The following is a 117,335-nucleotide window of genomic DNA, read 5'->3' on the forward strand; positions in this document are numbered from 1 at the left end:
AAAATTTTATTTTATATTACTTGACAAATAATTAGATTATTATATTCAAAATTTATTAACTAACTATTTTTGTTAAAGATATTATTATATAATATATTTTTTTATCAAAATATTTTATAAATATAATTTATTTAAAAATATTATATATATAATACATGAAAATATTTATTTTTTTAATTTTTTTAATTTTTTAGAAAAATAGAATAAATAATATAATGTTAATTACATGCTTATCACATTATATATTTATTTATAATAATAAGACTTAAATTAATCAAATTTACGTAATTAAAAATATAAAACATATAAATACAAAAATATAACTAGTTTTTATTCATTAAAATTAATTATTATACAAAAAAATTTCTATAATATTAAAAAATTATATTAAAATAATATTTTAAACTGCAACATAAAAATATAAAATAATTAAATATTATTTTATATTACTTAATTAATAATTAGATTATTATATTTAATACTTATTAATTAATTATTTTTGTTAAAAATATTATTATATAATATAATTTTTTTATTAAATATTTGTCAAAATATAGTTTATTTAAAATATTATATATAATACATGAAAATATTTTTTTAGAAAAACTGAATAAATAATATGTATCAAATACGTATATGTATTATATGTGTGTATGTAATAGCGACTGATATAGAATTGATATATATTCTTTTATTCTTTAGACTCTCTAATATATATGTCACCTCATGACTCTCCCCTTTAATCTTTCTTATTCATAAGGTAATATTAATTAGATAATAATTTAAAATTATTTTTTAAATTTAATATTTATAGTTTCATATATATATATTTATAATTATATATTTATAATAACATCATTTTTTTATTTTTTATTATTTCCAAATATCTTTTTTTTTTAGTTAAATTTTTTATTCTTTAATTCGACCAGCTTTATATATAGCTTTATATATATATATATTCTGTTTAGAATTATATTATTTATTTATTTTTTTAAAAAAGTGAAAAAATTAATATTTTCATGTATTATATATAATATTTTAAATAAATTATATTTTAAAAATATTTTGATAAAAAATTATATTATATAATAATATTTTTAACAAAAATAGTTAGTTAATAAATTTTAAATATAATAATTTAATTATTTATCAAGTAATATAAAATAAAATTTTAATTATTTTATATTTTTATGTTACAGTTTAAAATATTATATTAATATAATTTTTTAATATTATAAAAAATTTTTGCATAATAATTAATCTTAATGAATAAAAATTACTCATATTTTTTGTATTTATATATGTTATATTTAATTATTTAAAAATAAAAGATTTTGTTGTCATAAAGTATTATTATTTAAAGTATTTGTTATGTATTAGGATATTTTATATTTATTAGAGTCCATCAATGCTCTTCTTTTATATTGGCCTTTGATTTTCATCTAATAAAATCTAATAGTTTATATAAATGTTGCACATTCAATAAACACATAATTATTGTGCTCATTTTAGACATACTCATCCAATATCTTAGTAATAAATTATTCTCTAATCTCAAAATTAAAGCAAGCAACTATAGCTTCAATTAAAACAAGCAAGAATTGACCAAATTAATTAAGGACGAATAATATAAAAATACAGAAATCAAAGCAAATTACATTAATTATAGAAATTACAACAATGCTATACTAATTAAAATCACATAAATCACAGAGAGAGAAAGAGTTATCGAAAGGAAAAGACTGACGATGGCAATACTCTCTGGAACGAGAAAGACGACGACATTCTTTAAAACGAGAAAAACGGTGACACTCTCTGAAACGAAGAAGACGGCAACGCTCTCTGACGCGACGACATTCTCCTCAATTGGGTGAGGCACGCAACAAATGTTGCAGTGACTTTGGCAGGGTGCTATGAAGAAAGGAAGATGATTTTTTTGTCTTTTTTACCAAAGAAAAGAGAAGGAAGAGGATGGAGAAAGGAGTCTGTTAAAAAAAACCTAAAGAATTACCAATAACATTAAAATAATATCTTTTAGTATGGATAAATATTTAAATATATTTTTATTTTTTAAATTATTTAAATTTTAAAACTATAAATGATTATTTTTGTCTAACATAAAAAAATGTATTTAAGTCTTTTAAAAAATTAAATAAAAAAATAATTTTATTTTTATTAAATTATAAAAGTATTTTAATAAGAATATTAATATAATATATATTTTTTTAAAAAATGAAATACTAACGTAAAAAATAAATTTTATATGTCATATTATTATTTGTCTATATTTTTAATGTATTGATACATCTGAATTTATTATCATACCAAAATAAATACCAAACATATATAGTACCTTTTTTGTTGTCTTCTTCCCTCAAAGAGTGTTTACTTATTAGTTATTAGGGTGATTTAATTTGAACATTTTATTATTAATAGAATATGGCTTTCTTAACATTATTTTTTTTATTTATTTCACCGGATACAAAACTAATAAGAATGATCAATTATGCATGTGTTTGTATTTTGAAAGGTCACAGCAGTTTTTAATTTTGATACGGAACCATTATTACAATTATTGAGCATACATGCATATTATTATTAATTGCCATAAGTGCTCAATCAAAAAAGAAAAAAAAATTGCCATAAGTGTGATTTTAGAAGAGAATCAATGAATCATGTATTAACTGTATAAAGAATGTTGCATGTGATGATACTTTTAATTTGGAAATGAATAAGACTTGACAAGTCATCATTATTAAGGATTTGGCCTAATTGGTCATAAGATACCTAAGGAACAAATAAATAACGATAATGTTGTGACAAACGAATTATAATTCAAATCACATAATTTTTTTATATTTATTTAAAAAATTATGAATTCAAAAAAAAAAAAGACAATGTTGTGACAGTAGAGTAATAGGTCAACAATATATATCAAAAATATTATTTGTATATTTAAATTAATTATTAATATATTTATATATAAATATATATAATTTAATTTATTTTTAATATATATTGATATTTTAATATATATTTTATATTAATAATTAATTTTAATAACTGATTTAAATATACAAATAACATAATCATAACAATATACCATTATCATATGTAATTATGTACAGTCTTAAAATAACACCAAAAATCACTAATTATTATTTTTTAAATAATATATTAAAAATTAATCATTAAATTAATAATTAATAATTATGTATGTATATAATTAATACATATGTTATTTTATATGTTCAATATATATTTTTATTCAAACATATATTTGACACTATAGTTAATTTAAATATTTAATAATTAATTTTTGTGTACATATATAATTATAAAGTAAAAAAAAATTAGTTAAATTAAAAAACAAAGATCTAAGTACTACTGAATTTAAAATTGTTATCAAGTGTAAACTGTTTTATTATATTTATTCGAGAATAATTAGAGTTTTATTATCCACCTCTTCATTTTGAAAGAACAATTGAATATGGTGGAAACTTAAGTGTAATTGACTTTATGTGAAGATGATAATTGAGAGCTGTTAGATTATTTGAATAATTTGACTAAATTTTTATCAATTTCATGTGAAGTTGACTGTATGTAAATTTTTACCATTAAATATAATAAAAACTCAGGTGCAATTAATTTCACATAAAAATGATAATTGAGTTTGTTTAACAAGAAGATAGTTGAATTAATGGTACTTCAGAAATTTACCAATTTTTATACAAAGTGCAATAAATAAATAAAGAGAAGGAAGATTAACATAATCATGTATCTTATTTAAACTTTTAAGTATAATAAAACTTATATTCGGTCTCTATCACAAAAATAATAAAATTTTTACTATAACTAAATCAGTTACTACTACCAATTTCAATTATTTAAAATCATAACTCATTAATAACATGTGAACTTAAACCAAACTCAAAAATCAGCAAGTTCACACCAAATTCACTAATCAAGTAGTAGATTATTCAAATCAGATCCACAAATTAGTGACTCTCAAACTGAGATAATTGAACCTATACACTCAAATTAATTATGTTTAACCAATAAGTTTAAATTAAGTTTAAAAAATGAGAACTATATGAACTAAAATAAAGTCTATACCTCCAAAATAAACTTTACAATTAAATCAAAATTTATGTTTTTTTTTACCTATTTCTGGCTTTTTTTTTTTAACTCATAGTTTCTTTTAGATTCCTCACATAATGATCATTTCAGATTTCTCTTTTCATATTATTATTAATATTCATATTTAAATTTTCAAACAAATTAAAATTATTATCAGCATTTAATTATTCAAGAACACAATTAAATCGACTAGTGTATTAATATGAACTCCACCTGTATAATAATTACAAAATTAAAGTTAATTAGGATTTTAATTAAGTAGTTTATATTTTAATTATGAAGTCTTTATTTTGAGTCTTAGAAATAGCAAATATACTTCTTTATGAATGATTTTGTTACGGCCCGGCCCAAAGACCCGACGGGTCGACCCTGGCCCGAGCTCCACCCGACCCGACTCCTCGCCTTTCAAACGACCCGGACATGCGTCCTGTACGACCCACACGCGGCTGCAGGGCAATGTCCTGGGGAATATGGGCCTGACCTCACAAGGGGCCCACTACTGACATGTATATAAGGGGAAGATTGGCTCTTCCCCCGAGGTACGTCATATCCTTTCACCTCATTATTCTGCCCACCTGCACATCGCTGACTTGGGCGTCGGAGTGTCTTTGCAGGTGGCACCCCCCTCACCTTCTCTCCAGGACGAGTGCTCGTCTGCTCAACTTACCCGCAACCAGTGCGACCCAGACCAAGGCGTCCTCTCCCCCTCACTTGCATACCCGACCTGTCCGGAACTCGACAACCGAACATTGGCGCCGTCTGTGGGGACCGCCTGCCTAAATGGAAGTCGCACTAGGTCCCGGCGACCGAGCTCGAGCCGCCGGAGCGGAGGGGGCAGCCTCCGTCGCCTTGCAAAGGGGGGCGCGGAGATCTCCCCAACAACACACGAGAACACGACCATTCGGGGGAACGGGCGGCGACAGCGCCATAATAATGCAGGAGCTACGCCACAGAGTCCAAAACCTAGAACGACAGCTGGCTGACCGGGAACAGGATGGACAGTTTACCGACCCAAGCTATACCCCGTCTCCCGGGAGCGAGGAGGAGGACTCTCACAGAAGCCGCCCGCGGCGTACATCCGCATCCCGGACGGAAGCGGAGAGCACGCGGGAGGAATCACCCGTAAGAAGAAGACGAAATGACACGATCATCTATTCCCGCGGCAGAACAACCCGCCGAGCGGCAAGAGGTCGCGAAGACGGGGAAGGAAAATCTGACAGAACAAGACAACCTGTGATAATGGGCGTCACCCCGTTCCACCGATCCATCCTCGAGGTCCGGTTGCCGAAACACTTCGACAAACCAACGGACATGAGGTATGACGGAACTCAGGACCCTCTGGAACACCTCACGGCCTTTGAGGCCAGGATGAACCTAGAGGGAGTAGGGGACGAAGTAAGATGCCGCGCCTTCCCGGTTACCCTAGCAGGACCAGCGATCAGATGGTTTAACAGCCTCCCTCAAAGTTCCATCTACAATTTCTCAGACATCAGCCGTGCATTCCTTGCCCAATTTGCAACGCGGATAGCAAAGGCCAAGCACCCCATCAACCTTTTAGGGGTAACCCAGAGACAAGGAGAGCCGACCAGGAGGTACTTAGATCGGTTCAACGACGAATGCTTGGAAATCGACGGCTTAACCGACTCGGTGGCCAGTCTCTGCCTGACAAATGGCCTCCTCAATGAGAACTTCCGAAAACACCTTACCACGAAACCGGTTTGGACAATGCATGAAATCCAGACGGTGGCCAAGGAGTACATAAACGACGAGGAAGTCAGTCGAGTCGTGGCTGCCAATAAGCGGCAGTCCGGCTACAGCCAAGCTCGACAGTCCGGTGGGGACGGTGAAAGAGCAAAAGAAAAGGCCAGGGAGGAGGCGTCAAACAAAGCACCTAGGCCGTTTCCTCGAGTCGGAAAGTTCACTAACTACACCCCACTCACTCTCCCCATCGTGGAAGTTTATCAGCAAATAGCTGAGAAGGGAATTCTTCCGAAGCCTCGACCACTTAAGGACCGTACGGGAGGAAACAAGAACCTTTATTGTGATTACCACAAGGGTTATGGCCATCAAACACAGGACTGTTTTGACCTGAAGGATGCACTGGAACAAGCGATAAGGGAGGGAAAGTTAGCAGCGTTCTCCCATCTCATCAGGGAGCCGAGAAGACGTTATCGTGATCAAGACGAGGAAGGCAAGACCCGTTCGGCCAAACGGCGACAAGAACCCGAGGACAGAGACCACGGCCTCACTGTGATAAACGTGGTAACGGCAAAAAACGCTGCACCAAAATCCCGGTCGGCACACAAGAAAGATGCTAAGGTTCTGGCGATCTCATCCCCGCCGGTGCAAAGCTCTAAAAAACCTCCATCCATTTCTTTTGGCCCGGAAGACCAGTGGTTCAGCGACGCCCCGGAAAACCCCCCCATGGTCATAACGGCCAGAGTGGGAACCGGCCTCGTCAAACGGATCCTTGTCGACACAGGAGCTGATTCAAATATCATGTTCCGCAACGTGTTCGACGCACTAGGGCTAAAGGATGCCGACCTGACGATTCACCAGCATGGGGTTATCGGGTTAGGTGACCACTTCATCAAACCGGACGGAGTCATATCCCTACCAATCTCGGTGGGGCAAATCCAAGGCCGAAGATCGGCGATGGCCGAGTTCGTAATCCTCCGAGATTCCACAGCCTACAACATCATCTTGGGGAGAAAGACAATCAACGATTTTGAAGCCATAATCAACACCAAGCTGCTAGTTATGAAGTTCGTTACCGATGACGGATCCATAGGCACCATAAGGGGAGACCTCGAGACGGCGGTCGCTTGTGACAACGCCAGCCTTTCCCTTCGAAAGAAGTCCAAGAAAGCATCCGGCGTGTTCCTAGCCGACCTTGATGCCAGAGTAGAGGACAAGCCGAGACCAGAACCAGAAGGGGACCTGGAGAAGTTTAGAATCGGTGACGAAGAGGAAAAGTTCACATTCGTCAACAAGAACCTCCCACATGAGCTGAAGGAACCTTTGATCGAAATGATAAGGGCCAACAGGGACTTGTTCGCCTGGACACCAGTCGACATGCCGGGCATAGATCCAAAAATCATCTCACATCATCTAGCCGTCAAGGCGGAAGCACGCCCAGTGGCTCAACGAAGGAGAAAGATGTCGGCGGAAAGAGCAGAGGAGGTAGCCAAGCAAACGGCCAGCCTCCTAGAAGCAGGCTTCATACGGGAAGTGGACTACTCGACATGGCTCTCGAATGTGGTATTGGTGAGAAAACACAACGGCAAGTGGAGAATGTGCGTGGACTACTCTGACCTTAACAAAGCATGCCCCAAAGATTGCTTCCCCCTCCCCAACATAGATGCACTCGTCGACGCCGCGGCGGGATACCGGTATCTAAGTTTCATGGACGCCTACTCCGGTTACAATCAGATACCGATGCACCGTCCCGACGAAGACAAGACGGCGTTCATAACGCCAGGAGGAACTTTTTGCTATAAGGTAATGCCATTCGGCTTGAAAAATGTGGGGGCAACATATCAAAGGCTGATGAACAGGATATTCCACGACCTCATAGGGAAAACAGTTGAAGTTTACGTGGACGACATCCTGGCAAAAACAACACGACCTGACGACCTCTTGAACGACCTGGCAAGTGTATTTGCGTCCCTCCGTCAACACGGTATGAGGCTGAACCCCCTCAAGTGTGCCTTCGCCATGGAAGCCGGCAAATTCCTGGGATTTATGATAACTCAGAGAGGGGTAGAAGCTAACCCGGAGAAATGCCAGGCAATACTCCAGATGAAGAGCCCGGGTTGCATCAAGGACGTCCAGAGGTTGGCAGGACGATTGACCTCACTATCCCGATTTCTCGGAGCTTCGGCGACAAAGGCCCTGCCATTCTTTAACCTCATGAAGAAAGGGATGGCGTTTGAGTGGACACCCGCATGTGAAGAAGCTTTTCAACACTTCAAGGAAATCCTAGCGGCACCCCCCGTTCTTGGGAAGCCAAAGGACGGGGAACCACTATACCTATACCTCGCTATAACAAGCGAAGCCCTGGCCGCAGTTCTGGTACGGGAGGACGGGAAAGCTCAACAGCCAGTCTATTTCATAAGCAGGGCCCTGCAAGGGGCAGAATTGAGATATAGCAAGTTGGAAAAGCTAGCCTTAGCACTCCTAACTTCCTCGAGAAGGTTAAAACAGTACTTCCAAAGTCACCAAGTTGTCGTCAGAACGGACCAAGGGATCCGGCAAGTTCTCCAAAAATCCGATCTGGCGGGAAGAATGATGACTTGGTCCATCGAACTCTCCCAATATGACATACGGTACGAGCCCCGGCAAGCCATCAAGGCGCAGGCCATGGCGGATTTTTTAGTTGAAGTAACGGGAGACCCAAGCGAAGACGTGGGTACACGGTGGAAGCTCCATGTGGACGGAGCCTCCAACCAGACCTTTGGAGGTGCCGGGATCATCCTGGAAAGCCCGATTGGGGTTGTATACGAACAGTCGGTCAGATTCGAGTTTCCCATCTCGAACAACCAGGCAGAATATGAAGCCCTTATAGGAGGCTTAACCCTAGCGGCAGAAGTCGGCGCGAGAAGACTGGAAATATGCAGTGACTCCCAAGTCGTCACTTCCCAAGTAAACGGTAGCTACCAAGCCAAAGACCCCTTGCTTCAGAAGTACCTGGAAAAGGTTAAAAGCTTGAGCCAAAAGTTCGAAGAGGTCACGGTCCACCACGTACCTAGAGAAAGGAACACACGGGCAGACCTCCTGTCGAAGTTAGCTAGCACTAAGCCGGGAGAAGGGAACCGGTCTCTCATCCAAGGCATGACGAGAGAACCAGCAATCACACTGCACGTAACAAGCCTAGGCTCTTCATGGCTAGACCCCATCACCGACTTCCTAGAACACGGCAAACTCCCCAATGATGAAAAGGACGCGGCAAAATTGAGAAGGGAAGTGGCCAAATACGCCGTCATCCAAGGACAGTTGTTTAGGAAAGGGCTCAACCAGCCCCTACTGAAGTGCCTTCACCCCGATCAGACGGACTACGTCCTAAGGGAAGTCCATGAGGGCTGCTGTGGGCACCACATCGGAGGCAAGGCCCTAGCGAGGAAACTAATCCGAGCCGGATACTATTGGCCGTCGATGATGGGAGACTCCAAAGAGTTCGTCAAAAAATGCGTAAAGTGCCAACAGAACGCCAACTTTGCCAGGGCGCCGGCCTCCGAGTTAAGCTTGCTGACGACTTCTCGACCGTTCTCTCAATGGGGAGTCGACCTCTTAGGGCCTTTCCCAGTCAGCCCGGGGCAAGTCAAATACCCCATTGTCGCAATTGACTACTACACCAAATGGATAGAAGCCGAACCGCTAGCCAGCATATCCTCATCTAATTGCAGGAAGTTCATGTGGAGGCAGGTGATAACGCGATTCGGGATACCGGAAGTCGTCATCTCCGACAACGGCACGCAATTTACTGATAAGAAGTTCACGGAATTCCTCAACGGCCTGGGCATAAAGCAAAGGTTCTCTTCGGTAGAACACCCTCAGACGAACGGACAAGTGGAGTCCGCCAACAAGGTTATCCTTTCAGGGCTAAAAAAGAGGTTGGACAACAAAAAGGGTGCTTGGGCCGACGAGCTGGCATCGGTCCTCTGGTCTTACCGAACAACCGAGCAATCCTCCACCAAGGAAACTCCTTTCCGACTAACGTACGGGGTGGATGCAGTAATACCCGTAGAGATCGGTGAACCGAGTCCGCGGTTGCTATTGAAAGGAGTAGAGAAAACCGTAGAAAAGGACCTGATAGATGAAGCCCGGGAAATGGCCCATTTGACAGAAACGGCGCTAAAACAAAGAATGGCTCTGCGCTACAACACCAAAGTGCTCAAGAGAGAATTCGAGCCAAACGACCTCGTCCTAAGGCGGAATGATATCGGCCTGCCGACCCCCGGAGAGGGCAAGCTAGCGGCAAACTGGGAAGGCCCCTACAGAGTCAAAAAGGTGATGGGAAAAGGAGCCTTTAAGTTAGAAAAGCTTGATGGCAAGGAAGTCCCGAGGACATGGAACGCGGACAACCTTAGAAGATTCTACTCCTAGAAGATGGAACGACATGCCGGCTAATCTAGCTAAGTAGTTAATTTGTTATTTGAACTTCATAGTAACTTTCAAGTCCTTTATGTGGTTACCGAATAAGATATACTTGTGCAAATTCTCCACCCTATTTTATCTCCGTTTTTCAGATAAACCATCTCGTCGACTAACGACGACGCACAACCCGGGACTGATCACCCCGGGGGACCATCAACTACCAATGCAACAAATAATTACACGAAAGGCCACGGGCCGCTGGTATAAATGACTACAAACCAAAAACGGTTAATAAGAACGATAACACGATCGGACGAATAAACGACAACTATAAACCAAAACGGTTAATAGAAACGATAACGCAATCAGACGAATAAGAAAAGTTTATCGCGACAACACGAGCAAGCGACCAAAAAGGTCATTGTTCACAAGCCAAAATAAAACGGCTAAGATCAAATTGTTCATAAGCCAAAACGGCAAAAATCAAGGTCGTTCAAAGCCAAAGCAAAACGGCTAAACAAAGATTTTATACAAAGGGTTCATTTCTTGGGGACATCGACAACCTGACCATCCTTAATGACTTTGCGAACGCCGATCGCCGATGTGTCGAACTCGAGAGCAATGATCTTGACCTGAGCCTTAAGAGCCTCTTCGGTCGCCAGAATCGCACCCCTCCCCTGTTTCACGACATCTTTATACTTGGCTTTCCATGTTGCCAACTCGGCCTCCACGGCCTCCTTTTCCTTCCCCATCTCGGCCACCCGTTTTTGCGCTGCGCCGACCTGGCTCTCTAAAGTCATCTCGCGTTCGACAAGGCGAGAAACCGTGGCATCGGACTCCTCTAACTTTTTCTCCGCAGTAGCGGCTTTCTTCTCGGCAGCACTGGCCTTTTTCTCAGCAGCGTCAAGTTTTTCCTTTGATTGGGTTAACTGTTCGCGGAGAGTCTCAACCTCACTCTTGAGCTCGTTATTAGCCTTCCCGGCAGAATCCAGCCTCCTGCGGAGAGACTCCATCCCGGACAGTTCAAACTCGGCCTTCCGAGCTATGACTGCGCCGCGCAGGAGAGTGCGATACATCCACCTCGCCTGCCCGGCAAGGGATGACTCGTGGAAATACTCCTCGGTACCGGGGATCAGCTGGGTGTCTATGAAATTCCCGGCGTCAAAATTCCTTTCCATGACGGTAAGGACACCCTCAGGGCTAGACGACGCCGTGGAGGCCTTCCTTCTTTTCTTCGGGTTGGGGACCTCTTCCACCTCAACATCCGGATTAGGCACGGAATCCCCAGTTCCAATCACCTCGCGGAGAGGAGAGGCATGGACTGCCTTGCCACCTTCAACCGCGGCACCTTGAGCCGAGGTGCCAATCTCGTCGGTTGCGGCCTTCTGCTCGGGAGCATCCTTGTCCTCCGGAGGGGCATCAGGCCCCTCGGGGGCGGGTTGCTCGTCACCCTCCTCGTCATCACCATTGCCCAAAAAGGTTTGAAACAAGTCGGGAAGACCCGTCACCGACGCAGACATATCCACTGCAGGAAAGCAAAGAAGGTCGGTTAATCGCCACATAATATCAATAAAAGAAAAAAAAAAGGGTAAAGGGTAAAGTAAAAAGCTTCTCACAAATATAATTACGACCGGACTCCCGGTCACCCATGAGAAGGTGGGGATTTACTTGGTTCTTCCCAAAAACTGCCATCAACACCTCGGCAATCTGCCTATCCACCGCCGACATGCCTCTATAGGTTACCTTAATAAAAGTATTGGACCCTGCCCCGAAACTCCAATAAGTCGGGATGAGCCGTACCCCCTCCAAAGACAACCAAAAGGGATGACGACCTTTGACAGGGCGGACCTTAAAATATTTGTCCTTAAACCCAGGGTAAGAATCTTCAAACAAACCGAAAATATTCCGACCCTGGGCAGACCGGAAGGACATGAACCCTTTTTTGTGTTTCCCCTCCTTGGAAGGGTTTGTGAGGGTGAAGAAGAAGAGGAAAACATCCACGGACACCGGCAGTTCGAGATATTCACAGACCATCTCGAAACAGCGGATCGAGGCCCAACTGTTTGGATGCAACTGCGACGGTGACACGGAGATTCGATTTAAAAGCGCCATTTGAAAGGCTGAAAACGGAATACGAACTCCGACTTGAGTGAACATGGCTTTGTAGAACCAAATCCAGTCGGCGACCTGGCGGGGTTGGAAGTTGATTTCGTACAATCGCTCGTGAGGAGCCGGGACGAAAACGTCATAATTTGCCTCCTCGTCAGTCCCTCCACACAAGTACCCGGCTTGTCGGAACTCGGTGAGCTCCTCCTCGCCCATTTGGTTAGGCGAATCCTTCACGTCGGAAACGACCCAAGCATAGGGATCGTACGCCGCGGGGTTAACGGATGCCCGGGAAACCGTGCGAGCCATACCTACATGGGGGGACCATCCAGTCAGTCTAAGAGATCGGTTTCTCAGGCCGAATACAGACACTACCCCCCACGACACCCCGACTAAGGCCAATCAAGACTAAATGGCGAAAAGAACGAGAAAAAGCCTACCCTGGAATGGTACTTTCCCCCCTAACGCATCTACTCGCAACTAAAAGGCTACACGGTAACACCAAAAAGCCAAACAGCAAACATGCAAAAATAATGCATAAAAGAGAGTGGGATTCGAAAGTTACCTGAATTAATGGAAAGAAGATGAAGTTGCAAGTCTGGGAAAATGCAGGAAGGATGAACAAATACGCCACAGTAACACTCTGAGATCTTATGTCAAATAAGAAGAAGGGGAGGAATAGGAAGTGTGGAAAAATGCAGAAACACAAAACCGAACAGTTTAAAAACTGCTTCCCCAAAAGCGCGAAACACCTGGGGGCAGAACGGTCTTTTCAGCAAGGGTTTTTCACCCCATTATGAGCATTTAATGCTCGGCACGGGGAACGATGCGACAAAACGGTTGCTGGCGCAACCAAAGGGCACGCACGCAGAGGGCACGTCCTTATCACGAACGGCCGACCAGACGACCCCAAGTGAGAGACAAGACAACACGCTATTGGTAGCTTCCACGGCTACCATTGGCGCGTGGGGGCACTGTTACGGCCCGGCCCAAAGACCCGACGGGTCGACCCTGGCCCGAGCTCCACCCGACCCGACTCCTCGCCTTTCAAACAACCCGGACACGCGTCCTGTACGACCCACACGCGGCTGCAGGGCAATGTCCTGGGGAATATGGGCCTGACCTCACAAGGGGCCCACTACTGACATGTATATAAGGGGAAGATTGGCTCTTCCCCCGAGGTACGTCATATCCTTTCACCTCATTATTCTGCCCACCTGCACATCGCTGACTTGGGCGTCGGAGTGTCTTTGCAGGTGGCACCCCCCTCACCTTCTCTCCAGGACGAGTGCTCGTCTGCTCAACTTACCCGCAACCAGTGCGACCCAGACCAAGGCGTCCTCTCCCCCTCACTTGCATACCCGACCTGTCCGGAACCCGACAACCGAACAGATTTATTATAAATGGATGGTATTTTAGGCTAATTTTTTTTGTTATGGAAGTAGAAGTGGTGATATACTTTAACATTGTAATTTTTGGTATTTTTTAAATATGTGGAAGTACACAAATCGGAGGGTCCAATTTCTGTACCTTAAATTTTTTAATTTTTTTTAAACACAAATCGGATTGTCCGATTTATGCACCTCTCACAAATCGGACGGTCCAATTTCTGTACCTCTACAAATCGGACGGTCCGATTTGTACTCCGTACATTAAATCATCCTACATTTTAGAAAAATAACATAATTGATCACAATTTAAAAAAACACCATGTTAATCCAATATTAAAAATAAAAAAAGTAGATATTTTAAGGTAAAAAACAAAATATACACCAAATTCATATTTTTATTATATTATTATATATATATATATATATATATATATATATATATATATATATATATATATATCCGACTAAATTGGGTATTCAGTTGAGAGAGAAAAAAATGAAAAATGTTAGAATAATATTATTTTGTATGTTCTTTTTTCCCTTTCTGGGTATGATGATGGCCACTCAAATCATGAAACTATTACCTTTGTGTTATGGCATTATTATTCTTCAGATCTGTTCATATATCTTCCTCCTTCTTCATTCATGTTATCCACGAAAGAGAAAAAAGAAATTCTGGATTTGAATGATCAAATCTTATTCTCACAAATTTATGTAACAATGCTGATTCGGAACCAATCTTTCGTACAAGAATTTTCTTGAGATAATGAAGGTAACGTTTTTGCTAAATAATAATTCTTTTTATTACGTCCTCATCAATTGGCCAATTTGGTGTGTGTTACAAAAATAATATTTTGATATTGTTGGAAAAATAAATTGATTTGATTGAAGAAAGATTTTGATTCCTTTGGTACAATCATGGATGAGCAGGATTCATGTATTGTCAGCTTTTTTTTTTTTTTAATTCATACCCAAATAACTGAAAAGTTGGGATTTTCCTATAAAACTTAAAAAATTCCTACTTAAATTGTTTAAGATTTTTTATTATTTCTGTAAGTTTGATCTCTTAAATTTTAATTTAACTGTTTTATTATGATTAAATATAATTATTTATATTTTTTTTGCTAATTCAAGTTGTGACCATTATTATTATTATTATTATTTATTTATTTATTTAATTGAGAAGATCAGATCGTCTTTTTTCAACTGTTTTTTGTTGTGAGAATTTTTTTTATTATTGTTATTATAATATATAAGAATCAATTTGTATTTATTAGAATTATTTAATATAATATATTTTTGTATATTATATTATTTTATACAAATTTAAATACACACAAATTTTTTTATATATTACTCTTTGTTATCTTTTTAATATAGTATAAGAATCATGGTTTTTTCCTTAAAGAAATATAGATTTTTTTCTCCCTGATAAAAAATTACTGTGTTTCTTTTTCACACTTCTCTTTCATGTCTTTTTCTTTTATTGTTGTCACTGTTTTGATGCCTCCACACACCCGCCTTTTTTTTGTTACTTAAAATTAGAGATTCGAACTCGTAATTTCTTAATCGAGTATAAAAGATTATACCATTTGAATTAAAACTCATTGACACTCTCTAAATACTTAAGTACACTATTATTATTATTATTATTATTATTATTATTATTATTGGCAGCGCTTTTTGTTTCTCAAGTTGGCGCAACATTCTTTTATTTTACATATTAATTAGTTAGTATATGTTACATAATACAATTTAATTTAATTTAATTTCAACAATCATATGCATTTAGTTATATAGAGTGTACTATGGTATTATTATTAGTTGATATTTAATCATCATTTAGTATTACAAATATCTTATTACAAATACTAAGCTAATTAATTAGAAGCAAGAAGTTGGATCAACTTGAAACTATGGAAGCACATCAGAAAAGACACCTTATTAATTAATAATTGAGATATGTTAGTGTTATAATTGGTAGCATCCACTATGAAATGACACCATATATTAATATGAACATATCATTGTCGTCGTGGTGGTTTTAAAGTCATCAAATCAAGCATAAAGTGATATATATAATTAAATTTTTTTATTAATATAATAGTATATAATTAAATGTTCTTATACTTAAAATAAAATATTAACTAACTAAACAAGTATATTTCTGAAAAAATTTATGATAAATTTACGGATATTTTTTAGAAAAAACAACTAAGTTTTTCAAATAATTTTGTATCAAATTTATGAATCAACGTGCCAACTATTTATCCCATTACTCAACAAAGTATTTTATACAATTTTGTTTTCATATTCTAAACAGTAGATCATCATGAACTCTTCTATATATCCCTAGGGGTAGTGTTGTATAATATTATGAGTTTAAGTACCTTAGAGAAGTATTGAATTTAATGATAAATTTATGCAATCTCAGAAATCAGGTTAATGCTTCTCTATTCACGGTCCTCTACACAACACACAATAAATAAAATAAAAATGAAATAAAACAAAATAAATTTCTTATCATACATACGGCTAATTTTTTTTTTGTTATAGAAGTAGAAGTGGTAATATACTTTAACATTGTAATTTTTAGTGTTTTTCAAAACTGTAGAAGTACACAAATCAGAGGGTCCGATTTTTATACATCAAAATTTTTAATTTTTTTTACCACAAATCGGACGGTCCGATTTGTGAAACGGTTCGATTTCTGTACCTCTACAAATCAGACGGTCCGATTTTTGTACCTCAAATTTTTAAATTTTTTTTTATCACAAATCAGACGGTCCGATTTCTGTATCTCTACAAATCGGACGGTTCGATTTGTGTACCTCTAGAAATCGTACTCCGATTTTTGTACTTCTAATAAATCGGGCGATCCAATTTCTGCTTTTCTTATTAAACGATTTCACATTTGAGTATAACACCCCATCAATCCACCTTTAAAAAAAATAGGACTACCACTCCAATATTAAAAATAAAAAATTCTCATACATACACTACTGCCAAAATTCAATTATGTGTTTTCACGTGACAAGCATCTAACAGTCCAAGTGTCCAATATATATATATATAGTTCTCTTCTTTTGGCTTGGTCCAAAGTATATTATATTATTATAGCAATTCTTCTTGCTATGTCCATTTCAACCTTTCACTTCTCTTGTGTGTGGTAAATTAGTTAGTAATTACTATATATAATATATAGTATTATTATTGCATGATGTGTACATAATATAGATTATAATACAAAGAGATCTTCTTAGACCAATCATATATATATATATATATATATATATATATATATATATATATATATATATATATATATGTGTGTGTGTGTAACATTATTTTGTTTTCCTACAGAAGCAATAATAGAGAACAATTTGGACTTCAAGTTCGGAAGCAAGCATGGCTTTGGAGGAGGACTACTTCTACAACATACTTAGTCCAACAAGTAAGTATTATATATATGTCATTAATTATTAATTAGCTCCTACTAATATTATTCTTAAATATTATTACATGAATACATACAAAGAAAAGAAGAGACTAATAATTATAATTGAAGCCTCATCTTCTGTATAGTAAATTAATAGTTGAAAATCATTAGATAATTTAATAAGTTTGACTAAATTATTATCTAATGTATAAAAAATAACTGCATGTAAATTTTTACTTTTCTCTGCATATATATAGGAGTTAAGTAATATATTATCATAAATTAGCATTAGTTTTATTTAACTTTTAAAAGTGCTTAACTTGATGAACTTTCCTGCGTGTGCATGTTTTTTTGTCATTCACCTTATTGACCATGATGATGATAATCATATGATTATTCTTCTTTCTTTAAGGCAAGATTTTGAAGAAGGAATCAAGCTATGCTCATTGTCCTCAATATTATATTAGAATTAAAATTAAGTAAACTTAAATTATTAATTCAAAAAATTAATTCAAACAATGAGAATTGTCTCGCATTTAAAAGTTATCTACAGATCATATATTGAGAGATGTCTGAAAATGAGTATGTAAAGCATAGTCATCATTTTAATTTCTTAACTAAAATTCTATCATTTTGAAAAAGCTTTTTGTATTCTAGATAAAGGATGTCTATTCTTGATTTTTTTTTTTAAAAAAATAGCAATACTAATATCAGTAATATGACATTTATAATCATCAAAAAGTTCATTTAAATTTTTAACATGGTCATTTTTTATATATATAATTGTTACAGCCACTTGATTATATACTACTATTATTGTTAAGTATATATTTAAACTCTATTTTCTTTTCCGTTGTAGTGAAAGGGCAGACACACACACATATATATATATATATATGGTCTTAAATATATGGTCTATAGTTAGTGATAATTTTCTTATTAATAATATGTGGTACCTTTTTTTCTTCTTACATAATCCTAAGATTAGTCTCTATCAAAAGAAACCACACACACTAAAAAAAAAAATGGGAATTGGAAAATAAAAGACTAAAAGACTCTCTTCAGTAACTTTGGCCTTCCTTTAAGATTATCTTTTAAACCTTTTTTTAAAGAAAAATATATCCTATAATTATTTCTAACAAATAATATTTAAACCTTTTTTTTTGTGGTTTTCTGACGTATACAAAGCCAAGTAAAACACTTAATAATTAGAATTAAATAATTAATTTTAGTTTTTAAGAGTGCTTTCTTAGTAGGTTCCACGTCTTTGAAAACAATTGGTCATGAAAATACATGACAAGCCACATGTTTGTATCTGCCAGGAATAATAATTAATTCAAATTTTGTCCAATTGCATAGATTCATGGATATCAATTTTATTATTATTATTTGTTTTTTCTAAAAAAAAATATGATTATTATTATTGGTAAATTTTTTTATTTATATAATTTGAGATTTTGTGTGCTATTGCCTTTTTTCCATGGATATATATCAATAATTTTGTGTACTTGATTACTTGGTGCTTCTTTAAAAATTCAAAAGAAAACAAAAACCATGGCTATTTCAGCCATAGATTTTATTTTAACTTTTTCCCTACTCTCTTCGGTTTTATTTGTTTTGTATCTAATTTGCATTTGGACATATATATAAGACGTGATGCCAAAGCTGTCTCATTATTTTACCAATAATTAAGTTGGTCTTTATCAATAATTAAATTAAAAGGATGGGGTTAGAATTAGTGAAAGTTAGGTTGGAAATGGGACTTACATGAATAAAATAAAAATTAAAGATTTTGATTAAATTTTAATCTTTTATTTATATTATTACTCAAATGATGTTAATTATAATAAATTATAAATTATCAATAATAGTAAATGATAAAACAGTTTCAATTGAATTATAATACAAAATTTATTGAGAGTTTCAATGTATGTCAATTAACTCCTTAATTAAGAGAAGCTTCATAAACTCCTTTGAGGTAATCATTAATTCATTATCATGTTAATTGTGTATGATAGAGATAGGTCACTATTATTTGACATTAAAAATTCAAAGTATTTTTTTTTATTCGTGATGTAACCCACTCAAGGGACAATAAGGTAGAAACAGCTAGACACACATCAAATCTACATCTACTCTTATAGTTTTAGGTTGGGCTTAATTTTACATCAAACATTATTTAATAATACAATAACATTTATTTATTTTTAATTAATTTTCATTTTTTTAAAAATTATATAAATAGTGGTCCAATTAACAAATTTATTTAATATTAGGGTTAAGTACGATTTTAGTTTCTAAAATATAGATTAAAATTTTTTTCGTCCCCAACATTTTTTTTGCATACAAAATCATCCATAATGTTTAATTTGGTTTTAAAATCGTCCTTATCCTAGGGACCAAAATAGTATGGAGGTGGCGGCGAAAGCAGAAGTGGATCGTGGACAACTTCTTTTTCTTCTTTCTTTCTTCCTTTTTCTTCTTCTCTTTGTAGAAGCAGAAATACTCTATTTCTCTTATTTCTTTTTTCTTTTATAATTTTTTGGTTACGGGTAATTTGATCTAAAATTTTAAGATTTAAATAAAAAGAACGATTTTAAAATTTGGTTTTAATTCTTAGAGACGATTTTATATGCACAAAAAAATAAATTAAAAATAAAAAAATTTCGACCTATATTTTATGGACTAAAATCGTACTTAACCCTTAATATTAATAGAATTCCTTAATATTACTATAATTTTTCCTGGTCAGATCCCATGATCAATATATATATTTATATTAGCACAAAATAAATAAAACTGTGTTGGAATAGGTTTTTTAATGAAGGAGAGAAGGTAAAAGTTTGGTACAAAAATCATTTTTCAAAACGTGTGATTGATGAAGTAATCATTAAGATGCATATAAATTAATGGAAACATTTTAAGTGCACCGAAAATACCAGTTTACTAGTTATTTTAACCGTTAATTTGAATTATAAAAAATATATATAATATATATTAATTAAAATTAACGATTAAAATAATTGGTGCACCGGTGCTTCTCGGTGCACTTGAAATATTTCCTAAATTATAGAGTCAAATGTGGGTCTGGCTATTATTGAAGTTCCCAATGTTTGATGGCACAATATGGTGTGTGTAGAGAGAATATTCTGTTTGTGTAGCTTAATGCCAAATCAAGAAGGGATCAAGTTGAGTTCAAATTTTTTTGTCAAGTACATGTATATGTATGTATATCATAATAACTCTGCTATTATTCTCTGTGATAAGCTTTTATGAGTTTCCTGTTTCTAATAAAATGTGGGGTTCACTTTTATAGTGGATGATTGCTTTTGTAAATGTGGGGTCAAGATTCAATTAACCTATTTGAGGTTTCTTTTTAATTTTTAACTGAATTATACGCATGAAAAAATTTGGTGTGGATAAAGGTACAAATAAAAAATTATAAATTTCAAAATATACTTAAAAAGATTGTTTTTTATAGACCTGAGCTATACTTTTATTTTTTGAAATCAATATTTTAGGTGTATTTTCATATTTACGAATTTTAGTACACATTTTTGTTCACGCCAAACTCTTTCCCGTGTATTTTTATCTATTTAAATTATATTATTTTAGTCTGAACCAATTTAAATTTTACAAAAATATAATTTTTTTAATAAAAAAGATTTAAGTACATTACTACCTTTATTATTACATAAATAAATAACGAATGGCAGAAAAGATGAAAGAAAGTGGTACTCCAAATAAAAAGACAAAAAGAAAGGTGTGGTATCTATCAACTCTCACTATAAATGTATATAATTTCAATAACAATGAATTAACCAAAATCAAATTTCAATGTACATGCATCACATATTCACATGCCTAAGTTTGAACCGAAAGTATATTTGTTCGGTATCTCGGGTACCGGACGGTTTGGAGGGATCTTCGGATGGATAGGTGGGGTGTAGCTTGAAACCGGGTCGCGAGGATGGAGTTGGGATAGCCGATGTCCCGAGTTCTTTGACGCGGAGGGGGTGTCACCTGCAAAGACACTCCGACGCTCAAGTTAATTGAGTGTGCAGACGAGAAAAGGATAAAGTGGTATATGATGTACCTTGGGGAGGGGTAGGATCCTCCCCATATATACTGTGTAAGAAGTAGGTCCCACCAGAAAAGACCCACGTTCCTCATACAGCTGTAGTGATGAGCTGTCAAGGACGCGTGTCCGGATCGGTGGCTAGGCAACTCGTTTGGGTCAGGTGATCTACGTGTCGGGTCGGTTCGCATTCAGTTTGGACTAGGCCGTAACAATATTATTACTATTTGATTTAATATTCGAAATTATAAACAGGAGTAATGTAATGAGGTCAGAATAGTTTATTTAGTCTCTTACGTGTTTTTTGTCTTAACATTTTTAATCAAGCAGTGACATCACATATCATGTTAATGTAAAAAAGTATCACCCCATTAGTAATACTAAAACAAAAAACATTTGAAGGAGTAAATCAATTCAACAACGGATTAAATTAAATACTAATTAAGAAATAATTGTATTATCTAATTTAAATGAACTTTTGTTTCATAATTTTTTTTAACTTTTTTAAACATTGACAGATATTAGAAGTTTGAATTTGTCTTCATGGATTCCAGTAGATTCACCATGCTTGTTGGAGCATATAATTCTACCTGTGGAATTTGGATTCTTTCTGATATTGTTATTCCAACTTGTGAGGAAAAATTTGAACTTCATCAACAAGCAGAACAAAATCCCCTCAGATATGATTACTATAACAACAAACCATGGTTTAGCTTACAAAATCAGCATAGTTCTCACCACTTTGATGGTAGCTCTTCATGCAGCAACTCTATCACTCATCATTTTCAATCATGAGACTCAATGCACTTCAAAATTCAAGGCTATTGCATCAGAAACAATTCAAGTTCTATCATGGGGTGCGAGTCTAATTGCAATTTTCAAGGTATCAAGAACAAGTTCTTACTTTCCTTGGATTCTCAGAGCTTGGTGGATTTGTAGTTTCATTTTGTGCATTGTTGGAACATCACTTCATACAATATTGAGTGTTAGCCAAAAGGGTCAAATTGGTTTAAGAGAATATGCAGATTTCATTGGTTTGGTTACTTCAACATTCTTATTGATTGTTTCAATTAGAGGGAAGAGTGACATTGTGTTAGTTCAAAAAAGTGAGGTAACTGAACCACTTCTGAGTTCAAAACCTGGTAAAACTTCAGAATTTCCAAAGGAATCTCCATATGGAAAGGCTACTTTGATGCAACTCATCAACTTCTCTTGGCTCAATCCATTGTTTGAAGAAGGTTACAAGAAGCCTCTTGAGCAAAGTGACATTCCTAATGTTGATATCAAGGACTCGGCCGAGTTTCTAACCTCGGCCTTCGACGAGAGCCTTAGGCAGGTAAAGGAGAAAGATGGAACTACAAACCCCTCTATTTACAAGGCAATCTATCACTTCACCAGGAAGAAAGCAGCAATCAATGCGCTTTTCGCCATAATATGCGCTTCGGCTTCATATGTTGGTCCATACTTGATCACTGACTTTGTTGATTTCTTGGGGGACAAGGAAAAGCAGGGGTTGAAAACAGGGTATCTTCTTTCACTAGCATTCTTGTGTGCTAAGATGGTTGAGACAATAACTCAGAGGCAATGGATTTTCGGCGCAAGGCAATTAGGCCTTCGCCTTAGATCTGCATTGATATCTCATATATATAAGAAGGGTCTGCATCTTTCGAATAGATCGCGACAAAGTCACACAGGCGGCGAGATAATGAACTATATGAGTGTTGATGTGCAGAGAATCACAGATTTCATTTGGTATGTTAATGTGATTTGGATGCTTCCTATACAAATTTCTTTAGCAGTGTTCATTTTGCATACAAATCTTGGATTAGGCTCTATGGCCGCGCTAGCCGCGACTCTAGCAGTGATGACTCTGAACATACCTCTTACCAAAATACAGAAAAGATACCAAGCAAAGATCATGGCAGCCAAAGATGAAAGAATGAAAGCAACTTCAGAAGTTCTGAGAAACATGAAAACTTTGAAGCTTCAAGCATGGGATAGTGAATTTCTTCAAAGGCTAGAATCACTGAGGAAAGTGGAGTATAATTGGTTACTGAAATCACTACAACAAGCAGCACTTTCTGCTTTTATCTTCTGGGGATCACCTACATTCATATCTGTGATAACCTTTTGGGCTTGTATGCTAATGGGAATCGAGCTAACGGCCGGAAGAGTCTTATCCGCATTCGCCACATTTAGAATGTTACAGGATCCTATTTTCAGCCTACCTGATTTACTCAATGTCATGGCTCAAGGGAAAGTTTCGGTTGATAGGATCGCTTTGTACCTTAGGGAGGAAGAAATCCAGCATGATGTCATTGAAAATGTATCAAGGGACAAAACAGAATTTGATGTAGTCATTGATAAAGGGAGATTCAGCTGGGATCCAGAGTCTAGAACTCCATCTATTGATCAAATAGAGTTGAAAGTTAAAAGAGGAATGAAGGTGGCGATTTGTGGATCGGTTGGTTCTGGAAAATCAAGCCTGCTGTCTGGTATTTTGGGAGAGATATATAAGCAATCCGGGAAAGTGAAGATCAGTGGAACCAAAGCTTATGTTCCACAGTCTCCATGGATTCTTACAGGGAATATTAGAGACAATATCACATTTGGAAAAGAGTATGATCCTGAAAAGTATGAGAAAACTGTCCAAGCTTGTGCATTGAAGAAGGACTTTGAGCTATTCTCTTGTGGTGATCTCACTGAGATTGGAGAAAGAGGGATCAACATGAGTGGTGGACAAAAGCAGAGGATTCAGATAGCACGAGCCGTTTACCAAGATGCTGATATATATCTTCTTGATGACCCTTTTAGCGCCGTCGATGCACATACCGGAACACACCTATTTAAGGTAAGATTTTGTTGTCATAGTTTGTAAATTTTCATGCTTTGTAGAAATAATTGCTTCAATACTTTGTTTGTTCCACATCTTTTTTGCTTCAGGAGTGTCTTATGGGGATTCTTAAAGAGAAAACCATACTTTTTGTTACACACCAAGTTGAATTTCTTCCAGCAGCAGATCTCATCCTGGTAAATTCAGATTCAATGTGAATATTCTTTCAGTATTTTTGTTTTGTAAGCTGGAAACTAATCTTATATATTAGTAACTGATCACAATCCAATGTAGGTGATGCAAAATGGAAAAATTACACAAGCTGGAAAATTTGAAGAGCTTCTAAAGCAAAACATAGGATTTGAAGTCTTAGTTGGTGCTCATAGTAAAGCTCTCGAGTCAATTCTCACTGTCGAAAACTCAAGCAGAACAGCTCAAAATCCCATAGCTGAAGCAGAATCCAACTCAAATGTGAAACTCATGCACAAAGAACAGCATGACACAGTGGAAGATAATCCACCAGAGAGGAAAGGAAATGAAGGAAAATTGGTGCAAGATGAAGAAAGAGAAACAGGAAGCATATCAAAAGAAGTATACTGGACTTATTTGACAACTGCGAAAGGAGGAGCATTGGTTCCGGTTATAATCTTAGCACAATCTTCATTCCAAATACTTCAGATTGCAAGTAACTATTGGATGGCTTGGGTTTGTCCTACAAGTAGTGATGCTAAGCCTATATTTGACATGAATTTCATACTTCTTATTTACATGGCTCTTTCTGTTTCCGGCGCGCTATGTGTTCTGCTGCGAGCCTTGTTGGTTGCATACACCGGCCTTTGGACAGCACAGACATTTTTCACAAGCATGCTGCATAGTGTGCTTAGAGCTCCAATGTCATTCTTTGATTCAACACCAACTGGAAGAATCTTGAACAGGGTAAACATTCATAGAAATTCTATTTCTTTAACTGTCTCAGGATAGAAATATAGATACACCAAACTATTTGAAGAAGTATCTAAGGACTAATTAGAGTTAAGTGAAATGGAAGGTTAATAATAACTATTTTCTTTTCTATTTTCAGGTCTCTACAGATCAAAGTATTCTAGATTTGGAGATGGCAACCAAATTAGGATGGTGTGCTTTCTCTGTAATACAAATTCTGGGAACTATTGCAGTGATGTCTCAGGTGGCATGGCAAGTTTTCGCCATTTTCATTCCGGTAACTGCAGTCTGCATATGGTATCAAGTATGTCATCCTTTCTCTCCTTCTTCATGTTCCTATGTCATCATCATTACTAGTTAAAACAACATTGATTGTTGCAATCTTTGTGAAGCACATTATCAAGGTTTAGCTATTATGAAAGTCTATAGTTCACTCAATTTTCAATTCAGTCTCTATTGCTTAATTTGCAATTAGATTCTCTATACCTTAATTTACAATATAAGAACCTAATTGAAATTTTTATACAATAAAAGGACTTGATTACAATGAAAATTTAGTAAAACTATTATAATTTCAAGAAAAATTAAACCAATAATCAAATAGGCTATAGTTATGAATGTAAGTTACCAATTATCTTTGATATACTAATTGAAGTTGAATCTTGTTTATCTCAGAGATATTACACACCAACAGCAAGAGAACTGGCTCGCTTAGCACAGATACAAATTGCACCAATCCTCCACCATTTTGCAGAATCTTTAGCCGGAGCAGCGTCGATACGAGCTTTCGATCAAGAAGGCAGATTCATACACACAAATCTTGATCTTGTGGATGGCCATGCAAGGCCATGGTTTCATAATGTGTCTGCAATGGAATGGCTTTCTTTCAGATTGAATATACTTTCAAATTTTGTTTTTGCCTTCTCACTTGTTATGCTTGTGAGCCTCCCTGAAGGAATAATCAATCCAAGTGAGTACAACTCTAATAATGTTATTCATGTTTTCTATCATGTTATCAAGTAATTTTTCTCAGATATTTATGAAATCACACACTAATATTTTCCTTTTCTTTTCTGCATTGGATCTATTACAGGCATTGCAGGGTTGGCAGTAACATATGGGATCAATTTGAATGTGTTGCAAGCTCAAGTTATATGGAACATATGCAATGCTGAAAACAAGATGATCTCAGTTGAAAGAATTCTGCAATACAGAAATATAGCAAGTGAGGCACCACTTGTCATTCAGGACAGCAGGCCGCCGAGCAACTGGCCGGCGACCGGAACAATAAGTTTCACAAATTTAGAGGTTAGTGATGAAATCCGAATCATGGATACTCAAAAGTATCATACTTTATGCAGGGTCCAGAAAAGACTAGTTATGTAAGCAGCATAACCTGATAAGTGCATCAGTATAATATATTGAGATCAAATCTTGTAGTTAAAGTAACTAGTTTACTTTTATGCATGACATACCATTATAACATATTCTTTCAAATGTTACATCTCTTGGGATAGTTTTGCTCAATGGTTATTCAAATTATATCTTTTTTAGTACCTCATACTTGTATAGTGACAAGAATTCAGGACACCATCATTCATATAACAACAAATTGCTTGGCAGATACGCTATGCTGAACATCTCCCATCAGTTCTGAGACACATCACATGCACATTCCCAGGAAAGAAGAAAATTGGCGTTGTAGGACGAACCGGAAGTGGAAAATCGACCCTTATTCAGGTGATTTTTAGGATTGTTGAGCCAAGAGAAGGAAGCATTGTGATTGACAATGTGGACATATGCAAGATAGGTCTGCATGACTTAAGGTCAAGGCTCAGCATCATCCCACAAGACCCTTCCATGTTTGAAGGCACTGTTAGGGGCAACTTGGACCCCTTGGAACTATACTCTGACACTCAAATCTGGGAGGTAAATCCATATTTCAATACATTAGAGTCATTTATAGTGCATGATATGGAAGTTGAAGTATCTATATCATTGTCAACATTTTCTTACTTACCTTTCAAGTGAAGTTTTTGTAGCTTGTGTTTTAATTAATTACGGCTCATTCTTAAATGTTCCTTACTAATTAAGGAGTGCTGCATTTCTCGTTAATCAAACAAATCTTAGCTCTCCATTTATTATATTTTATATCAATAGCTCAGATCTAGAGTTTAGGATTTAAGATCTAGGCTTTAGAGTTCAAAGAGCACTGCACTCCTTACTTTCTTCGGAGCGCATTAGCATTCCTCGTTTATTACTCACAAAGTAGTAAATAATTGTTAGTTCCTCTCTACTTACTGATAAAATATTACTATCATCAACTAAAAAATATATATTTTCTTTTATTTCAGGCACTAGATAAATGTCAACTTGGTCAGCTAGTGAGGGAAAAGCAAGACAAGTTGGATAGCCCAGGTTGAATTCAACAACTCTCCATGATAATTTTGACAATGCCTTTTTGGTGACAATCAATGATTACTAAAATGAAATGAAATGCTAATTTTGACAGTGGTAGAAAATGGTGAGAATTGGAGTGTGGGACAAAGGCAACTATTTTGCCTAGGAAGAGCATTGCTGAAGAGAAGCAGCATATTAGTTCTTGATGAAGCAACTGCCTCTGTGGACTCTGCAACTGATGGGGTGATACAGCAGATCATCAGTCACGAGTTTAAAGATCGGACCGTCGTCACAATCGCTCATCGTATCCACACGGTTATAGACAGTGATCTTGTTTTGGTGCTCAGTGATGGTATGTATGCATATATATATATATATATATAGGAATGGATTCTCTTGTGTGAATCTTTTCCAGTGAAACATCAAATTCAAACAACCATACCATGTGAAAAATCCATGACAATGTGATATGTTCTTTCAATAAGCCACTTTTTCTTACATGATACATAGGGTAAATTACACTTAACTCAGGTGCAGTTAACTTCATGTAAAGTTGATAGCTGAGAATCGTTAAATCACAATTTAGTCAAATCTGTGAAATTATTTAACTTCTCTTAACTATCAATTTCACATAAAAACTGCATTTGACAGATGACACCCTTGATTTGTCATGTTAAGGAGGTCATCATTATCATTTGTATAGATCAGATAAGTGTCATGTTTATAAAATACATGGATACTAGATATCATATAACATGAATCTCAGAAAATCTAAGTTCATACTTTTCAAAATGAAGTATTGTTTCATATGTTAAACTTCCAAGGAAGCTTGCTAACATAATACTGTGTTTCACTGCAGGGAGAATCGCCGAGTATGATGAGCCGTCGAAGTTACTTGAAAGAGAAGATTCCTTCTTCTATAAACTCATAAAGGAGTATTCAAGCAGATCAAGTGGCTTCAACAGCTTAGCAACTCAACATGTTCAAAGCTAGGAATAATAGATTCTAAGGCTTTATGATCATTTTAATTTATTGGAGTTATTAACTTATTATAGTATTGGGGACAGAAAAGGCTCCAAAATGTTCCACACAGCTTCAATAAAACCACCAACCAATGATGTATATGTAATAGCTTCATTACAAGGTGATAGAGTTGTGTGGATACTCCTCAAGTGGCTCTCTATTTGATAATGAGATAGGATGAGGATTAGGCTTCAGTTTTGAGAGGAAGAAGAAGATTTGTACAAGTCAGAGGGACTTGAAACAAAATGAATGTACTGTAATATAATAAGCAATTCCCATGTAATTTTCTCAAGGAAGATCAATCACTCACCTCTCTCTCTCTCTCTCCCTCTCCTCAAATAATGTTTGTCTTTCTTGGATTTAAAAAATGGTAGGAGTTATGTTGGATAAAACAGATTAAAAGTAATTTTTAATAAAAATAAGTTACAATAATAGTATTTGATGAAATTATTGTTCAAATTTAAAATGACTTTTATTACATAAATGTAATAAAGAGTACTAGGGGTGGCAACGGGGCGGGTAAGGGTGGGTTTTTGCTCTATCCGACCCCGCCCCGCCGTACAACAACCCGCATAGAACCCGTCTCACTTCTACCCGCACGTAGTAAAACGTTGAACTCTAACCCGTCCCTGCGGATATCCACCCCTATAATTATTAAAATCCAATAAATAAAATTAAATTTTAAAATTTATATAATTATCATCACATGCATAACATAAATTAAAGTAAAAATTTAAATATGATACAATATTATTAATCATTTACTAATTATTTTACATATATTATACATATTATATATTAAAATTATATATATTATATATATAGCGGGGCGGATAGGGGCGGATATTACCTAAACTCGACCCCGCCCCACCCCTCCCAAGAACCCGCCCCGCACTTCGGGTAGTATTGCCATCCCTAAAGAGTACGAATAAATTTAGGTAGAATAAATACTCAAATTGGCTTTTAAGAAATTCCAAAGCAGACAGTGTTGTTTTAAAGGGGACTAATTTGGGGCTATTTTTTTTTTTTGTTATGAAAGTAAAAGTAGTGATATACCTTAACATTGTAATTTTTTGTGTTTTTTAAAATTACGCAAATCGGAGGGTCCGATTTTTGTACCTCAAATTTTTTATTTTTTTAACACAAATCGGACGGTTCGATTTGTGTACCTCTAGAAATCGTTATTTTTTTAACACAAATCGGACGGTTCGATTTGTGTACCTCTAGAAATCGGACCGATTTCTGTACTTCTAATAAATCTGGGAGTCCAATTTCTATTTCTCTAATTAACCGGCTCCACATTTGGGAATAACACCCTAACAATCCACATTTTAGAAAAACACCATTACTACTCCAATATTAAAAATAAAAAGTTCCTAATTTGGTTCCTAGTGTTTCAAATCTTATTTCAGTTTTAAAAAGCTTTAAACAGATTTAATATTGTTCAACAATTAAATTTGACACGAATAATTAACATATTTAAGAGTTAATATAACGCTTGATTTCAGTATGTAAGTAAAATCAACCACCTATTATCATTAATGTAAAAAAATTTTCATTAATTATTTGAATCAAATTTAACAGCAGGATAACATTGAATCCGTTTGAAACTTTATAGGACTGAAATAGGAAATTTAAAACGTTAGGAATCAAATAGGACATTTTCTAAAACTTAATTGTCTTATAATAAAATTTATTAAAGACTTATTTATCTAACACATTAAAAATTTGATTGAAAACAGGAAAACTTAATTTATTTGATAAGAGTAATTCTTAAAGACATCTAAAAAATAAAAATTTTGATTTTTTGAAAATGAGACACTTATGCTTTTGAAAAATACAAATATATCTCTAATAAATTTTATCAAACCCACCCTAATCACATTCAAATATCTTCAAAAAATATTCAACTAGTATATTTGTATATATTTATAAGTATTTGACATATTTTTCTACTAGAATATTCAACTACCAAAATAATTAAATTTTTTAAACTGAATAATAAAGTTTCTCAAAAAAGAATAATCAACCTTTTTAAAAAGCAAAATAGTCAATCTTTTCATACATATAAAAAATTAACTACCAATCAAGTATTACTATATTTTTATACTTTTATTTGTGCTTTGATTACAAATATGAATAACTATAAATATAAATATGAAATCCATATATTCATATGAATAGTTAATTGCTCCTTATATCTCGGGTCTTCTTGGCATGGATGCATATTTCCTATTGCTATTTAATTATTTATAACAAATGCAAAAACGGGAGGAGAACAACATAACTACGCTTAATATGTTTTCTTAAGCTTGTCAGATATAAAATAATGTTTCCTATCAATACAAAGGACAGCTTAAATGATACAATTAAATAAAATCTGTTAAACTGGCAAACTTCCCCATTTTGACTAGATGAGTGCGTACTCAAGTAAAGGGAAAAAAATACACATTATCATTTCCATTTTGGAGTTCAAAACTGCCAGCAATTTATTTTATAGGCACATAAAACTCCATAATTGGCTCTCTATAAGGGATGTTAAACAAAAAAGGTTTTATTACAAATTCACTTTACAACTCTTCCATTCGTTACTGCAGACACATAAGAAGGAATGACCATGTACCATTGATACAATTTGTCAATCAATTCCCAGACTGGAATAAGGTTCAATTCCACCCTGACAAAGAAAGAAAGAAAAAAAGGAAAGAAAGGAAAAAGTTGCAACATAAATTTACTTTTGCACTACTGTATCTCACATAGACAAACAGAAAATTAAATAAAAAGCTTAGTAAATAAATAAATAAATTATTACTATTATTATTAGTGCATATTACACTAATGTTCCCTGAGATTGATGAAATTTATCTTGACCCCCATTATTTGTCTAAATGACATTAATCGCCCTTAAAAATGAGATTAGTATTATATGTCCTACAAGGGTAAGGAGTTGGTAACCACTTAAATCTTAAGGGAGGTCAATCTATGGTTTTATAAGGGGAGATGAATGAAATTTTCCCAAAAAGTTGTTGCTTACTGAAGGATACATAGAATTTAAACAAAGGAAAGCAGCATATATTTATTCAATGAGGAAATTCTGTTATACACAATTACACACTAATCTATTAACAAATAAGTCATCTGAAGAATACAACTGTACAAATCGAATGCAAGCATGCAAGTATTTAAATTGTGAGGGATGAAATGTACAGTGAGATATCATATATGCAACCAAAATTGTTTTACAGAAATATGCTACTCACTGAGCAGTCATCATGAACACGCCATACAGTCTCGCCCAGAAGGTTCGCCACTGATAGGACAGTTAGCTGTGGAAAATAATTCTGTTCCGCCACTGGAATTGTATTCGTTATGATGACTTCTTGAAACAAGCCGCTTGACAACCTTTCTATAGCAGGAGGACTGCAAAGGCAAAAATGTTGCACGTGTGAAAATGTTAGAAATAGAAAAAAACTCTCATTCACTTATACAAATAGAAGAAACACAAAAGCAACAAAACAAAAGAGAAACTACACAACCCGGAAAGATCTGCATACTAGTGCCATTTAAAGCACATTTTCTACCGTTATCAAAGGGAAAATAAAGTCACTGCGATCCCTAGCGAAACCACTCTCAAACACTCCTAACAGAGATTAAGGCTAGTATTCATAACTGCAGAAATACCAACTTTGCAACAACCTTTATTTTCACAATAGATGACAAATGTCTAAACAGATGCACATAAAGTTTGTCGTAAAAAATCATTTGAAATGCATAAACAGCACACAATGGCAAAAGGAAACAAAAACAGGTACGGGTCAAAAGAACTTGAGCCAGCTTATTTATTTTCCCTTGTTATATATGCCCAAAAGATGAACAGAGGACTCAATTAAAACTTCAAGGACCAATGATAATATTTGGCTGCAGTTGTACATTCACAAAAACTGTGACATGATTAATAGAACACAAAGATCGCTATACCTGAAAACAGCATGTGTACTGCATGCATAGACTTCTCTTGCCCCTTCTTGATGCAATAGTGCTGCACCTTTGGCAATGGTTCCTATAGAAATTCCAAATTTAGTCGGGGAAAAAAAGGAGAGATAGATGATCAGAATTAGATAATCCTCCCATATTTCATCCAAGAGAAATTATTGAGCCAAACAATCAAGAATCTTAGAAGTTATATACAATCTCATGTCAAGCTCTTGAAAATAATTATAATAAAGGAATGGAGTGGTATATAATTTAAGCGGTTAGGTATAGAACTAGACGAGTAATTATTTTCATCTTTAATATGCATTATAAAATTATTGTGGTTGCCAAACAAGTTTGACAAAAACTCACCAGCTGTATCAATCATGTCATCTACCATCACGGCTACCTTTCCTTTTACATCACCTATCAAATTCATCACCTGCAAATGAATTTTACCAATCAGAATGCCTTAAAGGCACTTCAGTTTAGCACTATATAAAAATAAGCTTTAGCACGAACTTCCAAAGTAAAAAAAGTAGTCATCACTCAGATTAGGCAGTGTTTCAAAACCCAAACCAGATTTAGCATACTAGCCATGGACTGGTCTTGTTAGAGGTTTGGGTTTTACTGCATAACCATTTGGTAATAAAGGCTCTTGCACTTATTACCCGAACCATTTGTCATAAACCATCTCTCTCAGTTTTTATGTTATTGGGTAGAGGCATATGAATGACTATATATCCAAATATAAAAAAATAAAGAAACAAAAAAAAATTAAGAGAAAGTTCTAAATTATCTATATATCTATTCCATTTCTTTCTATCAATAATCATAATATCATATCTTGAGTAACTAAGCTGGAGCTTAACTGTTTTGATTGAGACATCTACATTCTAGAATCAAGAAGAGTACGGGATCACACCTCAGCAACATTATGCCCATGTCGCCTTTTATCAACAATAGCTAAAGGAGCATCAGATAATTTTTTGGCAAAAGCACGTGCTCTAGCAACACCACCAACATCAGGCGAGACAACTACCAAATCATCTGAACAAATAGTCTTGCTGGCAAGGTAATCAAGTATAACTGGCTGAATATGTCACAAAACAACATATGATTAATCAATGAACGAAAATATATAAAAACCACTAGGCAACACATATAAATAAATAAATAAATAAATAAAACACAAACTAAAAATATCATTAGCATTAGCATATCTCAAATATACATACTGAATGACAGGTAGAGACTACATCATATATCTTTTTATAGAATAGTCTCATTTCAATAAGCGTACTAGATATAATTCAATAACATCATTTTACCAATCCTAACTATTAATAAACTCATCTCCTGAACCACATAATCATAGACCTCAATGATTGTAATATAAAAATAGTGAAATAGGCATGTCGCTAGAAGGTTTCGATTTCATTAGATTTGAAATATAACTTTACAAGAAAGTAGCAAATTATTTACCGGCCACAACTTATTAGATATATATAGCACTTTCACGGGCACATTAATATTAAAAGAATAAAAAAAATTCATCCTTCCATGCTAGTCTATGATAATGACATGACCCAAATAATATACTCTAATTACCTGTCCATACACATGATCAACTGGAATATCAAAATAGCCCATGGCCTGCCCAGAATGGAGATCGCAAGCGAGAACACGGTTTGCACCTGCTTCAGTAATTAAATTTGCTACAAGCTTGGCTGCAATGGATTCACGCCCTTGTGTCTGGAAGAGTAGTTTAAGATCATGTAACTAAACTGGACTTGGATAAAGAATATTTTAGCTACTTTCACCAACTTGAACTGTGACATAACATTTCTATAGCAATGTATGAGAAGTGCTAGGTAATAAATTTAGAAATTTAAGAATTTATGACTTCAGCAGCTGCTCTTTGGCAGTTGCAAGTAGATATTTCTGTCCGTAATTTTAGCATATTTTCCCTCATTTTCAGGTGGATATTGTTGTCAGTACATATGTTGTGTATTTTCATATCCACAGATTCATACTCCAAAAGCAAAATGTATACACTTTGAACTATATCCTATCAAGTCAAAGAAACTAACCAAGGGAGAGGTGTAAATAAGATAACAAGCTCCAACAAATATTGCAGCAGCCCACATTCATGAGAAAATAGCTTCAGACATGATTATGTACTATGCAAGATTTTCTAATACTATATATCCTAGTTATTGAAACATTTTGGTGCCAAAATGTATTGGGCACTACTGGTCATATATCCTTCCAACATATACTGAACCCAATTTGCACGAAACACCAACAAAGTAGGGGAACAACAAAGAGTACACACTTTCATCACAGTTGAAAAAATAATGCATATATCTTATGTATTTACAGAATTAAAATAAAAGCTGAAAGCTGACCTTTCTATCAGCTCTAGCATATCCAAAATATGGAATGACTGCAGTAATATTTTTGGCTGAAGCTCTCCTGCAGGCATCAATCATTATGAGTAGCTCCATAAGATTCTCATTGGCGGGTGGACATGTGGGCTGTACAAGAAACACATCACACCCTCTGACACTCTCTTGCAGCTGAACATATATCTCACCATCAGCAAAACGCTTAATCTTAATTTTCCCCAGCTGCAGCCCCAAGTAGCACGCAATTTCCTAGACAAATAAATAACATCACATCAGACTTCATGTTAATAAATAGTTCTACAGTAGAATAAGCAAAGAAAAAAAAACAACAATAAAGCCTTGTCCCACTAGGTGGGGTCGGCTACATGAATCAAACGACGCCATTGAGCTCTATCATGTATCATGTCTATAGAGAGACACGTTTACATGTAGATCTCGTTTGACCGCCTCATGGATGGTCTTCTTAGGTCTTCCTTTGCCTTTCAAAATTAATGTGATACATATTGGCTATAGAAGATGAGGCTGTATATTATTTCAATAGAAATAAATAAAGAGATAAAGGATCAATGTAACTTCACATACACCAATTCACATATATAGGACTCAATTCGCATACCCTAAACCTTAATCCAATCTTGCATAAACAACCTGAACCACTCTCCACTCTTTGTCTCGTATCAGCTCCCGGCTTTCAACTCTCGATATTTTCAGTGTTTACTCAATAATAAGATAGGACATGTTCTTGATTTGTTATACATATACTAACCTCCCTAGAGAGATGTCAACATCATGTATATAAACAAGGTCAATGTCACATTTTACAAAATACAAGTCTGGCAACCATGAAGTTCAGGAGAGACTAGACTAGAATGTAGTATGATTTTACAAATGGAATACTTTGCATAATATTAGTCATAAGAATAATTTACTCTAGTAATCCTCTATATCTATATCTATACAAGTACAAAGGGGATTTTCCCATGGTTAACTTTTCTATTCCAAAATTGGCACTCTTTTCAACCTAATATAATTCCAAAAAATAAGCAGCTAAATCTACAAAAAGAACCCAAATTTCTTTGCAAATTAATGCACGGAAGTGTTCTGCAAATTGAAAGGGTTACCTGAGCAAGAGCAGGATTTGCAGTACCGGAGAATATTCTGAGACGGGTATCATTCTTGTTGACCAAATCCTGCACGCGCGTGTTGGGCGCTACAAGAAAACTCGGAATGGCGGTTCCGCTGCCGCCAATAAGCATCTCAGTTTGATTGGTTGCTCTGCCATTATCGAACTTCAACGGCTCTATGAGCTTGCACCTCTGCAACCACCAAACTAATCAATCAACAACAACTTTCATTTTTCTTTGCACAAAATCAAGAATGAATTAGGTCAGTGAGTTGTTGACTTACGATGGCGTTTTGGCGAGAGAATCGAGGGAGAGGATTGATTGGAGCGGAACGACGACGTGGCGAGGGTAGAGTGAAGGCGGAGGAAGAAGCAGAGTGGGAGTGGAGTAGAGTAGACATCGCGACACGAAGCCTGTGTTTCAGTGACCGGTGAATTCGGATTAGTTCAAGGAAAATCCAATGGACATTTTCGGAATTTTATTAAAAATTTGGATAAGATATAAATTGATATAATAAACAAATACTTAAACCCCAAAATGGTCCTGAGATTGTCGTTATGTACTAAAATCGTCCTGAAATTGAGAAAAGTGCACTATATTAATTCCGAATCCATTTTCCCTTAATGACATAATGACATGGCTGGATGACGTGGACGGTAAATGACACGTATCATTCCATGATTTGGTCACGTATAATGATATGATGATGTGGTGATCAGTGACACATGGCATGTTGACATAGATGGTTGTGTCACATGTCATAATGTTATTTGGCTACGTGTTCGTTTGTACTACGTGTCGCAACAGTATTCGTCAACGTGTCATTTATTATGTCATCATTGTAGATGCACCAAATTAATCCTTCACTTTGTATTAAGTGGCTCATTTTAGTCCTTGATATTGAATGTCGTGCACCAAACTAGTCATTTCACCAATTTTTTCTCATTTTTGTAAAATCTTCTTGTCTCGGATCTTTTTTGTCGTTGTTACTTGTTAGGACTGTCTACCACTTTCTTCTTTCCATTTTGTTATTTTTCTACTTTAGCAGTCTTTTTCACATTTTTTTTTTCGGTCAGACTAACTCTTTAAGCACAGATTGCTCCTCCCTTAACTTAACCAGCCCGTATAACACGTGCATAATTAGTGAAATTCATTTATTATAGATAGAAAATAAAATCTTGAAAAGTGAACAATGTAAGTACCGATAACTTTTTTTTTCTCTTACTAATTACTCAAAATTTTTGTCTTTTGTCTAATAAGAAAACTAAGGTGGTTGAGGTTCTCTCTCAAAATAAAATAATCCATATTTTTGTTTATCAAAGCATAAAATCTAAATCCAATGAATCACATTTAGATTATAATCAAACATATGCATAGTAATAATCAAACACAACTATATATTATTAGCTGAAATCAAACATACCTAAAGCACATATATACAGCCATTCAAATTCGAGACTACTCCTTGTTTGAAGTTGAAAACGCCATTAATAAGGTCATCAACAATACACTTAATCCAATTGTACTTCTTTGGATTGTCGACATCAATTACAAATGGAAAAATATATTGGGGTGAGAAGATGAAACTTCGAAGGATTATAGGCATGTGCAAAGATCAAAATCAAATCATGGTTTAAATTCTCTATAGAAAAATCCAAGAGGGGTCCAAACTCCATTGACCCCTTTGTGTTGCATATCATACAAGTAGTATGAAGAAAGTGTGGTCAACAAGTTTGATGCGCATCTCATGTCAACATAATACTATATTGATGAAAATAAATTTTAACAACATAGTAAACAAGATAATCAAAATATAGATGCCAAATAAATAACACAACGAAATACAAAATACTTTTCTCCACTCCATCCTCTTTGATGTGTTTTTGTACACAATTTTCCTTTCTTTTCTATAGTGTCCCTATTTTTTGGTTCTCTTTGTACTCATTTTGGTGCAATCTTCTTTCGCATTTTTTAAAACTAGCAAATTAAATAACCAAAATTCAATAAAAAGGTTAAAACTCATACAATAATCAAATATCAAGTATGCTATAATCAAACATGATGTAATATCATGTTTTAAAACCCGGACAGAATCAAACAGACTCCAAATCATATCACAAAAATTTAGTTATAATCAAACATGCAAAAGGTAACATCAACTTTGCTATAATCAAACAGGTTGTAATATCATGTTTTAAATACTGAGCATAATCAAATTCATTCAATATAATAATCAAACAGACTCTAACTCATATCACAAAAAATTCAATTACAATCAATTAAAAATAAAATTAAATTGAGATTCCAACTCATATCACAAACAGACTCCAACTCATTTTTTCCCTCTTATGAAAATTAAAAAAAAAAGAGAATGCTGCAACATTCTCAGAAACTGATCTTTAGTTCTACTTCAACATCCGTTTCTCAGAAAGTAAACTTCATTTGCATTGAAAATTTCAGAGAACTAGAACATACAAAGCTATAAGCTAAGTTGAAATTTCTCGAGTAGAATACAAAAACCAAAAACAAATCAAGATAATACAGAAAGTAAACTCTACATGCTTTAAACATTTAGAGAACTAGAACACACAAAGCTATCAGCTAAGTTGAAATGTGTTGAGTAGAATTCGAAAAAAATCAAGATAACGCAACAAGAATTAATCATCGGTTCCTACTCATTATCATTTAATCAAGCTAAAGAAGCTCAAAACGAAGAATCAAATGCACATAATTACCGAATTATTTTGAGGTTTAGTTTTCTAAAGTAAATCCACTTACCTCATAGAAGAGTAAGAATAAGCTACGATCGAAGTCTGAAAACAAGTGAAGAAGCGCTCCGTAACATTATCGAAGAAGGATTCACCGAGGTTGAACAAGTCTTGTGGTTAAATATTCAACGAATCAAAAATCGGTAACTCAGTAAAGAAGAGGAGGAGGAGATTCGTGCGCAAGAGGAAGAAGGAGGATGGGTTTTTCGTGCGAGAGAGGGAGAAGGAGGAGGGGTTTTGGGCGCGTAATTGAAATTGAGAAGAGGAGCGTGCAGCGCGTGTTGACTTAAGTAAAAGTGGGCTTTGATTTTTAATTTTTAAATTTTGTATTCATATACATATTTGTATACAGTGATTGAAAATAATGGCTAAAAGTAATGTGCATGCATGTAGCACAATTGTTTTTTAAATTAATCTCCAAAAAGAATTTTTAGTTAAATTCGTCTCTCAATGATTTTAAGTTACTCATGTTAGTCATTTCATCACTTTCATTGCTAGTATTGTTAAAATTTGCTAATGTGACACGTGAAGTGATACTACAACAGACACTTGGTAATTCTAATTGATGACTAATATGATTAATTTATAAAATTAGATCAAATCAATCTAAAAATTGAGGATTCTAATACCTCAAGATCTCCCTCAATTAGGTTTAGATTTGATCCAATTTCATAAACTTATCATGTTAACAGCCCTTCAATTAGGTTTTGATTTTATCTAATTTCATAAATTTATCATGTTAACAGCAATTAAAACTCCTAAATATATGCTGTGGTATAATTTAATATGCCACATTAACAAATTTTTACATCGTCAATAAAAAAAGTGACAAAAAAAACCAACCAACATGATTAACTTAAAATCTTTAAAATATAAATTTGATTAAAAAAAATTAAAGACCAATTTAAGAAATGAACAATCTTTCATGAACGAATTTGACTAAAAACTCATACAATTATATGATTGATTTAATAAATAATTTTGTGTACTCTGTTTTTTATCAACTTTATCTACTAAATTGATAAAAAAAATTATAATTTTATGTCATTAGTTTAAGAAAATTAATGAATAACTGAACTGAGAGAATGAGAGATCGAGAGCAAGAGAGGTGGGAAAACACAGGGGGGAGTGCAAAATCACATAAACATGATAAAGATCCCAGGGTTTGGAACAAAGAAGAGTATCAACGGTTGGAGCTTGAGTCTTTCTCCGTCTTCGTCGACAATTTGCCAGCAGATATATCAAAAAGAGAGCTTTTTAATATGTTCAAATGGATTGGCAGAATCATCGACATATATCTGTCGCGGAAGAACAATAATGGCCATGTCTATCTGTTTGCATTTGTGCGATACACTACAAAAGGAGGAGCTCTGAAAGCCGCTGCAGAGATGAATAGTATAGTACTGAGAGGCAGAAAACTGTTTGTTGGAGAAGCGAAGTATAGAAGGAGAGCGGTGGTTCAGAGTACAAGGGGCAAAGAAGTGAAGGGCAGTGCCAGAGAAAGTGATAGAGGAAACAACCCATGACCAAAAAGTGTGAAAGTAGCAGAAGAGAAAGAGGAGAGGCAGCCATCGAATGCCCCCAACAAGGATCCCAATAGCAATGGACGGACAAAGAGCATTGAAGTACCGATAGTGAATGAGAATATGGCTTGGTTGCAAAGAAGTATCGTCGATGGCACGAAATTGCCGATCAATTTTCACGTTTTGCAGCAAAGGATCCACAATGAATGGCTAGGCGTAATGCACGTAAAGGAGTTGGGAGCATATAAAGCAATGATAACGTTTGAATCTGTGCTTCTTGCTGAGGAAGCCTATACTTTTAGAATGAACGATTTATTAAAGAGAGGAGTGAATCTAGAAGAGTGTGGCTAGATTATTATGGAGTCTCATTACATGCATGGTCAAAAGATACGTTTCGCAGAATTAGGGAGCAGTGGGGGGAGGTGGTGGAGTGTGATAAGCTAACGGAATCATGTAATTCGTTCAGCGTTGGTCGGGTACTGATTGATACATGTGTTTTTGATATGATTAATGAATGGATGCACGTTACAATCGGTGCAAGTGGGTTTGACGTTCTTGTACGAGAAGTAGGGGAGAGGTATATCGGGACGAATGCTTTCGGGAGAGCAAGCAAGGGACACGAGACGGGTATAAAGCTGATGGAGGAGAGATGCAGCATGAAGAACAGGGTGGCATATTGCACAACTGCGATGAGCGGGCGGAGGTTGCTTGGGACCAGGCAGTAATCTTCATGACGGTGGAGAATAGGATGGACGAACATGCAAAGGGTAGCTTTGTAAATTCACGTGAGATTTTGAATGAGTGGAATCACACGAATTCAAATTATTATTCTGGAAACGGTAGATACGCGAAATTAAAGGCAGGGGAGGATTCTCAGGGATCATTTGATATCAATGATGAGGTGGATTCTGAGGAAACAATATCTCAAGATTATTGTGTATGCAACGGTAACCAAACCAGGGCTGGAACAAGAAATGGAATTGGGCTAGGATCCAACAAGCCCATTAAGGGGGGGAAAGGAAATGAGGAGGAAAGGGAGAGTAGGGCCTGCACGGACCACCCAAACCGGGTAGCGTGCCGTAAGGTGTTGGGTTAAGTCCCGCAACGAGCGCAACCCTCGTGCTTAGTTGCTAACATGAAGTTTGGAACCCTGAGCAGACTGCCGGTGATAAGCTGGAGGAAGGTGAGGATGACGTCAAGTCATCATGCCCCTTATGCCCTGGGCGACACACGTGCTACAATGGCCGGGACAAAGGATCGCGATCTCGCGAGTAGGGCTTGCACGGACCACCCAAACCGAGTAGGAGCTGACCCGGTAACCACCTTGACCCGGAATGAGAAGAAGCGGACGGGTCACGCTGCTTTCCTCGCGCCAAGTCCTGCGACAAGCGAGGCTGAGCCTGGGAGGCCACTAAGGAGAGATGATGGCCAGGGACAGATCTCGTTGCCGGTGGGGAAATCTGCCGCCTTGTTAACCCGCCGAGATGGTGGGGTGTAGATCGTGGGTGCGGAGAGGCTTGAACCTGAACGAGTGAAGGTCGCAGGGGCTGCATCTCACATCAGACCAGAAAGAGATCGTGGCAAGCAGCTCGCGCCGACGGAGGTAGTGCGGAAGAAGGCAACGGGGATGCCTGCAGAAGGCCAGGTTGGAGACGGAGATGGATTGATAGACGCGGGAGAAGGAAGGCGGTGTAGAAACGGAAGGGGCATGACCACAGTACCGGTCCAAGAACAATGGGGATCCTGTAACTTAGAAGACATAACACGGGGTACTGGAGGTGCAGGCAATGGCAATGGAAGTGATAGTGTTACAAGCCGTGACGCAGCAGAGGAGGAGCAGAATATAGGTAGCGGTACAAGTTTGGGGCTGGAGGAGGGAGAAATTGTGATGGAGGAATTGGTTGCGGTAACTGGAAGTGCCCAGGAGAAACAGCGCGACACTGACCATCACAATTGTAAATAAATTGAACCAGGGCTGGGGGCTGACTTGGAGGGTGATACTGACCATCACAATGAAGAACAAAGACCAAGATGGGAAGCGAAAATGGCTGAGAACAAAGAGGCTTGGAAATTAGCTGTAGAGTCAGGTGCTCAGTACAGCGATGAGGAGGATATCATGGCTATCTTGCAGGAGGAGAATGAAGCTATTGCTCTGAAGCGACGGCAGGCGAAGTAGAAAGACAAAATACGAAGAAGCTGCCCAAAAACTTGTAAACAAGTGTGTACTAATTTTATGAAATGATTTTAAGTTCATGGAATGTTAGAGGGTTGGGAGGTTCAGGAAAAGTTGGTATGTTGAGGAATTTTAAAAGTAAGTTTAGGTTGGATATGTTGGGTTTAGTAGAAACAAAGAAGGAACTTGTGAATAATCTTGATGTAGCTCGTATATGGGGTAGAGACAGAGCATGTTGGGAGTTTGTAAGTTCAACTGGGGCTTTTGGAGGGTTATTGTTAATCTGGGATGAGGGGGTTTTTAAAATGACTAATTGCTACAAAGGAGATAGATGACTGTGTGTAGAAGGAGTTGTGGTAAAAGATAATTTCATTGTGCTATCTGTTTGGTGTATGGACCTCATGAAAGAGCTGAGAAGGCCTCTATTTGGGATGAATTGAGCTATATTGCAGGATTGGTCCAGGTGCCGTTTTGTTGTTTGGGGGATTTTAATGAAATCCTGCATATGGAAGAACGAAAAAGGTGCGACTAGATTGTCGACGTCGGCAGAAGATTTTAGAGCATGGATCAATGATATGGAATTGATTGACTTGGCACTAAATGATCGAAAGTATACATGGTTTAGAGGACAGTGGTGCAATCGTATTGACAGGTACTTAGTTTCTGTGGAGTGGACTGATGTATACTCGGATATGCGTCTAAGGGGAGGTCCAAGGGGTTTATTGGATCACTGCCCCTTGATTATGGAAGACAGCAGAAACTTTGATGGCCCATGACCATTTCGCAGCTTAGATTCCTGGTTCACACATGATGGATTTTTGAGAATGGTAAAGGAAGAGTGGAGGGGATTAGGTGAGGTGCATTTCTTAGAGAAGATGAAAGCGTTGACAACACCTTTGCGCAAATGGCATAAGCAACATTTTGGGGATATAACCGAGAAGATAAAGAGGTTTGAGGAAGAAATAAAGAAGGTAGATGACATGGTTAGCAGTGGACGATACGATGATACAATGGAGGCAAAGAGGAGGGCGTTAGTGAGGTGCTGTGAAAAGTGGTATGTGAGGCAAGATGTTCACTGGAAGCAAATGTTTAGATCTCGGCATGCGAGTGAGATGGATAGAAACACAAGGTACTTCCATAATATAGCTTCAGCGAGGAGAAGGAATAACAGGATTGAGACTTTGGTAATTCACGGGAGACTAGTGCGGACTCAAGCAAGAATTAAGACTGCGATTCGAGACTTTTATAAATGTCTGTACCATCAGGAGGATTCTCCAAATGTAAGCTTTAGGGATGGATTGGTTAATCGGTTGGGGAGGGAGGAAGCTGAAACTCTAGAGGTGTTACCATCAGTGGATGAAGTGAAAGAGACGGTCTGGGATTGTGAATCGTCTAAGGCTCTAGAGAGTAATGGGTACAACATGAACTTTATAAAAAAAGTATTGGAATGAAATTGGAACGGAGTTCACTGCAGCTGTGATGAGCTTCTTTGAGACTGCATCATTACCAGGGGATTCTAATGTCACATGGGTAGCATTGGCTCCGAAGTTCATTGGGGTTAAAGAGATAAAGGATCTCAGACCTATCAGCATGGTTGGTTGTGTCTATAAAGTCATCTCTAAATTGTTGACACGAAGAATGAAGAGTGTAATGCCAGGTTTAGTCGGAGAATCGCAGAGCGCCTTTGTGAAGAGGAGGAAGATACATAATGGAGCCTTAATTGCATGTGAAACGGTGTAATGGTTGAAACTGAGAAAGAAGCCATCGGCAATCATCAAACTAAACTTTCAAAAAGCCTACGACAGAGTTAAATGGTGTTTTATTGATACAGTGTTAGAGACGATAGGCTTTGGTAGAACATGGAGGTCATGGATTAAGGAATGTGTTAGAACGGCATCTATGTCTATCTTGGTTAATGGATCACCGTCGAAGCCAGTCAGAATGGAAAGGGGACTGTGTCAAGGCGATCCTTTGTCACCGTTCTTGTTTGTTTTGGTGGTAGATGTGCTTAACAGGATGATAGGGGAGGCAGTAAGAAATGGTCGTATATCTCCACTGCTAGTTGGTCGAGATAATATAGAGTTATCACACTTACAATTTGCTGATGACACTATACTATTTTGTCCGCCGGATGAGGTATCTTAGGATTCCCTTAGGAGCGAATCTGATGTTGGTAAAAATGTGGAAGCCGGTTATAGACAAGGTGGAAGAGAAGCTCAGCTTGTGGAAAGGAAGGGTCCTTAGTAAGGCTGGAAAGCTAGTACTCATCAAGTCGGTTATCAACAGTTTGCCGAACCTGAGTTTGTATAAGATGCCAAAAGCGGTTGCACGTACAATCATCTCATTGCAGAGAAGGTTCTTCTGGGGGAAGGATGATGGGCGACTTGGCATGGCGCTTGTGAAGTGGGAGATGATCCAGACACCAAAGAAGCTAGGAGGTTTGGGTGTAGGGGATGCGGTGGTCCGTAATGCTGCTTTACTGTTTAAATGGTGGTGGCGGTTCTCAAAAGAGGAATGCCCTCTATGGAAGAAGAGTGTGTGTTCCTGTAACAACTTGAATCCAAATCACCTCCTGTCATCGCAGCAATTGCCAAAAAGAGGTGGTCCATGGAGAGACATTTGTCACTTGCAAATAGGGGAGCAAAATGTAAGGCAAAAGATGATTGATGGCCTTGCTATCGAAGTAGGGGATGGTAGGGCCACCAGGTTTTGGGAGGATACGTGACTCCAAGTGGGAAAGCTGAAAGACTCCTTTTCGAGACTCTTCTTGATTTCAAACCAAAAAGGATCAGTAATTGAGGAGACGTTTACGCCAATGGAAAACAGAGACATTAGACCACGTGCTTCAAGTATTGCAATTTGTTAGATTGATAACAGAAGTGCAAGATAGAGTGGTTTGGAAATTTGACAAGGAAAGCGTTTATTCTACTAACTCATTTGTGCAGGTTTTGCAGGAAGAGTCTTTGGACGAGGAGCTACTGAGATATAGGTTCACTAAAGAAATTTGGAAAGGTCTAGTTCCGCTATGAGTGGAACTGTTCTCCTGGTTCGTGTTGGTAGGCAAAATTAATACTAAGGATCGGCTGAGTAGATTGGAAATCTTACAACAGAATGACACTATGTGCATGTTATGTAAGAAAGATGCTGAAAATATACAACATCTGTTTATTACCTGTGAGTACACTTGGCAGGTGTGGTGTGCTTGGGCCTCGACGTTTGAACAGGAGTGGATTATCCCCGGTACTGTAAAAGAGCAATTTGAGAGTTGGAAATCTGTGTCAATGAAGAAAGAGGTACGCAAGTATTGGCTAGTTGGCTTCTTCTCAGTGATATGGACTATATGGTTACGCAGAAATGATGTCATTTTTCACAAGAAGACAACAGAGATTAGAGACTGCGTAGAACAATCCTTCTCATATGCCACAGAATGGTGTTATAAATAATTCATATTGTTGATAGCAATGTCAGAGATGACACATGTGTGTTGAGCTCCTTATGTCAAACAAAAAATTATTTCGTTACCACTCACGAGATAAATAATAATAATAATAATAATAATAATAATAATAATAATAACAATAATAATTAAGCTAATGACACACTTTAAGGCACTTCGTAAATATTCAAAGTATAGGTTTTTATGAAATTCATGAAACTCAGGAATTTATTTCCATAAAAACAACTGTTAGTTTTGAATCCTTAGCTTTCAAGTGCAAAACCCTTTGAACAATGTAGTTTCCCTTTCAACCCAGACAAACTGATATGACATTCAAGATCAAATAGCAACTACCTGAAGATCAAAGTTGTTTATTTATGAGTGCAAGAGCCTATACATTTTAATTATTATTACAAAGGACTCGCTCTTAATTCACAAGTGCTATGTCAAAACTTTCTTCATGGGAAATTATTAAAAATTAAAGCATTTCTGAAGAACCACCTAGGCTACGATCTTTAAATGGTGATAATGTGGAAAATTCAAGCAACAAGTCTAAAGTTCATGAAGAAACTCCATATGGAAGAAGCGCCGCAGCCACAATACGACCTTCCTCATTCAGTATATTGTAGGTTGAAGCAGCATTCCTCTAGCAGATGACAAATAAATGAGGTATACAATCAAGTTTACAACCTATGTATCAAAGTAAACATTCAAATTTACTCATACGTACCGAGTCAACAGCTTCCAACTTCATGCCAGTAGAGCGAACAAACTGACGAAGTTCAGGATGCACTGGTTGAATGTATCTTCCACAGCCAATAATCAAAATCTCTGCATATATTGCGTCTAAGCATCAGTTTATGTAAATCTAAAGCAATTTGATAGGTGACCACAGCTCATGTATGGGATTGAAAAAAAGGCAGTATGTTGTAATTAAGTCAAAGTGGTTAGCTAAATGGCACAATAGAAGTGAAAAAAATACAAATAATAAATAGAAGAGTAGGACAGAGGTAGATAAACATAAATTTATGCTAAAATGGAGTGACAAATAATTTGATTAGTATGCATTTCGCCCTATATCCTTCTTGGGAACCTCTTTACTTTATACAGTTATGATAATGATAATGTAGTGAATCCATGGTTTACTTTAATTCACTTGGAAATTGGATGACATTTGAAAATGGGTGGTCCCTATAGATGCACTTGCACTTTCCAATTCGCATTGTGAACTTGAAGGTGATATGGTAAGAAAATGGAAAAGCAGGGTGACAAGCAATAAAATGGATAACAAAACGAAAATATCTAACCTGGAATAGGCCGAATAATTTGGAAGAGCGATAAGCTGCAACAAAAAACAAAATAACAAATAAGACATCGAGTATATTTCATTGATACAAGCTGATATAGAACTATAACATTGTAATTCATAGCTTCTTTTTTATTTTGCTGCCATTTATCAGAGGATATCATCAGTTTCACTAGTTTGATACTCATGAGTACTTCTTGGTTAAATAATTCAACTAGAATATGCTACCAAAGTAAAATTAGTCTTTATAAACAAAAAATTTACAAATAAATTGTTTGAATTGCTTTTAAATGAATCAAACTATTACTTTATCCTTTCAAATTGCATTTTCATAAGACATTTTTGCACAAAACATTGCAAAAAAGTTACATTTATTTTATGATTTAATTACTTTATTCTTTATGAATGTACATTTTTATGTAAAGTATCTTTATGTATCTATACCCTATGCAAAATTTTGCACTCCCTACCCATATTTGTACTTAGCATTGGTACCATGCCATATGTGGAAAAGAAAGAAATTTTATTAGACTGAAAAGCAAGTCATCAGCGCAGTTATATCCTCCAGAAAAGATCCAATAGGAGAAAACACAGATATGCGATGCAGACATATATGAAGCAATCCATGCATCATGCTACCATCATTTTACTGCAATGTTATCAGAAAACACAACAATTCCACAAGTTCTACACGCCTACTAATTTTTCCCTTGGTATTGGCATGGTTATTTACGAATCTGAAAGCTGCTTATTCATTAATCTATGTCTGTCACCATATTGGTTATTCTTAAGCTGATTGCTGATGTTGCTGGTTTCTTTCTCTACAGAACTATTGTACAAATTTCCACTCAATTTGGAGTGTTGTTCTTTTGTGAAGCTTGCATTATTTTCCTAAGAGTGGGTATCACAGCTGGCGAGTTCAAAGGCCTTTAGTAGCTAAGTTTCTAGTACACAAGCATTGTTCTCCCTAAGTAGGATAGTGCAAGTTGGCTCAGTTCTCAGATACATTGATTATGGGCTTAAATTACTTAACTTTTCTTTATCTTCTTAGGAGTGTGCATAGTAAGAGGGTTTTTTAATTTTAAAATATTTATTTATTTATTAAAAATATAAACTAAAATGGTGTCTTGAAGACTCGAGTAAGTTTTCATAGAGACAAACTATTACAAAATGAGGTAATCCACATTAGGTTGGATAAGTCAATTTGATCCTGACATTTTAAAATGATCAACTAAGTCCTCCATTACTCTTATTAGTCCTAGCCAAACTTTTGTCTCATATCTGTTAGTGTAATACTGAAGTGGACACCAATATAAGTTACATGAACCAATCTCAGTCACCACATTGACCTAACTGTCTACGTTATCCGGCCATCACAGTTCACATAAGCACTACACTAACAATTGCGAGAGAGAAGTATTTCCAGGTACTAGCAGGAGTCACATTTCTAAACTATAGAACTTACTTAGTCATTTTGAAAAGTTAACGACCATAGACTCATCCATTCAATCTCAAAAACCAAAATAGACACTACCTCATTACACAAGTTACCAGTTCATTCTATCATAAACCTTTGAGAATTACATAGGCTAAAAGGAAGAGGGCAATGCAAGAGAATGGTTATGAAAAGAAAACCAAAGCAGAAGCAAAGGGAACATGAACATATAGAATAGAAACAAAACCTATTAGCATTGATATCTGAGAACTTGTTTGCTTTCAAAGATAAGAGCAAATTTCCAACACAAAGCAAGCTCCCTTCATATTCAACACCATTCACAGTAAACCCTGTATCAGTATACCTACAAAATCGACCCCAAAAAAGGAACAATTATTCAAATTTGCAATTGTATAAATCCAATTTAATTGAACTGTAACTGAAACCCTACCCTTGGAATCGGAGGGTGTCATCGGGGACTTGGTCAATGAGGTTGATTTGATCGTAGAGAGAAAAAGCGCGTCGAAGAGAAGGCAAAGAATGGTTTTGAGGCTTCAATGGCTCCTTTCGGAGACTTCGAATGATGTTCGGGAGAGTCGTCACTGCTCTCTGCCTAACCCCCGCCATGTTTATTGGGATCGATTTTCTTTCTTTCTCACTTCTTCTCTCGGACTCGAGCTATACAAGGAAGGAACATTGGAATAAAATTGACACTCGTGCCCTTCATGATATACCAAATTACCAACTCAGCCCAATATTTTCAACATTTGCAAACTGCCCCATGAATAGTAATGAAAAGAGCATTCAAATAAATATGCGTAAATCTGAAATTTATTTTAATTATTTATTTAAAAAATTCGTGTTGCAAACTTAAAAAATTAAAATTTTTACTTTTTTAAGTCAACTCTACGAAATTAAGGGATTTTTGGTTTGAGAAATAATTTTTATTTTATTTCAGATATCGTTTATTTATACAATTTTATGAATAAATAAAAATAAAAATTATTTTCTACTTTTATTTTTATTATATATTTTTTATTCAAAATTTTAAAATAAAAATATTAAAAATAAAATTGAAATAACAATACGAATTAAAAACACAATTTTTATTTAACTTAAATAAAATAATTTATTATTTAACAATACACAAAAGTGAAAATACTTGCTAGAACATGCAAAAGTTTGCAGTTTGTACCTTGATGATGTGAAATTTAGAATTTAAAATATTATCTTGAATGTAAAATTCTTTTCCAAAATTTAAAATCTATTTGTAATTTGTTTGCTTTTGGAAATTTCATATCCTAGTTTCTTGCTACAAATTTTAGGAAAGAATAGGTTTTAGTTGTAAGTCACAACTTTTATAATTTAAATCTTTTAAATTAAGTCCCATACAATTATGTTTTCTTATACCATCTTTAAGAAATTGGATAATTTTTTTTATCCAATTTAATTCAATACCATTTCACGTTACTCAATTATTAAATATTTCAAGTTACTCAAAACTCAAAAAACACCACTCGGGTATTTCATAAAATGTATTTATAAAATTATTCATTTATTATCAACCTTTAAAGATAATGATATTTATAAATTTTGTTTTTATATAAATACTATCATGTATTTTGTCACATTAAGAAATATGTCAGCCTGATTCATTCCATTTAACATTTGATAATTTAGTTTTCACAAGTTCATTTCACTTAAAAAAGTGAAAGAACTACTCAGAGACCACAAACTTAAATTTGATTACAGCTGCTATCTTAGTTTTTGATTGGAGGCTGGAGCTCCTGTTGGCAGGCTATGAAAAAGAAAATGAAACTGATAAACAAGCTTAAATAACTATATGGATTTTACTTGATCGAACCAGCAAATACTTAGTCATAAAAATGTACATGATAATCTGGGCCATTATAAATGAACAACTTTGATTTGAAAATGGTACATTAACAAACATAACATTCATAAGGGTTCTTCAGCGAACATTGCGAGCTTTCTCTTCCCGTCCTATGCCCAATGATTTCTGGGCATTTGCAATACCTTCAGGATCTGCAAGTTTATTAAGTGACAACCATATTAACAAAAGGGATCAAAATCTCAGGTTTTATGGGTATTTCTTCTACCCAGCTAACAAATACTTAATGTGCAAGATAACCAAAGTATACTAATCCAGATAACAGAGCAGGATTGTCAACAGTAATTTTGATTTTGACAATAATAGTATAGACCTCAGTTCACCATGAACTCTATACATATCATGATATTATCCATTGCTGTCTATAATATTGGCATACTTGTAATCATTAGAGTTTCGAATAGATTGTATCATGTCATTTGTAGGTTTTATGGCAACCCCTATTCAGCTACTCCATAATATCAGTACTCTTTGATTTTTGGCTATTAAAACACTACTATTGTCAAATGCAAATATGACACAAAAATCTCACCTAATCAATTTCAATGATATAAAATTAAGATGCAACATAACATGTTTACAATAATCAAGAGTTATCCCATTAGATAAAGTCAACTACATGGATCAAACAATACATCAGTGCTATGTCATAAATCATATATGCGTTTGAACTATTTATACTTAATTACTTTTAATAATTTCCTCCAAAAATTTATAGGTCTTCCTTTGCTGCTAGCTACTTACCCTCTATGTAGTATAATACAAAATTCTATCATGTTCTCTATACCTATGGTTGGCGTTACCCCAACTCTCTCTCTAATGCAATCATTCCTAATTATGCCTATTTTCGAGTGAGAACCCATCCATCTAAGCATAGTTGAGAGTATACATATAAACTATAAAGTAAAGTTTAGAACTGAAGAAGAGATGAGATGACTTCAAGGCACTTAAGGCAGAAGGGAAAAAAATGGAAATACAAAATGACAAGGGTTCTCTCCTATGCCCTTCCTCTCTCCTATATATCACAGACATCCCATCTCATTCTAGTACAGAGTCACACACCTTACCTGCACAAATTGACACGGTACTATGCTTAGCAAGCCCCTTTCCCCTTCTAAAAGCGATCTTTACAACTAAAGCCTAAGGGCCTATCGTAAAGAAAAAGGTTCAAGTTAAGCTGTTAAGGGAAACTAGGATGCATAAAAGCTGAAGCTAGAAGAGCAAAAGGGAAGAAAAACTGATATGGAGCTATATTTAATAAGAAACCCTGAAAACAATTGGTAGAGTTTTGATTTTATGCATTATTTTTCCATTTAATCCTCAACTATGGATAAATGTACGCTAACTCTTTAACATACCAAAGAATTGTGTGAAGATGCGGGTGAAGAAGGTCAAGTTGCGAGAGACATCATATGCCATGGCAGGAGGAAGAGGTTTCACCAGCGTGTCAATGCTAAAAACCCGTTGCAGAAACTGCATGTACAAGAAAATAATATTTCAAACTTAGGGACGAGAAAATAATATGTACAAGCAAGAAGGAAACAATTAAATAAGTGATTTAATTCTATAATATCAGAAAAGAAAACATAAAAAGAGGCAGCATAACATCGAATATCATCTTTGTATACATACTACCGAGAATGATACCAAGTTAACAAAGCAGTGAAGATTACGAGGAATCTGAAGCTCTGAACTGATCACTTCACAACAATAAAATGACCAAGTTGCATGCATTAGATTCATACAAACTTTTCCCACATTAAAAATTGCCGAGCAGTATTCCTTTTTCTATGTATAGATTCTAGACAACAGGATTCATGTATCTCAGTCATAATACCTAACTTCATAAAATTGAACATATAGCTAACAGTTGACAAAGACAATCTGTTTCATAATAATGTTATCTTCAGTGGCTCCTGCACCCTCTTCGAGCTTCACTAAGCCCTCATTCTTAATTTTTATATCATATAAATGCTCCAAGAACATACAAAGAGAAACTTCCAAGGGAAAGACCATAGTATTACAAACCCTACTTGCTTTTACATTTTTAGTACTTCTTTCTTTCCATTTTCATGATATCTGAAACCTTAGTCATTTGCACACCAAAGAGAGAATTGAATATTATTTATCAGAATACCCTTATTTAATTAAGAAACATATAGTGAAACCGCTACTTCGTGTATTATGTTTAACATTGCTAAAAAGATAAAGTAACAAATATCATGAACTAGGGTTAGTAATCGACAATTAGAGAACTAGGCAAGGACATGAAACTCAACTCTCTTGGAGGCGCCACATGAACAATTGAACGAATAGGTTCTTAACAAAGATAAATGAAGTTGTAAATTAATAATATTGTCTACTTAATCATCATCATTATGATTTGTTCAAAATTTGACTAGTGAAATTGAAAGGAAAAGTAAACCTGAAAATTGCGCTGGAAACTGTAGCGAAGCTCAGGGTCAATCTCGATGGAATCGTCGCCGTCGTGGTGATGGTGGTGGTTGGACTTGGAGCGAGGAACGTGCATGGTGGAAGTGCCATTACCGGCTGGGTAGTGACTTTGAGCTTAGCATCTTGGAATTCTGATTCAGTGTTGTTGTCGTCGCCCCTCCATGGCGCTGACGTCATCAGCTGCTTCTTCCCCTTCTTCGCCATTTCACAATTCTGGATTATCTTTCTTCACCTGCGGCTTACAAATAAGATAAGATAAATGGGCCTTTTTTGTATTCTTTATTTTTGGTTTCCATTCTTTTCGGTCCATGGTTACTGCTTTCTGTATAATCAGGTAGAAAACAACCAAAATATATAAATAGGAAAATATATATTTTAATCATCTTTGAAATGTAAATTTTATTAATGCCTCGCTTCTTCATTTTAATCTTTACTTTTTGGTTTATGTATGTAGATGTGATGGTTTAAATTGTAATTTGTCTAAAAAATTAATAGCAAAAATTAATTAAGATATGACTTATATTAACAGATCACAAAAAAATGGTATCGTAAAAACGAAATATCTTTTTGTCAATTCGGCATTTTCAAATAGTAAATTATTTTTTAAATTAAAAAAATATATATTTGCAATTCAACCTCCTCGAATTGAATTTTTCATTTTTTTAAATTATTTGAAATTCAATTTTGGTGTATTGTATATTTATTTACAAATCACACTCATTTTTATATAAAAAACCAAATTCTCCAATATTCTTGTATTTGACACTTTAGTCCAATATATAAAAAAAAAAAATTAGTCCATATTCAATGCAGCGAAGGGAAGGAGGAAGGTCATTAACATTCGAAGCCAGCCTCTTAGGTTCATAAGTGTAATTCTCTTGAGACAATAGCTAAGCTAAGGCCTCTCCTCTAACCAGAGGGAAAAGTAATAATTAATATCCACTTTGTATTCGACCGACAAGTATCAATTGTTCTCTTTCTCTCAACCATACTTTCACTAATAAAGAAATACCAATTTTTTACACCAATTAACCAAAATATTTGAACAAATTAATATAGGGTTCTAACGTACGAAGGGAAACAAAGAGAGTGCAAAAATCCTACTGCCCAACTCTAACAAACACAACTCAAGTACCTCATTTTCATACCTTTTAAAGGTCCATGTAAATGCAACATTTGAACGTCATACTATAATTCCGGTTAATAAAGAGAACAAAAACATTACTCCTTATGCTTTCTCTTCTTTGATTTTCCTCCATCAGAATGATCGGAAGACATGCCGGAAATGCCAGTGCTATTACCATGGGAGAGCTCGGACACTTTTTTTCCACTGGTGCGTTCTGCAGCATTTGATGGTTCACTAACTTGAGAAACGGAGCTTTTCCTGCTACCTTTTGAAGAACCTGCACGACCAGAAATCTGTGTTGAGAAATATCGGGACGAAGTTGTCTTTGTGACTCCTGAAGAATTTTGATGCGCATGTTTTGCAATAATCTTGCGTTCTTCAAGTTCTTTAGGATCTGGGTAATGTACAATAGATACTCGCCGTGAAATCTTTCCAGCTGTTTAGAGACAGAAAGTGAGAACCATAAAAAACTACATTGACAACAATCACTGAATCTTGCGAGACGTGACTTTTAAAGTGGTGAAAATAGTATCTTCACCAAGGTGTAAAACTGAAAATGGAAGTGAGAACCATGTCAAATTAAACATAGTGATGATATTGAACAACATAGTGTAGGGATGAAAAACTATAATGATACTGATTATTGCACAACTTAATAGATTGTTCACAGCTTACAAGAGACCTTTCATGAATATTGAATTTGTATACATACTTCATCCTCATATAAGACAAACAACACAGAATGAATTGATGACAATTACCAAGCCTCCAATCGACGATTTCTTGGAGGGAACTACATTAGATGGCAATGCAAGAAAAGAACATGCTTTTTTAAAAAAATAAAACATAATAAGCACTTATAATCACTCCACCACACTGCTCAAAAAAGAAGAATTCATTAACAAAGGGGAACATATATATACACTGATACAGAAAAGGTTGTAAAATATATTTTATGAAACTATCAAGTCACAATCCAATGTTTCTCCTTCTTTCCACAAGAAAATAGATAAAGATTCCAACTTCTGAGTTCTGAAACCAAAATTAACCCAACCTTGGTGGCCTCAGTCGAAAACAAAAATGCAATCTATATTTCAGATATCCTTGCTCCCTTCATCCCCTTTGGTTTCTAATGCAACTTCTATTCTAATTTTAAGAACCCCCCATCCCCAACAAAAAAACAAACAATCACTTTTGATAAAAATATTGTCATCCATACCCAAACACAATTTAGCATCTCCTTTTGATTAAAATTTTCTACTAAAAAAAAATCCATTTTTTTCATATTATCCCATAATCACGTATTTAGAAGTTTATCCACACACTCTAATCTGATATTTCTTTCATTCCTTGTACAACCACTAACTCACCTGATTTCTATTTCAAGTACAATTGTTACCCGTTTGATGCCCCTCATCTACTTTTTCTTTGAACAACAATCACTATCATTGAGATTTGAGAGTGACTTGTTTTATAGCTGTTCAACATAATTTTCTTTCGAGTCTGTGATATTTACAAATTAAACCTGAAAAACCTTTTCATGTCAACAGCCCAAAGGTGTAACTTGAATCCTAGATAAATAATTCCACCACTTTTTAAGATGGATCCATGGTTGCTAAATTGGCAAAATGTGGTAAGTTGGTAACACAAAGTCCCTGATTTACATTCAACACATTATCAACTTCTATGTTACTGACGTGTTATTTCATGTACCTTATGTTATTCGAACTTGATCAAAAGCCTACTGCAAAGCATTCATCCATACTCTATCTTTCTCAGTCTCCCCCTCTCTCTCAGTTCACGTACTAGAAGTTATGTTCAAAATACAATTAATGAGGAATTGAATCTTAGATGTTCCTAGTGAGTCATCAAAATACTAATATATGAGGATATGGCCACAAAATATCAGGCCAAACATATTATTTGAAAAGGAATAGTTACATCTCCCCAAATCGACTAGTCATTGCCTCATCTAACATGTATATGAAACTTGAATATCTAACTAAAATAGAAAAGTCAAAATAAAGCAATATCATTTTGCAGCACAATCATAGAAGGGTTCATTTTGGTATCATTATGCATATTAGACCATAATTTTAATTTAACGTTCTCAACAACTATTTAGATATTGAAATTTGAAAGTAAAAGCTCAATTTAGTTCTCCAAAGATTTTAGCACCATCGAGTTGTTCCTTTACACTCTAAAACATTTTGTACATCAATTTGGTCTCTATGTTTAAATACCACTTGGTCCTTAAATTGATGATTATTTTGTGCTACAAAGAACCAACTCAATGGTAAAAATCTTGGAAGCAACTGATTTGATATCCTACATGTCTTAAACCAATTTGAACATTTACTCTATCAGACATTAACATATAGCCAGCGAGATGAACTAGAAAAGAAATCTATAGAAGCATACCGATTTTCGGTTCTGTAGGAGAGGGAACAAAAACCATTTCATCTGGCTCCTGGGAAGGGTAGCTGACAAAATCATATAGTTTCTCTGCCAATGCAGTGCACAAACACAAAAGTTAAAGCACTTACAAGGCAGAGGTTATATGTCACAAACATTTAAAATATGCAAGTTGCCATTTTGGAGATCAAAATGCAGTCCTTGAAAAAGAGAGTAAGTTATTGATGTCACAGTTGGTTCATTATTCACCAGATGAGTCCTCAAAGCTGGCAAGTTTTCCATCACTATGAAGATTGAAAGACAATTCCTCCCCATCAATCTCGGATAACATATGCTCCATCCTGCTTTGGTGGGATGACTGTCAATAAACGAGGGGGAAAAAACAAACAAAGAATCTCAGATAAGATATCATCGTCAACATGACCATATCAAAAGTAAGAATCAACACAAAGATTACAGATGCATGAAACACAGGCTACTACACCATTGATATCCTACAGAGAATGCAACACAATCAGCACATATAACAACTCATTTGAATGGACTGGAACTATATGCAATTAGGTCACATCCTGATATGTTATAATAAAATACAAGCAAAGACCAAAACCAATTACATATTTCTCATTTTGCAACATCCAGAGTCACTACTCTTCAGGTTTTTACACAATTTTAACATTATACATGAAAAGCGGTTGTCGTGAATATGTTCAGGGAGCACATTATCTGCCACAGCAGCATACAAACACGTATTTTGTCATTCCACAAACCTGCTGAAATTTGTGAAAGTGCTGGGTAAAAAGGGAAAAAAAAAGGTACAGATAATTTTGTTAACTCCACAAATGTAAACTAACACAAAAATAAATAAAAATAAACAAAATAACAATTAAGTTTAATCAGGATTATTGATAAAAAAAAAATTCCAAACTGAAGCTAGTAGTCATAATACCAAGCAATCCTATAATCATAGTAGAGTAGCAAATAACAATGCTTTATTTTTCTATTGAGCAACAATAATTGAAAATTCGGAAAGAAATAGCAACTGAGAGAAAAGAATCAAACTTTACAGTTGAAAAGGGTAACTTAATGAGCCAAAGCTCAGTGGAGTCATTCATCTCAAGATTAAGGAGTGCACTTCTCCTATCTTCCTCAAAATCCGGAGCAGGCCTGTAACCTTCAACATTCTGTGAATCCACCATTGACACTGTCGAAACCTAAAACCAATAAAATAAAATAACTGAAAAACAATTATTTAGGTCAAATTTCAGAAGTACAGAAGAGCGACATACAAAAACTGGAATCAGAAATATACAAGATGAGAACAACTTGGAAGAAGTCGAACACAAATGAGGTGCTGGTGCACTGCGGCAACGGCGGTGCAGCTGGCTTCAGAGCTCCAAGAACCTCAGTTGCAGTTTACGTTATTTGAGTAAAAACTAAAAAGAGGCAAAATAGGGTTAGACGGAGGGAAGGGTAAATTTGGAATATTAAATTTTCAAGAAAAAGACGACCCACCGGGTCGAGTTTGACCCGTTTAAATGAACCGATGAATCCACTCAAAAAGCATATGGCAGTGGAGGAGGAGAAGAGGTCATAGGCGGCTTCATCTTGATACTGCCGGAGATCATCAAATCGTGGAAGGGCTCCACGGTTTTGAACAAGGGACGCCAACGCGAGATACTAGCGGCGGAGGAAACCAGCGCAGGGGGCGGAGACCGGCGTAGAACCTGCTGAAGTAGAAAACGGCGGAAGTTGCAGCGAGTCCTCCTCGGCGCAGCGGCGACAAACTCTCTCCGAGCTTCAATGGCAGACTCAGATCGCGACGGCGCCGGAGCAATGGCAGCAGCTGGAAGAAGCGAATTTCGTGACTTGGTTCAGAACCTGCAGGAACCCGAATGTAGAGGATAACGCTGAGTTGAATCTTTCAGATCGGAACCGGAGGACGAGAGCAACGGCAGAAGAGGAGAGCGTAGTATGGATAGATTGAAGGCAATTCGGGTATTTTTGCAGGGTCGGGTCTCCTTTGGTCTGGACCGGTTCGGTTGGCCAAAAAATATAAAAACGAAGAAGGGAAAGAGAGTGATAAATAGAAATGGCTTGCTGCCGTCTCGTGAGATTACGGTTCTGCCACAACACGTGTCGTGCTCTGAGGAGTCGCCCTCCGGCGTTACCCTTTCTTGCCGTTACCTCTTCCCGTCGTAATTATCCTCTCTCATTCTGCCACGTGTCTTCTTCTTCAGCTCAAGTGGACCAGCACCAACAAGAGTCTCATCTTCCCCGTAGCCCTGACTTGGTTGCATTGGAATATGCTGATCTCAATCTCTCTTACGACTTGGTACCTTCTCCTACTTCTTCTTCTTCTTCTGTTTACTGGAAATTACACTAATTAGGTTTTAGTAGTGACATTGAAATCTATAGACAAGATGAGAGTTCCTCTACAAAGCGTAGCTTTCCAATCTCTCAATATGTCTCAGGGAATGTTGTGTGTTCTATTTCAGGATCTGGGTCATGTTAGGATAAGGCAACATGTTAATCCCCTGAGCTCTTCTTTCTCAGTAAGTTGATGATTTAATGTTAATGTTATTCAATTTAAATAAACTGAAATTCTCCATTTGATTATTCTATATTTGTTGATTTATTTCAAACAAAGTAATTCAAATCATAGTGAAATTGAATTCAATTCTGTCAATATATTACAATGCATTTTATTGAACTACTGGTTGATAGATCCTCATTACTCATTTTTAGAGGGGAATACAGTAATTTTATTAATAGGGTAAACCACCAAAATGCACCTAATTATTTTGTCGCTAACAAAATAGCTCGTGAATTGAGACATTTTACGTTAACGGAATGCTTTTCCATTAATGGAGCAAGTCTTTGATCACAATTGGGCATTTTTGACACATTTTTAAATTATTTGAGGGTATTTTTGTCAATAACAAAATCCAAAAGCATTTTTGGTGGTTTACCCTTTTTTAATATGTTGATAAGATTTACACACAAAAAGCAGGCATATGTAGTTTCTGTATCATGCGTTATGAGTGTTAAATTTTGATAAACCATCAAGCCATGCATTGTAGGACTTTTTGGATTTCAACTAAAGTGGTTCCTTTTTCTTAATAGGTACCTGCACAAGTACCAGACTGGAACCAGGTCTTTGCAGATCCAATGCTGCCGCTCATGGTGGATATTGGATGCGGTAGATGACAAACTTTAAATCTGTCATATGCTTTTATCTATGGTTGTTAACTGTTAGTATGGATCATGTATGTTAACAATGACAGTTTTCTTATTTCATGATGTATTGCTGAAGTTGTATTTCAACTGGAATTATATATATTGAATTTAAACCAAAATATTGTGTTCTAGTTGATATAATTTATTTTCATTGACTCTTTTCCCATATCATCTGAATACAATTCAGAAGTTCTTTTATTATGCTTTTATCTCCGGCATTTTTTATCCTTTTGAAGTAATCACATTGACATTTCTTTGCATGAGGGACATATACTCATTTATTTCATCTGTTATTGTAAATAACATTAGGTAGTGGCAGGTTTCTTATGTGGCTTGCTAAAAGGAATCCTAAAGTGAGAAATTATTTGGGATTGGAAATACGGAGAAAGGTACAAAAATCTGTTATGTTTGGTTCTAAATTCTATTGCCTTTGATTTTTATTCCCTTTCAGTAAATTTGAATTCCTTTTGTCATTCCTTTTGTGTGATAATTATGTAAGTCTTCCATGTGTAGCTCGTCAAGCGTGCTGAGATATGGGTCAAAGATCTGGGTCTTGATAACATGTACTGTCCTTAACTTAATTTAGATGGTGAAGTAAATCAAATACGCATTTGCATTTATCAACAACGGAATAATGACCATTACACTAAAATGCAGACATTTCTTGTTTGCAAATGCCACAATTTCTTTCAAGCAGTTGGTAGAAGCATATCCTGGGCCCTTGCAGTTAGTTTCAATTTTGGTGAGTTTATAATAGAAATAGTTTCTAAGACATACATTTTGCCTATCTCTTACAGTTATTTTTAAAAGGATTTTTGTGTCAAATAACCTCATAATTGCTGACTTTTGTTCTTTTGCCCCATGAATGCAGTGTCCAGACCCACATTTCAAGAAGAGACATCATAAAAGGAGAGTTCTGCAGAAGCCATTGGTTGGTGCTATTGTAGATAATTTAGTGCCTGGAGGACAGGTATATTTTTTTTATTCTGCTTGCTCTATATATATACTTGATTAAAGGTTTACATAATTGTATATGTTAATCTGGTGACAAGGTTTCAAGAGGCCATCACGCGCTTATTAGTTCACATAGGCACGAATCGCATAGACTTGGTGAGAAGTAAAGAAACTAGTGTAAATCCATAGGGCACACCCGCAATTCACTGAAGATGCCGAAGCGCCTGAACCAGAGAGATCTCACCATAGGGCTATGAAAAAATATTCATCCAATTCAATTTCTAACGATATTTCATGGACATGATAAGATAGTTGTTAGCTTTAGGTGGGACAACCTCTGAAGATATTTTGGTTGCTTTTCGCTGAAATTCACCTGTGGTTATATTATGGCAGGTGTTTGTACAGTCCGACGTGGTTGAAATGGCACTTGACATGAGAGATCAGTTTGATGAAGTTGACAAGCTCAAACACATTGATACATTGAATCCGGATATTTCATGTGATGGTGAAGGGTGGCTGTTAAGCAATCCAATGGGGATAAGAACTGAGAGAGAGATTCACGCAGAATACGAAGGTGTGAAAATCTACCGAAGGTTGTACCAGAAGCAGTAGTAATTTCCAAGCTTGACTAATTCGCCGGTGATATTTTATCACCGAGCATCAACATTGAGTCGAGGAATCTTGTCCATGTCACACAAGATGTTATGCTGCCATGTCCATGTTTTTTTGTGTCAACCACAATAGAAAAAGCTCACATGCTCTTAGAATGTAAGGAAACTTCTTTTGACGATATATGCATAAAATTCTTTTATTTTCATGATGGGGTTTCTAACGTTGGGAACATTTATTGGTACGCATGGACCAAATGGATCATGCTGATGCCATTAAAGGAGTACATTATCAGCCATGAATCCACCGTTAACTTGTATGCTTGTCTAACATGTCATGTACTTAGTATTTTCTCGCAATAAATGCGGGTGATTGTTGAGTGATATACTGATATCAATTATCATGTAGTAACTTTTTTTTTTTGAAAGTTGTATCATGTAGTAACTTTAGATCTACTGATCCACATCACTTTTACACTTGGAGAAGGATCCACTAAATTTTTCCAGTTTATTTTTTATTTTAGGAATTTGATACATGAAGCTGCAAACTATTAACATGGAAGTGTTCGTAATTTCGTATCATTTTGACCATTAACCTTTGAGTTGAAAATCAAATTAATCTGTGACATGTTTTATTGTTTAAAATTATTTCCAACATTTTTTAAACTCTTTAGAGTTAATATTCAAAGTGGTCTCTGCAATCGAGCCTCAATATCGTCCCTGAATTTAAAATTGTCTCGAATTTGTCCTTTAACTTAACAACGATTGTTCTTGAGATATTTCCTAGTGACGAAATGATGATGTAGTTGGACGAAAGCTACAAGTCACGTTGGACTAGTAAAATGTCGTCGTTTCATTTTTTACTCCAAATAGAACATAAACGATATCGTTTACGTCGTTATGCTCTATTTGGGTGCAAAAAATGAAACGGCGACATTTTACCAGTTCAGTATGGCTTTCATTCAGCATTGGCTTCCGTCTAACTACGTCATTATTTCGTCACCGAAAAGTATTTCAGGAATAATCATTGTTAAGTTGAAGGATAAATTTAAAACAATTTTAAATTCAAGCATTAAGGTTTGACTACAAATTTAGAGACCACTTCAACTATTAACTCAACTTTTTAATGTCGTCAATTTTTTTTTTCAAAACTACCCCTCATTCCTTAACTCTATTATCAGTTTATCATCACGATTTTTCTACTCCAACATCAACTTTCGGTTCCACTGCTGCTCCCTCATTCCTTATCCATATGTCACAATCTCTCTTGTCAAATAAGATGTTAAGAAAAGGATAAATAGGTCCCTGACCTTTTGTCTCGCAGACATTTCACCCCTAAATATTTGAAAATACTTTTAAATCCCCGACCTTCACAAATTTTGGACGGATAAGTCCCTCCGTCCATAAGCCACCGTCAGACCCAACAGAAAAGGCTGACGTGGCTCCCCCCTCTGCTTACTTGGCATCACAGCTTCCCATGTGGCATATTAGTGGGATAGAGCTTTTGAAAAATGGACACATAAGTCTCTGTCGCTCAAAACGGCATCGTTTTGTGTGCTGAACCTTCTTCAATGACACTGAACCTTGTTCTTCTGATAGCAATGATGGCCACCGACATCCTCTCACTCTATCACCTCTCTTCAACTCTCCAATCGCCAAAATCACCACCTCTCCTGCCGCCGTTGCTTCTCCCGAACTGCGCTGCACAAACCTTCATCCCCTCTCCCTAAAGCCCTTTCCCTTCTTCACTCCCCGATTTCTCTGTAATTTGGGATCATTACCCTTACAAATCCTTCGATTGCTTCCACCGCCAAAACCCTAACCTAGGCTTCAACCCTTCCTCCGATTCGTCTAAGTTCACAACCTATTGGTGTTTGACGGAATGGTGGACCTTGTGCGGTGCGGGCGTACCGTGAACTGGTGAATTTCAGTGACGATGATGGAGTTCTTGCTGTTTGATGTGGATAGGGTTTTGAGAAGTGGAGGGTACTTGTGGATTGATAGATTCTTCAGCAAAGGGGTGGACCTTGAAAAACTGTATGCGCCATTGATTGGGAAATTAGGTTACAAGAATGCACAACGGCAACCTCCACAACGCACTGGACGTCGCGAGAGGGTTACAGTTTCTTCATTCCTGTGACCCTCCGGTGATTCACGGCGATATCAAACCCAGTAATGCTCTCTTGGACCGGTCCTTTGCGGCCAAGATAGGAGACTTTGGACTTGCGAGGTTCAAGACGGAAAGCAGGTTGAAAACTGAGGCTTTAAGCTACGAGAGTGACGGATTGGATTATGTGATGGATTGGATTGGGAATGACGTTGGAATGCAGAGACCCAAAGCTGAGTTGACTACTTCTGCTTCTGCTGCTTCTACCAATGCAAAGGATGAGAACAACAACAAGAAGAGAGTAATAGCAGTAGTAGTAGGAGGAAACTGGAATGGTGGGAATCTATGGATGATCGAGGACGGTGATGTTTTGAAGAAGCAGAGAAGAAGGCCTGTGAGGGAATGGTGGAAGGAGGAGTATTCTCAAGAGCTTGCTTAATTAATATATGCTATTTTGAGACAGAGGGACTTTTTTGTCCATTTTCCAAAACCGACCTTTCACTAGTGTGTTACATAGGCAGCCTAATGTAATGCCAGGTAAGCAGAACGGAGCCACGTCAAATTTTTTTCGTTGAGTCTGACGGAGGTATTTGCACGGAGAGACTAATCCGTCCAACTTTTAAAAAGGTGAGGGACTTAAAAGTATTTTTCAATGGTCAGAGACGAAAATGTCTGCAGGACAAAAAATTAGGAACCTATTTGTCCTTTTCTCTAAGATGTTTTATTTTGTTACATCTCTTTTTTGTAAACAGAGGGTGTAGTGGTTTATCCTTTTTCCATCTTACTAATTAATTACTATTAATAGTTAAAAGAATATATAATAAAATAAAAATAAATGAGTGGTGGTAATACAATATAATTATCAAAATCGAACTAATTAATTAACCGGATCTAATGGAATCACTTATTTTAAATGCTAATTAAATACATATATAATTAGATGTAAACTCATTGTAAAATATAATATTAATTAGGAGACAACTTTAATAAAGATATTAAAAAAAAATTTTAAAGATGTTTATATGTGTCAAATTATTATTGGACATTTTTATTAAACCGATTAATAATTTATTTTTTTAATAAATCAGAATAAAATCGGTTTATTATGGTAACAATAATAAACTCAATTGTCTGCATTATAATTATTAGACCCGGTTTGATCCGATTGAATTATACAATTTAAATAGAATATCTTTAAATTTTTTTATAAAATGACAAATATATCTTTGACTTTTTGTTTTGCAAACATTTGAATCTCTAAAAATTTAAAAATACAATTAGATACCTAAAAAAAATGAATTTATTGTTATTGTTATAAAAAAATTGATTTTATTTTAATTTGTTAAGAAATTCAAAAATAACCGGTTCATTAATACGTCTAATAATAATTCGACGCGTAAGCATTAAAAAAAACGTTTTATGCATTTTTATAGAAATAGTTTTTATTAATTATACAATTTATATGGTAAAATTAGTTGTATTTTTGTAAGTATTTCACAAGAAAACCGGTTAAATTTTGTCTTTCCTAAAAAATTTCCATGTTTCGGAAGATATTCTCCTACCCAACAATAGAATATTAGAAATTTAGAATATGATGTTTTACTTACCCAGTTTTTTTTACGGAGGGAGTCTTAAACTTGCGATTTTAGATGAATATGCATATAAAAAGATTATGTTATTTGAGTTATAACTCATTAGTATTTTAATTATTATTACCATGTGAAGTTTTTTTAAAACAAATAAAAATTAAATTCTAATTTCAAATTAAAATATTATACTCAAGTTTTATTTAGTCACCAAAAAAATACTCAAGTTTTATTTTCTTTTGTTTTTAAGGGCCAATTGTTTTAAGATCGCTTAGTCAAAGTACGCAAGACTAGATTATGTGGAGGTTTTTACTATTGTCAATAATTTACAAGATTACTCTAGGTTTATTGATCTTTTAGTGTTAAAAATCTGAGATATCATGTTTTAGAAATGGCGTGCTGATCTTCGGTTGATCTTGAGAGATACAAATACAGTGATAGACATCGCAAAAACCGCAATGAAGACCCTTTCTCTCCAAGTAAAATTTTCGTTGCTTTAAAAAAAATTTAAGAGTAATATTCAATAAAACTGTTTAAACAATTTTTTATTTTTTTTCTCTCTTAATTTTTGTTTATTTTCTTTTAAATCACAAAAAAAAAAATACGCAAGACTAGAGATTATACAAGTTCCAATGGTTACGTTTCCCAGTTTTCCAAATGTATATAAATATTCTATGGTTTTATTATTGTTTTTGCCTTTTAGGTGGATGCTCAGGTCATCAATCAATAAATAAATCAGAAAGCAAATGCTTTGAAGCAACGCGTGACTTTGAAGAAGAAAGGATCATCAAATTGTGAAATCAACTGAGTCGAGTTAGAATGAGTAAAGACAAGAATGATGGTGAGACTAGTGAGAAAGGACTATTTTCACATTTAGGAGGAAGCCATTATTATCCATCAGCACCACCGTATCCCCCTCCATACCCGGCAGCAGCAACAGGGTATCCACCACAAGGAGGCTATCCCCCAACTGCCTATCCACCAGCCGGGTATCCACCCGCCGGAGGATATCCACCTCAAGGAGGGTATCCGCCGCCTGGAGCATATCCACCACATGGAGGTTATCCTCCTTCAGGGTATCCACCTGCCGGTTATCCTCCTTCGGGATATTCACCTGCTGGTTATCCTCTTTCGGGGTATCCACCACAAGCTTATCCTGTTTCAAATGGCCATCATAATTCAGGTATACTTAGCAATCTTAAGCTTTTATGGAAATTATTATAACTCATAAATTAATGTGTATGATAGTTACAAAGCTGAGATTATTTGAGATGATAATTATTTTGTTTTCTTTGTAGAGGGCATTGGATTCCAAGTTTTAGGATAGTAAAATGTTTTTTGAATACATATATGAATAAAGGTATTTCTGATTTTTTTACTTTTGCAATTTGGTAATAGTAGAAGTTATTATGAAAATTTTAACTTTTGGAAACAGTATGAGAACATCGGTTATTATAGAGAGGGAAATAACAAACAAAAACTATTAGGGGTGCTTTTGGAATGTGAAACACCAGAATGGGTAGCTACTTACGTGCTTCTTGTATCCCTTTTATCAATAGTATAGATATAAATTATGTTGAAGAGGGTGTTCTTAGCACATCAGTAAGGTTGCTGCCTTGAATCCAAGTAAAGCACTGTTTTGGTGCAAGCCGCAAGAGCGATATCAAATCAATACAAACTTTGAATTCTAGACACGAAATAGCTCTCCTTTCGTGTGTTGGGATTTGTTATGATTAATTATGATTGAAATCCTTTGTTTTATCCTCTTTTTTTCTTATATCAACAACGAGAACAATACTTTATCCCACATGGTTGAGCACTAGTTGGATCATTTGATGCCGTTGTGTTACTTAAAAAATTTTAAACCATGTGGCCTCTCAACTTAAGATTCTGGCTCTGCCACTGTTAATAGGACTCTCACCTAATGTTTTCTGGAATGTGTTTATGTTGATAATGCATCTTTGCTTCTCCGGATGAAGGCTTATGATTTGATTTCAATATGAAGCCATGGTGGGTACTGACTTCTTCTTGTAACAGGGCACTGGCCTGGTGGCGTTGGTGGAATGTTAGCAGGGGGTGCTGCTGCTGCGGCCGCTATGTATGGTGCTCACCATTTGACTCATGGTCATTATGGTCATCATCATGGGTTCTTTGGTCATGGAAAGTTTAAGCATGGGAAATTTAAGCATGGCAAATTCGGCAAGCGTTGGAAGCATGGCATGTTCAAGCGATGGAAGTGATACTATGGCCAATATGGTGTATGGTCATGACTCATGAGGGTTGTATTCTGGGATGAATAATGTTTACTATTAGCAACTTAGTTTTTGTTGCAATGCATGCAATGAAATAGTTTAACACTATTTTGTCAATTGTTTTTGTTATGCCTTCTGTGATTATGTGTGTGATTCCTGTATATATGTATATATAAGAAAGCCGTCTTCCTTGATGAGTTTGTCTTGTTTTCTTATGATTTTTTTTATTTTTCCCCTTTACAACTGCTTCATGTTTGAGAAGTTCAGTAAATTTTACTCATAACCCGACAAAGTCAAACACAATGTTTACCGTTAACGCAATTTGACATGAATTTGGTGTATCTTAGCAACTAAAATGAAACACTTTTCACGGGTTATTCTGTTCGCATAAGTTAACATGAAAACTTATATCTAGATGTCAATCTACATTATCTTAATTTGTGTTATGACTGTTATTTTTTACAATTACTTTTTTTTAGGTAAAGTATTTTTTTTCTAAAGTTTGTAAAAGTTTTAAAAATACCCCTATGTTTTATTTTATTTCAATTTTGTTCCAAAAGTTTTCAATTTGCATCAAATATACCCTTGACAGCTAAATTTTAAAAAAATTTAAGATCAATCTAACAATAATATATGAAAATTATGTTTGATTTGCTTATGTTGAGGGTTATTATTATGAAATTGTTGTTGAATTGGTCTTAAATTTTTTGAAAAACTAGCCGTCAGGGGTATATTTGATACAAATCGAAAACTTTTAGAACAAAATTGAAACAAAATAAAACTTAGGAGTATTTTTAAAATTTTTGCCAAACTTTAGAGACAAAAAATATACTTTATTCTTTTTTTTTTGTCATATGCGTTATATGGGTTCCTCATTTTAATGATCTAGTACATTCTTACATCAATTTATCTAGATAAAGATGTACAGAATTTTTACCATGACAGGAGTTTATTATCCAAAGACCATTGAGGTAGAATGGCATCACAAAGATCATTGTGCTCAAATGCCACAAAGGACAAGATGATCAACTTCAACAAATAAATAAGGCATAAAAATAAAGGGCCAACATAATCAAATTAGAGGAAACACTCCTTGTAAGCCATTGTAGGCAAACTATTAGCTTGAATATCAGTGATTCTGGAAGTGATCAAATACTTTCATATTCACAGAAACTCAGAAACTACCTGGCAATCATGGAACTATTCCACATAGTATATTCTGTTGAAAAACTAAGCACCAGCATCAACTAAACCATCTTTTTTCATACATCTTTGGCACATTCTGTTGTAAAGTCGATTGTCATCATGTTCAGCTTCGAGATTTAAAATGATATTGATTATAGCCTAATATGTTTCCTGACTCAATTTGCCATCGGCATTAGCCAAAATGTATTGGAAATAAGGAAAGGAAAACTGAAAGAATTGAAGGAAGTCTCTTTACCCAGGATAATACAATAATGAAAGCATGTCCATGCTCAACAATTTGCAAATCAAAGACACTAATTCCATTGAGAACACGGTCAGAAGTGTTGATAATATTGCTACTTACGAATAACCAAATATAGCCAATAATTTAAAGGAAGCTGAGGGAGTGAACAGAATAGAGACCAAAGTAAGAAGAGGAGCAACAATCAATCTCTAAACCACCGCAAAGCTTGAACAGAACTATGGTCTTATGCTTAAATAACACTATTGGCAATAACAAAATCGTAATGAAGTCTAACATAAAAGCATGAATAAGTCTGACATATAGCAAAGAGAAGGCATGTGCTAATATCTGCTAAGTTCCAAGTGTTTATCCAGAATTTTATTCAGATTCATACACAGTCAATAACTAATAACATGAGAAAGTATTAATTGGTACAATAAAAATACCAGGTTTTTTTGTGTTGAAATTAGAATGTTTCAGCAGAAAAGAAAGAAAGAGGAATTAAGCGAATAATACAATTTAGGAATTGATCAGCAATTCATCATATTGAGATTGTTTCAACAAATCTATGACCTCATTCGTACTAATACTTTAGGTCAGTTACCACAGAATTAAAGAACAGATCACCCAGGAAGAACTACATGGCAATCATGAAAATTAAAACTTCTATGGATTTCAACTAAAGACATAAATGATAAATAGCTATAACGAGTAATGTTTCTTTCAAGACTCAAATGTAATATATACAAAATAATATAGTATTTGACAGGTCCTTGTGCAAATTCAACTTGCCGCATATTCAGACAAGACATTGTTGTTTTCATGGAATCAATAAATTCTGAGGAATTAAGCTGACTAGAAAGGCCTACCAAAATGGCAATACATTTTCCGCATCTGTCACCTTCCTCAAGAAACATTTTGCCGATAGCAGCACTCGATTCATCCTCTACAATGCCTTGATTGACTGAGTGTTCAAACCATTAACAATTTCTAGATTTAGATTGCTCACTCTTCCTGTGGAACCCGTAACTTCCATCCTGTTGCAAATCCATATCATAAACTTCAGAATTAGAATCTCTGACTCTTGGCGAATCATAGCTTGAATTTCTGCTACTGTATGTTCCACCTCTTCTGTTGGCACTACCTCTTCTGTTGGCACTAGGATTACCCCGACCCCGCCTCATACCAGAACCAACTTGGCCAGAGTACGACCCATTAGACCCATTAATATCCCTGGATGCCAACCTCCTTCCATTCCCATTCTTCCTCACTCTCCCATCAACATTCCCTCCATTCCTCTCAGAACTAAAAGGAGAAGAGGGATACTCTCCATCATCAGACCCACTAACATCCCTTGATGGAAACCTCCTTCCATTGCCATTCTTCCTCATTCTGCCGTCAACTCCATTCCTCTCAGAATTGAAAGGAGAAAAGGAATACTCTCCATCATCAGATCCATCCTCATCATCCTCTGAAAAAGGCCTCCTTCCATTCGTATTCCTTCTCATTCTACCATCATAATTCCCACCACTTCTTCCACAACTCAAAGGAGAAGAAGAAGAACACACTTCATTATCAAACCCATCACGACCACCCTCTGACATAAGCCTGTTTCCATTCCTATTCTTCCTCATTCGGCCGCCAGAATTCACTCCCTTCCTCGCATTCCTATTCCTCCCATTATTCTTCAATCCACCATCAACACTCACCCCATTATTCTCTGAAGAGCTCAACAAAGCTGAAGAACACTCCTGATCATCAGACTCATCATCCAGACCCTCAGATGAAAACCTTGCAGCAGAAGAAGAATCCTCTCCATCTCTATGATCACTAACCCCGCTACCCTTCCCCAGCAACTCATCAGCATCAATCCTCCTATAAGGCCTGATACTATGAACAACCCCTTTGGGGAAGAACCTTGCAGATGGCAACTCATCAGGTGTTTCAAACAACTGAGGCCCGTCCTTCTCGCTCCAGAGGTCAAACCCACCAGGTCTTTGAAACCTGTACTCAAACAAATGATAAGACTGTCGAATGAACAGTGCATTCTGTACATTCCGACATCAATAAATGAAGCAGATCCTATAACAAGTGATTAGTACAACTTGCATATTTAACTTCAAACTATCGCCACTAACTCTAGCTGACTAACTTAACACTATCAAAGGTACTGATAACATTTTTTATAAATTAACCTCAACTGATGCAGTTAACTCTAACAGCCTAACTAGGTCTATCACAGGTGCGAAGAACAATTTTTATAACTAGGACTAACCAATTAAATAACTTAATCCCTGGGAAACGAAATTTTATTAATTTAGCAACCGAAAGATTTTCACTTTAGTGAAATGTTATTCACCTGCCTTCAGGAAACTGTGATCAATAGGGATCCCAAATGATGAAATTGTTCAACTACTGTGCTTTTTTTCTAAAATCAGTTTGCATAACTAACTTGAATTATGTCACAATCATAACAAGCGATGCACAATTTGCATAACTAACTTCTAACCTGTCGGCGAGGACCTTGACTTGCTCATCGGCCCGAACAGAGAACAAGGTAGGGGCCTGCTGGACGGGCTCCCAGGGTCTCTCGAGGTCGGAGACGGCGGCCCGGAGCTCGGCCCGCTTGCGCATCTCATAAATGTGACGCTCGCGGGAGAGGCGGGCTTTGAGGAGCTGCTTGGCCTTCTTGGCCTGCATGCGCTTCCACTGCCACTTGGAGACCCCGCCCGGGTACGTCCTCGGTCCTCCGCCCATTCGGATTATGGCGGGAAACCGAGGGCGCACGGGGGGCTGGGGAGTGGGTGTCACCGATACTGAGAGTGACAGTGACACTGATTTGGAGAATGAGATCTGCTGTGGGATATTGGGGATTAAAAGATTCATTCTCTGCGGTGGAAATAAGGATGGAGAAAGCGGAAACAACCAGTTTTTGCCTGCCACACCTTCCTAGTTCGGCATCGAAAAATTCAGCCGGTGACGGAATAATTTCTCATGTTATCGATAATAGGTTATGAATGAATTTGGAAATACCATAAAAATAATTTATATTTAGTAAATGATTTATTTATTAGATATAAATATTTGTGATAGTATTTAAATAAATATTTAAAAAATTCGATACAAATTTTATTCTCTAGATTTTTGTTTTTATATTTAAAAAAAAATATGATCATTTATAATAAAAATTAAAAAAAATTATTTGACAAAAATTTATCAAATTTTAATAATGAAAAGATATTATTTTTTTAGTTATGGTTGCAAAAATTTGTATCAAAATTTTATCTCTAAAATTATTTTTAGAATATATATTTAATATCTAATTTTTTGTTATCTTTTTTAATTCTTTAGAGATTTATCTGTCGTTAGCATATTTTGAGATTTGTTTTGTGAGTGATGCAAACTTTCGAGTATCATTTTATTAATTATAAATTTAATTTAATTTTTCATTAAAATTACATTTTAACCTTTTGAAAATTATTTTAATTTCAAAAACTGATTCATTCTTAAATGTTAAAGAGTGTTGTATTCTTTGTCAATTAAATAAATTTTTAAATATTCTCTACATACAAATAATTTGTCCATACAAGTCATTTTAACCTAATTTAGCTCACGTGCTTCTTAACATAACTAATTTTTCAATTTAAGCACAAATATATAACTTCCTGTTTTGAAAAGATTTTGTTTTCTTTTTCAAATTTTATCAGCGTTTTTTGCCTTCTCTGTGTTTTTGTTCCTTCATTTTCGTATGTTCTCTCTACATTTTCTTTCGCCGTTTTCGTGCGTTCTCTCTGTGTTTTCTTTCTTCATGTTTCTCGATTTCCTTTGTTCTTTGCCTTCATTTTTAAAATCAAGCTTTGAAATCGTTTTGAAAATAATGAATTATTCAATTTCAGATTATCAACTGAACCAGAGCAAAGTGAATTATTGTTTTGAATACAATAAAGTGCCTGAGGTGTGGTTCAATTCCAATTAATATTTTTGTTAATAGTTTATGATTATGTAGGTGCATAATATTGTGAACCTTGCTTGTGAAAATTACTATTCATTATTGATTGTTTGAATTGAATGTAATGTAGTAGTTCTGATGAATTTGTTGCATTTTATATCAGATTTTTCGGTGTAAATCATAAATATTTTGGTGTATTGGAGAAACTTTTCGGTGTATCTACAAGTTCTAATTTTTTCAATTGAACGAGGATGAATTGTATTATTGTTTTGAATTGAATCAAGTTATGAGGTGTGGTTTGAATCTAGACAATATAGTTTGTTTATAGTTTATGATTCTATAGTTGAATTGTTTTAGTTTCTGTTTGATGATGAATTCTGAATCTTTTTTTGTTATTTTTGAAGATGATTCTATAGTTGTAGTTGCATTCTATAGTTTATCCTAACTTTAATATGGTGTATTGTGGACTATTTTGAGTATATTTTGTAGTTTCTGTGCGATGTTGACGAGGAGTTTGTTCCAAATATTGCAATGACTTTTAACACGGTTGAAGATGCTGCGAAATTCTACAAAGATTATTCGAAAGATGCAGGTTTTTCTATAAGAGTTCAGAGCACAAATAAGAAGAGAAATGAAATTAAGAACTAATTGATTACATGTAGTAGAGAGAGAAAATGAAAATCCAAAATATCTCTGGTTGAGAAGACAAACCCCTCATCTGGTTTAAATTGTCCTGCAATAATTTATATACACATATTGAAGGACATTGGTATTTGGATCATTTCGAATGTTGTGTTGCATCATTCACATCCCTATTGTCCAAATCAAACAGAGATGCTTAAACAGCACAAGGAACTAAGCATGTCCGTGCGACGTATAATAGAGAATAACGAAGAAGCAAGAATTAGACCAAGCAAACCATACTAATAATTTGTCGCAGCAGTCGGGGTCACCGTGAGTTAAATTTTGTCGAAAAAGATGTGAGAAATTACATCACAAGAGAAGTGCGGAATGTTTTGAAACTAGAGGATGCAAAAGAATTTGGAAAATACTTATTAAGAATGAAAGAGAATAATCAGAATTTCTTTTTCGAGCTTGAACTCGAAGTTGATCAGTCGATTAAGATAACGCAAGGAATAGGGCTACCTGTGAGTATTTTGGAGATGTTATTTCATTCGATACCACCTACAATACAAACAGATAATATGTTGTTCTGGTTTATGCGTATTTGGTCCGATTTTCAGTGTATAGAGGTATTAAATTAGTGGATTTAATGATTTTGTTTCTGCTTCGTCGTATTCAGGTATAATCTGGTTTTTGGTTCTTTTGTCGGGGTGAATCACCATAGTCAGTCAACACTTGTGGGATGCGCTTTGATGAAAAACGAGGATACTCAATCATTCAAATGGTTATTTGAATGTTGGCTTCATTGCATGGGAGAAAATGCTCCGAAAGACATTCTTATCAATCAATGCACATCGATGCAAAGGGCTATCGAGGCTTGTATGCCCATAATGATTCATCGGTGGTGTATTTGGCACATCATGAAGAAGACTCCAATCAAATTAAATGGCTACAAGAAAAACGAAGAAATCGAACATGAGATGAGTCATGTTGTTTGAAACTCTCTTACAAAAAAATCATTTGATAGGAATTGGAATGATTTTCTGATGAAGTACAGTCTTAGGGAAAACAAGTGGCTTTCAGGTAAAGTTGTTTTTTAAATTTGCAACAGAGGTGTACATTGCATGTTTTTCAATGTATCTTAGTTCTGATTTAGGTGGTTTTTGCAGAGCTTTTCGAAGATCGTCATTCATGGATTCCAGTTTATCTCAATCACCAGTTTTGGGTCGGGATGAGAGCACACAAAAGAGTGAGAGTATGCTTACTTTTTTTAACAAGTTTATTATGCGGAACATCTCACTTATCCAATTCGTCAAACAGTGCCATAACTGCCTAAGAAGTGGGGAGCAGAGATAGAGAGAATTAGATGCTGCAGATTTTCATACCGTCATACCGTGTGCAATAAAATCGTCAATAGAAGCTTAGTTTCAATATGTGTATACTTACAAGAAGTTCAGGGAAGTCCAAACATAATTCAGAGGGAAGGTGAATTGCATAACAAGACTAACACACTCCGCTCTAGGTTATACGGTATATGAAGTTGTAGAACAAATTTCAAACTCAACATTCAACAAGTTTACGGTTACATATGATAGTGTAGCAGCAGAAGTGAAATGCCAGTGCTTATTATTCGAGTCAAGAGGGATATTGTGCCGTCACTCTTTGAGCGTGTTAAGTTTTGAGCGAGTAAACAAAGTTTCACCGAGATATATATTGGAACGATGGAGCAAGAACGTAAAGAGGAGGCACACACACATCAATAGCAGCCACGACGAGCTTCTTTTGGAGCCAAGAAGTAAGAGATTTGACGATTTGGTGTTTCAGTCACAAAATACATGTGAATTTGCACCAGAATCTAAGGAGCTGGCTGCCATTTTGCACCGCGCTTACGATAATGCCATGGTTAAGATGCAAGAACACAAAGTCAAAAGTAACGAAAAATATTCGTTATCTCACGAAGATGCTAACTTGGAAGCTATTAACGAGCTTCAAAGCCCTCCACGGATGAGAACAAGATGATGTCCCAAAAATAGACTAGGTTCAAAAAACGGAAAAACAAATTGCAAATGCTTCAAAGAAAAAGAAAATAAAAGCTCTGATCGAGGTAAAAGTGATGTTCTTTAAACAGAGGGGTAATATAATTGAGTTTATTTTTGTTAATAGTTTTGCTAATATGTAAATTTATTTTTTGCAGTTGAACCTTTGGTGGATCAGTGGTGCAATCAAATTCGAGCCAATATCATGAACATATTATGAATTATCAGTTCAAATATTCAGTAGTATAGGATAGATTTTAGGGTGTAGAGTGACACTATTTTAGTGTAGGAATGAACAATTTTAGATGTATTATGCACGCTCTTGTTTTTTATATATTTTTTTGTTCTTTTATATTTTGAGATATTACTGTTTGTATTAAAAATTAGTGTGTTGAATTATCTAAAAAAATTTATTTGTTTTAAATTTACAATACATATACAATTCAATACTTAAAAAGACTAACCATTCAAATTTATGAATTTTCATAACTCTTGGTTAAATATTCTAAGAAAATAAGCACTCAAACTTTAATGTATTATATTATCATTTATAATTTAAAAAAATCAATTATAAATCACAACTAATCCCTCAAAATAGGAGGTAAGAGTATTATTTATATCAAAAAGGTTTAATAGAATTTGTTATTCACAATAATAAATTTTAACTATTTTTATATTGCAGACTTTATTTTTACTGTTTAAAAAGACTGAACCTCAAAAAAATATAGTGTTAATGTTTAAATTCGTTCCTGAAAGATTACGTGATCTTTATTTTCATCTCCAAATGATTTTTTTAATCAAATTAGTCCATAAAAAATAAATTATTAGTCAAATTAGTCCTTTCGTCAATTGAATGATAACGTGTCACGTGACAGATCAATAACACGTGACACGCTACATGACAAATCAGTGTCACGTGTCACTTTACTAAACTGTTAATAAATTGAGTTCGATCTCGTTCACGAATAGACTTTACTCATCTCCAACTACTTTAGTGTCGGGGATGATGATTAACTAGGCTGGTGGAATGATGAGTTCGATAAGATTAATAATGGTGGTGTGATAATGTTCTTGCCTTTGAGAAAAAAGAAACGAAAAAGCAAAATTACGTAAACAATACGATTGAATAATAAAAGGAGTATAATTTAAAAAAATAAATAATTTTAATTTAGCCTTTTAAATAATAAAATCTAATTTAGTCACTCAAATGACATAATTTTTTCATACTCAATTAAAAGATTGCAAATTTAAGTTTCTTATCTTTGGTAAAAAAAAAAAATCTAATATTTTTCTCTTCCTGTGAATTTCTCCAAATTCTTCTCAAATCCACCTGCATCCACACAACAACTAAAAGATAACACATTAACGTACGTATGTTTAGATTGAAATTTATAAATACAAATTTGTATAAAATTGATTTTAACTAAAAGTAAATTAGTGCATTTATACTTTATGATTGATAATTTTTATATTAAAATTAATTATAATAAATTAAATATTATTTGAATTATATTACTTAAAATAAATTTGATAAAAAATTATTGAAAATAATATAAATTTAAATAATTATTTTATATTATTTTATTATTTTATTTTAGATATTTCAATAAATGTTAATATTTTTTTAGTATTTTCGGTAATTTTTTATATTTTTTAGCTATAATTTTTTATTTTTTATTATTTTAATATTATTTTTATGTTAATTTTTTTATTTAATTTAGTTTTTTTAATGAAATTAATAAAATTTTAATTTAAAATAAAATAAAAAGCTCCATACAAAAAAAACAAAAACAGTAAAAAAATTTATATAAACAAAAGAAATAAAATTTTATAAAAAATAATAATATGCATATGAGACGATGAGAGAGATTAGAGAAAAATCATTATAAAAAAAGACAACAAAATTTATCATATGAATAATAAATGATAGATTTGATAGATAAAAATTAATTTTTTTAATTAATGGTCTAATGAAAAAAGTGAACACAAAAATTAAAATTTTTAGTTTTAAATAAACATGAGTTAGATTATAAAATTACACTTGTATTTAGTGGGAGAAAAAAATAGTCAAATAAAAAAAAAAGTGAAGTTTTTTAAAAAAGTAAATGTACGTTTAATGCTTTACATGCTAAATCAAATACACTCCCAAAAATACTTTCACTTTTGTGTTTAAGGGCGGTATTGGAGTGTTTTGTATGTACCGCTATGGTGTGTAACAAATGTAACAATTAATTTAAAAAATAATAATAATATAATTGAAATTAAATTTATATATAATGTGAGTCTCATAGATAACTTTAGAAATTTAGTTCGAGAAATGTAAACAAATAAGTACGGGTAAAACCAAATAATTGTGTTGGCACATCTGAAAATTTACGATGAAGACAAGATGGATGTTGTTTTAGTAACCCTACAAAACGTTATTGTTAACGTACTAATGCATTGCTTCGGAATTTGGAAAATAGAATAACATTGGGTTATTAAAAGTTTAGGAATCAAAATGAATTATAAAATCAAATTTAGAGGACTAAATAGATTTATTTGAAAAATTAAGGTTTAATTATTTCACTAATTTTTAATTTTTTATAATTTTATCAAATTTTTAATTAAATTTTTATATTTTTTTAATTAAATTTCTAAATTATTTTTTAATTAAGTTCATACCGTGATAAAAATATTTGATTTAACAAAATATTATATTTTTAAATTAAAGATATCTTACCTTTTTTTGAAGAGTAGTGCTAGGGAGCTAATAGTTTAAGTGTACAATGTGTATAATGGGCTAAATCTTTAGTCCATGAATAAAATGAACATCACCCATACTATCCAGAATAACCAATTCGGATACCAGGGATAATAAACATCTCATGTCATAAAACCACTCATTCCAAAAGCTTAAGCTGATTTTGGGATTCAGCAAGGATTGAACTCTTGACCTATCGGATCTAAAATTCTAATATCATGTTCCAAAAGCGTAACCTGACAAGATAATGTAACACTAATAATCATATTTCTAATACTGCCTAAACTTCCATTGTACACATTGTACGCTTAAACCATTGACTCCCTATACTTTCTCTTTTTTTAAATTCTAACTATTTCTCTTTCTATTTTCAGAAAAATAAAATTAACCTTTTCACTCGTCTTTCTCATATTTAAGTGAAAATCCTTTTTTTTTATTTTCTCTTTTGTCCATTCGTTGTGCATACCATCGTCAGCCGAACTCAATTCTACCACTAAAACATTATTTAATGGTGTCACTTTGTCATTGTTATCACTACCGTTGAAGGAGTTTATGCTAAATTTTTTTTATTACAATTGTGCTTCTTTCTCTTCTTCTTCACAAAATATGTCATTACAAGTAGGTTTGGTTTTCACTGCTGTTACATGCATTACCACAATTTCTTCTACTCAAAATTTTGAGTTATGTGAAGATACTCAAAATTTTGAGTTCTGTGAAGATAGTTTTTTTTGTTTGATTATATTTTTTTTCCTTTTTAATTATTATTGATTCGGTTGTCATTGTTGTGCATTTGAACTTATTTATTTATTATTGATTCTATTATCAGCACCATCAATACCATATCTAATGAATTTTATTATTAACCTAACTATAATTTTTTTTTTCTCTGTGCGTATCTGTATATATATACTCAAGCCACAAAAAAATTATTTGTGAAGAAGGGGTATATAACTTTTTTTTTTGGTCAAGTATAACTTTTGAATTTATATAACGAATAGAGAAAAGTGATATAATTTTCTACTTGTGACATCATTAATGAATGACAGTATGTGATATAGACCAAGTGTTAAATTTGTGGAGTTTTTTTTTTAATCAAAAATAGAAAATTCGAACCCACAACTTCTTAATTGAGTATGTCATTTGAGCTATTATTTATTGGCAAATTTATGGAAATTTGTTAATTACAAGTTGGTGTTAAATGACGAAATCTAAGTTGTTATGTGTATTTTTGGTGGGAAATTAGGGTTGCGTTTGTTTAGAGATAGATAGAGATGTAAAATTATATTTGATAAAGGAAACATGAATAGAGATATTGTGTTTAGAGACACTGTATTAATATATTTTGTATTCATTTTAATAGAAAAGACACGGAGATATTAACAAAGGACACAATTTATTTTTTATTCTTTTATTATTTTTGTTGATTTTTTATAATTATATTTTTCATTTTAAATTTTTTAAATAGAAAAAAATAAAAATAAATTAAATTTTTATAATTTGTTTTAATTTATAATCAAACAAAATATAAAATTTTGTGTTTCTATCTTTTATGTTTTATTTTCAGTGTTTTATCTTATTCTATTTTTTAAAATAAACGTAACCTAAAAGACAGTGTCAAAATGTGAAATGACACAAAAAAATTTAGCATCCATTTTTAAGGATCCAAAACGTAATATTTATTGAGGATTTAGATGTTATGTGGAATATATGAGTCTTCATCAGGGATTAAAAGAAAATAGAGGAGGAGAAAAATTAAAGAAAGATTATGAGAGTTAAAATTTTATTGAATATGAGTGATTTGTAAAGAATAAATAATGATTATAATAATAAATTTATTTTTTAACAGTATTTATAATATTTGTTGTTAAGAGAAATTTAATTAAAAAATATTAATTTAAAAATTTAATTAAAAAATAATAAAATTATAAAAATTAATAGAATAACTAAATCAAAAATTAATTTACCAACTTGAACTACGAATAAAATTTGAGACGCCAAATTAAATTCTTATTTGATTTTTCTAATATATTTAAATTAAAATTATTTGAAAACGTTAAAGATAAGACTAAGACAATAAAGACAAATATTTTATTATCCTTAAATATTATTTTCAAAATATATATATTTTGGTAATAAGGGAGAAAAAAAAAACAAAATTTTGAAATACTATTTATTATAGTTGCACATGTGTGTACTTAAAATTTTAAAAGAAATTAAAAAATTTGTAATTATTGGAATTGATGAAAAATGTAAAATTATTGCTATAAATGAGATTAGAGAATATCTAAAAAAAAGAGTTATAACAAGTAGTTCATCCAATAATCTAAGAGAAGATAATACCATTAAAATTTGAAAAAATTATGCATGAGACAGATTCGAATTATCTCCTAAGACAACTATATTTTTTTGTTTTTAATATTTGTGATTTTTTTAAAAAATATTTTAAATGTTTAATTTTATTTAATTTTATTTATAATGTTTTTTGTTTATTTAATTTATTTTTAATATTTTTAATTTGTGTCAAAATTATAATTATCAAAATCAAATTGATTAAATTATCAAATTATTGAATCACTAGTTTAAACGGTAAATTATAGGTTAAATTGGTTAATTTAGTTATAATTAAATAATTAAATAAAATTATTTTATTTTAATTTTTTATTTTTATAATAAATATTTTTTATTTTTATTTTGTATTCAATTAATTATTATTTTTAAATTTTAATAATTTTTATTTATTATACTTTTTAAGTATTTATAAATTTATATTTATTATTTTTTTAAATATTTATAAAAAATAAAAATAACAATAATAAAAATAGAAAATATATTGTGGTTAATATTTTTTTAAATTTGTAAATATAATTAATTTTATTTACATAATACATTTAATAAAAAATTATACATATAAAAAATATTTTTCTTAATTTAACTGGATTTGACCGGATCCATTTAAACCAGTTCAATAAAATTTTATTGAGTTTGACTATGTTTAATTGGGTTAATTTCTTAATCAGTTCGAATGATAATCCAACCTGAATAGATGAATAGGTGATCGAAGGTTCGACCAATTGATGATTCAGGTCTGATTTGATAATTATGGTCAAAATTATCCTTAAAAATCTTTAGTTTTACCTCTAATATTTTACATAGAGTTAATATTTGAGGATAATTTTGATACAAATAAAAAAATATTAGGGATAATATTAAATATATTTTTGAAAAAAAATCTCTGAGAAAAAATATTAAAAGTTAAGAAAACGAAGCACATGTATCTGATAGCGATCCCAAACTTGATTTGTTGTTACACTCTTTATTGGTTACAGCTGTATTCACGACCTTCCTCTCTTCTTATGTTCTTTCTTTCTTTCTTTCATTCTCTTCCTTTTTCCAAGTTCCAACCATAATTAAATAAGATAATGTTTTATATTTTTATGAGTTATGACGACTCGTCTTTCATGTATTATTCCAAGCTTCAAGTTCTTTGTGTTCATACTTTATAGTGTGGTTCAATTTTATGGATATAGAAGATTTGGGTGTGTTATTTTTAGATGTAAAGTTATGTTATATAAGATAAAAATGTGGGACAGATTTTTTTGAGGTAAAGATAAAACAATTCGGACCATGCAAGTTTTTCATAAATAAAATTTTGCTTCATAAATCACATGGTCCGATTTATAACTGATAGAATTTGAAATCTGAAATACGCAATTCGAATTCTTCGTTTTGTTTGTTCAGGCTAAATTTGTTAAACAAAACGCAATTCAGACCGTCCGTTTTCAGGAACACAATTTATAGAATCTGAATTTTGATTCCTCTGATCTCACAACCAGGTGAAGCACCTCTCATTCTCATATGCCAGTCCAACACCTCATTTCCTTCCATATTCAAATTAAAAAACGTCATAGTGTGTTGGTTTCGTTATTTTAATCTTTTAAAATATATTTTTAATTTTTTAAAAGAAGAGAACAACTTAAAAAATGCAACTAATTTGATGTGATTTAGGTGACAGACTGACAGCATTATGGGGATTGGGATTGTCCATTTTAAAATATTATTATTTATAAACAAGGAGAACTTAATTCTAATTTATTTTATAAATAAAAATTTAATTTTATTTTAATAAAATAATTTTATTTAATTATATAATATTATTTCAGTAAAAATAAATATCTTTTACAAAAATTACGTGAATGATTATCAAATTAATTTTAAACTTAATTGTATAACTCATCAAAATTTTCATAAAAAATTAAATAAAATATTTAGTTCACTTATTCCTCAAATTTTAAAACATTCCATACACCTACACTCAAAATTATTATCTATTTTTATTTTGATTTTTAATTGAATCCAAACTACAAAGCAAGCTTTTGTTTATCCCAAAGTACAACTGTCACTCAATAAATACTAAGAACTTTTCCACAACTGGTAATATCTTAATCAACATGGCATATATTACTATAAATAAACTATAAGCTATATATCTATTTAGGATTCAATTTTCATGAGTAGTTACTATTAATAAAATGCATGTAGATAACATATAACTAAAAATATATGTTAACATTATTATTAATAAAACTTTTTAAACTCACTATTTTAATAAATAATTTTAATATATATATATATTTAAGACATATATTAAACAAATTTTAATAAGAGATAAACCCTAATACAAGAGCCAATTGATATTAATCGAGTAATTAATTTAATGATCAAACAATTCATAAACTAATCATCAATTTATTTTATTAGAAAATATCAGAGAATATAAAAAATTTAAAAAATTAAATCTTAATAAAAATAAAATAAAAATTTACGTATAATTATTTTTATATAAAATTATTAATTAATTTAATATATTTAACTAAATTATTATCTAATAATTTTTAATTATTAACTTTATGCGGAGATAACAACATATGAATGTTCGTATAAAAATAAAAATAATTAACTATCATATTTTTTTTTATTAAAAATAGGAAACTTAAACCTGTAATCTCTTAATGATAAAAATTTGACATGAAAATAATTAAATAAATATCTTTATTTATAGAGGAAATTAGCAATGTAATAAAGAAATGAACAAAAATGAAAAAGACAACTATGATTCCTTTACTTTCTCCGTCTATTTCGTGAGAAATAGTGTGCAAAGTGCGTAAAATTATTTTCTCTCTTTCTTTCTCCCCACACAAGAAGGAAAACACAGAAAGGAAAGAGAAAAAGAAAGATAAATATTGCGGTAACGGAATAAATTAAATGATTATATCTCAGTGATTGTTGTGATAATTGTTTTCTCGTGATCCGCGCTTACAAATCATACCTTTGTTATTGTCATCATCAACAACAAAATCTCCATCAATATAGATATGGATATGCTCCTCAATGTTTTCTTGAATTTTGTTTGATCAAATAATCAATCACCCATTTCAAACTCAAAGACTTGCAATTTGGACACTGCAAAAAGGTGAGATTTTTTCCCCCCTTTTTTCCTCAGTTGGGTTTTGTCAGTGTTTATTGTTGCCTTAATGATCTCTTTGTTGTGGTGTTTTTTTCTTTTTCATTTTTTTTAATGAGAAAATTGAGCTAATAGATTTTGAGCTTTTAGCTATGGTTCCTTTGAGTACAAGTTTGATGAATTATTTGTCAACTGTCTAAGTTATATATGCAATTTGTTGGTACATTTTTGTCTCATATATATATATATATATGGCTTTGACTTTTGTCTTTGTTCTTTCATTGTTGTTTACTTTAATTAGTTTTCATGCTGCCGTTTTCTTTTCATTGATGCAATTATGGGGTGGTGTTAGAATTTTCACTTGACCCTTTATCATGTTCACAATTTCACTACTTCTTGTGATGAGAGTTTATACTTGGATTTGTTGAGTGATTCTGAATTCACAGTCCCTTGACGTGCAAGTTATATGTTTTTTTTGTTGAACTTTTGAAGAGAATAATGTTGGGAGGATTCTCTGTCCCGCTATTTGTAATATTCTTCATAGTTAGATAAGGACTTGGTTGATGTAAAGCCTCTCTAGAAAATATCAAATTTGATCTAACTTGTTTAGTTGTCTTTGTCAGTGTGTTCTTGAACTGAAAAGGATATGCAGATAAATCCTTTTGATTTTAACTTTCAGATAATCAATAATTTGACTCTGTTAGCACCTTTTTCATCAACCAAGTGTGCATTGCTCTAATTTAATTACTGTTTGATCTTTATTTTTCTTAAAGTGGAAGAAAGTTGTGAAAACTTTGACCTGAACAAGAGATGTTCTACAGTACTCCTGCAGAACGAATTTCTTTATACAAAAAGTATCTCAAGCATTGATTATCCTTTTACCCATTTTTATTTTCCCTTCCCTTTCTTTTTAGTGCTTATGGCTAAGATTTTTTCAGTTCCTGCTTTTAAGCTGATATCTTTGTCAGCAAGGAGTGAGCCTTTTACAAGTTCGAATACATACTTGAATTGGAGATCAAAATGCAAAGCTGATAAGAGGTCATGCTTGTTTAAGTTTGCCCTTTCAACATCATAACTGCAATTGCAACACAAATATAGATATAATTTGAAATAATATCAGATTTTTAATCTTGGCAAGTCAATGATTAATCCATTGCGGATCGGAGCTCCATTTAAGGGTTTGCCGCTGGCCAATTATCTGATATTAGCAGCTACTTATTCAACAGAACAACAAAAATTGCAGTTGTTGATCTTCAATTCTAATGTTACCAAAAGCTCTATTTTATCTGTCTTTTTCCTTTTTCCTCCTTTAGTTCTAATAGCTTATAACCTTCAACTACTATTCACCTTCGTGACCAAGTCATCAAGAATTTGATTGTATAATAGAATCTCAAGATCTAAGTAAAGTGTGTTTTCTTTGTGTAACATGACATGAGTAAATGTTAGCCAAATTTTTACTTTCTGTTATGTCTCAAACTTATAGTGATGTCTAATGGAAATTGTTTAAAGCCAAATTCTGTGCTTTCTATTTCACAGACATTGAGGTCTTAGAAAGTAGTTGTTTGTATCCAATGGGGGGAAGATTATTGTGACAAATATGGATCCTCAGGCCTTCATTAGGTTATCAATAGGCTCTCTTGGGCTACGATGTGCTGGAATTGAGGGAAGCACCGGAAGATCTAGAACTCAAAAGCCACCTTCTCCTTTTGTTTGTGAGATAAGGCTCCGGGGTTTTCCTGTTCAAACATCATCAGTCCCCTTGATATCCTCTACCGAAGCTATACCTGACATCGAGAATGTTGCTACTAGCTTTTACCTTGAGGAATCTGATCTAAAAGCATTGTTGGCTCCCGGTTGTTTCTATAATACTCATGCTGGTTTGGAGATTGTTGTTTTCTCAGGTAGGAAGGGCTCCCATTGTGGAGTTGGCATCAAAAGGCAGCAAATTGGGATTTTTAAAATACAGGTAGGCCCTGAGTGGCAAGAAGGAAAGCCACTGACTCTTTTTAGTGGGTGGATAGGTATTGGGAAGAGGAAACCGGAGAACGGACGGGCAGTTGCCGAGCTACACTTAAGAGTTAAGCTAGATCCCGACCCTCGATATGTATTCCAGTTTGAAGATGTTACCACATTGAGTCCTCAGATACTTCAACTGCAAGGCTCCATCAAGCAGCCAATCTTCAGTGTCAAGTTTACTAAGGACAGGTGAACTCAAAATTTTAAATTCATTTATGATTTATCTTTCACTACTTTAGGCCCTTTTACAAAATCATACTGAATATCATGTTTTCAGGTATCTGCATGAATTGAAAGTCTAGTTTGTTGCATGATAAATGGTCATTCATTAATTAACATATTATAAAATTACTACTGAATATGGAAAGTTTTAATTTACAATTTGTTACATAAGAACTTAAAGCCCAAACTTTTTGCTAATGAATAAAATCTTTCTCCCAAATGGAATAGTCTTAATTGGAAAGTGTAGTGTGTTAGCTTCACTATATCTGTCTGTTGGATCTGAATATACAAAATGTGAAGATTTCAGTAAATTTGTTCTGTTGTTAATAAAATGTTTGATAGTTATGAAATGACAGGGTTTCCCAGATTGAGCCATTGAGCAATTATTGGTGTGGTTCTACGATTTCCGACATGGAGATGGAGAGGCGAGAGAGAAAAGGGTGGAAGGTGAAGATACATGATCTATCTGGCTCAGCTGTAGCTGCAGCCTTCATAACAACTCCCTTTGTTCCATCTTCAGGTTGTGATTGGGTTGCAAGGTCCAACCCAGGAGCTTGGCTAATTCTTCGTCCGGACGCTTGTAGACCAGAGAGCTGGCAGCCGTGGGGAAAGCTTGAAGCTTGGCGCGAACGTGGCCTCCGAGACTCTGTATGCTTTAGATTCCATGTCCTATCTGAGGCTCGGGAAGGCGGCGAACTTCTCATGTCAGAAATATTTTTAAGTGCTGAAAAGGGTGGCGAGTTTTTCATAGACACTGAAAGACACATGCGGACTGCAAACACTGCAGCAAGTCCAGTACCTAGTCCACAGAGCAGTGGGGACTTTGGTGCGCTCACTCCGGTAGCCGGAGGCTTTGTCATGAGCTGTAGAGTTCAAGGGGAAGGGAAACGAAGTAAACCGTTAGTCCAGCTGGCATTGCGACACGTTACTTGCGTCGAGGATGCTGCCATCTTCATGGCACTTGCGGCAGCTGTTGACCTCAGCATTGAGGCATGCCGGCCGTTTCGTAGGAAGATTAGAAGAGCTTTCCGGCATTCTTTCTAAAGAGAGAACAATGCAAATGTAAAATAGTAACTGTCAATAGTTGGAAAGAAAAAAGTGCACAGCATAAGTTGTTAAGAGAATTCAACTCTCAATATTGTAAGAAGTAAGAACTATATAAAAGAAGAAAGCCTTTTAATTTAACAAGTGTTCTTTGAAAAAAATGGTTTTGATTTGATAGTTGATATTGAATGATTCTTCAAACATTTAGATTAACACAATTATCCTAATTAATTGGGTAAAACATGACAACTGAAATTAGAAAAAGGAAAGAGTAGCAAAAGACATTGTTTGTGTTTGAGTGCTCAAATAGTCACATATCTGATGAGTGACTATAAAAGACATGGTTTTCTATTAGTTAATGCAGGATCATTTACTAATTCACTAACATCTGTCGCCTCCTCATTTTGAAGATCTTCTTTAGTCTTGGGACTTTTTTTTATGAGTGTGTTGCATTTTTCTGAAAAAATTTACTAAGATGCTACCCTTTCTATATTATTTTAATTAATTATAACAACTCTGCCAATGCTACATCTGTAGTACATAGCCGGTCCCAAATCCGGATAAAGGAGAAGGATTGTGTTAGGCTTTCGACAGCTAACATAAAAACTTAGTCGAATCTTTATGACATGGATCAAAGACGTTATTGCGCTAAAATTAGGTCGTTGCCCAGAAGAAACGCGCTGTATGGCTCGCATACACTGTCAAATGAGTAACAGGCGCTGCATCGGTATCCGGGTGTAGTGTTAAATGAATAAGGGTTCCCACGTTTTCGTGAACGGACGAAGGTAAATAAGTTAGTTCACAAAGAAAAAGGTAAAAGTAAAGGTTGGAACCACAGCAAGTTGAGATATTACGATCTCATTTACACTGTAAACGAGATAAAATTTAAAAGTAAAAAATGATAAAAATTTCAAAAATTACGTATTTCAGTAATTTTAATATTTATTTTATTTATTTAAAAAACTCCTTTTATATGTATATAGATAAGCATGGGCTGAGACAAAAGTTACACACATAATACTAATATACAAACATTTTTCTCTCTTTTTATAGATATACACTGCAACATATAATAGTAGTAAATATATATGGATCATCTCAGTTATATTGAAATAATAATATTAGTAAATATTAATACTAGAGTTCTCTATTTATATTTACACTTCTTTATTTTATATTTATTTTCTCTTTCTTATTTATTTATTTTACAATATGTTATCAACACGAGGCTCTGATCAAAAGTTTGAAATACTCGAGTAATAAATTTTCATTATATCAAAACTCTCTCATTTTGAATTTAATGTTCTTGATATATCTGAAAATAACTACTTATCATGGATATTAGATGGTAAAATTTATCTTGATTTAATGGATCTTGAAAATACTATTAAGGCTAAAAATAAAGCATCCCAGAAGGATAAAGTCAAAATCATGATCTTCTTTAGTCGTCATCTTGATGAATGATTGAAAAATGAATATCTCACACTAAAAGATCCTGTAAATCTATGGAATAACCTTGAAGAAAGGTATAATCGTTAAAAGACAGTGATACTTCCTCCAGCTCGATATGAGTGGACACACTTGCATCTGCAGGATTTTAAATCTATAAATGATATAATTCAGCAATGTTCCGAATTGTTTCACGAATGAACTTATGTGGGAAAAAGATAACTGATAATAACATGTTAGAGAAAATTTTTTCGACATTCTATGCCTCAAATGTGCTCCTGCAGCAACAGTATCGAGAAAAAGAATTTAAAAATATTTTATGAACTAATTTCTTGCCTTCTTGTTGATGAACAGAACAATGAATCGCGTGCTTTTAACAAATCATGAAGTGCGCTCAGCAGGCGCTGCCTTGTTTTCTGAAGCAAATACAGCAAATTATAACTTCAGAAGAGGTAAATGGTGACACTTTAATAAGAAAAATTATGGTAGGAAGAAAAATTATGTTCACAAAAAAGGGTCTCACCAGAAGTGGAATAAAGAAAGCAATAATGGGTAAAATAAATCAACAGAGGATAAATATTTCCTTTGTAGTAGAAAAGGCCATTAGTTACGTACCTGTCATATCCCAAGGCATTTAATTAATCTTTATCAAGTATTTTTGAAAAATGATGACAAAAGAAAGGAGATGAATTTTGTTTCAAAGGATATTGCTGAAAATTACACCACTCATTATGAAGTATCTGATTTCTTTAATAATTTTGAAGGAAAAATTGGTCATTTAATTAATGATGAAAAAATTTAACATTTGAATTCATTAAATATTTATCTAAATAAATAATGTAAGAAATTTTGTTAAATTTTATTTCCTATACATTTGAATTTTAAGTTTGATGTATATAAATAATGTTTAATAAAATATTAATGTTTATGTTTAAAAATTTCAAAATCACTAAATGTGTATAATAATAATAGTAAAAATTTTAGTATATGATACTATGTACAATGCCTGTTAGAAAAATAATTCCAATTAGAAATACAATTTTATTGTGCATGTACTTTTACTCATTTTATTATTATTATTATTTGTCATTGAAGAAAATGGTAAGGACATATAATGAAAATGTTTGTCTTGCAGATATTACAAGTTCGCATACCATTCTCAAAAGTAATATATTTTACTCATTTTGTATCAAAAGAAGAATGTGTTAATACTATTATTGGCTATGTGATAGAAGGCTCCAAAAGAGTTATAATTTGTTTTTCAAAAGAACAAAATTCATAATAAATAATGTACTATTGTCTACTAATAAGTCTCTAAAAAACTTATTGAGTTTCAAAAATATTTACCGAAATACATATTATATTGAAACAATAAATGAGAAAAATCATGGGTATTTATGTATCAAATTCATAATTTAAGTAAAAATGTTATAATAGAAAAGTTACCCTCACTTTTATCTGGGCTATAATATACCAAAATTAATATAATTAAATCACATTCCATTGTAAACTAGAAGTATATTAGTCCAAATGAATTTATAATTTGGTATGATCAATTGGGTCATCCTGAAACAACAAGGATATGGAGAATTATTGAAAATTCACATTCACTAAAGAACTAGAAGATTTTTAAATCTAGTGAATTTTGTTGTGCTGCATGTTCTCAAGAAAAGCTAATTTTAAGGTCATCACCAGTAAAGATTGAATTTGAGTCTCCTAAATTCCTTGAAATGATTCTCCACCATGTAGATCTTTTAGATATTTTATGGTCATATTAGACGCATCTTCGAGATGGTCACATGTGTGCTTATTGTCTTCTCGCAACCTGAAGTTTGCGAGATTACTTGCTCAAATTATTCAATTAAATATTTAAAGACACAGTTTTTAGAAAATCCAATTAAAACAATTTGTCTTATACTGGTGAACACACCTCTCAAGCTTTCGATGCTTATTGTATGACCAATGTTGTAGGTGTTAAACGTCCAATAGCTCATGTTCATATACAAAATGGACTAGCAGAGTTACTTATCAAATGACTCCAATTGATTACTAGACCCTTACATATGAGAACAAATCTCCCAACCTCTGTTTGGGGCATGCCACTTTACAAGCTGTAGCATTTATTCGCTTAAGGCCAACAAATTACCGTCAATTCTCTCTTTTGCAATTAACTTTTGGCCAGCAACAAAATATTACTCATTTGAGAATATTTGGGTATGCGATGTATAGAAATCTGATGGATTCTTACCATCATCACATAGAACAGGCCTCTGAAGAAAGTAGAACATCTGATTTTACTATGGCCATCTGAACAAGAAGATTTTCTCTGAGGTTTGCTTGACACTGATGTCTTAGTTAATAAGTACTTTGTAGCTTAAATTACTTTTCGTGACATATAATGAACAAGAAAATAACTCTGAAGCTTTCTTTAGATTGTAGATCAAGCACATGTTGTTCTATTAGTAGGGGGAATTCTTCAACCTATAGAAGAGACAAGGGAGCGATTATTTCCGTGGTTACCACCGAATCAGTTGCATTTCTTTTCATGCGGCCACATTGTCCCTACAGATAGCATTATGCCAATTGCGGTTTCTCGTGGTCCTTCTGGCCACTTCTTTGATTTTAGCTACAGCTCTAGAAGCTCACCAGACTTGATGAGCATATCCTTATTCTTGTCCATCATTGTTTACCATGGTTTCTGTTGTAAAAGATAGCATTTGGCTTCTGTCTTGAGATAGAAAGGATGGAGATGGCGAGACGGCAGAGATGGGTCTCACTCTCCAGTGTCCCATAACTTTGGAGAGTTAAATCTCAATTTGACCCCTGAAATTTGGCCTGATGCTCAGAATGACCCCTACAATTTCATTGGCTCCAATTAGAACCTTCAAATTTACAATTGTGGCTCTAGCATGCCCCTGCGATCATCTCCGTCACCCGAATGCTGATCTAGCGCAATTACATGACATGGTGGACACTACTTAAATGACGACGCATTGGTTTTGCGCGCAAACCCTTTGGAAACCACGTAGTGGAAGGGTTTTCTTGATGTTTGGCAACTTATGATCGTCGTAGTTGAAAGAAAGAGGGTTTTAACCCACAAAAAACTGAAACGACGTGGTTTTCAAAGGGTTTGGGCGCGAAACCAATGCGCCGTCATTTAAGTAGTGTCCACCGTGTCATGCAATTGCATCAAATCAGCATTCTGGTGACGGAGATGATCGCAGGGGTAAGTTGGAGCCACAATTGCAAATTTGGGAGTTCTAATTGGGGCCAACGAAATTATGTGGGTCATTCTAAGTATCGGGTTAAATTTCAGGAGTCAAATTGAGATTTAACTCAACTTTGGAGGTATAGAAAGTTGCTTAAATATTGTCTCGGAGACATCTCGTGTCTCTAATTCAAGAAGTACAAAAATTATCTTAAAATTTGTCTTGGAAAAGAAACGTTTTTGCCTCCAACATCTCTGTCCTCTCTTTGTCAAGACAACAACCAAATGACACCTGAAGTATTCAACTGTGGACAATGAAGGACTATGTTCCATCTTGTGTTTTATAGATGCGGGAACTAGGCCTTTTGCTATGTAACTTGGTCACTGGTTCCTGAAGGAATCGTAGTCTTCTTTCCTTCCTTAGATTATTAAGGTAAAGTGTATGAACTCTGGGGATCTTCTGGCACCATTGAGAAGCGTATCTTTAGAGAGCCTAGGAATAATATGGAAGTTGAATCTGTTCTAAAGGAATATAAAGATGCCATTTGTGCATTATCTCAACTTAAGTGATGGAATGGGTCGGTGTGTCGTCATGGTTGGACTGCAGTATGCTAGTTCAATAAAATGGTTAAAGAAACGATTTGATTATTCAAAGAAGTAAATCAGTTTAAGCAAATAAATAGATCTCTATATACATGCCGATGAGTATCAACTACTAGACAAACATCCACATTGTACAAAATTAGAGTCCCCCAAAAGCATGTAACACGATCATGTTTCCCCACAAAAGCAAATAACTAACCACAAGGAGGGCTTAGTATGGCACATATATAAACCCTAATTAGTAATCAGGGAACAAAAATTCCCTGTTCTTTACTGCTATGAATGTTTCCTTTCCCACTTTCCTTCACGTCTGTTATCCCTTTCTCTTCGTTCACCAAGTTGCCTTGACTTGCTTCCCCTTGAACCATGCCTTTGGGAACCATATGCACTAGATTGGCCATCAAAAGCTGACACTAATTCTGGATCTCCAATGCTGCCGGTATCCCCCGAATCCCGGCTTCCATCAGCATTTTCTTCGTATAAGCTACTGCTGTCATCCTGGCTATCACGAGATCGTAAGATGGTAGGCTGGATGGGAAATGACCGGGACCCGGAAACAACAATTGATGGTGAGCCTCCTATTGATGAACTCGTGGAGGGAATTTCCGGCTGTAAGCTCCCAGATCCAGCTCTAGTGCTGCCTTCGATAGCAGACCTTCCGTTTTCCCTCTCACGAAATCTTTCCCGGGGTCTACTGCAAGATCAAGACAAAACAAAATTTGAACCAATTTACCATGCAAATCCCAAGATAATTATATCACTGGAGTGAAGATTGTGTTCTACTATGGACACCATCAACTTTGAACATACGAGAAACTATTTCAGGCAACAATTTTAGCGCACAATTGAACTAAGATTTTGCCTCTACATGGTTTCCATTCTCTCCCTATCTCTTACATCCTTTTTCTCTCTAAAGCTTTTCCAAACCTAGATCTTTTCTTCCATCCACAACAATCAAACTCGAGTTTATGGGGACTAGGCGCTAAATCACTCAGAGCCAACAAGCATTGGCATAGACCTTCCTCTTTTATCTGTTTATTTATTTATCTATTTATTTATTTTTTACTCTTTTTTCCTTATGAGAATTAATTGTCTACCTCAACTTTTGCAGTCTTTCATTTTTCATCATAATTTCCTTTTTTCCGCCAAGTATTCATGTGTGTGTATGCGCACGCATGTGTATCACTTAAAATATGAAAACCTAATGAACCTCAAGTATGACCATCCAAGGTAACATCAACATAAAAAAAAAAAAAAAAAGTAAAAAGGACTACTGGAAAAATTGATCAATCAAATTTTAATGAGAAGTCCAGAAACCACATGACCTCTAAACACTGTAGATCAGAACTTTATCCAAATTTGATCAATGTAAATATAAGAAAGAGGAGTAGAATCAATCCTTAATGGTTAGACATACAACATTGTACCTATGCAACACAAAACAACGATTAACAAACCTTGAGCCACTAACTGTGACCAATTACATGGATTAAATGTTGTAGCATCGTATTACTTATTTATTTTTTCAATAAAAAGAAGAATATCATTAAGAAGGAAACAAGAATGATACAAGAAATTGGGAGCATAAGTGATCCACCTTTAGAAGAGCCAAAGGCAAACAAAAGAAAAGCCATCTATAAGTATTTAGCGCCATATTGTAACTTACATATAAAGATAGAGAAATCACTACTGAGTAACTTTCTTAGCGGGAAGCCTATAGTTTTCTTGGATTCCCTATTCCCTATTCCCTATTCAATTTATTGAACTATCGTCCATTTGATCTACTCTCTCCTTAACGGAGCTTTTGTAAATCTTCCCTACACAACCAAACTGCCTATATCAATATTCTTCCAAGTTTTTTCCACAGGAAGTATTCAACTTCTTTCTAATGCATTCATTTTCAATCTTATATTATCTAATGTGTTCATTCCTACGACACAATATTCTGGATATTAAGCTTATTCTTGTTGGCTTTCATCATCCATTAATTTCCATATGATGTCATTTCTGAATTTTTTTTTATTCTGTAAGAAAACCTAAAAGGAATGTAACTTGATATAATAGCTTACCTGCTGTGAGTGGAGGAAGGATAGTCCCGTCGAGATGTTCGAAGTCCTGATTCGGCTTGCTCTATTTCACGCTGGAGTTCTCTCTGCATACAATCGGAAGGTATTATTATTTTGAGGACCTGAACCAAACCACCATAACTATATTCTCGAAGCCTCAATCAAGAAAGTCTGACAAATGGACATGTCAATAAAATATAAAATAATGCATCCTCCTGGGAAATAGTTGGCAACAAGGCAATACAACAAAGTCAAAATGGCACTGCAGGTGTAGGATACCCGCTTAAATTACACAAACAGAACCCGTCATGATTACTGAACTGATAACCCGGAAGTAAAATTATGAAGAAAATAATTCCTCAGAAGAAAATTGCTCCAACAAATGTATCACACACAAGAAGCACTGTAAAAATAGGTGTGCTTGATATCTGGAAGGCCTCTTCATCCATCAAAAAATCCTAATTCCATAGTAATTTACAGGATAAACATGATCTCATGGCTAAGGCAGTTGCTAAGGAGCTGAACATTTGTTGAATTACCACATTTAAGCAAAAATGTGATAAACATGCAATTGTATATATGTCCTATATATAGTCTTCCATGATAGGTCCAACCACACAGATTGTCAGTTACTTTGTGAAGGAGAAGATTCAGTTTGTATAATAGGTTGCTACAACTTTAGTGTTCTAATGACCTATTGGAAAATATGTCTACTAAGATAGCATTTGGTAAGTGTTTTGAGACAGAGGAGCTAGAGACCTTGGGGACAAAAACTATTTTGAGAAGGGGCAGAACAAAAACTTAAAAATATCCATGTCTATGGACAAATTTCAAAAAGTAATTTATGTGCTTCTAAAATAGAGACACACAAAAGACATGTCTCCAAGAGGATTTTTAAACCAACTTATACCTTTGAAGAATGGACACGGTAGATGGTATCTATTGTCCCACTGTTTCTGCCCTTTTTGTCTCAAAACAGAAAACAAAGACTACCTAACTGCCTTAGAGTTCAAAACCTGGATTACATACATGATTACACCTAAACTTAAGCATTGCAAGGGGTAATGCTTGACTAACAGATTTAGTAAGACTTAATGGACAGGGCTAGTACATGTAGTAATGCTAACATAATTCAGGACGGAAAATCATGTTGATAAAGTGAAATTACTTGTGTATTCCTCTCCTTCTCCATATCAAGATTGTGACGCAGTTCCCTTGTTTTAGCACGCTCTATTTCCAGCAACCTCTGTCTCTCTAGCTCTTTTTCCATTTCAGCTGCTCTCTCCCTGTTGAACATTTTCAAAAAGATCAGATTTCACTACCATCAAGAGCCATAAGCAGTATAATTCTCAATAATGGGTAAGAACCTATCAAGTTCTTGAAGAAGTTCTGCCTCCCGTAGAGTTGCTTCTTCTAAATACTTTTGGCGGGCATGTCTTATAAGTAGTTTCTTTTGCCTACGAGCTAGAATATCTTCTTTGAGCTTGGACTTTTCTCTGGTAAAATCATAAGAATAGGTTTCCAAACACTTAGCCACAGAACTCACTAGCAAACACAGCCAAAGGAAGTAAATGCTGTTTTATTAACACGGTTTCTCCCATTTGCATTCTCTTTCTAGTGGAGTCCTATCATTGCTTCAGAAAAGAAACATATGATCACTATGGTAAAAAAATAAAGAATCCTATAATCACTTACAGGGAACGAATGCACTCTCTGATTTGCTGAAGCCGTGAAACATCCTTTTCCAAGGCTGTAAAATGATTAAATTTTGTAAAATCTGACAACAGTAGCCGCAATGACAAAAAGTTACAGGGAAAGTTTAGTTTTGGTTACATGAACCTTTATATGCTGGAGTTAAAAGTACTTACCGGGTAGACTTTGAATCTGATTACCATCTTTGGCATCCTTAGTCTGTTTTGGTAGTGTATTTTCCTTCTGTATAATGTCTAGTTCAAGCTCCGCCTCCTCTACCTCCTAGAAAATGGTCAATTACATGTAAAAGGTTGAAATTTTTAAAATAATAAATGGATTCAATTGACCATGCTTACCATATCATCTTGGTCAATTTTATTTGAAAATATATCAAAGTATGAGTGAACGGCTGTTAGGTTGGAAAGGACCTGTTCAAGTCAGCAAAGTTTAGAAGGTAACCATGGATCAGAAGTGAAAGTACGCAATGATATGCAAAATCTAACCATGTATCTAAATGACCATCCTTTAAAACTGTTGCCTAATGTAAGCAGTCATAAATTGCAATTTGCTAAATATTGCAAGGGCATGTGGGATTAGGACAGAATGATGCTGGTTTGACTTTAGCAACTTACCCTACTAAATAACTTAAAGTGACAGAATTTTTACTGATACCAACCACTAAATTAAAACTATCTGATATAGATTTTGAATACAAACACTTCATGTGTCAATGAATACAAACGTGAACAAATAACTTATTTGTATAGATTTTGAATATGTAGATTTCAGTTTATTAAAAACATTACATTAAATTATTTTAAGATAGTTGCCAGAATTTGACTGAATTGCTTGAGAAAAGTCATTATCAGCACTAATAGTTTATACAGACAATGTACAAGGAGAATCCCTGTAAGACCCCATTATTAATCGAAAGAATAAACACAAAAGATAAAAAGGAATGTCTGGGAAAGTTAGTAACCCCCAACAATATACCATCCAGTTTGTCAAAAGCAATTGTCATAAGGCAACACTCTAGGTCCATGCAGTACCCCAAAGTTTTGTTACTCAATATTGGCATCAGTCATGAAACAGACACATCAAACATATGGTGTATCTATAAAAGGAATGAATCTGGTTAAAATTTAGATTTTCATCAAAAGGATGACATGATGATTAATTGTTATACCTGGAGAATAGATTCACGGGTGTTGGCAAATTCTGGATCACAATACTTTGGAGAACTTGACGAAATTACTTCTTTCAGGGCCTAACATAAGGATAATTATGAAAATCAGCATGGGGTAAGAAAAACGTAAATATAAAATTTCTGCATTGATCAAGATACCATTTTGGCCTCATTTCCCTCGTCTCTAAATCTACACAGAACTTGACAAGTCCTTTTCTCTATGTCCCCAAGCTTGCCATCTAGAAAAAAATATAGGGCATAGAACTTATGGTTATAAGCAAGCATAAATTATCCAAATTACAATATGCCAATTCCACATGGTAAAGATTATTTAGCATAATAGAAAGGCTAAAGATCCATACCATGTTTTGTTGAGCCTAACTCCTCAATACTTCTCCATACATTTTCAGGAATTAAAGAAATATCTTCAACTGGTGAGTACAAGCAAGCACAAGCAATAAGTGCCAATGAAAGTTGTAGGACAGGACCATCATGCACTTGTTGCGAGTTATGCAAACAACAAATAGTATCTGCTGCCATAAGAAAAGATTGAAGCTTTTGACGCTCAGCAAATGGAATGTAATTTGAAAGAAGTGCCATTGCATGAACCCTTATTTGTAATGAGGAATCAGATGATGCCAGCACAACGACCTCATCCCATGTATTGGAAACCAGATGAGAGAGAACATGATCTGGAACAGATACAGAAACCTTATTTGGAACCAAGTCACTGCAAATTTTAGAATATATAACTGCTCTTTCTCCATTGGTGTACTGGCCAACAAGTTTTCCCAAATGTTTAATAGCTATAATTCGTTGCTCAGGCTCAGCATGGCCCAGCAATATACAGAATAGTTCTTTTAGAGGAAGTTCAGTTTCTTGACTGTAATAGATACCTCTCGCAATCAAAGAAGATAGCCATTTATCACTCTGCAATCGCCATGAGATTTTCGGGGCACTATAACACACTTTCTTGATTGCAGAGCAAATTGTGCCTATCACATTATCCAGGCGAAAGCCACTGGGAATTCCAAGTAGACAATCAACTATCAAGCAAGAAACTTCCCAGCAATGGTTTTCTTGGAGCATTAAGATCAATTCAGAAAGGCCTTCAAGACCTGTTGTCCAATGATGTGTGGACAGTTCAGATGATTTAACAGGGGAAGAATTTTCATAATCTTCAGTACTCTTAAACTTTTGAGAAACTGATGTCAAAGATTTTAAATAGACAACACACTCTGCTGCACTTATTGTCAGCTTTCTGGTTAGCTGATGATGAAGATTCCAGCAGCGCTCAATAGCTGGATTAAGCTCATTAATGAGACCCTCTAAGTCTTTGGAAAAGCTCTCTAGATCATCAGAATGCAAATGGCACTGATCAACATCATCAATAGCATTATTCATTTCAATCTTATGAGCATCATTCTCAATTATTGTGTTAGAGACATCACTAAGAAACCATGACTTTGGCTTTGAGTTATCATCAGAAATGTCCCCATCATTCGCATGGTGGAAAGGAGGCAGCTGAGGAGGAATAAGACCAAAGGCTTTTAATGTATTCACTAACAGGACTTTGCAGTTATCCATAACACATTGAAATGCACTTAGATAATCATAGAAAGAAGTGGTTGGCTCGATATCAGGAAAGTTTGCCCAATTTAATAAACACTGCAAAAAGTCTCTCTTGTAATGAATAGATAAGTCAGGAAAAATTGATGCCAAAATAAATATAGCCAGTGCTACATTGTACCCATTATCATCAGAATTTCCTTCTATCTCATTCTTCTGCTTAATTTTATCAAATAGAACATTGAAGCATAATTCCTCAAAGTTAAGACAGGAATCACCATCCGACAACCTTTCATCATGTGAGATCTTGGACAAAGAATATGAAATGATAGGCCTCAATATACGCAATACAGATTCAAGAAATGAAACGTCACAGTATGTAGAACTTGAGAGTGAAACCAACACTTGCACCAATTTAGGTGTCTCGGGAACCATGGCTTCCATGTGCTCAACTATAATAGACTCAAGTATATAGAGGATTATAGCTCTTGCATTCTTTGCATTATAGCCCTTTAAATTTTCATTACCAATTGAAGAAGCAAATGAAAATGGCCACGAGCACAACTCAGAAAACCAACACAGAACATCAGGCACAAGAGCAGAAGAAACAGATCTCAGTTGCAAACCAACAGCTTCCAAAATAGCTTCCCCAAAAGTTTCAAATTGCTTTTTCACACTAGGAAAGAACTTCCAGAGCTCAGGATAGATTGCGCGGAAAGAGTTGTCCTTACGGTTTTGATTACACTGTTCAAACTCTCTTTTAGCTGAAGAATCATGTTCGCCCCTGGAATCTTCAAGTTTAACATCTTTATACTTTCCATCGACAACACTATCAACGACAGCAAGATCATCAGCAAAAATCGAAAGTAAGTGTGATAGCTGAGACAGATCTGATGCAAGGAACATTCTGTCCTTCATATACTGTTTTGCATTGCGAGATACTGCCATCCAACCCAAAAATCGAACCAAAGGGTATGGTGAACAAGAGAACTGAGAAATTCTCTGCATCCATGCAGAAAAGGGAATTAAGTTTCCAGACAGGCAATTATTCTGGATTTTTGTTATTAATTTTTCCTTGTCATCTCCACCACTTGAAGCAATTACAAGTTGTTGCAGCAGCAACCAACGTCGCTCTACCCCTTGTGTTCTTTCTTGTGCCAAATGCAAACTGCCTTCCTTTAGCTGCTGATGGAAAGATGACACCATCTTGTTCAAGTCTTCAGCATATTTTAAAATGATATCTATCACATGCTCTGGAGGACAATACAGTTTGGTGCCAGAGTGCAAAAAATACAAAAGACTCTGCAGAAGAATCTCATGCATAGAAATTTGATCTCGCCGCAGTCGTTGGATTAGGAAGCTACATAGCAAAGCTTGGTTTTGTCGAACCAATGTAAGAGCATCAGCATATTGTATATCATGTGGAGACAGCTTGATAACCTGCTCATCAAATCCCTCAGTAAAATAAGGACAATCTTCACCATCAGATACTGTTGAATGATATTTTCTATCTAATTCAGCAGCCTCAAGCAGTATGTGAAAAACAAGTTTATCTCTTTTTCCTTCTAAATTTGCTACTGTTTCCAAATTAGCTTTATTCGTTCCAGAAGCCTTATTTAACTGCTTAATATTGTGAAACTGCAATGTTTTCCTTGCATTGATGTTGAAAAGGTCCACAAGTTTTGAAGAGGCTCCAATAGACAACATGAAATAAGGATTTACATAGCATTCTGCAGCCAATAACAATGCATCAATTGCAGCATCATGGCTTTCAACAGTAATATCACTTCGAGAATGAAAATCTAAAGCCAAGTGTTTAAACTCAGAAGCACGAAGCTCACAATCATGGTAGTTCAAAAGTTGAAAATAATCTGCTTGCAAGTTTAAATAGTCAAAACCCCGACCATCATTCAAGAGAACATCAGTGGAATGTTTTTCAACCATTTGACTTGATTCGGCGCTCATATCCCCAAAGTTTGCGACAGAATTATTTTGACTAGGAATGCTAGAAAACTTGGTCAAGGCAATATTCTGCAATTCTGGTGGGGCAAAAAGTAGATTGCGGTCTTCAATGGAATCAGATTTTCCTGCTGTTTCTGAAACATCTGATTTTCCATCAGATTCATCTTGCCCATTTGGCTTAGAGAAACCACTACTACCATTAAAAACAGATGAGAGTGGTGACAATAAAGTTTCTGGTTCTGCTGGTTTGGAGGCAGACTTACAGAGGTCAACATCAGGTGGCAATGGCATGTGCGGTTCCAATATGGAGAGAAGCACACTGCAAAAGGAAGTAAAAGAGTAACATAATATCAGAATTAATAGATCCTAACAAGTTTCTTCATCTTAAAATAAATATTAGTTTTATTCACCCCTAAACATTAACAACAATAGCCACACACAAAGTCAACTGCATTTTATGTGGCTGCCAAAGAATTTTGCTAAAATATAATTCATTCACAACATGGTTGTTAGAACGGGAAGATCAACAACATACAATATGATTATATGAACAGAAAAACACCGCATTGAAAGAGTTGATAAATCCCTAAGCTACAGCACAAGAAAACCATGCATTACCTAGGAGCCACAGATCCATGCCTCCACTCTGATTCCAAAGAAGGTAGTACAGCTGGCTTTCGTACTGCAATATGGATGATATTTAGAGCAATCATGCAGTTGTGTTCCTGTTTTTCTTGAAAGGAAGCTGGAAGATTCCCAAAAGCTATTTTGCTTTTCGATACAGCAATGGCGGGATCAAGAAAAGGCTCCAGCATCTCCACAAGAAAGAGGATTCTGTGTTTAACTTCCTGGAATTGGCACATGTAGGAGTAAATATTAACAAACCTCATCCACCTTCTTCAAACATCATTCTTGACAAAAAATATCATCACTCCAAATAAAAACCTAGAACTAGTAAATATTACCTCAAATAAAATATCAATTCCAACTATTTTTTTTTTCGAAAAAAAAGAAAGAAAGAATAAAAACAGAAAAGAGATACATTGGCAAAGGGAAAGAACAATGGAGAGGGTGAGAGAGGTGGCAGCAGCGGTGACAGCAAGGAGGAGGCGGCAACGAATCAATGGAGGAGGCAACAGAGAGAGAGAGAGAGAGAGAGAGAGAGAGAGAGAGACCAAATGGAGCCTAAAAGAATGTAACATCAAATTCTACAATATAAAAGGGCATCACTCAATTCTCTGGCCCAGATATGGACCAAAACTAACTGCCTGGATGAGCTATAAACAACAAGTGAGCTGACACACGATTATATGTCCAGGTTACCAGTGAGTTATTTCAGCTCGCTCTAACATCCTCCCTGAACGTTAGGGATCTCACATTGAATTCTGGGAGTCCTATGCATAGAAGTTCGCTTTATCTGAACCTCAGCATGTCTGTAATGCATTTCTTCTTAGAATAGTTATATTTTTTTACTTCTTAGCATAGTTCTAATTTTGTGTGTCCAAGAATCCCTTTTTTTTCCCCTCGATGGAGTTATCACTATAAACATATAGAATATTCAAACATACAGAATATTCTGATTTTGGATCCCATCTCAGCCACCTTGACACAGTTTATATGGATTCCCTTGATTTTGTCACTTAGCAGAGTACTTTTGAGAAATATTTGTATAGATTTTAAACTTGAGTTACTCTTCTTTCGCATGGTAGTACTTTTCGTATTGATAAACCATTGTGAAAATCCAAGGTATTTATTTGAATATAGGTGCTTAACTAATGCCAATGACATTTTTTAGTGGTCAGGCCAATTAAGACACTTTATCCTGATGTGTCCAATGTACCATGCTTGCACATATTGTGTACTTCACTTGTTATTACATAATTGTCCAAATAGTCGTTCCAAATAGTTGTTTCTATACAACACTCCCTCTGTGTGTGAAATGTCTTGAGCACAGTGCAACAACTTCATCACTATTCATAGGCCTCCAAGTTCTAGCTTAAACTTCAAGGTTAGTTAGTATGGCACTGAAACGTCTTGATACAATGTAACAACAATAATGGAAAGGGAAGCAACAATTTTAATTCTCATTTATAGTGAAGTACCTTATACTTCCCCAAAATGTCATCCATGTGCCCGGACAGAGCAAGCAAGATATACTTCAAGGCAGCACGAGCACGAACAAGTGAATTGTGGGCATCCTGAAAAACATGCTAATCTTAGCTAGAGACCATAACATTAAGCTTAGTAAAGAACAGTTATCACCAGAAAAAATGGGAGTATGGAACGAACTTTCAGGCACAGCAACTTAATTCATTCAACAAATGCATTGCACAAGATGCCAAAGCAAAACTACCTAAAGGTAGTTTGAATGTCATAATGCAAGAAATAACGATCAGCACCCAAGAAGAACATGATGTATTGAAGATTGACAAACAAACCTGTATTACACCCAAAAGATCCTCCATCAGCTCCAAAGCAAGATCAACCTATGCAAAGCAATCCCATAGATAAGGAAACAAACAATATTTAATACCAACACTTAAATCTTGGCATATGTCCATAACATAGAATACAAAATCGAACATTTACTCCACAAGAATTTCCTACATATATTTATATATACTGTTAAGTTAGAAATTCATTCAAATAGTAGAAAATTCCTTTTAAAAAAAATCTAATATGTATATATATATGCTAATGCTAAGGGGTGAGACTAGCATTCCCCAAACATATAAGTCCATCTTTTTAACAATAACTGGTACCCCAACTACTTCCACTAACACATTGGTTCCAATTGTCCAATTCATCCTCATCATTGCAACGTTAAGCTTCCTTGTTTATCTTTATCACCCGGCATCCAGTCTCATACAACTAGGTAATAAAAAACTAAAAATTCAAAAATCAGTGTTGACCTTTGACTTTAACACACCCTCCTCTTTTATCCAGAATCAGTACCGATTGTGTAAGGGAGAATGTGAAGTTACAAAGCCTACATCATAAAATCACTTTTCTTTGTTTAAAAAGAAAGGGAAAAAGAAATGCAAGCATCACCCTCACCGGAGGAGGAAGTGAAGACGGAGAGATGGAGAACTAGAAGAAGATGAGGATGAGGCAATGGCGGTAGAAATTGGAGCTGTAGTGGTGGTGGGTTTGTGGGTAAGGGGAAAATGATGATGATGGCCACAACAGTAAGGGGTGACAGCGGTGGAGTGGGGTTAAGGTTTGTGGTGTTGTTGATAATGATGATAATGATGGTGATGATATTGGTGGTGGTCAGTGAGGGGTGATGGTAGTGGGTGGGGAGGGGCAATGGCAGGGTGGAATGGTGGCAGTGAGAGTGAGTGAAGAGCAATGGCAATGGGGTGGTGGCAGTGGGATGGGTTGAGGCAAATGGTGGTGAGGTGGGGGTGATGGCAATGATAATGGAGAGAGAAAGTGAGGGTAGATTAGTAATTTCATAAAAAAGCTAACAGTTAACTGAGTAAGTTAACCCTTGACTAAACATTTGATAATTTTGACAGAGTATATCTTTTAGGGGTCCTTTTGTCAAAACTTGAATCTTTTAGGGATCAAAATAGCTATTTACTATTTAGGTAATATAAAGCCTATATGAAAATCAGCAATTAAGTGAAAGAAACCAACCCTAAAACTCAATCAAAGAGTAGCATAGATAGCGCAATACAATAAAATCCCAACCTCCTAACTCCCTAACTCCAAACAAAAGCATTAGATAAAACATAGAAATTTGAACATGATACGGAGCGAGCATAGATAAAACATAAAACCAAGTTTGGTATTTATGGGTGGCGGTGACTGGTGAACTTTTAATAAGATGAGGATGATTATGATAAAAAATAATGATAATGACAAGTACATATAAAAACAAAACAAGGAACATAACATCCCCAGAGTATTTCTTAAATCATATGGAATCAGGTTGAACCTACCTTCGCAATCACCTGAGTCATCCATGGTGCTAGCACACCAGAGCACAAATCAATCAGCACACATGCAGCCCTAGCCTACAAAATAGTTTATTTGAAGTAAGTGGCTAACCCAGAAGAGAGTAGGTGTACAATTTATTACGGAATACTTCTATTCTATCTACTTTATAGTTAATTATAGCAAACTATAGTAAATGAGGATTAAACTTTAGACCACTTGGTCATAGATGCAACGTATACGCTATAACGAACTATCAAAATAATCAAAATAAATGAATAAAATAATAAAATAGAAGATGACTTGTCTCCTGAAAGCTTAAACTGTCAGAAAGAAATACACGACTCATTCAATATATAAGAACATTATTAATGTATTTATTCTTTTAATAATAGAAACATCAATTCAACCTCTGATAAACTGTCTACACCAGACTAGAGGAAAATAATAGCAAGAATGACAGAAGATGTGATCCACATAGCTAGAGTGACTGAAGATGTGATCCAATCAAGCAGAAGACCACAGAATATAGATGATTCAAGAACAAAATTAACCATTAAGAAATAGCAGTTGACGTACATGAGATGGTGAATATGAAGAGAGATAACCAGCACATGCATGAAGAAGTGGTCGATATGCGTCTGATGTTGCTGTAGCAACAATCTGCATACATGGCCCACATCAGGAGAACAAAGTCTAAGAAAATCATCAAAATAGATTTTAAAAAGAACATGTATAAAACATCCAGAAAATAGAATCAATAAAAAGGGATGGAATCCTCTCAATTTTTTTTTTCACTTGATAGGATAAAGTGTGATCTCTCACCATTAATTTTATAAGTGGGACCAAGAGAAAACATGAAAGAGAAATCATTGAAGGGTTAGATATCACACTTTACTCTCTCAATTGAAAAAAAATTGAGAAGATCCATTCCCCAATAAAAAAGCTTTTTAAGCATAACCTGGGATAAGGCCTGTTGTACAATAGGCTGCTTCCATGGCGAAAAAGTCTCATCAACAATTTCAAAAGGATTGCTCACCAATGGGCGCAGAGCTATCAAGGAGAAATAAAATGATGAGGAAATTAGCACATCATTTTTTACTAGGGTAGCATTCCATTTCAAAAGTCTTCGTTATTTCAATGACCCAAAATGGCTTCATTATGCTGTAAACCTGATTTTAACCACAACATCAACTCATTATTAACACTCAACCTGGAAGCAGAGCTTGTACAAGTGGCAGCACAGCCCAAAAGTCTGAAGCTCTCTCTGCCAGCTTGCTGCAAAGGACAGGCTGCAAACAACAATGTATCAAACAGTGTGCAAAATAAAAAGAAATTTGAGAAAAAGATAGGCTCAAGGAATGATATATCATTTTACTGTAACAAACCTGTGACGCACAAGAAAATAAAACATTTAAGATTCCTTCTTCCAGTGCTGCAATATCCAATATATTAAGATAACTGCAATCCCAAGGCTCATCTGGCATCCGGAACTCCTCACCGAAGAGGCTTGAATAGTCAAATAAGGTGAAAGAACTCGACAGTTCAAGTTTTGATTTTTCTTCCGAAATAGATAATATATCATTTTGAGGGTTAGATACATTTTGATCGGTATCAGGGTTTATGAACTTCTGCATAATTCTAGCTGCCTGAAACAAGAGAAATAATATACCCAGAAATAAAAATGAAAATGAACATTTGGAATGGATTGAGCAGGGGAAAAAAAGGAGGATAAATTCACAAGTCAATGTAAAACAAGAATTATTCAGGCAAGTACATGACTAATACCGTTCTACAAACACATCCAAGATCAGAATCTTTATATGCCTTCCTCAGTAGCACAAAAATTGCATCTGGCCTAAAAACTATGGCTCGATGTGCAGACAAGATAAGAGGTGATGTACTTCGTGATCTCCTAGGCTGCATTGAAAAAAAACAGTAGAGGAGTGAGAAACGTCATACAAGTGTAACCCTCAATAATTAAGAATAAGTAGATGGAGGGAAAATAATATAAAGGTTTTGCTCATGATTATCCTTGAGAAAAGTAGAATGTTTTATATAAAAGGAAATGTTTTAAATTTCAAATCCATTGAATACATCAAACACTTCAAAAGTTTTCCACTTTTGTCTCCTTAACAAATGCCCTTAGGAACTCACTAGCAAATCCCATAATAATAATCAAGAAAAAGCCAGGAGGAGACTGCTTTTTCCCCATGGATTTCTGTATAAATAATGTGGTATATAATTAAAGAGGCCATTTTGTAATGAAGTTTTCAATTGTTTTTCTCTTTTAAGCTCTACTTTTGGTTAAGGATATTTCCTTATCTTCTTTTTTGGATTAAAAAATTATTATTTTAATCAAATAATTATTTTGGTTGAGGTCTTGAGGTGAATTACTTTTTTGGTTGCATTATTCAAAACCATGGAAAAAAAGATGATGTAAAACCATATGATTCAAGTTGGTTGGTAAAAATGGAGGAGTGTTTTGAGCTACAAATAAAATACCTTTAAAACACACCGCCATTAGACCAGCTATGTTGTTTGGAACAGAATGTTGGATGGTAAATGGAGAACACGAACATAAGCTTGGTGTGGCCGAAATGAGGATACTTAGATGAATGAATGACTATATAGGAATAGATAGAATTAGGAAAAAGGACGTGCGAGAAAGTCAGAGTGGCACCTATGTTGAAAAGATGATGGAATCCTGTCTCATGTGGTTTGAACATGTTGAGAGAAGACTATCAGAGCATGTAACGAGGGTAGATTAGAGTGAAGATACACCAAAGGTTAGAGGCAAAGGGAAAACTAAGACTTTGAATGAGAAGATCTAGAGACATCTAACCATACATCATACCTTACAAGACTGAATAGCATCATTGATCCGTGTAGCCAACCCCACCTAGTGGGATAAGGCTCTATTGTTCTTGTTAATTAAAAAATAAATATTGGGAGAAAGCATGTAACAAGAGATTGTGAAACTTCTTCACAAAGATAAAAATAAAAGACAGTGAAAACCTAATGGACTAGATCCTGTAATAAATAATGAGAAATTGAGAATCTCATTAAATGTCAACTAAAGTAACATTCTATGTTGTTATTTGGTGGAAAAAAAGAGGCACTGTTTTTTCTATTTCCTCTTCGTTTATTGGTGTTGAATCCTAAAGAAGAATATCTTATCTAATGCTCCAAACACATTGTTTCACTTCTCTAATGAAGATGTCTTTTCTTAGTAAGAAAATAAATAAAGAAATATTGAACCCTGGATCGTAGTGAGATTAAGGGATCAGGCAGTATATTCATGAATATGAATTTTAAAGTTGAAACAGACAAACTCATCCCATGAAAGCCAAGAACAGCACATACAGAGTGGCAGAAAAAGACAAAAATACAATTGAAAAGCAAAAGTTTGCTAATAAAGGCAAGTGGACAAGATATCAGACAAATGATTCTAGAAGCTACCTCAAAGTTAGAGGAAACAGTTAAAGCTGTCGAGGGTTGACTACTTTTGGAGATATCAAGATCTGTGATATTTCCTGAAGGCTTTGAAGAAGTCCTGCAATTACAGAATAATCAATATGGATACAGATGCATTTGAGATTTGTACTTCAGGAGATACAGTTTTAGAAGTGATAGAGAGTATATTAGTACAGATTAGGTATGTACAATAAAACCACATCAAAATTCTTACAAATTGAGTGCATGTTAATTTAAGCCAGAAGCACCAAAATGAGCAAAATAGCTGGCATTTTCCCAGCAGGTAGGGTGGGCTATACAACAATTTGTACCATTGGGTTCTCTATAAGACTAACATATAACAACACTTCGTTTCCAAAATTTCGAATATGACATTAGTCAAGAAAACCCAACCAAGACAAGGAACTATAAACAAATAAAACCAGTACCAAACAAAACTTGCACTGGCAACAAACAAGAAAAAGCAATCTAACCGTTCATTCACCACATGAAGAATGGGATAAAGAGGACCCGCAAGCATGGATATAAAGCGTAGGCTAGACTCTGGACTATCTGGAAAGGTTGTAAGGTCTGCCTGAAGTTCATAAACATTGCACAATCAATACTTAAGAAGGATGGGGAAAAAATGGAATTGTGATAAAATCATGAAAGAAGAATCCCGAATTTCACCTCTAGTTGTGGAAGAAATACAAGTAACCGACTCGTCAAGTCTCGCAATAACTATAAAACTATGAAGCATCAGAAATAGAAACAAATAATAATAATAACAATAATAATAATAATAATAGACAAAATAAATTACACAATAACCATATTTATGGAACCAAAAATTCAATCAACCTGGAGATGCATGTCATGAGGATCCTGTTTGTGTGATATAATATGTGGTAGCAAGTAATTAACAACTGGTTGAAACTCGGGCTCAAGACCAACCACAGAAACTCCAATCAGCTGCAAGAGATAGATTGATAAAAACAAGTTTAGTAACGCCAAATGACAATCATTTGAAATTTAAACCTTCTTTTTTATAGAAAAGCATTTCGTTAAGATGAGAAGAAGGATGATACAAATTGGGGATAAGGGTTCCCCTATACAAAACAAAAGGTTTATCTATAAACATAGCTTTTTTTTTCCAATCTCTCAACATGTCTGAGAGGGAAAGTCCCCTATAGAGATAAGCTTACAAACACTTATAATATTATAAGTGTAAGAATACGAACCTAAAATGCTTAGTAAATCATTAATTCGCCTCAGAAGCTCAAAAAGTAACTGAAGAAACAATTTGTGTGTTTGAAAAAAGGAAAGAGTCTAAAACTTAGTCTAGATGTATTGTATAACAAGGGCTGAGCTTTGCATTACTTTTCTATGAATCATTTTCTTTTTCCCAAAAAGATAAGGTACTTTCATATATGCAATAAGGAAGTACACAAGGTCATAAAAGACCAACAGTAACAAAGAAGTGGGCATTCCCAATACATTAGAAACAAAGAACAAATAAAGATTTCTAGAGAGATTGCTGAAAAACAAAAAAAAAAGATAAGTTTGTAGAACTTTAGAGCTCCTTCTCTGCCTCGTTAATTTTATGTGAATCTGCTTGCATTTTAGTTTATCTTCCTGATATAAACACATTATGCCTTGTACTGTGCGTTACCCTCTTTCAAAAATATAGAGGAAGGGGAAGGTTCAATTAACATCTGCATAATGCATTGACATATTTCCACCACCTTATAATTTTCATCGATATAACAACTGAATCAAAGTTATCTAACGTCTTGATCATTTATGTTAGCATTTCGATAAATTGAACAAAAGTATGCAATAAAGAAGCTCTTTGAGGCAAAATCTCTCTTATTTATTTATGTCTGTCTAAAATCCCCATATAGTTTCACTTTCTCTCCCTTTTCAGAACAATGGAGAAATTTATGCAGAACTTTCTTTTGTGAAAGGTACATAGTTGTAGAAGAGACCACCTTGTTAGTTGGGAGGTATTTGTGAACCATGAAAGCAAAGGGACTTGGGCTTTGCTGATTTGGAGTCCACGAACAAAGCATTGACAACTAAGGGCTTTAGCATTTTCTCCACAACCTACACCGTAATGTCATCAAGTCAACTGGACTTGCATCTGAATGGGTGGAACACCAATTGTGCAAGTTAATCATATTAGTGCCTTGAAATTTATTTATCAGGATTTATTGTCGTTCCGTTCTATATTCTCCTCACATTTGAGAAGGGTTCCCACATTACGTTTTCGGAAGATATTTGGATTGGTATTATTTTGTTTTGAGGCAGTTCCATAGCTTTTTTCCTATCCTCTATAAATAATGCCACCTATTTAATGCATTTCTTTCCCTCTACCCTTTACTTTCAATTTTACCAACTCAAGAACCTAAACTTTTGATTCCTTAGTGTTTTTTGTTGTAAATCTTGTTTTTCATTTATTGACTTCGCCTCCAAATAGACAAAAACTTCCAATTGCATAACTCCCTCCACCATTATCTCTGATTTTGTTAAGGAAATAATAATAATATGAAGCTTAGGTTACCAACAAAAGTGGCATAGAGAAATCAACTGCAACAAGGGAGAGGGAGGGGGGGGGTGGATAGCAATTCGATAAGATTTAATTTGTCACATGATGAACATCAGAAAGAAAAGCATACCTGAACGAAGAAAATGGCAATGGGATTCCCACGCAAACAAGATATCCTCACATATCGACATGGAATATAGTTTGTAGGGTAGATCATGTCACGTCTAGGTGCTTCACAACGTGGTCGAACTTTCTGAAACGTCTCTGGCTGGCAAGCAAATATAATCAGTAAGGACTACATAATGACACTTTTGATCTTGGAAAACACATAGTTAAATCATAAGTCACATAGGTAATTCAAATATTGAACAAACACAAGTGCATCTCTCTCCAAATGAGGGTAAGTTTCCAATTATCATTGTCTAAGAATTTTCCACTAACCTTGTAACGCAATCCAACTGCAATTTCCCACTCAAGTACAGACTTGTTGTAAATCCGTATGTGTGACAATAGGCAAGGCTCCTGCAACATGAGCATACAAATACCACTTAGAGATGTGAAGAGATGCACAATGATAAATTTGTACAACAACTTTAATCCCACACGAAAAGATTTATCTAGCATTTTGACACCAATTCGAAAGGAATCAACACGAAACATCCTATTCACAACACTCAATCTTTAAATTGATTAATGCTCAAACCATGCTACATGACCAGAATTTCTCCTGCCAGAAGAAGTTGGCAATCTTTTGCGGTTGGAGGAAATCATGGGTTAACAAATCTAAAGAGTTCAAATCATAGTCTGCTACATAATTCTGGCAAATTTTATACCTAACAAGTATTTTTTTCCTATTTTTGAAGCATGAAAACCTCAATACAAGGCCAAACCCAAGTACTTGTTCATCACCAATTTATCATTCTTGAAACAAAACTACCAATCACAAAACCAACAAGAGGGTAAACTAAGCTGAGCGATGTTACACTTAAAAGAAATCCAAACCTAAGTACTAAGTAGTGACTAAGCATCCATGAAGACTTAAAAATAAAAACCCTGGAAATAGAAGGAAGAAGAGAATGAAATGTACGGACATCGAGTTCGAGAAGAATCCACTCCTTGGTGTTGGTGGCGGTGGACCAGTGAGTGCGGAGGTCGGTGTCGAGAACGTGAAGTGCCTTCTGAGAAGGGGACTCCCTGGACATGGCTTTCACCTTGTACGGAAGAGCCTTCACTCGAGGCTCCAACTCCACCTCCATCTCTCTAATCTCTTTCTTTCTTCTTCCTTCTTCCTTCCTAGCTAGTAACTACCAACCTAATACCTCATCCATCTCAACCAAGCTTCATTCAACTTTTTACTCACCTGATTTAGGGATGGGCAATTTGGGTATTTCATGTAAAACATTTACTTCATTCTTAAAATTGCCCAACTATGTTTCCCACCGGAGTAGATTCTCTCCCGTCATAAAAAAATTGGATAATATTCGGTGTGTAATCTTATTATTTATTATTTTTTTTATTAATTTTAGTCTCACTTATAGAATTAAAAGTGAAAAATTACACTTTATTCTCTTCAATGAAAAAAATAGAGAGGATCCATTTCTTTTCCCCACCCATCCATGATTATTTTAAAAAAAACACTATCGATTTGATTAAATTTTAATTTTGTTCTAATTTTTGTTAAAAAATTCTAGACAATTTATTCCACTTTATATTTAAGATTTATTTGGGTGATCTTTTAAAAAAATATATTTTTTAAATTCTCTTTCTTAAGAGGTTTTATAAAAAAAATAAAAATAATTTTTTGTTTGAATATTTCATACAAGATAATCTTTTTATTTATTAATTATATTTTTGTGTAACTATATAAAAGTACTTTTTGTTTATTTATTACGTGAAAAATATCTTTTTAAAAGAAAAAAAAATCTTTTAAAAAAATATATAAATTATAAATTTTCAAAAAAGATATTTTTATTTTTCTAGTGCGTATATGATTCAAATTATGTTTTCAACATTTTCATAATTTTAATGGTGTTTTAGTAACTGTCTTAGTTGAAAACTCCATTTAATATATACACGGTTGTCTTAAAGGCTTCACTCCACAAAAATAAAAAAAGATTGGAGTTGTTAAGTATATTCTTCTTTTATCTACATCATTTTGATCTAGTGTGTCAAGTATGATGTATTATGCCACAATACTATACTCTTGAAAATACTTTACAAATGGACTATATGTTTATTTATATCAAGTATCTTTTGTAGAATTCTCCACCTCTATCTAATCTCACAATCTTAATTTGCTTTTTATATTACTTCTCTACTTCAGCTTTAGAGTTTGTTTGGATAAATTTTTAAAAAAAGATTTTTTTTTGAGTTATCTTTTCTTAAAAGATCTTATGAAAAAGTAAAAGTAATTTCATATTTGGGTATTTCATGCAAAAAGATCTTTTTATCTATCAATTATGTTTGGGTATAACGATATAAAAGTATTTTTTATTTATTTATTACATGAAAAACATCTTTTTTTTTTAAGGAAAAAAATATCTTTAAAAAAAAGAAGTAAATTACCGTTTCTCAAAAAAAATGTTTTTTATTTTTCTAGTGCTTTATTTTTACTACTAAAAATTTGCCAAACATGTTAAAAAATAAAAAAAAAGATATTTTTTATTAAAAAAAAATTATCAAGATAATGACACCCAAACAAGCACTTATAAACTTTAAAAGCATTCAAAGTCTTATTTATTATGAAGTATATAGAGATACATATATCTTGAATAATCATTAATAAAAAGGATAAAAATATTTCTGACCACTTGAGGACATATCCGAACAACATATGTCATTGTGAATTATTTTTAATATGCCAAAACTTCTTTTAGCACATTTTTAAGACTTATTTTGTTTGTTTTTTCTTAATGCAATCCAACAAGTATTAAAATCAGTAAAATTTATAGATTTAAGAACAATATTACTTACTAATTTTTCCATTCTCTCAATAGAGATGTGTCCCAACCTATAATACCATAACATAAAAGATTTTTTATTTATAGCACTACCATGTACAGTCATTAAACTTGATGAAATATTTTTAATTAAATGAACTTTGAATAAATCACCAACTAAAGTATTACGTCCAATAATATTTGAATTTTTAATAATATCAATAGCATCATCATAAAAATTTATAGATAATATTTGTTTTATAAGTTTAGATAAAAAAAGTCAAATTTTTAGAAAAATTTGAAATATAAAAAATTCTTTCCAAATATAAAATACAACAGTATTTAATATAAGTCTAAATGTTCTAACAACTTCCACACGTGAATGCATCCAATTGCCTACATAAATGTTCAAATCACTTTCTGTCGGTTTTCTTCTTATGAAATTCTGCATAATATTTGAAATATGAATTTCAACACTAAAATCAATCCACCAAGTGTCCAAAATTATATCCAAAACACACCGAAAGAATAAGATCATAAAGGTTAATATCTTTCTTATCAAGTCAAACTATAAATTTTGGGTACTCTTTTTTCATGTGTCTTTTTTTTTTTAAAAAAAGACACACCATGCATCTTCTTTTTTCATAGAATGAGATGTAATACTCTTTCCTTTCTTCTTATGAGCTTGTTTTTTACTAGCTGCATTTGTCACCATAAAATACATGTTTTACCAAGTTCTTGAACTAGTTTTTCTTCCTTTTGCACATACATCCTCAATAATTCATTAATAAATCACTTTTGTTTATGTGTATTATAAGAAATCTTAAATGGTTCGTATTGAATAGGAAGAGAATTCAGAATAAAATGCATGAAAAATGAGTCAGAGATCTCAACTTCTAAAGTTTTCAGTTGTGCTGTTATGTCTCTCAATCTCATGATATGCTCACGCATACTGCTTACACCGGTAAGTCTCGTGGATGACAATTTTTCTATTAGAGTACTTACAAGTGCCTTACTAAAAGACTCAAATTATTCATCAATAGTTTTCATATAATCCTTGACATTCTCGTATTTAGGAATTGAACCACGAATACTAGTTGAGATAGAGACTTAATGAACATCATATTTAAACGGTTAGATTTTTCCACCATTCGTATAATACTACTTCGGCTCGAGTACTAGCTAGCATTAATAGGTGTTGGAGGCTCTTTCCTACGAAGAGCATAATTAAAGTCTGCATATCCTGAGTGAAAGAAAATTTTATCTTTTTACTCTTTATAATTGTCACCACTTAACAAATGAACTTCAAATACAGTTTCAGATATTATTACTGTTGTAACTAATAAATTATACTAACATTACTCAACTTTAAATAAACATATTAAAATAAATATAAATCATGGTGTCATTAAAATCTATTTATGGACAAAAATTTTAATACATATAATATTCATTATATTAACTAAAGTGTTAAAATTAAAAAATAAAATATTACTTCTTAATATGGATAGGTTAATTAAGAACTAAAATATTTTTTATTTTAATCTAATTATATGTTAATAACATAATAAATTTTTATGGGTAAGTTTATTATATTATTCACAATAATTACAAATATATCATATTAATATTTATGTACTTTTTTAAATATAATTATTATAAAAGTATTCTGACTATTCCTCAATAAATTATGTATTAATCATAATATATGATATGTAACAAAAAATTTATATTGCATATAAATATAATCATCATAATCAAATAAATAAATTTAGTCACATGCAAAATAATAAAATTGAACATGATCCGATGGTTGAAACTTTTAGATAAGAGAATTTAATCAAAATCAAGTTTGTATTTTTTATAGCAAAATTAAATTTTTAAATGAAAAACCCAACAACTTCAACGTGAAAAAGGGCATTTAATATTATATAACAAATAAGAATTTGGATTCTCTAAATTTTAAATTTGTACTTTAGAGGTAAAGTGTAATCTTCTACTTTTGAATGATTTCTCTTTCATATTTATTTTTAGTCTCACCTATAAAATAAATGGTGAGAGATCACATTTACTTTTTAAAGTGAAATTCAAACTTTGAGAATCCAAATTCAACAAACAAACATTCATTGAAATCTGTCTTCTCTTCCACGCGTCTTTCTTTTTTCTTTTTAATAATAAAAAACTTATGAAAATTATGAAAAATCATGTCATTATAAAAAACAACTGTCACACAAATTCGGAAAATCTTTTTTAAGAGTATTATTCGTCATTTCGTCTTCTTAGTTCTTATATTAATTTCAATAATTTTTTTATTCTATAAATTTACAAAAATTGTTTCTAATTTTAAAATTCATACTACACATTTTTTTAAAAAACAGTAGATCAAAATAATTGCATAGTGATTGGATTTTGAAATGATAAGACAAATGCAATTTTTATTCTAATATTACTTGTTAGTTATTTCATAAAATTAATAATTTATGTATGTTCAGCTATTGTCAATAATCTTTAATTTTATTTAGAATTTTCAATTCTTGAACCACCAAGCTAAATAGATTCAGAGTGTTTTGTTATGATGATTTAAATTGGGAACCTAAGTTATATATTTGGAATAGTCGTGTTTTTTCATCAAAGAATAAACCAACTATCAATACAATTAATTAAGAGTAAAGTATTGTTTTCGTCTCAATATTTAGGGTAAATCCTATTTGTATTCCTAACGTTTAAATCGTCATATTTATATCTCTAACGTTTATAAAAGTGATTCAATGTTATTCTGCCGTCAATTACACATCATGAGCGCTTTAGTTTGAGTTTTGAAAATCTATTCTTGAAGTTAGAATACAAATGTCTGGGATAGAATCGATAATCCACTCCAAAAAATAGTTCATTAAAAGTTGAAACTAATTCCTACAACATTTACATAATTCACTTTTATAGAGACATAATATAAACACAAATAGTGGGTATAATATTAAAATCGAACACATCCAAGTGAGATCTAATTGAGAATGAATACATCAAAGTAAAAATAATTGAAAATATAATATGATTTGTTAGTATAATTAATAGTAGGATAACATTAAATCACTCTACGTTAGGGATACAAATATGACGATTTAAACATTAGGGACACAAATAGGACTTACCCCAACGTTGGAAACAAAAATGATATTTACTCATTAATTAATAAAATTTTTTTAATAATCATAATATTATCTAGACTAATTTCTATATTAACAAATTGGACCACAAATAGAATAAAATTCTAACATATTCTTCTATTAATATTAATTTTTTCTTTCAAAATTTTTATTATTTTTATTATTGTTATTAATATTATTATCTTCTTTTTATTATTTTCACTCTCAAATCACTATAATTACTATTATAATCATTGGATTTTTTATTTAAATAAAAAATTCATTATTTACATATTTAAATAAAAATACATAAATTTATCCGTTTGTGCATTCAGTCTCATTTCGCAGTTAGAGACTGAGAAAAAAATATTTGTAAAATTTTTTTATAGTTGTACCAGTGAAAATAAAAAAGATTTTTCTTCTCCATTTTTGTAGATAAAGACAGCGAAAATGAACCAGGAAAGAAAAAAGTAAACTATTATTGTTTTCCTAAGCAGCAAAAATGAAGAAGAATGTTTTAATTTTCTTAAATACACTCTAAATATGTTGAACAATAGAGGAAGTGGTATCACAACATTAAAAAAAAAAATCCTGTCAAAATATAATTTTTTATTTTATATTTTCTTGTTGATCGAATTCTCTGTAGACATAATACATGACAGAGTACAATAGCATCGTTTGATTCATGTAGTCGACCCCATTTAGTGGGACAAAACTTTGTTGTTGTTGTTGATCAAGTTCTGAAAAAAAAAGGATATTGGATAAATACAAATTAATATTTTTTGTAATTATGAATTA

General features: G+C 34.1%; 13 protein-coding genes across 18 annotated transcripts; 7 read left to right on the forward strand and 6 right to left on the reverse strand.

The window, feature by feature from the left end:
- Window positions 1–4,920: 4,920 nt before the first annotated feature.
- On the forward strand, window positions 4,921–7,540 carry LOC130961172 (uncharacterized). The gene is made up of 3 exons (XM_057886906.1): window positions 4,921–6,567; window positions 6,676–7,407; window positions 7,502–7,540. The coding sequence occupies exons 1-3, from the start codon at window positions 4,921–4,923 to the stop codon at window positions 7,538–7,540; spliced, it is 2,418 nt and encodes an 805-aa protein (XP_057742889.1).
- A 9,556-nt stretch (window positions 7,541–17,096) lies between these two features.
- LOC130960899 (putative ABC transporter C family member 15) lies at window positions 17,097–28,744 on the forward strand. 3 transcript variants are annotated; one of them, XM_057886413.1, is made up of 11 exons: window positions 17,097–17,187; window positions 21,769–24,101; window positions 24,194–24,280; window positions 24,378–25,019; window positions 25,165–25,329; window positions 25,701–25,995; window positions 26,119–26,333; window positions 26,649–26,954; window positions 27,380–27,443; window positions 27,538–27,777; window positions 28,285–28,744. In XM_057886413.1, the coding sequence occupies exons 1-11, from the start codon at window positions 17,142–17,144 to the stop codon at window positions 28,416–28,418; spliced, it is 4,527 nt and encodes a 1,508-aa protein (XP_057742396.1). In that variant the 5' UTR covers window positions 17,097–17,141; the 3' UTR covers window positions 28,419–28,744. The 3 variants fall into 3 exon arrangements, with proteins under 3 accessions (XP_057742396.1, XP_057742397.1, XP_057742398.1); XM_057886414.1 differs by having other exon boundaries at window positions 21,805–24,101; XM_057886415.1 differs by having other exon boundaries at window positions 17,103–17,187; window positions 21,808–24,101.
- Window positions 28,745–30,729: 1,985 nt separating this feature from the next.
- LOC130960154 (ribose-phosphate pyrophosphokinase 1) lies at window positions 30,730–36,429 on the reverse strand. 2 transcript variants are annotated; one of them, XM_057885458.1, is made up of 9 exons: window positions 36,239–36,429; window positions 35,953–36,147; window positions 34,832–35,080; window positions 34,032–34,175; window positions 33,346–33,513; window positions 32,793–32,862; window positions 32,427–32,508; window positions 31,709–31,868; window positions 30,730–31,125 (listed from the first exon to the last, which is right to left on the reverse strand). In XM_057885458.1, exons 1-9 carry the CDS (start codon window positions 36,353–36,355, stop codon window positions 31,087–31,089), a joined length of 1,224 nt encoding a protein of 407 aa, XP_057741441.1. In that variant the 5' UTR covers window positions 36,356–36,429; the 3' UTR covers window positions 30,730–31,086. The 2 variants fall into 2 exon arrangements, with proteins under 2 accessions (XP_057741441.1, XP_057741442.1); XM_057885459.1 differs by lacking the exon at window positions 30,730–31,125 and having other exon boundaries at window positions 31,298–31,868.
- Window positions 36,430–39,808: 3,379 nt separating this feature from the next.
- On the forward strand, window positions 39,809–40,249 carry LOC130961173 (uncharacterized). The gene has a single exon (XM_057886907.1). It carries the CDS (start codon window positions 39,809–39,811, stop codon window positions 40,247–40,249), a length of 441 nt encoding a protein of 146 aa, XP_057742890.1.
- A 2,994-nt stretch (window positions 40,250–43,243) lies between these two features.
- LOC130961174 (uncharacterized) lies at window positions 43,244–44,564 on the forward strand. Its single transcript, XM_057886908.1, has 4 exons — window positions 43,244–43,603; window positions 43,685–43,826; window positions 43,930–44,145; window positions 44,251–44,564. Exons 1-4 carry the CDS (start codon window positions 43,244–43,246, stop codon window positions 44,562–44,564), a joined length of 1,032 nt encoding a protein of 343 aa, XP_057742891.1.
- Window positions 44,565–46,065: 1,501 nt separating this feature from the next.
- LOC130962609 (uncharacterized) lies at window positions 46,066–49,302 on the reverse strand. Its single transcript, XM_057888798.1, has 5 exons — window positions 49,048–49,302; window positions 48,844–48,960; window positions 47,163–47,197; window positions 46,586–46,686; window positions 46,066–46,501 (listed from the first exon to the last, which is right to left on the reverse strand). The coding sequence occupies exons 1-5, from the start codon at window positions 49,221–49,223 to the stop codon at window positions 46,415–46,417; spliced, it is 516 nt and encodes a 171-aa protein (XP_057744781.1). The 5' UTR covers window positions 49,224–49,302; the 3' UTR covers window positions 46,066–46,414.
- A 1,122-nt stretch (window positions 49,303–50,424) lies between these two features.
- Window positions 50,425–53,199, reverse strand: LOC130960732 (uncharacterized). Its single transcript, XM_057886185.1, is given in 4 exon segments — window positions 50,425–50,642; window positions 51,867–51,981; window positions 52,934–53,056; window positions 53,059–53,199. Coding segments are annotated over 4 exon segments (420 nt in total). The 5' UTR covers window positions 53,167–53,199; the 3' UTR covers window positions 50,425–50,568.
- A 595-nt stretch (window positions 53,200–53,794) lies between these two features.
- LOC130961175 (mediator-associated protein 2) lies at window positions 53,795–58,131 on the reverse strand. Its single transcript, XM_057886910.1, has 6 exons — window positions 58,119–58,131; window positions 57,816–57,907; window positions 57,571–57,717; window positions 56,753–56,861; window positions 56,510–56,593; window positions 53,795–54,524 (listed from the first exon to the last, which is right to left on the reverse strand). Exons 1-6 carry the CDS (start codon window positions 58,129–58,131, stop codon window positions 54,184–54,186), a joined length of 786 nt encoding a protein of 261 aa, XP_057742893.1. The 3' UTR covers window positions 53,795–54,183.
- LOC130961247 (uncharacterized) lies at window positions 58,086–61,871 on the forward strand. Its single transcript, XM_057887012.1, has 8 exons — window positions 58,086–58,838; window positions 59,002–59,058; window positions 59,630–59,705; window positions 60,053–60,132; window positions 60,257–60,306; window positions 60,401–60,485; window positions 60,615–60,713; window positions 61,091–61,871. The coding sequence occupies exons 1-8, from the start codon at window positions 58,596–58,598 to the stop codon at window positions 61,307–61,309; spliced, it is 909 nt and encodes a 302-aa protein (XP_057742995.1). The 5' UTR covers window positions 58,086–58,595; the 3' UTR covers window positions 61,310–61,871.
- A 3,813-nt stretch (window positions 61,872–65,684) lies between these two features.
- LOC130960543 (glycine-rich protein A3-like) lies at window positions 65,685–67,444 on the forward strand. Its single transcript, XM_057885959.1, has 2 exons — window positions 65,685–66,181; window positions 67,036–67,444. The coding sequence occupies exons 1-2, from the start codon at window positions 65,818–65,820 to the stop codon at window positions 67,236–67,238; spliced, it is 567 nt and encodes a 188-aa protein (XP_057741942.1). The 5' UTR covers window positions 65,685–65,817; the 3' UTR covers window positions 67,239–67,444.
- Window positions 67,445–69,192: 1,748 nt separating this feature from the next.
- LOC130960465 (probable DEAD-box ATP-dependent RNA helicase 48) lies at window positions 69,193–71,676 on the reverse strand. The gene is made up of 2 exons (XM_057885859.1): window positions 71,189–71,676; window positions 69,193–70,683 (listed from the first exon to the last, which is right to left on the reverse strand). Exons 1-2 carry the CDS (start codon window positions 71,563–71,565, stop codon window positions 69,660–69,662), a joined length of 1,401 nt encoding a protein of 466 aa, XP_057741842.1. The 5' UTR covers window positions 71,566–71,676; the 3' UTR covers window positions 69,193–69,659.
- Window positions 71,677–83,158: 11,482 nt separating this feature from the next.
- Window positions 83,159–86,915, forward strand: LOC130961400 (uncharacterized). The gene is made up of 3 exons (XM_057887265.1): window positions 83,159–83,501; window positions 85,029–85,697; window positions 86,087–86,915. The coding sequence occupies exons 2-3, from the start codon at window positions 85,090–85,092 to the stop codon at window positions 86,772–86,774; spliced, it is 1,296 nt and encodes a 431-aa protein (XP_057743248.1). The 5' UTR covers window positions 83,159–83,501; window positions 85,029–85,089; the 3' UTR covers window positions 86,775–86,915.
- A 5,182-nt stretch (window positions 86,916–92,097) lies between these two features.
- Window positions 92,098–111,790, reverse strand: LOC130961976 (uncharacterized). 3 transcript variants are annotated; one of them, XM_057888030.1, is made up of 26 exons: window positions 111,547–111,790; window positions 110,897–110,977; window positions 110,586–110,723; window positions 108,769–108,879; window positions 108,598–108,648; window positions 108,402–108,502; window positions 107,914–108,007; window positions 106,240–106,371; window positions 105,840–106,100; window positions 105,665–105,743; window positions 105,413–105,504; window positions 105,031–105,114; window positions 104,457–104,531; window positions 102,948–102,995; window positions 102,612–102,707; window positions 101,128–101,357; window positions 97,341–100,828; window positions 97,138–97,217; window positions 96,979–97,059; window positions 96,149–96,220; window positions 95,969–96,074; window positions 95,796–95,850; window positions 95,468–95,596; window positions 95,269–95,386; window positions 94,104–94,186; window positions 92,098–92,725 (listed from the first exon to the last, which is right to left on the reverse strand). In XM_057888030.1, the coding sequence occupies exons 1-26, from the start codon at window positions 111,709–111,711 to the stop codon at window positions 92,311–92,313; spliced, it is 6,465 nt and encodes a 2,154-aa protein (XP_057744013.1). In that variant the 5' UTR covers window positions 111,712–111,790; the 3' UTR covers window positions 92,098–92,310. The 3 variants fall into 3 exon arrangements, with proteins under 3 accessions (XP_057744013.1, XP_057744012.1, XP_057744014.1); XM_057888029.1 differs by having other exon boundaries at window positions 92,098–92,728; XM_057888031.1 differs by lacking the exons at window positions 110,897–110,977; window positions 111,547–111,790 and adding an exon at window positions 109,899–110,013 and having other exon boundaries at window positions 92,098–92,728.
- Between the last annotated feature and the right edge of the window lie 5,545 nt (window positions 111,791–117,335).

The sequence above is a fragment of the Arachis stenosperma genome, chromosome 2, assembly GCF_014773155.1.
Source record: "Arachis stenosperma cultivar V10309 chromosome 2, arast.V10309.gnm1.PFL2, whole genome shotgun sequence".
Taxonomy (NCBI): domain Eukaryota; kingdom Viridiplantae; phylum Streptophyta; class Magnoliopsida; order Fabales; family Fabaceae; genus Arachis; species Arachis stenosperma.

What these genes read in the sequence shown, in the direction of transcription:
- LOC130961400 (XM_057887265.1), top strand. Translation starts at nt 85,090, where the DNA reads ATGGATCCTCAGGCCTTCATTAGGTTATCAATAGGCTCTCTTGGGCTA. An exon ending in GTCAAGTTTACTAAGGACAG is followed by an intron (nt 85,698 to 86,086) that starts GTGAACTCAAAA and finishes ATGAAATGACAG; the next exon opens with GGTTTCCCAGATTGAGCCAT.
- LOC130960899 (XM_057886413.1), top strand. Translation starts at nt 17,142, where the DNA reads ATGGCTTTGGAGGAGGACTACTTCTACAACATACTTAGTCCAACAA. An exon ending in CAGCAGCAGATCTCATCCTG is followed by an intron (nt 24,281 to 24,377) that starts GTAAATTCAGAT and finishes AATCCAATGTAG; the next exon opens with GTGATGCAAAATGGAAAAAT. An exon ending in CTGACACTCAAATCTGGGAG is followed by an intron (nt 26,955 to 27,379) that starts GTAAATCCATAT and finishes CTTTTATTTCAG; the next exon opens with GCACTAGATAAATGTCAACT.
- LOC130961174 (XM_057886908.1), top strand. Translation starts at nt 43,244, where the DNA reads ATGGTAAAGGAAGAGTGGAGGGGATTAGGTGAGGTGCATTTCTTAGAG. An exon ending in ATAACAGGATTGAGACTTTG is followed by an intron (nt 43,604 to 43,684) that starts GTAATTCACGGG and finishes CTGTACCATCAG; the next exon opens with GAGGATTCTCCAAATGTAAG. An exon ending in ATCGTCTAAGGCTCTAGAGA is followed by an intron (nt 43,827 to 43,929) that starts GTAATGGGTACA and finishes CATCATTACCAG; the next exon opens with GGGATTCTAATGTCACATGG.
- LOC130961175 (XM_057886910.1), bottom strand. An exon ending in TTCCAAGTTGTTCTCATCTT is followed by an intron (nt 57,718 to 57,815) that starts GTATATTTCTGA and finishes TATTGGTTTTAG; the next exon opens with GTTTCGACAGTGTCAATGGT. An exon ending in TTAAGTTACCCTTTTCAACT is followed by an intron (nt 56,862 to 57,570) that starts GTAAAGTTTGAT and finishes GTTTATTGACAG; the next exon opens with TCATCCCACCAAAGCAGGAT.
- LOC130961976 (XM_057888029.1), bottom strand. Translation starts at nt 111,711, where the DNA reads ATGGAGGTGGAGTTGGAGCCTCGAGTGAAGGCTCTTCCGTACAAGGTG. An exon ending in CTTCATGTGGTGAATGAACG is followed by an intron (nt 108,008 to 108,401) that starts GTTAGATTGCTT and finishes CTGTAATTGCAG; the next exon opens with GACTTCTTCAAAGCCTTCAG. An exon ending in AAATTGACCAAGATGATATG is followed by an intron (nt 96,075 to 96,148) that starts GTAAGCATGGTC and finishes ACCATTTTCTAG; the next exon opens with GAGGTAGAGGAGGCGGAGCT.
- LOC130961173 (XM_057886907.1), top strand. Translation starts at nt 39,809, where the DNA reads ATGAGAGATCGAGAGCAAGAGAGGTGGGAAAACACAGGGGGGAGTGCA.
- LOC130961247 (XM_057887012.1), top strand. Translation starts at nt 58,596, where the DNA reads ATGGCTTGCTGCCGTCTCGTGAGATTACGGTTCTGCCACAACACGTGT. An exon ending in TCAATCTCTCTTACGACTTG is followed by an intron (nt 58,839 to 59,001) that starts GTACCTTCTCCT and finishes GTTCTATTTCAG; the next exon opens with GATCTGGGTCATGTTAGGAT. An exon ending in TGCAGTTAGTTTCAATTTTG is followed by an intron (nt 60,486 to 60,614) that starts GTGAGTTTATAA and finishes CCATGAATGCAG; the next exon opens with TGTCCAGACCCACATTTCAA.
- LOC130960465 (XM_057885859.1), bottom strand. Translation starts at nt 71,565, where the DNA reads ATGAATCTTTTAATCCCCAATATCCCACAGCAGATCTCATTCTCCAAA. An exon ending in GTCAAGGTCCTCGCCGACAG is followed by an intron (nt 70,684 to 71,188) that starts GTTAGAAGTTAG and finishes GTTTGAGTACAG; the next exon opens with GTTTCAAAGACCTGGTGGGT.
- LOC130960154 (XM_057885458.1), bottom strand. Translation starts at nt 36,355, where the DNA reads ATGTCTACTCTACTCCACTCCCACTCTGCTTCTTCCTCCGCCTTCACT. An exon ending in AGTACACATGCTGTTTTCAG is followed by an intron (nt 31,869 to 32,426) that starts GTATAGCGATCT and finishes TTGCCTTTGCAG; the next exon opens with TCCTCCTGCTATAGAAAGGT. An exon ending in GTGTTCATGATGACTGCTCA is followed by an intron (nt 31,126 to 31,708) that starts GTGAGTAGCATA and finishes TTTCTTTGTCAG; the next exon opens with GGTGGAATTGAACCTTATTC.
- LOC130960543 (XM_057885959.1), top strand. Translation starts at nt 65,818, where the DNA reads ATGAGTAAAGACAAGAATGATGGTGAGACTAGTGAGAAAGGACTATTT. An exon ending in AAATGGCCATCATAATTCAG is followed by an intron (nt 66,182 to 67,035) that starts GTATACTTAGCA and finishes TTCTTGTAACAG; the next exon opens with GGCACTGGCCTGGTGGCGTT.
- LOC130962609 (XM_057888798.1), bottom strand. Translation starts at nt 49,223, where the DNA reads ATGGCGGGGGTTAGGCAGAGAGCAGTGACGACTCTCCCGAACATCATT. An exon ending in GACACCCTCCGATTCCAAGG is followed by an intron (nt 48,961 to 49,047) that starts GTAGGGTTTCAG and finishes TCGATTTTGTAG; the next exon opens with GTATACTGATACAGGGTTTA. An exon ending in TCAGATATCAATGCTAATAG is followed by an intron (nt 47,198 to 48,843) that starts GTTTTGTTTCTA and finishes TTTTTGTTGCAG; the next exon opens with CTTATCGCTCTTCCAAATTA.
- LOC130961172 (XM_057886906.1), top strand. Translation starts at nt 4,921, where the DNA reads ATGGAAGTCGCACTAGGTCCCGGCGACCGAGCTCGAGCCGCCGGAGCG. An exon ending in CCCCGGAAAACCCCCCCATG is followed by an intron (nt 6,568 to 6,675) that starts GTCATAACGGCC and finishes CTAGGGCTAAAG; the next exon opens with GATGCCGACCTGACGATTCA. An exon ending in GGCTCTCGAATGTGGTATTG is followed by an intron (nt 7,408 to 7,501) that starts GTGAGAAAACAC and finishes TCCCCAACATAG; the next exon opens with ATGCACTCGTCGACGCCGCG.